The 120,199-nt window shown below is 44.2% G+C and overlaps 3 protein-coding genes and 1 non-coding gene across 18 annotated transcripts in view; 1 reads left to right on the top strand and 3 right to left on the bottom strand.

The window, feature by feature from the left end:
• Nucleotides 1–304: 304 nt before the first annotated feature.
• LOC147033554 (U2 spliceosomal RNA) lies at nucleotides 305–489 on the top strand. The gene has a single exon (XR_015055627.1). It is a non-coding gene; the product is annotated as a U2 spliceosomal RNA (small nuclear RNA).
• Nucleotides 490–21,872: 21,383 nt separating this feature from the next.
• Nucleotides 21,873–60,858, bottom strand: KLHL12 (kelch like family member 12). Of its 5 annotated transcripts, none has more exons than XM_085855158.1 (13): nucleotides 60,776–60,857; nucleotides 59,266–59,504; nucleotides 56,652–56,805; nucleotides 50,277–50,494; nucleotides 46,376–46,411; nucleotides 45,432–45,581; nucleotides 45,151–45,265; nucleotides 32,640–32,746; nucleotides 32,203–32,398; nucleotides 31,380–31,538; nucleotides 29,754–29,852; nucleotides 24,955–25,141; nucleotides 21,873–24,207 (listed from the first exon to the last, which is right to left on the bottom strand). In XM_085855158.1, the coding sequence occupies exons 1-13, from the start codon at nucleotides 60,840–60,842 to the stop codon at nucleotides 24,081–24,083; spliced, it is 1,854 nt and encodes a 617-aa protein (XP_085711284.1). In that variant the 5' UTR covers nucleotides 60,843–60,857; the 3' UTR covers nucleotides 21,873–24,080. The 5 variants fall into 5 exon arrangements, with proteins under 5 accessions (XP_085711284.1, XP_085711301.1, XP_085711309.1 ...); XM_085855175.1 differs by lacking the exon at nucleotides 60,776–60,857 and adding an exon at nucleotides 59,735–60,753; XM_085855183.1 differs by lacking the exon at nucleotides 60,776–60,857 and adding an exon at nucleotides 59,740–60,753.
• A 19,016-nt stretch (nucleotides 60,859–79,874) lies between these two features.
• PPARD (peroxisome proliferator activated receptor delta) lies at nucleotides 79,875–98,563 on the bottom strand. The gene is made up of 7 exons (XM_085855865.1): nucleotides 98,427–98,563; nucleotides 97,862–98,039; nucleotides 96,810–96,948; nucleotides 92,861–93,060; nucleotides 88,131–88,322; nucleotides 84,928–85,171; nucleotides 79,875–80,273 (listed from the first exon to the last, which is right to left on the bottom strand). The coding sequence occupies exons 2-7, from the start codon at nucleotides 98,030–98,032 to the stop codon at nucleotides 80,026–80,028; spliced, it is 1,194 nt and encodes a 397-aa protein (XP_085711991.1). The 5' UTR covers nucleotides 98,033–98,039; nucleotides 98,427–98,563; the 3' UTR covers nucleotides 79,875–80,025.
• An 18,146-nt stretch (nucleotides 98,564–116,709) lies between these two features.
• The window catches only part of LOC147033550 (synapsin-2-like), a 235,970-nt gene continuing 232,480 nt past the window's right edge, over nucleotides 116,710–120,199 (bottom strand). For 9 of the 11 annotated variants that reach the window (XM_085855416.1, XM_085855425.1, XM_085855377.1 and 6 more), the window contains one exon: nucleotides 116,710–118,860. In XM_085855416.1, coding sequence (XP_085711542.1) covers nucleotides 118,722–118,860 — 139 coding nt within the window. In that variant the 3' untranslated portion in view covers nucleotides 116,710–118,721. The remainder of the gene's footprint in view (nucleotides 118,861–120,199) is intronic. The other 2 variants (XM_085855407.1, XM_085855402.1) reach the window with 1 other exon arrangement.

The following is a 120,199-nucleotide window of genomic DNA, read 5'->3' as shown; positions in this document are numbered from 1 at the left end:
TTTCTTTTGAGTTATTGCTTCTTGGCCTTTTGGCTTTGAGTATCTAATAAAAATCTGTTCTTGTCAGTTTAGTTGTTCATTATCGTTGTGAGTAAATGGATCTTACCAAACGGTTGAGAAGTGCAAATTTCTATTTTTGGACTGGTCCCCCTTCTATTTATGGCCTCGTGACCTTTACTGGTCCTTGGGGGTTGTGTTCTTTTTATTTTGACATTCCCCAGGGGTCTCTTTCTATTCTTTTTCTGATTATAATGGTGTGGAGGAATTTTATCCTCAGTGTCTATTCCTTTTTAACTTTTTCATTTTGGTCTTTGGAAAATTTTTTAATATGTAAATCTGTTCTTGTCAGTTTAGTAGCTGATATGTCCTGTAATGCAGGACTAGTCTATTAAATGGATTTTTGGTGTTGGGAGTTGGATTAGGAGCTTGCTCCATCTGCTCCATGCATTGACCTGGTATTGCAGTGCTTCCAGGAATGGTGCACTCCTCCTTTGGGGGAATTTATCAACAAAGAAAAGATTCCCATATGAAGCTTAAAAGTTTTCATTTCACTTAATGTGTTTTTAATTACAGTTTCAATACTTTATTAAACCATATCAACAGCTTCATTGATTGAAGATGGTTCAGGATCTTCAAAGTGAAACAATCTTATTTTTATATGTCCTTCAAATGCCCCATCAGTGTTTTCAATGGTGAATTTAGTGGTCCCTTCCCTTTCTTCATTGTTCTTGTGTTTGTGTGATTGAAGGTGTCCACTATAAGTTTTTTTGTAAGAATATCAATATTACATCTATCGCAATGTTTTGTTTCTTGTTCAAATGGAGATATTTGTCTGAAAAGATTGAATGTGAATGTGAATTGTTGGTTTGAAGGTGTTTTTTTTTTATAACATTTATATTCATGATTACAAACTTCACCGTACGTTGTATTCATCAGATTTATACAGCAAAACTTTGCTTAAAGTAAAATTTTCTTGATGAAAATTCGAATTAATTTATAGGTGAATCTGTGCTTGAAAGCATTTTATCCACCAACTTTTTTTTTACTTAATAAATACAATGTATCAAGATACAAAAGACAAGTTTCAATCAAACTCTACATTTGTAAAAGATACTGAGAAATATGTCGAGGATGTAAAATTGAATAAAGATAAATATAACAACTATTGGATAAAAACAATTATGGTGAATAATGAGTTCTTCAATTTCCTTCAGTGGAAGGGCTTTCAGTACACCTGGAAGAACATCAATTAAAGTAGTTCTAACAAAAGTTTCTCCTCTCCTTCTGGCAATATATTCCAAACTAGAACAGCAATGAAACAAGAAAAAGTATCAAAACAGACAAACCTTATGGATGAAGTTTTGGAAAGAAAAGATAAGACCATCTGCAATATGCAAGGAGAAATTTGTATTTTTTTCAACAACCCTAAAGATGTAAATCTTGGGGAAACAAAGGATGTTAATATATCAGGTGAAATGACATTTTGTTCAGTCATAGTTAAGGATTGTCAGGTCATTATTGTCAGGTCAGTATTATTGTCATGTATGTGTTATGATCAGGGATGAGAGAGTAGCTGAGGAGTTTGCGAACAGGCTGAGTGGACACTTGGGGGGTCTGGGTGCTTTGGGGGGTCCTGAAGAGTTGTGGAGCACCTTCAAGACCACCATCCTTGATGTTGCCGGTGGATGCCTTGGAGTTCACCGCAGGGCAAAGAAGAATTTTGTCTCTCAAGGGACACTGGATACCATTGACCAGAGTCGCAGGGCCAGGCTGAATGGCAGAGCTGAGCTGTTCAGGGAGCTGAGGCGTAAAACTGTACGTGCACTGAGGGTGGACAAGGAGGCCTATGTGCGAGGAATCTGTGAGGGGGTAGAGCATCACCTGTGGACAGGTGATTCTCGTCCCGCTTACAGGGGAATTCGCGCATTACGTTCATCCAAGCCCATCCCTCGGAGCACTGCAGTTCGAGCAGAGAGTGGTAGGCTCTTGACAGAGGAGTCTGAAGTGAAGGCCCGCTGGGCCGGTTACTTTGAGCGGTTGTACCAGGCTGATCCCCCAGCTGTTGAGTTGGACGTCAAGGGTGTTACAATCCCTGTTGCTGACCCTCGAATCAACTGTGGTCCACCATCGCTTGTGGAAACACGGGCTGCGGTGAACCAGTTGAAACGGGGCAAAGCTCCAGGGATCTGTGGCATCCATGCTGAACTTCTCAAGGCTGGTGGAAATGCTGCACTCGCGTCGTTGCATGCAGTTTTGTGCTCTGCCTGGAACACAGGCATCATCCCAACTGACTGGAAGAGGGGCCTTGTTGTCCCTCTCTGGAAAGGGAAGGGTGATCGCCAAGACTGCAACAACTACCGAGGGGTGACGCTGCTCTCAGTGCCGGGCAAGGTCTTTGCTCGGATAATTCTTGATAGGGTTCGCCACCATCTGCTTGAGCACCAGCGTCCAGAGCAGTCAGGCTTTACACCAAAGAGGTCAACGATTGACCGTATCCTTGCTCTTCGTGTCCTCACTGAACGCAGACGAGAGTTTCGGCAGGGGCTGCTTGCAGCCTATGTTGATCTCTGTAAAGCGTTCGATTCAGTGAATCGGGATGTCCTCTGGAGGATTCTTGGTCTTCGTGGGGTGCCACCGAAACTGATCGATCTGATGTCTGAACTCTACTCTGGTACTGAGAGTGCTGTGAAGTGTGGTGGTACCGCCTCTGACTTATTTCCAGTTGTTACTGGAGTTCGTCAGGGATGTGTACTTGCCCCCACACTTTTCAGCACTTGTATGGACTGGATTTTTGGGAGGATGTCGGAGAGATCAAGTTGCGGTGCATCGTTTGGCAATGTCAAGATCTCGGACCTTGATTTTGCAGATGATGCAGTCATCTTTGCGGAGACTTTAGACATCCTCTTGGGGGCCCTCGAGGTGCTGAATGAGGAGTCGGAGCCGTTGGGATTACGGATTTCTTGGGTCAAAACAAAGATCCAGGCTTTCGGTGACATCTTGGATGCTGCTGTCCTGTCTGTGTCTGTTTGTGGTGAGGATGTTGAGGTCGTGGATAGATTCACTTACCTTGGCAGTGATATTCATGTCTCCGCAGGTTGTGAGCCGGAGGTCAATAGACGTCTGGGTCGGGCCTGGGGAGTCATGGATTCACTGGATCATGGGGTGTGGCGCTGCCGGTACCTGTGCGGGAGGACGAAAGTCCGAGTCTTCAGGTCCTTGGTACTTCCAGTCTTGCTCTATGGGTGCGAGACTTGGACTTTGACCAAGGATCTGAGACGGAGACTTAATTCCTTTGGTACCAGGTCTCTTCGGAGAATCCTTGGCTATCGCTGGTCGGATTTTGTGTCCAACGAGCGGTTGCTGAGAGAGACTCGGATGAGATTTGTTACCTGCATAGTCCGTGAGCGTCAGCTGCGGCTGTATGGACATGTGGCTCGTTTTCCTGACGCTGATCCTGCTCACCAGATTCTCTCAGCGAGGGAGTCTCATGAGTGGAGGAGGCCAGTGGGCCGACCACGTGCCTCATGGTTGCAGCAGGTTGACCATCATCTCAAGGAGATGGGGATGGGCCTGGCATCTGCCTGGGGGATGGCCAGACGGAGGCCCCTGGAGTACCGGCGGAAAGTGGACGCAGCGACGCGCTGTTCTGGCACATGCTCCCATACCTGACCTGATAGTTAAGGACCATTTCAAAATTACCTTTAATATAAAAAAATGGAGTAGTTGAATCTGTTAATGAAAAAAGTATAAAGATATACTGTAGATGGTGATGTTATTTTCTATTAATTAAATACGATTCATTATTCAACTGAAGATTTAAAAGATTATGTGAGTGATGATAGTATCTCTGTTGGAACAGAAGACAGTTATGATACTGAGAGTTTGTGTTAAAAAATTAAAATAATCGGTACATTTAAACTTCAAAACGAACTAAATGATTACAACATTGAAGATATAATACAACTATTTTGTGATACACAGAAATGTAAAAAGAAATCAAAACCGATAACTTGTATTCTTCGTGATAATACGGATGATGTTAGAGATACCTTCATGCCAAGAGGTGATACCTTCACCCCAAGATTTGGATAAATCAAAAAAGAACCTCGTTATCTTTGATGGTTGTGTTCATGAGAGAAACCAAACGGAAATGGATAGCTACTACACAAGAGGGAGACATTCTTCTTGTAATTGTATTTATTGTAGTCAATCATACTTTCAACTCCCTCGTCGCTCAATAAGAAACAATGCTAATACTTTTATTTTCTTCAAGTTAAATTCAATAGATATAAACAACTTTTGGAGAGACAATTGTTCTACATTATGTAGTAAAAAGGAATTTGGGGATTATATGAAGCAAAGAACTGAAAAATATGAACATATTGTTGTGAAACAAGATGAGATATTAAGGGATATTTTTTTTATTTTCTAAACAATTATCTATCTATAATTCCAGCAATCTCTGTGTGTCTCTCTATGTGTCTGTCTGCGACCACCGTTTCTCGACAACCACCGGTCCGATCTGATTGAAACTTGCCAGGAATAAGCATTTGATAGACAGCAAGATAATTTTTTTAAACCACTTTGAAAAACTTCCCAACAAAAAATTATAGATGCTTCCACAGATCCCAGAATATAATAAATGGTCAATAAATAAATGGCCATAACTTGGGAAGCACTTGTCCGATTAATATCAAATCTTGAAAAGGCACATCCACAGGTCCCCAGCAATATATCTGGCAAGTTTCAATTAGATTGAACCAGCGGTTGTCGAGAAACAGCGGTCACACACACACACACACACACACACACACACACACACACACACACACACACACACACACACACACACACACACACACACACACACACACACACACACACACACCTGGAATTATAGATAGATTCCCAAGGTTTGAATTTTCCCAAGGGAAACAGCTGTTTCCCAAGGGTTTGAAAGCTGTTTTTTTCCCAAGGTTTGAATTAATTGTTGTGCTTGGTAGACATTTGTGAATACATTTACAGAGAGAGGGGTGAGAGAGGAGGGAGAGAGAGGAGGGGGAGAGAGGGGGGGGGAGAAAGGGGGCGTGAGAGGGGGGAGAGAGGGGGGCAAGAGAGGGGGGAGAGAGAGAGAGGGGGGCGAGAGAGAGGGGGCGTCACAATTCTTCTTCTTCTTCGTTTGATATGACGTTACAATTGACGCTGGGGACCTGAGTATGTTTCCCAGGTGTTTCCCAAGTTATGGCCATTTATGATACGGTTGGTCCGATCCAATTGAAACAATGCCCCAATCCAGTCATCGTTTACGAGAGCGAAGGAACAAAGCTGCACATACTGGCACACACATACGGGCACGCACCTACGGGCCCGCACTAATATACATAAATGGCAACTATTATTATTAATCTTGTGGATAAATCTGCTTCTGGAAAAACTTTCATAAATCGAGGTTCTTGAAGAGTAAAAATTAAAATATTGTCAGCGTTTTAAAAAAAATACCATGTGATTCGTATTGTATCGACTACAACCAGGGCAATGTGACCAGGAGAAGTGGAAGGTGAAGATTATGACTACATTTCAGGAGAGGAACATATACGATTGTGGAACGAAAGTCAAATATTTGAGGAGGTCTCTCTTGGTACAACAAAACATTGACATTGTAAGAGTGAGTTAAATAAACTAAATTCTGGTGGTTTTGGGGTATTAGAAACGAATCAAGAATGAATGAGACAAATTATGAAGCATCTGAATGGTAATGGAGTTAAGATTTTATCATTCAGTTTTGATGTTGATGAAGAAACTCAACGCAAACGTATGAAAAGCAGAGATACAAGTATTTATGAACAAGAAATTACAACTCGTATTAATGTTAATAAAGGATTTGATGAAATATTTAAAGAAAAGGATTTATTTGAACACATCTCCTTTAATGATGAAGAAAAGGAAAATTTCCCTGTTGACCTTTACAATTCAGTAAATGATATTTTCCAATAAATAAATGGATACGAAAGAAAGAGCAAGAAGATTTAAGTAACATCAAGAGTTGGTTTCAAAAGTTGAAAAACAACAAGAAACACAGACAAAAACTAATGGGTGAAGAAGCATTTGATAGACAGCAAGATAAATTTTTTAAACCACTTTGAAAAACTTCCCAACAAAAAAATTATAGATGCTTTCACAGATCCCAGAATAGAATATACTCCTAAAAAATGTCAAATGTTAAAAGATTTCCGTCAAATGACGGAGGAAGAATTAGAGAATATAGGAGAATTAGAATATGACAAGTCTGAAGACGACGGTGGTTCATGGGTGGCATTTGACGATGTAGATTGTTTCAGAAGTCAAGGATGAGACAATGTGATAATGTTTGACCAAGCTATAAAAAATGATCAACATGATGTGGTACGAGTGACAGGTTATTAGCTGCAAAATGTTGAAAACCCGGTTTCGTTCAACAAGTTTAAAAATTTGACCTTTGCATAACCGTTAAAGGTTAAAAAACAATGTTGTGGACATTAAAATAAGGAAACAGGATATGTGCTATAGCTTATTGGAGTTAGTTCGTCGAAGAAGGTCGAAAACCCGGTTCGATTCCCACAACTTTGAAAATTTGACCTTTGTGAACTTTAAAGGTCAAAGGTCAAGGATTATGACCTTTGGTGCAAAACTTCCTCTGGAACATTCCAGGAACAATATAACGTCATATAGGCTATATGGCATTTCGCACTCCTTGGATTATCCATACTTTGATGAAATCAGCGTAAAAACAAACTTGAAGGGGGCGCCACGGGTAAGGTGTTCAAGATAGAGCAAAATGGTTTCAAGACTTTAGGTGGGGAATGACCTCAAGATTATGCATAAAAATATTGTCATCCTAACTCTCAAAGTTTGGGCGGTCGTATGATTTTTATGTCAAAGTTCGCAATTTTCCAAGTTCGTGACCTTGACCTTGAAAAATGAAAAATCGAGCTCCGTGGGGCTATGCAATTGCCATTGGGCTAACCAAATACCGAAACCCGTCAGATTCGCCAAAACCCTAGGAGAAGACGCAAATTGAAATTGGCTACCCCCAAAAACACGTTTTTTGGGCGTGGCTCTGCCCATAATGGGCGCACCATGCCCATTCGCAGGAAAACACAATGGGATCATGATATAAAACTCCCACCAAAATTTTATCAGGATCGGATCAAAACCCACGGAGCTATGCTCGGGACAGACAGACAGACAGAAGAGACAGACAGACACACAACAATAACAAATAGCGTGGTCACTTATTTTTTTCGTGAAAATATTTTTTCGTGAACCAATGATGAAGGATTATTTCAACAACTGGAAGAGATAAATCAACCCCCTGATTATATTGTGAAGGCTCTTCAAAACAATGAATATTCAGCGGATTCAAAAACCATCGCAGGTCTCATTCCAACAGAACAACCAGCAATATTCCATCTTGCTCAAGAAAAGGGATTGATATTTAATGATGAATTAAAGTTCTTGAGTTCTGTTCAACCACCTGCTAAATTAACTCTGAGATTAATGTTTCTTCTTACAAAAGATGGAAGACAAGGTTCAACTGTGAGGGGTGAATCAAAGTATTTTGACAAACCATTGGATATGAAAAATAAGGATGATAGAGTGTATATTGATTTGCTGGACTCTCTTAATTATAGGGTCAATATATCTGGTAAATGTAGGAAGAATGAGAAGGAGAAACACATTATTCAGGCTTTCAGTAGGCTTGGTTCAGGTGTTAGTTTTTTTTTCTCCAAATGACCCATTACAATTAGTTAATGGACCGTTATTGCTGTTAGGTAGGAAATAACAATTGTTTTAATGAAGCATCAGCCATTTTAGACCAGTTGATGAACATGAAAATAATTAATAAATGTCAATGCAAAGATATTTTATTCCATATTAAATAAGATGAAAAGCACAATCCTGAGTTTTAATTTCACAACAAGCGACCACACATCTTCATTTCCATACCCAACACAATTAGATGCAACAAAAGAATATGAAGCATCTTTATTGTCGATGGAAACTTATAATACCTTGTTTAATATCACAGAGAAAAACTATAAGTTTACTTATAATCCGGAAAGTGGATACAAAACGATAACAGTTTCACCCGGAGCATATGAGATTACTCAAATATCTTCTGAAATTGCTCGCCTTATGAAAGAACAGGGTGATGAACCAAAAAATATTGTTATAGATGTTCACAAACATACTTCAAAATCAATGATTAAACTTAAAAATAACTGCAAGGTTGATTTCACAATTGATAATTCATTTAGAGAGTCATTGGGTTTCTCCTCAAAAAATATTGAAAATAATGGGACATTTTACAGTGATAATGTCATTAAAATATCCGCAGGCATAAATTCGGTATTAATTCACTGCGATTTGATTGATGCTGCTTACAATGATGGAATAACAACAAATACAATATTTTCATTCAGTGCATACTCAACCCCAGTTGGTTTTAAATGCAATATGGAACCCAAAAATCTGGTTTATCTTCCTGTGTCTGGGAAAAACATATAGAGTAAATTTTATGATAACCGACCAAGATAATCACATGATTTCTTTGAATGGAGAAATTTTATCCATCAGAATTCACATACTTGAAGTTTTTCAATAAATAAATAAGATGGTTATTGTGAGGAAACATGAGTTGGGAATATATAAAATAATTACAGGGGATGGGATGTTCCTTTCCCCATACGATAAGGGCGAAGGTATGTATCTTGGTAGAGGATACTATAAACTTAAGAGACAAAATTGTGTCAGACATCAATTTAGAAAAAAAGGAGATGGGATAATTGATACTTGAATGGGTACAGGTTCAACTATTTTTAAACATAAAGACCTTCAACTGTTTCTGTTGTGGGAAATGTAGCAGGTGCTATAAAGAGTATAAAAGATGCCCAAAAGGAATCCCATAAATTGTAAACAATAAAATAAATTAAGAAAGGCAAAAGTCAGTTGTCTCCCCAAGAAAGACGGAAAATAATTCAAATACTTGGGTCAGGGTTTCAAAAGTTTTAACATCTTTTTTCCTAAATAAATACAAGTATGGAAGCAATTGATAGTATCTATGATTTGGATGATACCATTGTCATCATAAACTCTACGAAAAAAGAAGACTACTTCAAGGTAAATGCTATTACTGGAACAGACTGCAATACAAATGGAACAAAAAGTTTTGAAATAAATAATCAACAAACTTATTTGAATCTCGCCGAAAGTTTCTTGTTGTGTAAATTTACATTCACTTGGGCTGCGAATAACACAAAGGCTACACTTGTAAGCGATTTCTTCTGGAAAATTTTTGATAGTGTTCGTTTGTATATTGGAACACAAGAAGTTGAAGCGGATGATTATGTCTCTGCTACATCTGAAATGATGAAATTTAGCCTATATTCATTTAGTGATAGAATGGGGAAGGGGGCTGTCGAAGGTTTTATTCCTGATATGTCAACGGGAACAAACACAGACCCTGGATATAGTCAAAGAAAAGGAATGTATAATGATGATACAAAAGCAGGTAATAGTTTATTGTGGCAGTTCCTCTTCAAGGTATATTTGGATTTTGTGATCATGATAAAGTTCTGTATGGTCTTAAAATTAGATTTCAACTGCAAAGGAATGATAATGAAAATAGATTGCTTTTTGGTGCTGCTAATGCTCTTGGGGATCAGAATAAATTTGTTATTGATGAAATTCGTTGGTACATTAGTGAATATACTCCTAATCTTAAAACAGAAGAGATGTTGAATAGAAGATTTAAGTCAAAGAAACCACTCAATGTATTGTTGCGGGCTGGGGGTCGAGTGAGAAGACCACTAGGGGAGTGGGGGACGCTATCTCGGCTCCCACCAGACTCCCTGGAATTGTAGGCCATCACATACGGATAATTCTGTGACGCGGTGGGTCGCTTTACCGACCGTGGACGCCAATAACTCAACCACGTGACTTAGGGTCCTCCGTCTAGTGAATCCAGTTACCTAAAAATAACCACGTGATTTAATTACCAGGGAACACGCCCTCGGTACACCTTGTCCGAACTGGATCACTCTTACGGTCCGGATCACTTTACCGGATCGGATGTAGCCGAGCGACACTGACAAGGACGTACCGGCTAAAAGGAATAGGTTGTTGGGAATAAAGTCCTGGCTGAGCTCGGATTCGGGCCATGCTGGATCAATGGAGGAAAAAACAAAAAGGAGCTGGGTACATTTCCAATAATTTATGAACGATGGGGAAAGGAAAGGTATGTGGTACGATCAAGATTTATTGGGGTGCGTTGTGCAGAGATAAGGGAGAGAGATGTGGTGCAGCAATAATCAAGCAACTTATTAAAGTGGACACAGACCAGACCTAACCCGAAAATAATAACGATCTTCTGCAGGTTTACTTATATAGACAGCGCCAGGACACACACACACACACACACACACACACACACACACACACACACACACACACACACACACACACACACACACACACACACACACACACACACACACACCAAACCCGATGAAGAGGGATTGAAGCAAGACAGGAGAGGAGTTGAGGCTATGGTCTCTCGGTACCTTTGTATAACTGATACGCGGTACCTGAATGCGCCACCAATACGTTTGGGGGGAAAGCTCCGTGACGCAGTACCCCAATTGACAACTGGCATGTTGCCCCTAGCCTCGGGCAGCTCGCATCGAGACCGTGTAGGAGGGGCTTGAGTTGGGAGGGTGGAGTCAGCGTCGTGTGGGCGGAGAAGAGGAGGAGGAACCCAGCGATGACGACAGAAGGCGGAGTCGAGGTCCAGCTTGCGTGGCAGGAGAGACACAGAGAGACAGAGACACAGAGAGAGACAGAGAGACAGAGACACAGAGAGAGACAGAGAGACAGAGAGACAGAGAGACAGAGAGACAGAGAGACAGAGAGACAGAGAGACAGAGAGACAGAGAGACAGAGAGAGACAGAGAGACAGAGAGACAGAGAGACAGAGACAGAGAGAGACAGAGAGAGAGAGACAGAGAGACAGAGACAGAGACAGAGAGAGAGACAGAGAGAGAGAGACAGAGAGACAGAGAGAGAGACAGAGAGACAGGCAGAGAGAGAGAGAGAGAGAGAGAGAGAGAGAGAGAGACAGAGAGACAGACAGAGAGAGAGAGACAGACAGAGAGAGAGAGAGAGACAGAGAGAGAGAGAGAGACAGACAGAGAGAGAGAGACAGAGAGAGAGAGAGGCAGGCAGAGAGACAGAGACAGAGAGAGAGAGAGAGAGAGACAGAGAGACAGAGAGACAGAGAGACAGAGAGACAGAGAGACAGAGAGACAGAGAGACAGAGAGAGACAGAGAGAGACAGAGAGAGACAGAGAGAGACAGAGAGAGACAGAGAGAGACAGAGAGACAGAGACAGAGACAGAGACAGAGACAGAGACAGAGACAGAGACAGAGACAGAGACAGAGACAGAGACAGAGACAGAGACAGAGACAGAGACAGAGACAGAGACAGAGAGAGAGAGAGAGAGAGAGAGAGAGAGAGAGAGAGAGAGAGAGAGAGAGAGAGAGACAGAGACAGAGACAGAGACAGAGACAGAGACAGAGACAGAGACAGAGAGAGAGACAGAGACAGAGAGAGAGGAGTCCGCTCGGACCATTATAGGCCCCGTGATGCAGGGTGGGGGGGGGCACCCCGAAACTTGGTGACGTCCTCCGAATCGGGTGCTCTGATTGGCCCTGACCCCCTGCGCGGCCCGGCCACGATGGCCGGAAACCGCAACACTCCATTTCCAGCAAGATAACCCTACGCCACAAAGATGTCCCGTTCCAACTTCACGACATGATACGAATCGCCCACACAGAACTTCGTGCCATGAATCGCCTTGCAAGAACCCCCGGGCCGTGCCATGATGACCGGCTGAGGGCAGCATCGGTCTCGCATGCCCACTCGGGGTCCCGACCAGCGCTGGAAAACGCGCCCGTTCCGTGTGTGCCATGTGGCCGAGCTGTACAACATGCCTCCATCCGATCGCAGCTTCGCTGGCCGTAGAGGCAAGAAGGTAAGATGTTCTGGCGAACAGGCAGTACGATGTGTCCATTCATGCCCGGCTCACGACGATAACAAAGTGTCGTGAGCGGCGCATGGGTCTGCCTTCGAGCACATTCAGTGCGCGGGGCAAAACCCGATCGATATAATTAGTCCAGAAATGGGTTGAAAGGAACGCGTCGCTTGCGCCTTGCACACTCGCATCCCGCGCAATGTGGCATGGGGTTGCCTTTGTATTATTGGCCTCGGTATGAGTTCCGTGCTGCGTGGGCGTTATGCTGGGTGTGTTTCCTGCGTTGTGGGAAACACCATCGGGTAGAAATTACCGCTGCGAATGCGCTTGGCAGGCTGTGTTTTGTACAGAGGGTTGTGGGTGTAGTGATTGCTTGGCCTTTGCTGAGGACCCATATCACAGTGCAGGGCACACGTGGATCAGATTTACCTCAGGAATAATCAGAAAAGAAGAGTATAAATGAAATGAAGAAGAAATGATGTAAGCAAACCAAGCTATGAGACCCTCGCAACGCACACCCCTGTTGTCCCGCCGGACAAAAGGGAAGGAACTATCTACACGTATATTAATGGAAGAACTGTCTTGGGACCACTATCTGTTGGATGCATGCGGTTCTGAGAACCGCAACAGTGTCATTCCTTAAAAGAAGATCTCAACACATTAAACTGAACCAAACCACTTACACGTGGAATTTGGATGTTCTGGAAGGAAAGCCATGATACCTGTGGCTCATTAAAAAAAAAAAAACAGATGGTGATACTGCGACTGATAAGAATAATACGTTGAATGATAATGCAAAGGTGAAACAACTTCGCATTTCTCTCGATGGAACATTTTATCCATGAGATAGATTAGAAATTAATTGGGAAAAATTATTATGTTGAAGCATACAAGTCTTTCCAAAAGGTGTGTGAAAGCAATGGAAATAAAGAACCCATTTTGGATATGACAGCATTTAAAAGTCTGAAAATCAATGCGATTGACCTGAGTGCTTAAAAGGAAACTATAAAGTCTAATCGAGTGGATACTTCCCTATACATTGAAAGCGGAGAGAGTGAAGAAGTTGATACATATTGTTTGCTTTTGGAAGAAACAGAATTACAGATTAATACAGATAATGGTGTTATGATTAGTCTCACATAATTTTTTGATAAATAAATGAGCAGTAAAGTACCAACTGGGGTGTATGTTAACCAAATCAATCTTCATAAACTATCATCTTGTATTCAAAATCAAAAGCCTTACATGATTAACGTTTATACAATTCAGAGAAAAGGAGCAGCAAGAATTGATGTTTTGCTGACAAGAGAACAGGTGAAAATCTTGAATGATACTGACTCACATAAAATTAAAATGTCAAAACCAATGTTGAAGAAATATTCAATAAGAGAGACGAGTGGAGGATTTCTCCCATTTGTAATTCCTTTATTTGCTGGTTTAAGTGTGGCTGGAGCATTGACGGGTGGTATTTCAGCAGCGGTGAAAACTGCCAATGAAAGGAAACCTCAACTCCAGGCTCAAAAAGAGTTGGAAAGACATAACAAAGAGTTGGAGAAACAAATTAGTGGAAGTGGTGTCATTGTCGATTTTGCTGAAAAACTTGAAAGCCTACTTGATAAAGCGAGATTGTTCGTTGGAGATATGCTTTCTTCTATCACACAAGCAAGTGTGAAATAACTAAAAGGGGGTGATGGATTATATCTTTCTCATAAATAAATGAGCATTGATGAGTGGTTTAAAGAATTTGGAAAGAATACAACATCAAATTTAGAACTTGTCAAATATTGTAAGAAATTAAAAATTGATAATGTGGTTATATGTATGAGAGATGAGTTAACAAACTTGTCTGGAAATACAAAGAATATTATGAAGAACTTAGAAGATAATAATGGGAACGGTTCTCATTGGGTTTGTATGTTTAATCGTCAAGACAAATATTATTTTGATAGTTATGGTCTTCCACCACCTGTTGAAGTAATAAAATTCTTACAGAATGGTGTTTATCAACCATTTCAAGTCCAATAATTAAATTCCAAGTGTTGTGGTCAATTATGTATGTTTGTATTATTTCAACTCAACAAAAATGAAATTTTATATGATATTATTTTTAATCTAATATAAATGATGTTGGAAAACATGGTTCTATCTTTGGTGTATCCCAAGAACTGGATATTGATTTATCAAATTATTACACAAAGGCACAGGCTGAACGACAGAAATATTGTATCGCAAAAAATATTCATATCAAAAATGCTTATAAATTAATAAATTATCCAAGCCCGACTGATGCGAATGACGGTGAGATTAAGTGATTTATCACAATATATATATATATATATATATATATATATATATATATATATATATATATATATATATATATATATATATATATATATATATATATATATATATATATATATATATATATATATATATATATACATATATATATATATATATATATATATATATATACCCTTAAATAAAACAGCACGTTTTGTTAAGCAAGTAGAATTTACAACCACAATACCTGGTTCAACAAACCATACACTTTTTCTTATTAAATTCAATTATCTGCTTGGTAATGAATTTTATCAAAAAAAAGGAAGTATAGTTAATATGAGAATAGAGAAATGAGGGTATAATATGTGTGATTTTGGATATAATTGTTTTTTTTCATTAAACCTAGAAGACCTACACGATTTTAATCAGTCTTGTAAAGAAGAATATTACCCTCTTGGTAAGAATCAGGAGATATGTGAAAGCACAATTAGCAAACAACAAATACACGATTTTGGAAATAGGAAATTATATGATGGTGAAACAATAGTTTATATGATAAAGAAGGAAGGAAATTGGATAATTATACAAAGCCGAGGAATACAAACTGATTTAACAACAGGAAGATGGGATGGTATTATGTGTCATCATATCAATCTATCATATATTTCTGATACATAAATGACAACAAGAAGGCTTCACGAAAATTATAATTTTTGCATTCAAGGATACCCACAAGAAAAGGGTGTTAGATTTTACATTCCTTATGAATTGGAACATAGACACAGGCATTTTCAATTAAGAACTGGCCTACATTCCTTATGAATTGGAACATAGACACAGGCATTTTCAATTAAGAACTGGCCTTATACTGATCATAAAAAACCCACAAATAGAGATTTGATTAAAATATTAAATAAAAATGAACTTCTAAAGGTGATGAAAAATAAAACTCTTTTAGACATCATCAACAAAATCTTATTGGTTTCCTATTATGAGAAAAATAATTATAGATACAAGAGTATCACAGAATCCAGATGAATAATATATGTATGATATTTTATGGGGTGAAAGTGGTTCAAGGATAGTAAGGGATGAGGTAGGAGTTGAAGAAACTGAGGCAAGAGAGAAGGAAGAGAGGGAGTAAAAAAAGAGAAAGAAGAGGAGAAGAGGGAGAAGGAGGAGAGGGAGAAGAGAGAGAAGAAATAGAAAGAAGAGAGGGAGAAGAGAGAGAAGGAGGAGAGGGAGAAAAAAAAGAGAAAGAAGAGAGGGAGAAGAGAGAGGAGGAGAGGAAGGAGAGAGGAGGAGAGGGAGGAAAAAGAGAGAATGGATAAATATAAAAATATGGAAACCGGTTAGATGAAAAAAGATTGAAGGTATTACAGAAAATAAATCAATCTCAACGCACTGTATGAGGAGGAAAACAAAGAATTGAGAAGTCTATTAGAAATATATGCATCAAGAGTTTTAACATCGATTTCAGGGAGAAGATTGGAAGAGAAAGGAGGAAAAGATTATATTATTGATGATGTTGGTGCATTTGACTGATTAAAGTTTTACATTCTTTTTCTTAAATAAATGGAGGAGAGAGTGAAGACATTTCTAAGGATTATTTATGTTTTAAAAATTAAGATTCAAATGTACATGTTGGAAACTAAAACGGTTTTCGCACTCTGTCAGAATTTTTCTCATAAATAAATGAGTTATTATCTCAAATGTAAAAAGAAAACCAAGAGTAAAAATATCTCGTATGTTAAAAGTAAAATAATAGGGTAATACAAAAAGGCACATGTTCGGTGTGTGGCTCTAAGAAGGAGTAAATTCATCACCAAACACAAACGAGGGGGAGATATACAAAAGTTATCAGGAAGTAAATTTACAACAACTGGAATACCAGGGAAATTACATCTACCAGGATATTCTTTCTGTGGTCCAGGAACAAACTTGAATAAAATATTAGATGAGGCTGACAATTCCAAACCTTGGTATAAACCTAAAAATAGACTTGATGAAGTGTGTATGAGGCACAATATTGATTTTGAAAATAGCACGACATTGGAAGAAAAACACGAAGCAGATCGAGAAATGTTGTATAATTTATCTTTGATACAAATTCCAACCTTGAGAGAAAAAGTTGAGAGGTTCATCATGAAGAAGATGATCAGTGCTAAATTGAAACTTGGGCTTGGAAATTCAAAAAAAAACATAGGCCCTTATGATGTAATTAAGATTAAAGAGCAATTAGATGATGAATTACATAAACCAATAATCACAAAGCTTAATAGAAGGAAGATTAATTCCAAGGAAGTTGATTATATCTGGTCCGCTGATTTGATTGAACTCAATAATGATAAGGGTACAAGTATGCTTTAACCGTTATTGATTTGAGGAGTAGATATGCGTGGATTGTCCCTTTGAAAAACCATACAGTTAATACTCTTATGTTAGCCTTTCAACAGATATTTAATAAAAGCAAGAGAAAAACTAAAAAATTGTTGACTGATGAGGGTACAGAGTTCTTCAACAAAGCATTTATGAATTTTGTTTAAAATAACAGCATTACATTATACAGCACCTTGAATGAAGGAAAAGCGGTTGTTATTGAGCATTTCAATCGCACTTTAAAAGAGAGACTACATATAAAGTTCACTCAACTCGGTTCTCAACAATGCTTATCTTTAATTCAGGACATTGTAGATAAGTACAATGACACGATTCACACCTCAACGAAGACGAAGCCATCAGAAACATTTACAAAATTAGAATTGAAAAAGAGATTAATGTCATAAAGCCCAAGTTAAAAGTTGGTGATTTTTTTTTTTTTGAAAAAAAATTTTGAAAAAAAAAAAAAATCTCATTTTGAAAAAAGGTGAGACGAAGCGATGGACAAATGAACTTTTAAAAATCGTTGATGTCGTCGGTACAGTTCCTTGGACTTACAAATTATGTGATTTAGAAGGGGAAGAGATTTTAGGTTCATTTTATTCACAGGAATTGCAAAAAACAAAACTAAGCAGATAATACTCATAGGGACAAATAGGTTTTCACAATCCTCCACTTATACACCTCTGTGGAGTATTGTCGGGGGTATCTGCTGAGGTATGAAATTATTTTTTTTCGTTGTGTCTGTGTGTGACCCTCTCCACAGCGGGGCTTATGAAAAGCTCCGTGACGTTTGATGCGATCTTGATGAAACTTGGACACAAGCTAGATATCATGGACTAGTTGCATTTTTTTGTATGAGGGGCGTCCCCACGCCCACTTGAACTTTCTTTTTCTCTCGATTTTTTTTCTCGGAATTTCATTTCCAAGAAGCTGTGGATCATGTCCATAAGTACAAGATATAAAAAATCCGATTTGATTCATTTTGACGGAAGAGATAGGTTTTTACGGTAGGGCTTCCTCAAAAGCTTCCACTAACTCAATTATACCTATCGTGGCATTGTTCAATAATGCCCGCGAACCATTGTCACCTCCTGGCTAGTTTTTATTTTTTTGATTAAGGCTCACTTGGCTGCACCAGGATGGGTTTGAGCATGGAGGAGCAGCAGCAGAAACCCGAGTCCAACCAAGGTTCCTTCTGCTGACTTCATCTTTGCTTTTTGCTTGTTTGGGATCCTAATGATGACTCACTGCCTGGTGTTGGCTTAATGGTTAGGGTGGTGGGTTTTGGATCCCAGAATCCTGAGTTCAAATCCCCCTTGGCTGTTGAATTAATACCAGGTAGGGGTGACTCTGCCTGTCATCCTTCTGAGGTCAGCAAAATGAATATCCTGTGTCGGAGTGGTGACCCGTCCAGGATTGTGCCCAATAGTCAAGTTGACAGCTTAGGCAGCACCAACGCTCTGCACAGAGTATGGTCTCAATGGATGGATGATTACTCCAATGCAGTACCTATTTTATCTGGTTTTCCATTTGAGTTGAATTTAATTTTTTTCACTACAAATTTGCCACCAGAGGAGTTGGCTCACACCAAGTCCTTCTCAAGAATGTGTGGGGTAAGTGTTCTATGAATACCATCTCGTTACCCTGCACTGGCGAAGTGAAAATCAGGGTTCGGCCTTCAGATGCGTACGTGTGACGTACATGCATGTGTGTGTCTTCATTAAAAAAAATTCATTTTCTTGGCAACTGTTAGTCCGATTGATATGGAATTTTACCATGGCAGTGCCTCTGCCTGGAGAAATTTTTATATTCCTATTTATGACGTCAGAGGTCACATTGTGTGGACGCCATCTCGGAAAAACGTTACACCTCGATATTGTTACGAATCTCGAAACCATTCGCATTTACACAAACAGTTGACCCAAAGTTTAGTTATTTCGTTAAGTATATGTGAGTAGTTAGAATCTCTCCCCTATGTCTAATGGGAATTTCATGTGTGCGCTGCGTGTTTCTTTCCAGTTAGTTTTCTACATTAAATCCCCCTCCACTCCTTCAGAGCCGACCCCGCCCCAGCAAGATGCAATGTTCTCCTTGTCCAATCGGGGGTGAGATCACCCAGAGCCGACCCCGCCCCAGCAAGATGGAATGTTCCCCTCGTCCAATCGGGGGTGAGATCACTTCAGAGCCGACCCTGCTCCAGCCAGATGGAATGTTCGCCTCGTCCAATGAGGGGAGGACGCCGATCGCCCGACGCCCCCCAACCAATCCGGAGGCGAGTTACCTCAGAGCGGATCCCTCCACCCGCTCGGGGGGAGGGATAAGAAAGATGGCGAGCTGTCGTCTGCGGTCATCGTCAGAGTTCTTTTTCAAGGTCTTTTTCGGGATTCCTTGGTGGTCGGTGGTCGTGTTGGTGCTCGTGGTGGTGGTGGTCGTGGCGGCGGTGTTTCGTGGTACTCGTGCCGTCGATCGTCATTCTTGGCAGCCAGGATCGTGGGCTCGTTGGATTCTGGGTCGTGGGTTCGAGTCCCACCGTGGTGGGTTGTGTTGGAGCGCTCGAGCTGGGATCCCCGTTCCCGTCCACGGACAAGTGCGCTCCACAAGTGCGAATCGGTGAAACCGCACCAGGCGGCCAGACTCTGGTCCTCAGCTCGCCTTCCGTACCGAGCTGAAGGGCCGAATAAAGACCCACGAGGTCCATTTCTTTTTGGATGTGTGTGTCTGTCTGTGGCCAGTCTGATAAGGAGAAATCGTTTAAGTGATTGGATCATTGTAAATACTTCCTGCATATTCGTGATCAAGTCTGCTCTGTGTTTTCCTCCCTCTTACATTGTAAATAAATAACTGTTAAATGTTCCAGTTCATTGTCTGTGTTTTCTTTCATTGACCCAGTGTGGTTCGGGCTTGAGAATTAGGGAGGCGACTGTGCCGTAAATTGTCATTTGGGCCGGCACCGCTTTGGTAATTCCCGCTCAGTTACGCCGGGTCCGAGTCGGTCACAGCGACTCGGTTCGGACAAAGCCGGCCGAGGGTGTGGTTTCCCCAGTAGCTCGACCGCGTGGCTACTTAGGTAAATTGGAATCAGACAAAAAGACCCTAACCGCACGGTTGAAATATTGGTGTCCACGGTCCATTAAGCGACCCGTCGACTTCGGAGTTATCCAGAGTGACGACCTTCAATTCCGGTGTTCCGTGGGAGATGGCCCAACAGCTCCATCTGGCGGTTGTCCTCGCCACCGAACCCGGCACCACAACAATATCTCCCAAACTGCTGAATGGAAAAAAATTGAAACATGGTTCATTGTCAAGTACTCCCAATGGGGAATAAGATATGTAGATCATGATGTCATCGGTCACTTAATTATGACTTCATAATTCGACAAGTAAAACACTTGATTCGATTAGTATGAATTTTATTTCTCTGCAATTCTTGGTCCGATTGGCACAAACTTTTCACCATTGAGCGCCTCCTCCTGTAGAATATGATAACGTCATACGATAACATCAAAATCCACCAAATCATTCAGTTGCAGAAAACTGTAACCTCAACTCCTTCCCTGGCTGCACAAATCCTTTGCCTTTCAATTGGGTTTATTTTGTCTGAGTGTGTTGGCGCTTGTTCGTTCGATAAGCCGGTATAAGATCTTCATTGTTGCAATTGTTGCTTTTATTAATCTCGCGTCAAGTCTACACTGTGTCCGCTTTTGCAAGTTGCTTGTAAAATTGCCAAACCACACCTCTCTCATCTTTCCCCTGCATTACATATTGAATAAACCTTTTTGTTGTGCCACATGCTTTTCCCCGCTTATCGTAAATAAATAATTGTAGAAATGTTACCAGCTCACCTTTGTCTTTTCCTCCATTGGTACAGCATGGTTCGGATCTGAGCTTAGCCAGGTCTTTATTCCCGATAATCCGTTCCTTCTAGCCGGTACGTCCTTGGCAGTTCCGCTCGGCTGCATCCGATCCGGAAAGGTAGTCGGGAGAGTGATCCGGTTCAGGCAAGGCGTACCGAGGGCGTGGTTCCCCGGTAGTCGAAACCACATGGTCAATTAGGTAACTTGATTCTAGACAGGAGGATCCTACGCCACGTGGTTGAGTTATTGGCGTCCACGGTCGGTTAAGCGACCCGCCGCGTCACACACATCTGTGAGCGACGGCCTACAATTCCGGGGAGTCTGGTGGGAATCGATGTAGCTTTCCCCACCTAGTGGTCTTCTCACCCGACCCTGCAACAATATAAAGCTGTAGTTTCTCCTACTTGTGCCTCTGCAGCCAAAGGCAAAGAGACATTGTTTGGGTTGTGCGTGGGTAACAGATTTCTGTTACCGTGGAAACTTGTGAACTGCTGATGGAATTTTGATCAAACATGTACAAGGATTTATTGTGATGCAAAGATGAACTGATTATATTTGGGGTTCAAAGCGTGAAAGGTCTATGGTCATGTGATGTTCAATTGAAAATATTTGTTACCATAATAACTTGTGAACCACAGAATGGCTTTTAACCAAACTTGGCACAAGTATGTACTGTGATACAAAGATGAACCGATTAAATTTTGAGTTCATCAACTGATTAAATTAAAGGTCATGGTGCAGTTTTCAATCAAAGGTAAATTCCCAGAGAAAAATATCCTTGAAAAACAGGTATTTCCAGATGTAGCATTCAAGCAACAATACAGAAGCATAACTGGAAGGGCATTCGGTGGAGCGCATACCTCCGCCAGGCTGAACAGTTTACGTTTTGTATCCCACCGATCAGATGGATCTGGATTCGGACCTTAACTAAAATTTAATCGGCTTGTTCTCGTCACCGAACCGACTCACCCACCAAGTTTCGTCTGAATCCGTCCACGTTTTGAGATATCTTGTTCACAAACAAGCAAACAGACCTGGTGGGGTGAAAACACAACTTCCATCCACCTTCGGTGGTGGAGATTATGAAGCCAGATAACTTAATGAGAGAAACCAGATTGGAAGGCTGAATAATAACAATGGGTGTGGCCGAAATAGCCAAATCCACTAATTAGAAGGGGTGTCCGCATACTTTTGGCCATGTGGTGTATGATGAAAATTTTCAATTTTTGTCATAAATAACAAACAGGGGTGAACACACAACCTCAATCTACCTTCAGTGTCAGAAGTAATAACAACTTTAATTTATCAAAATATGCCAATGTGACAATAAAAAGATTCTTTTTAAGATGGCCAAAGACTTTTGCACAGTACTATAGTTGCATAACAATGGGAATCGATTTGTCCGTCCCGTTCGGTGTCTCTGTGTATAAACTAATGGCGGGCCTGCAAATCACGACAAGATTATCCTCGGTTGAGAACTTGTGAAAATCAAGTGTGGGAGAAGCTTGACGGTGGCCATTCATGGCAAGCTGTAGTGCTTGAGTATCAATGGGGGAAGATACACATGACAATCATTTGGACAGAAAGAGTGGACATCATGGAAAAAAAACACCAAAAACGTGATTCAGAAGGCCGATGCTGAGGTTCCAGTGCATATGGTGGGAGGTGACAGCTGTAGTGCTCGTTTCTTTGGCCATGTCAACACGGGAGATTGAAACGAGCACCGCATGTAGCTGTACCTGTGTCCATCCTCATGCAGGACGTTAAACAGGTCAATTTGACGTCCATCCGAGGGGCGGTGCGCATATTAATGGGCCTGCATACGAAACACCAGGATGACAGTTTATAACTGGGTCGGTATTCGAACCCTGGCCACACAGCTCAGAGGTGAGTATGTGTAACTCAACTTTAAAAGCATTAACCGTAAAGGAATAAAGTTAAGATTACGTACACGAGCAATTCTGATGGTTGAAGGTTAAGAAGAAGATTGGCCAAAAGGAGGATGTCGATGAAGTCGAAGTCTTACAGCAGGTCATCACATATGCAACCCACGCACAACTTTTATAAAGTGTCCTACACCCCAGCAGTGCTATACAAGTGTAATGCCATAATCATATCTATCCAGCAAGGTCTGTCTTCTTTCAAGAGCATGCGATTGTTAGGGTTGTGGGGTGGGAGGGGAGGCGGGGGGGGGGTGGAGGGTGAGGAGAAACAACCAATTCACACTGAAGACAAAAAAATAAATAACTATCATGAAGAATATCAAAATACAAATCACATTTGTACAATGCAAATAATACCTTTTAATCTTTTTTTTTTGGCAAAACTTGCAGTATACCTTTGGATGTAAATAAATAAAGCTTACAAGATACTATCCGACGGCAATAACAACCGAACGATATATTCTCAGGGGGTTATTATAATTACAAGCCAAGTTGCCTTCACGTGATGGGCACTCGGCATTTGATTTGACGATCATGACAAAAGACTGCGCTCTCCCCATGTCCCCAACAATGCAACGTTCGCCAATGCACATGCATCTCCGACGATGTGCAACAAAAGGATATCACTCGTCATCTTTTCATGTCAATGGGTAGCGTTAATGACCTGATTGCCAATCAAATTGAGTCGAGAAATCAACAAACTATTCTTCAAGCAACGTTGGATAAAGTGGTCTGGCAAATCCAAAATGGCGCATTCCCCACCATCCAGTGTACAAAAACGTGGCCTACTCACCCGGACGCTCATGCTCGGTTTGAGTGTGCACTCACAGGGTGTTCCGTGCACAGAGAGTCGGGAAAGTGCGACCTCACGAGTCGCTGGGGATGTATTCGGCGCAAGCGTCGAGTTTTTGTTGCATTATCATCGTGTCCATGTCACAGCATCCTCAAGACGTGACCGTTACTCAACTTCCGCAGAACGTCCGATTGAAAGACAACTGATATCCAGCGTAATACGCACTCCCCAATCATGTCGCAATCTTTGAGGCTGTCCGAATCACATCGCTTTATCTTTATCGAACGTTCAAGTCACATTTGCTTTAGCAACACCCCTCAATATTCCTGAGTGGACGGGACCGAAGTAGCACGATGACCAACATGCTTCCAAGACTCGGTCAAGTAGCAAAGTTGAAATGGGTATTCGTATGGCAGTGAAGTTCATCTCGTGACGATACAGCCCAAAATGGTGTCGTGCCAATCATGAGTGACTGCTAGTCGGTGCACAGTCAAATCCAGCCAACAACCTGTTGGCTCAAGTACTTCATGAGAGATCGATCGATCGGTACAATCGAACGAAAAGAGTGGGTAATACCAAAAGGACCCGCGCGGTTTTTGAAGGCATTGGTCCAAACTGCACACATTTCTCGCAGACTTGAAATTGCACTTTTGGATCACGATGGACGACTTCGGCTTGGGGAAGTCCCACCTTGCCTCATGGTTGAACAGGAAGCAAAGAGCAGGGCCGGGCAACATGGTCGAATGAGGGACTACTTTTCCCGAAGGACGCAGACGCCTGCATCACATCGCTGCATTCCCATGGACGAAGCGATATCCCAGCTGTCCATTATCGGATCATAACTTTCGATGCTGCTCAGCAAAGAGTTGCCATCGTAACTACAAGGCACAAGGACATTAAAGTATTACAGTGTTATGCAAGAAAAGGCCAGCCCCACCCCTTTCTCAAAATGCAACTCAAAGACAAGTTGCCCATCTGCAAGCTATACTGCCAGCCTTCGACTATAGCTTACCGATGACAATCATCTTTTATCACACAATATAAACGGCCTGGTGTTCGCTGAACAGCTAAGGTGGCTGGCTGAAGATCCTAGCGTCTCGAGTCGAAGTTTCTGTCAGGCCGTTGAATCAACACCAGGCAGGGTTGACTCGGCCTGTCATCCTTCCGAGGTTGGTAAAATGAGTACCACCGTGCTGGTAACAGGGCCATTGCATCAGCGGCGTTGCTGTGCCCCCAGAGGATTATGCAACCAGCAGCCACAGACTGCACACGATCACTAGCTAGCTAGTGTATTGCCAATAAATGCCCAATGAATGAGGAGGATGAAGCATAGATGTCGCCAAATGCATTGCAGGCCACAGCCCTTCACAGAGTTAAATATCACATGTCGCTGGTTCACCCAACAGTTTGAAATATGGACACGAAGGTAAGTTGCACCAATTGGTTGTTTTTGTTCAAGTTTGATTGCCTTACAGTGGATTTCCTTGTCAATATGTTGCAAACATCAAGCTATGTGCTTAAGAAAGAAAATATTTGCTTTTCAACTTGTACTCAGGAATGCGGGCAAGCTTCAAAAAGCAAGGCCACGAGAGCGAACAAAAGGGAAAAGCATAAGATCAAAATACCCAGCAATGGCGTAGAGACGTCCACGCAACACAGCAGCTCCAACATAGCACCGAGGTGTCGTCATGGAGGTAACCGTGGTCCAAGTGTCCATGCGGATGTTGTAGGCCTCAACAGATGCGAGATGGGCCGTACCATCAAAGCCTCCAACAACATATATGTGATCATTGAGCAAAGCGACACCAGCACCTGATGTGCAGTGAAAGAGACGGACTTATTGCATCTCGCAGGAGAGTCAATCACTTTTGCTCAAATTTACATGAGTTACAAAGCCCGGCTGTTATTGGCACAGCATCAGCAATCGGGATGGAAACTTAAAATAAAATTTAACAAGCAAAAATGGCATAAAATATCAGTCCCCATTGTTTTAATAATTTTACTTTGTGGAGTTTAAGGGCAAGCTATAATTTATTTGACCAATTTCCCTGAAAATATCTGCTGTTCTTCCTCCGTTCCAATCGGTTCATCTGACCCCATGCTTGTCAAAGTAGACATCTCTCTGGCTGCTATTAGAGAACCACCTCAACGACGTCGAGTCTGGTATTTCACTGAGGCCGACTGGCAGGGTCTCCAAGCTGCCATCAAACATCTGGACTGGTCTCCCATCTCTACTTTCTCCGACATCAACTTGTCCTGGGAATTCTTTCAAAGAAACTTGCTCTCTCACGCACAGGTTTATCCCATTTCATCTTCAGTTGTTCTCCCCTTCCTACCGCCAATGGTACACTGAAGTTTGTGGCGAGGCAGTTTTTTTTTTTGTATACCTTGTCGAGGCTCGTATGAGAGCTAACACACAATGCACATCAAGGGGGCATGAGACAAGAGGGGAGGGAGTGGCAAGGACAAAACAGTGGGGAACAGAGACATTTGGAGATCTGTGGAAGGGAGAGGGATAGGGCAGGGAACATGGGGAATACAAGATGGACATTACAGGGACTTTCAGGAAGGAAAGCAGGGAATTTGAAGGAGGTGGGCTTGGGTGGATTATCGGGAGTAGAAAAGATCGAGGATTTGGATGGGGGATGATAAGAGGTGGTGGTGAACAGCTGTTTTGAATTGTTTCAGTTGTCCTGAAACAACTTGCCTTTGCCTCATAGAAGGCTAATCCAACTGAAGGCAATCTCAGTTACTTACACAAAGCTCAGAACAAGTGTGTCCACCATTAGGAGAGCCAGAAAACATCTTTCGAATCTCAAGTCTGAACTCTCAAACCTCTCTCCCTCCTCCAAATGATGGTGGCACCGAATCAAGTATGTTTCTGGTGGATGATCCCCCTCCATCCCCTCTCTTACATCAAATGGCAGCACTGCTGACAGTGCATGTGAAAAGGCTAAATACCTCAACTCTGTGTTTGTTCCTAAATCTTGTGTCCCAAACCCATCGCTTTCTGTACCCACCTTAGCCAGTGGCACCCAACTGTCCCTGGCCTCTGTGTCCTTTTCTCCTGACAAGCTGGAGAGCTTGCTGTCCAACCTCGACTCAGATTCTGCAACCGGCTCAGACAGAATCAGCCCACGTGTCCGAAAAACCTGCTCTGCTGCTCTTGCTCACCCCCTCTCTCTGTTCTATTCACCCTCTCATTTGCTCAAGGTCATCTGCCATCTGCTTGGAAATCAGCAAACATTACTGCCCCGCATAAGACAGGTGCAAAAACAGATCCCCGCAACTACAGACCAATCAGCCTTCTACCAATCATCAGGAAAATTATGGAATCCATCATCGCTTCAGACATCAAATCCTTCCCCTTGTCCATTGGCTTGATTTCTGATCATCAATTTGGATTCAGACCAGGTCACTCTACACTGGATATGTTGCTTCTGCTCTTCAAACAATCCCAGACAAGAAATCAGAGCCATCTCCCGAGATATATCGCGTGCCTTCGATATGGACTGGCACCCTGCCCTGCTCACCAAATTCTCTTCCTATGGTATCCAAGGACATCTCCACTCATGGCTCGCAGACTACTCTCCTGTAGCAGCCAACGTGTGGCCCTTCATGGAGTTCTCTCATCCTCTCTTCCTGTCCAGGTTGGAGTTCCTCAAGGCAGTGTTCTGGGCCCTGTTCTTTTCTAGTTTTCATCAATGATCTCTCAGACTCTCTGGAAAATCCTCTTTATCTCTTTGCTAATAACTCCATCCTCTGCCGTACCATCTGTCATCCCTCAGATCGGCAAGCAGCAACCTCTTCACTCTCTGCAGATCTGGATAAAACCACTAGCTGGCCCAACACGTGGAATACGTCTTTCAATCCTGACAAATCTCACACTCCCACTATGCCTCTCCGAAAGGACCATCTGGAACCCCCCTCCCCCCTTTCCCCATGTACTTTCTGAACAATCCTCTAAAATAAATCCTTTCATTCAACCTTTTGGGTCTCACTATCTGCCATGACCTTTCCGGGAAAGCCACATTTCTAAGCCGGCCTCCAAAGCCAGTCGTCAACTGGGCATCCTCCATCGTGCAAAGTCCTTCTTTGGCACACCTGACCTCCTGACCACATACAAAGCTTTCATCCGCAGCCTGATGGAGTACTTCTCTCTCCTCTGGACTGGTGCTCCTGCCTCCCACCTTTCTCGGCTTCACGCTGTGGAAACGAAGGCATTTAGGATCATTGATATCTTCCACGATGAGGCTGTCTTTGGGTCTCTCACCGCAGGCAGGTCGTTGGTCTTTCTGTCTTTCTGTCTCCGGCCTCGCCACCCCTGCTCTGTCTGTGATATGTCGCCCTCACATTTCCGCAGGGTGCTCAATGTCTGCCAGCAACCCCCTTATGGTAAAACTACCAAAATGAAGAATCACTGCTCACCTTCACCCTTTTATTCCTGTCTTTGGAACAAACTCCCAACACTCTCTGCAATCCTACTCTTCTATCCAGGTTTTCAAAACAGCTGTTCTCCACCACCTCTTATCTTCCGCCATCCAAAACCACTATCTTTTCTACCCCCGTTTATCCACCCCAAACCCACCTTCTTGAAATTCCCTGCTTTCCTTCCTGAAAGTCCTTGTCGTGTAAGGACCTGAAAGTCCATGTTGTGTCCATCTTGTCTATCCTGTGTACCGCGCCTCATCCCTCTCCCATCCACAGATCTCACGTCTCTGTTTCCCACTGTTTTTTCCTTCCCTCTCCTGCCCCTCTCGTCTCCTGCTCTCTTTGTTGTGCATTCTGTGTGCGAGCTCTCATGAGCCTCGACATTGTTTTAAAAAAAAATGCAAAAAAATGCATGTGTGGAAAATGGTTGAGGACGTGTTCAACATCGGATTTTTACAACTAAACTGGCCGCCAGTGTACCAGTCGGCCATCTTTGATCAGATCTCAAAACAAGGTGAAGTACATGCATGTGCAATCATGTTCAGACACATGACAGAAGTAAATAGACACCATGGTTTTTAAAGAATTTATTTATTTAACATTTGAAGTAGATTTGACCCATTTTTTAATACATACACTAATATTTTGTCGACTTGTCATTTGCAGATTTCAATGCTTTTACTTCTTCAGGCATAGAACGAATGAGCTCCGAAATTTTCTCTTGTGGGATTTCTGCCCAGGCTTCACGCAAAAGGTTTAGCAATTCTGCCCATTGATGTTGGTTTTCTGGACTTCTTCTGCACAGCTTGATGCAAGATGGCCCAGAGGTGTTCAATTGGATTCATGTCAGGAGACTGACTTGGCCATGGAAGTCGCTTGATCCCATTTTTGTCCTGCCATTCTTTGGTCTTTTTTGCAGTGTGGGCTAGAGCTCCATCTTCCATGAACAAAGTGTTGTTTTCGACCATCTGACCGGTGGAGAAGACAGGGAGACGTCCATCCTCAAGGATAGAAATGTGTATCGTAGAGCTGATGTTACCAACACACTCCACAAGCTCTGACCGACCAGTGCTCCAGATTGCTCCGCACACAATCACTGAAAAACAACCGTGTTTGATAGTTGGCTGCAATCCGTTCAAAGAAAGCTCTTGACTGGGCAGTCTCCAGACCCATACAATTCTACCGTCAGAAAATTGAGTAAATTGGGACTCACCGGGAAAAAAATGACAGTTTGCCAAAACGCCAAGGGTTTGTTGGCCATTTCGTCTGCCCACTCTTTCTCCTTTGAATGTTGGCTGGCCTAAGAAGAGGCTGGTCTAAGAAGAGGCTGGTCTCTGAGCTGCTCTCCCATAGTAGCCCAATTGATGAAGGTACTGCATGGCGGTTCTTGAGCTAAACTGGACATTGAGCTAAAAATGGCCACCAGTTGGCGATCTCGGATCAGGTATCGAAAAAAAAAATGACGTGCAAATGTAAGCCATCATTCATTAACTGTCCACCAAGTTTGAACAACATCGGTAAATGTAACTCCCAGAAATGGTTGAGGACGTGTTCAACATCAAGTTTTTTTATCAACTAAAATGGCTGACAGTCGGCCATATTTGATCACATCGTGAAAATAAATGATGTGCTTCATGTACACCGTCATATGTTGTCTTTGGGCCAAGTATGATTAAAATTGGTCCATACATGTCCGATATATGGTTGCGGACGCACGCACAAACACGAAAATCGAGACCAGATCCATAAGCCCCCATTTCAGAGTAAGTCCAACGGCGGGGTGGGGGGGGGGCTAATAAAAAAGGATTAAAATGTTGGTGTGAGATTTCGGTGTTTACACCACACAGAATAGACTTTAAGAAACATTACTTGAATGGTAACTTATACATGGAGACTTAAACAGGGTGTACAAGTGTACACTGAGCTGTACACACTCAAGCAAATTATACCAAAGACACCTGAAAGGTGGAGGCACACGACTATGGCAAATCACCTGAACGCTTGGTGGACATAGGTGAAACGTGCGACCAGTAGCCCGTGTGTGGTTCAAAGCGTTCCACAGAGTTCAAAATGTTGATACCGTCATATCCTCCTGTAAGCACACAAACAGGCTTAACACCCACAGTAGAAATTGGCAAAGCAGTCATGTGAAACTTCAATCCAACAATCATGCTGGAGACGAAGTAATTAAGATTTCCTGTAACATCGCAGATTAGTGATGACAGGATCATTTGTACAGAACCCTGTTACCCTAAAAACCTTGTTTCTGTATTCTTCTGCAACACCTCTCCATTCAATACCTCCCCCCCCCCACTCCCACCACCTCCCTTAAACCCCCATCGTGTGCTTGCCTTTTGTACTTTCTATGTTGTTAAACTTCCTGGCCATGTGCTATGGAGTTAATAATGCCTGAAAGGACGGGACCTTTGGCACAGAACATCACCATTCCCAGTGCTCTTCGCCAAGAGACCACGTGGTAAGTGTGCAGCTAATAGAAGGGTCGCAGATATCACGACGTAACCATTGGGCGATAAAAGGGCAAAGCCCATTAAGCCAGGGAGAAAAAGCTGCAGCGTAAGTTGCAGTTGGGAGTAGCATGGAGCTGGCGTCAGTGCGAGTGAGGGGTCCAAGGCAGTTTGGGTGTAGAGTCTACGCAAGAGCTGAGTGCCAGTATAAATGAAAGCACCAAGTGGAAGTCTGCGTGCTGAACTCATCTCATCCATCTCATCTGAACTCATCTAACAGCTTGGCGTCACACTGCACAAACCCTCCTCCACGTCAGACGTGCTCACCTGACTGTCAGAATCCGTACACCTAAATAAAGGAGAACACAACCTCCTCTGTCTCCCTTCCCCTTGCCCCTTATCACATCCTGTTTTCACTGTGCGAGTCTGTGGTGTTAAGACTTAGCATCAAGATGGGCATTGATTCAGTTCTTGTCTAGGTAAGTGGCACCATCAGTTCGTTGCAGTTGGCACCCAATTCAAATTATTTACTTTATTTTCCCCATATCTTTATCATTAAGTTCATGATTTATATTTACATAACTGTTTTTTTTTTGGTCACGTTTGCCATCTCCAGCTTTAATAAAATTGTTAATTGGGAAATAAGCACAACATTTTGGCACACAAATCAAATTATTTCATTGGAAGAAAACCTCGCACCGAGACTTACCAAATGTGCACAGTAACACCTCCTTTTGGCATCCAGGGAGTTAATCGCCGGGCAGTACTTGGCATGGTCTTTTTGGGCAAGATTGGTGTTGTGACAAATTGGTGTCAGGAGGGGGATTTTCAAATGGTGGTCCTTTGGTAGCAATTTTGCACAGATGTGCCCCAATGTTCTGAACCCCACTCCTCTATCCCTCAATTCCCTCTATCATAGGTTACCACCAAAGGTAAAACTCACTTAGAGGCTGGAAAGGGGATTGGGAGGAGGGGGATGGGGGTAAATAAAACCGAAATATCGTAATAATGAAAATATCTCCAATGAAACATATCACATTGCATTCACACACATGAGCTATCACACAAATTGCACCGAAGATGGTGTTAGACCTTTTTGAGGAATTGACAATTATAATTAAAATAAATATCTCTTTGATTCACAGGAAACTCACCCATGCAGTAGGTCACTCCATTTGCAACGACCAGGCCTGCTCCTTCCCGTGCTGTGGCCATGTCTCCCACCAGGGTCCACTGATCAATGTTCGGATCATATCGCTCCATACTTGTATGCCGCCGACTGCCATCAAAGCCTCCCGCTACATAGATCATGTCTGCATGTGGCAAGCAAAACAGAATATCAGGTGGAATAGAAAGTTTACAGTGGCCTGTAAATGTTTTCACCCCCTACCAATAAGGTCAAACCAGATTAGATCTGCGACTTGCTCCAGGTACCATGTAAACCTGTACTAACCTGTTTCATGGTCGGGTTGTCGGTGACTAAACAGTCTCCCCCACAAAGTTTATTGGTGAGGAGGGTGTATGATATGGACAACCAGCAGGATTAAAAACAAAACCTGTCAAAGGGCGGCGGAGCTCCTTGTGAGACAACGGCCATCCATTTCTTGTGCCCAAATCAAGAGGGGAAGCCACATACCACTTTTAGTCTTTCATATGACTTGGCCAGGGTCTGAATTGAATCACTGACCTCTCAGACTCAGAGCGGACACTCTATCTGCAATGGCACTGAATCTGGGAGAATGCTAGTCATTCGATTTTTTCCCCCCAATCATGGCACTTTGAAACCAGTGCTTAGAGTAATAAATGTGTTGGTGCTGGTCTTGCAAAATGCCAGTCTTGTACAAGAACTAATGATGCAAATCTTTCGATGCAAAACAAAAACAGAAAAAAACCCCCCAAAAAAATATTCAAATTGGTTCAAATCTCCGATCATCAAGAATCCGCATTTAAAAGGAAATCAACAGAAGACCTTCACACCTCCAAGCGTTGTTGCGCCTGCCAAACCCCGTCTGACGTTCATGGGAGCCACAGAGTACCACACGCCATCCTCGTCAGCAGTGAAGTCGAGGCACTCCACAGAACTGAGCCGCGAGCGCCCATCGTAACCACCAATGGCATACACACGTCCATTGAGAGAAACGGTCGCCACGTAGCGACGCTTTCTGGCGATGCTCTGTACAAGGGGGTTTTAAGAGAGATGCAACCTAATTTAAAGGAAGGCTTAGAAGCTCTTAAAAATGCAGGGTGTTCAGAAAAGTGCGAGTTAAAAAAAAAAAAACAAGAAGATTTAAAAAAAACTCACCTGAGGGTAATATTGAACAGATTTGAGGTGTTTCTAGTGTGAGATTTATTTTAACCTACAACTTTTTTTTCCCCACAAACTGAAATACAAGATAAGAAGATTCACAACTCACCGGAAGCAAGCTCCACTCCTGAGTCTTTGGATCGTATTTCTCGACAACATCGATGGGAGACTGCTGACTCCCGAACCCACCTATCACCAACAGCACCTCGTTGGCTCCTATCGACAGATGTGAATGAATAATATACACTCTCGTTTAAACTGTCACGGCTCTGAAATTTGGACCAATCCAAACAAACAAACGAAATCTCATTCCAAGGCTTCAAAAACAGAGGGGACTTGCTCAAAACTTTAGTCAACAGAAGTTAGCTATTGTTAGTTTCTGTAAAGCAAGAAGAAAATCAAAATCTGAACACATGACTTTCAAAATGACATGCCAATGCCAATGAGGCCTTTTTTGCGCGTGCGCTGTGTGCGTGTTCAGTGACTCGATTCTGCTCACCGGGCACTTCTACCCTGCCGTAACCAGCACACAATCTGTAATTCAAACGGTCTTTAAAACATAGTGTTGTATTCAGGCAGTTAACACCGACCTGGATAGAAAGCCGAATGATTTGACATGGATGCGAACAACGGAGATCCTTGGAGGTTATGGCGTGCGCGGTATGGAGGACAGCGAAGGCGCGTACCAGAGGGAAGCACACAAGTTCACAACGAACAACAATCACAAGGAATTCTAACAAATAATGGTTTAATGAACATAAATCAAAGATTTATGATGAAAATAACTCAAGGGTGAAAATGAAACGTGAGGTCAAACTAAATCCTAATTTGAAATGCCTCCACTCAATCACAAAAACAGACAAGGGGAAAGATAAAATAAAAAAAATTCCTCCTTTTATGCCGGTACTCAGCTTGTGTCCAGAGATGACCCTTTAGGAGCCTCACAGTCAGAGCCCCGAAGCCACTGCGTGGGAAACGCACAGAAAAATGGCATGAAGTCGTTCCCTGCGGTCATGCATACGAGGCAATTAGAGCGGACCGTCTTCAACACCAGGAACCACAAACCGCCGTACAGTTCCTTCTCACGATCGAGATTTCCACACCGCTCCCTTTAAGTTCCAGGTCCACACACACCAAATAGCGCTGCCTTTCTCCTCGATTATACAACAAAGTGATTGCTGAGGCTCAGAGCCAAGGCCAAGAGAAGTGCCCTTCTTCTTCTCTCCTCAAAAACGTACAAACTTCATGACCCAGCTGAAGTCAATGGGGAGAGTCTTGCTCGAGCAAGCGACCAAATTCACACAACACGAACGAGAATCACGCTGCTATTTCGTCGTGCCGAGAGGGACCAGAGTCTCACGCTTTGCTTCCAACCGCCTTCTTGTCTCTCTTGCACCTTCTTGTCACTCTTGTCCTTCTTCCTCTCTAATGTCATCCCGACCAATCATCCGCCTTGGGGGTGTGGCCTGCCGGTTTCATAATCTGAGGGGCGGGACTTAGTCTGCCGGGTATGTTGTCGTTTTTACGTGGTCTTTTTATGGTCGACCTTGTAAATGTAAAAGTGTATGAAAAGGTCACAGGGGGCAATCACAATCACATACTGGGAGAATTAGCCTTAGTCCCTACCTAGAAAACACAACACCACTCCCAATGTGGTGACACATAACAACTTAAGCTCACAGTTTCCCGACTTAAATTACATTGAGATGTCTCCTACTCATCCACGGACCATGCTATACTACACAATCCTCCCTTTACTATGAAATTTCTCCATCTACCCCCACAAACATAACAATAGTCTTCAGCATTTCGATGAACGAGCGATCATTTCAAAATGGTTAACCATAATAATTCTGTTCCTGAATGCAAATCGGACTCACGGAAATATAGGAAAGACGAGGAATATCCGTGGATGAGATGAGTCGAGGTTCTATAATTGCCTGTTAGTGCAAGCCAACAGTAGCAATGGATATAACACACACACACACACACACACACACACACACACACACACACACACACACACACACACACACACACACACACACACACACACACACACACACACACACACACACACACACACACACACACACACACACACACACACACACACACACACACACACTTCTTATTTTACCAGTCGACTCGAATACAAGACCTGTCACTTCGCTGTCGGAAATACCAATCTTTGCTCTGATGACTAATCAATAAGGCAAGAAGAAAAAGGATTCTTGGAAGTGCAGGGATAACCAGCGTCACAAGTTGGCGTTTGCAGTTTCGCCACGTGTGCCCATGTACAGTGTGACCACTCCTTGGCTTTTTCACAAGATCTTGGCTATTCGTTGTTCACCTTGGCGTCTTGGTTTTCTTGGCATATAGGTTTTCTATTATCATCGCTTTTCCAAAACCTTGTGAATTCTTGGCTTTTTTCATTGGCTCACCTTGGCATTTATGAAAATGAGGAGTGCTCACACTGCCCATGTAGCCATAAAAAATTTGATTTGGATGAAACTTGGTGAACATATTGGGTATGTGACAAGGACCGATTGATTACATTTTAATAAAAATCTGGATCCGGATATGAAATTTTTAAAGTGATTCTTCACCATGGAGAGATCGGACCCAAAACGATACATATAGCATGACATCTCAAAAAGTTGTGGGTGGATTCGGATGAAACTTTGTGGACGAGTTGGGTCGGTGACAAGAACAAGCCGATTACATTTTAGTTCAGGTCCAGATGCAGATCCGGCCCATCGGTGGATACAAAACGTAAACTTTCAGCCTGGCAGAGGTATGCGCTCCACCGAGTGTCGTTTTAGTTTCTCTTGTGGTCCCGCAACCAAACCACAAAAAAATCAAATATTTATAACGGCCCTCACAGCTCATAAACCTCCCACTCCTCCTCCCAAACATGATCAATAGTAAAATTATTTAAAATTTACCCTGTGCATTGACAAGCCCTAAATAAGACCTTCCCATTGATGGTATTAAGAGGCAGCCAAACCATATACGGTGTCTCTCTCTGGGAAGTCTGCCTGAATATTGGTAATGATGGCATCGTCTTTCCAATTGCAAACATCTTACATAAATAACCAAGTCTGCCATGTTCACACAAGGTAATCCAGCAAGGTTCAAAGGCCAGTCACTGACAGGAATGATTGAGGAGGTCAGGTAGAACACGCCCATCCACAGCCTTGCGTGGGCCCACATCGTCAGGTGTTGTTGCAGCGCGGGCTGCAATCGATCAACTTTTTTGGAAAGCTGATCAGCAAGCTCTCCAAGTCTTTCGTTGTGTCGAGGTACTTTTGTCTCAGTTACTTTTCCAAGTATTTTTAGCTTCTTTTAAAAGTATTGCGAGCCATTTTAGATAATAATCCTTACCTGGCACACACGATATTTTAGAGCAAGCACCCTTTTCAGCAAACCGTTCTTACAGTTGTTGAAGCTCCCTTAGAAATCCCACCCTTATCGCTAGTCATGGAACTTTGAAAGTCCTCAATGCCAAGACCAACAAGTCAATTTCAAAAAGTTTGAATTTACTTGCTTTGAGATCTTACACAATCATCACTTTGCACGATCCATCCGCAGTTCAGCCCCGCTCAGTTGAACTAGTTAAATCGGCCAACCCACTCCTTGTTGGTCAATATGCAGAACAAATTTGACAGCTCATCTGCATTCCTTAATCACCTTCCTCTCCCCCTCTGCATCACCATCTTCAGTCGAATCTTATTTCCTGTTCAGTCAGGACAGTTGTCAGTTCATCAGCTTATGTGAAATCCTACGTTTCCTTCTCAGCTTTTCAACTCTTCATTTGTCAGTGCTTCCTCCTACGTGACCTTCTCTCCCAAATGTTAGTGCGAATGCTCTCTTGCCTGATCATTAAAAGGTCTTCAATGAGCCAAGATATCTGCCCAATTTGAAAAATAATAATAATGTTATGGCTTGGAAATTCGCAAACCACCATTCAGGTCCCGTAGGTGAGATATCTCTTAAGTACATGTGTAGTTAGCCCCAAACCCGTTGTTTAGAGGAGTTTATGTGATTCATTCGGGCTGCGACGCTTTGAGTTAGGCGTTTTTCTGTTCTATCTTTATTTTGAATCAACCGCCATAACCATCAAACCACCACCAAAAACCCTCCACCACCCTCACCTCTCTCCTTCTACGGCCATTCCCGCATCACCTGTGAACCCTGAGCGTCGGGCTGTCGGGCTCATTCAAGCGATATGCACCGAGCCGCGAGTGCAAAAAGCGGCCTTTGCGAGGGAAAATTCGGATCAAGAATGCTACACGCCCACTTCTGATCCGTCCAATCAGCAAGCGCGGAGCGGCTTGGCCCCACCTCCAGGCGCTTCCGTGTGAAATCGAAATATGCAAATTCTAGGATCAGGGGAGATTCACACCCCTTTTCTTCCATCCAATCTGCGAGCGTGGCTCCGCCCCCAAGCTCATCCTGATCCGGAAATTTGCATATGGGTTCTCCTGCCGGCCTATAAAGCGCCGAGCGCAAAGAGAATAAGAGAGAGTCAGTTTGGAAGAGCGCGGAGAGAAAGCAGAGGGTTTTGGCAGTCAAGTCGGGTTGGAGAGCGGAGTGGAGTCGGGAGGCGAAGGCGTCAAGGTGGTTTCTGCAGTCGGCTGAGGAGAATTGTGGGAGGAGGCCAAGGAGCTCGGGTCCGAGGCAGGGAAGACGGCGGTCGGCGACGAGGTCACGGTGGGATCGCTCGTCGCGGGACCCAAGCCAGCCATTCTCCTCCCCCAGGGCATCAACAATTCCCCCCTTTCCTCCGTGCTGAGATAGTGCAAAAAGGGGGCCTCGTTCCCACCCCACTCCAAGCGGTGCCAACGAAACCCGCGAAGGAGCACAAAAAGTCAGGGCACCGCCGGGCAGCCACATTTGCGGCTCGTCACGAGGACGCGGGTAGGACCCACCCGGTCTCGCGGACATGACCGCTCCTTCCGGTCCCGCGCACACATTGGCCTACGGGCCCGTCTGCCCCCTTGCCTCTGAGGGTGGCTTCTTTTCTTTGCTTTTGAGTAAATGTGTGTCGGCGCCGTCTGTGAAGTAAAACTGAAAAAGTGTTGCCGTGTGTTCGCTTATTCGGTCGTAGCTCTGCATTGTTGTTTTTCTTTTAAATTGATATATGTGCATTCTGACTGTTTGACTGTATATGTGTGCTCTTTGTGGGCTGGGTAATAAATGTGCATTATGTTGAATTGTTCCCCGTTTCGCTGCGTCCTTTCCTTCGTTTGAATCTCCATCTTGCTTCACGTAAAGGGTTCGTAGTGGGCTTAATACGCCCGATAATTAATCGGAACCGTCGAGGCCGACGATAACACCGCTCGGTTATCCCACTAGTACGGAACGGATCGCTTAAGCGGTTCGTGTCCGGAGTCGACCTGCGGCGAGGTACGATCGCCCGGTTTACCATCTGCGTGGGTACTTAGGTAGGTCGAGTTTGGCGAACAACCCTATCCTACGCGGGTAGCCGATTGGCACGATCGTGGTGAGGTCGAAAGGCCCACCCGTGACTGGCTCCGGGCGATAGTTCCCAGAGGGTCATGACAGAATTGTCCGTTCCGGTGGGGGAGGCAGCCGCCATTCGAGTCACACGGCCAAGAAGTCGCAACACTGGTGTCCAGGAGTGGGATTCGAATCCCTCCCGCCTCCAAGCTAAATTCACGGGGAATCGGTCCGGGGGTGAGAGGAGCGACCCCCGATTCCCTCCAAATTACGAGCGATTTAAATTAACCCCTTACGAGAAATAAGATGGAGTCTCAAGGCGAGCGGGTGCCGGGGGTAGAAATGAATATGTGTTATAATGTAGAATCCATGGCCCGGGATGGTACTGCTTGTAATTTTAAATCATGAGGGAGCTCACCCTCATACTCTGAGCACGGACTTTGCCGGCAAACTGGGTCACATAATGGCGGCGCGATCACACCTCAGCGCAGCACGGAGCGAGCGGCTATTTATGGCGCTGCGAATGGCGCGACACGAGGCGAGCGCTCCCAACAATCGTTTCAAACCACGTGGGCATGGCAGGCGAGGTCAAGCGCGCCTACACCGGACATTGGCGGGCTTCGGAAACAATTGGAAGAAGAATGGAGGACCGAGCTCGAAAAAGGAAAACAGAAACACGAGCTGGAAGTAAAACAATTAAAGGAAGAATTAAAGGGAAAAAAATAGGGAAAATAGAGTTGAGTATCCATAAGTGGGAACAAGTGGAGAGCGAGCTGAAGAAAAAGTTAGAAGAGCAAAAACGGAAACACAATTTGGGGGTAAAGCAACTGAAGGAAACCACGAGATTGCAGAATGAGGAACAAGGAAGACAGTGGAATAGGAAATACAAAGAACAAGGATTGAGACAGGAGAAAGAAATCCGTCAATTAAAGGAAATAATGAGATTGCAGAACGAGGAACAAGAGACAGTGGAATAAAAAACTGAAAGAGTATGAATTTGAAACTGAATGACAAAACGAAAAAAATAGGTTGGAATACGAGGAGAAGTTGAAGGGGCAAGGAATGAAGCAGGAAGGAGAAATCAGGAGATTGAAGGACACAACGAGATTGGAGAGGGAAGAACGAGAGGAACAATGGGATAGAAAACAAAAGGAACATGAAGCCGAGGTTGACCAATTGGAAGAAAAGGCAAGGCTGGAGTGCGAAGAGATAGACAAAGAACAGCGAATGAAACACAAAAGGGAAATTAACCAAATGAAGAAAACCACGAAACTGGAGAAGGAAGGGCAGGAGAAGAAACAAGGAGGAGTAATGAGACAGCAGCAAATGAAACACAAGAAGGAGATTAACCAAATGAAGCAAACCATGAAACTGGAGAAGGAAGGACAGGAGAGGAAACAAGGAAGGGTAGTGAGAGAACAGCAAATGAAACACAGGAAGGAAATGAGCGAATTGAAAGAAACGATGAGATTGGAAAATGAAGAGCAGGAGAAACTGTGGGGCAGAAAACAAGAACAATGTGAGTTGGAAATTGAACAACTAAAACGGGGAGCGAGATTGGCGTCCACGGGGATTGAAAAACTCCGGAGGGAGAATGAAGAACTCAGAAAGTTCCGAGAGGAGGAACGGCTCAAAAGGAGCCAAGAAATGGAACAGCACAATGAGGTGGGATGTGTGACAGCACCACGGGGAATAATGTTCGTAGTGCGGGACTTGATTGACATCACTCGTCAGATGAAACAACAATTAGGGCAAACCCTGAAAATGGAGACAGTGGAAATAATAACGGGAGCCCGGGTGACTGAAACGTGTAAGACGAGACACGAGGTGACGACGTCCGAAAAAGCAAAAGAGACAAAGATCCAGGAAGAAACTAATAGACACGAAGAGACAATAGAAATAAAATGTATAGAGACTCGGGAGATAGAAAAAATAGAGGAGAGACTGCATGATAAAGACGGGGTTAAAGGAACAGAACACACACACGGAGTTAGTGGAGGACGATGAGGGGAGCTCGGGAATGTGTCGTGACCCGGTGCGAGCAGCTGGATGGCCTCCTCCAGGAACGAGGGGAGGGAGTTTGCCCCCTCGAAGCTGATCACGACCAGGTGGGTTCGGTTGTGCCAAGCGGAGTTGAGGAGAGGAGTGCTGCGAACGGGTGCACGCCGAGCTTGGGGGGGGGGGGTATAGAGGCCCCGGAAACCCTTGGGGTGGCACAAATCCCCAGTGTGGTTGTCCCTGTGTGTGTGGTGAAAGGTGTGAGTGCGCCCCCGTGTGTGGAAGCGACTCCGTGTGTGAGTGGTGTGGCGGCGAGTGTGCCAGGATGCGTGCTTCCCAGCACGCCGTGTGTGTGTCACCGCGTGTGCGAGTGAACGGCCGAGTGTAATGGTGAGGTGTGTGAGGTCGCTGTGTGCAAGGGAGATGACGGTCGGCATGCGTGAGCATGCAGCCGCGTCTCCCGGTGTGAATGTAAGTTTAATGGAGTGGAGTCTGTGCGTCGTAACACGCAGGTGTGCGTGGAGTGAATGACGACGGCGACAGAGGAACGAGGGCCGAATAGCGGCCGTAGCTATTTTGGGGATCGCGCCGGGTTCACCCAGCAGCGAGCGCGAGGTCCGTGCTGTGCAACGCACGAGGCTGCCACGTGCTCGCTTGCGGGAGTGAAGCCCGGTCCGGAAACGCCAGCGGTGGATGTTGCCGATCCCGCGGACGGACAAAGTTTAGGCAGGATTACGGATTTGGACTGGACGGGTTCTCCACGCGGGCGTGTGTGTTAAGCTCCAATGGGCAGAGCACATGTGTTCGCGTGGGGAACCCCGAGACGTGAGGCTTGTGTTTTTTTGTTTTTTATGCGCCGGGTGACGTCATGGCTGCGTGTATGGTTGGAATCCGGCAGGAGGGTGAATCCCTGCCGGATGGTACCGTCCAAGAAGGACGAGGGATGCGAGCAGCTGCCATGACATCACGCCAAAGGTGCGCGGCTGTGAATTGCCGCGGGTGTGCGCAGGTTGCGAGTTGCCGCGCTGGTGCTACGCGATGAAAAAAAACAAAAAACAGCAAGCCTCGCTTTCGGGTGAACAGGATTCCTGGGCAAGGGGTGGATGATCCCCCCTGCAGGGCACAGGATGGACACTAGTTAGGGGGAAGGGTTAGTGTTAGTTAGACCGGCTCCATGGGGCAGGGGTAAGTCCTCATGGGGCCCGTTGAATGGATTAGTTAGAGGGATTGTAGTTGAGATTTAGGTTGGAAAAATGGGACATTTTGAGGACAGAGACAGACTTTGGATGTGTAGCGGGGACGTAGCTGAGCTACGTCGTGTTAAAAGGAACGTGCTATAGTGTGAGGGATGACGTGGGAGCATGAATTAGTTAGGGGAGGTAGTTAGAAGGATGGCAGAATTCAGCGGTGTGTGTGTTGAAGAGTTGTGAGGTGAGTACATGTGCTTGGTGGGTGAGTGAGGCCAGTGGGTCTGTGTGAATGGAGCGAATGTGGAATGCATGGTGCGATAAGTGATTGGGGGGAGGAGTGACTTCCGCCCAAGGGACCCGGGGTCAGTGTCGACTGAGTTAGTGGATTAGTCAAATTAACAAAAATGGAAGTCGTTTTGTTGTTGGTGGGAAAGTAGGATCGAAACCCATTTGGAGGGGTGCAGGAGCCCTGTTGACGGGCTGGGAGCGTTGCTGCGAAAGGTGAGTATCGCTGAGTGGGTACCCCGGGCACCGGGCTAGTCGGCCGTGGTAGGCCAAGGGCCCATGGGGGGTCGGGATAGCGTAGTGGGCACGGGTGCGCCCGCATGATGCGGGGGCCCGGGGGGGCGTTAGCCGCGTGGGCAGTGTTGTGGGCACGGGTGACCCTCAGAAAGGGGCCCAGGAAGCCAGCCTGCCACGTGAGCGTTTCACGGGAGTCGCCATGGAGGGCACTCCCCGGTGTTTAGGGAGCTGGTAGGCTCGGAGGCAGTGTAGTGCCCGGGGGTGCCATAGCTGGAGAATCGGCAGAGGGTAGTGCCTGCCAAGTGGAGCCACGTGTCCCAGTCATGAAACCGTGTGAGGGCACGGAAAGAAAATTTGGGGGGGGGGGCGAGGCCCGAAATTGTAAGGACACCAACACAGGCGACGGGAATCTGGGTTTTTAGAACCAATAGCTTAAGCGAGAGGCGCTTGTTGAAAGCCCTGGGGTAGTTTAAGAGATAATGGTTTGGGTAGATTAGGAAGTGTACCCCTCCACACCATCTATCCCTTCGCTCTCGTTGTGGGCCGCTGGACGCACTTTGGGTTAGATCACTGAAGTCTGGGGAGGCCATCCTGAGGCTTCGTTGGGCCTCGACACAGGACGCTAGCTCTCCCTCATTCCCCTCCGGGAAGGGAATGTAGGGGTTGGGAGTCGGCTAGGTGACGAGATAGGTTAGCCGAACAAGGACGATAAAAGGGGGTTAGGGGACGAATTATAGTGGGAGGTATAGGAATAAAAAGAAAATAAAAACTACAAAAAAATAAGCTGGGGCTAAATTGGGTTTTACAAATGAAGGGGGTGGGTATAGACAGTGACAGGCAAAGGTGATAGGTTGGGAGGGAGACCGTTGGGTAGGTCTGAGCCCACCTTCCGAGTGACCGGCACCACCGCACTCCCTCCACCAACCTCCACTGCAAGGCAAAGGCCGGCCCACTTCATCGGCAGCTGTTGTTTTGCTGCATGGCCTGTGGCGGCCAGTTCGTCTGCCAGCTGTGTTTGCCTGCAACGGCCTTGTTCTGCAGGCTGTGGTTGCCTGCTCACCAATGCCATGCCATGCCCACTGCCCATGTTCACCAGCCCCGTTCAATTTTGCTTTTCCCCGCCCCTTGTTCATTGCCATGTGCGCCAGGATCAAGGCAACAGTTTGCAAGCTGCAAGAACTGTCCTGTTGGCAGCTACAACACGGGCCTGCAGTGGCGGCCCGTGTACCGGTTTTCTTTTGATGTTTGTTTTGCTCCCTGCAGAGTCCATTGATCCTGGGCCATGGTTTAGTGTAAAATTTGTAAGTTAAGATGTACTGTACATATGAGTGCGCCCCCGGCATGTTTGCCTTGCGCCGGCAATTTTATTCAAGTTGTCTGAGTGAGTGGGTTTGTGTAGTTAGTTACTCAGCCCTCAAGTTATTTATTTTGGGGACACGAATACCATGAATGTCGCACTCAGGGATCCGAAGGTAAAACGTACTAGGGGAGAACTACACATGATAGCACAGGAGAATTTGACGACTCGAGCCGAGTCTGTAAAAAGGGGAGGGGGTAGTGTTACGGCTGTGGAAATTCGCAAACCACCATTCAGGTCCCATAGGTGAGATATCTCTTAAGTACATGTGTAGTTAGCCCCAAACCCGTTGTTTAGAGGGAATGTATGTGATTCATTCGGGCTGCGATGCTTTGAGTTTTTCTGTTCTCTCTTTATTTTGAATCAACCGCCATAACCATCAAACCACCACCAAAAACCCTCCACCACCCTCACCTCTCTCCTTCTATGGCCATTCCCGCATTACCTGTGAACCCTGAGCGTCGCGCTGTCATGGGCTCGTTCAAGCGATATGCACCGAGCCGCGAGTGCAAAAAGCTGCCTTTCCGAGGGAAAATTCGGATCAAGAATGCTACACGCCCACTTCTGATCCGTCCAATCAGCAAGCGCGGAGCGGTTTGGCCCCGCCTCCAGGCGCTCCCGTGTGAAATAGAAATATGCAAATTCTAGGATCAGGGGAGATTCACGCTCCTTTTCCTCCGTCCAATCTACGAGCGTGGCTCCGCCCCCGAGCTCATCCTGATCCGGAAATTTGTATATGGGTTCTCCTGCCGGCCTATAAAGCGCCGAGCGCAAAGAGAAGAAGAGAGAGTCAGTTTGGAAGAGCGGCGGAGAGAAAGCAGAGAGTTTTGGCAGTCAAGTCGGGTTGGAGAGCGGAGTGGAGTCGGGAGGCGAAGGCGTCAAGGTGGTTTCTGCAGTCGGCTGAGTAGAATTGTGGGAGGAAGCCAAGGAGCTCGGGTCCGAGGCAGGGAAGACGGCGGTCGGCGACGAGGTCGCAGTGGGATCGCTCGTCGTGGGACCCAAGCCAGCCAGCCATTCTCCTCCCCCAGGACATCAACAATTCCCCCCTTTCCCCCGCGCTGAGATAGTGCAAAAAGGGGGCCCCGTTCCCACCCCACTCCAAGCGGTGCCAACAAAACCCGCGAAGGAACACGAAGTCGGGGCACCGCCGGGCAGCCACATTTGCGGCTTGTCACGAGGACGCGGGTAGGACCCACCCGGTCTCGCGGACCTGACCGCTCCTTCAGGTCCCGCGCACACAAATTGGCCTATGGGCCCGTCTGCCCCCTTGCCTATGAGGGTGGCTCATTTCCTTTGCTTTTGAGTAAATGTGTGTCGGCGCCGTCTGTGAAGTAAAACTGAAAAAGTGTTGCCGTGTGTTCGCGTATTCGGTCGTAGCTCTGCATTGTTGTTTTTGTTTTAAATTGATATATGTGCATTCTGACTGTTTGACTGTATATGTGTGCTCTTCGTGGGCTGGGTAATAAATGTGCATTATGTTGAATTGTTCCCAGTTTTGCTGCGTCCTTTCCTTCATTTGAATCTCCATCTTGCTTCACGTAAAGGGTTCGTAGTGGGCTTAATACGCCCGATGATTAATCGGAACCGTCGAGGCTGACGATAACACCGCTCGGTTATCCTGATAGCACGGAACGGATCGCTTAAGCGGTTCGTGTCCAGAGTCGACCTGCGGCGAGGTACAATCGCCCGGTTTACCATCCGCGTGGGTACTTAGGTAGGTCGAGTTTGGCGAACAACCCTATCCTACGCGGGTGGCCGATTGGCACGATCGTGGTGAGGTCGAAAGGCCCACCCGTGACTGGCTCCGGCGATAGTTCCCAGAGGGTCACGACAGAATTGTCCGTTCCGGTGGGCGAGGCGGCCGCCATTCGAGTCGAGCGGCCGATCGCACGCCAGCGGCCGTGAATTCGCAACAATAATAATAATTCCGACAGGACAGGAAAAGGAGAAATGAGGCCATCAACAGAGACAAAGCATTATACAATCAACACACAAACAACAAAGCAATATCACTTGCAGTGAGGTTGCTTATTATAAAGAGACAAAACGTCATTGTTGTTTCCACATTTTGCTAAGGCAGAACTTACCCAAGCGAGGCTTCGTTCGAGCGCTTTGCATCTGGGCTCGGATCTCTGGGCGGAGGTGAAACTTCTTGGCTTCGTCCACAAGGTCACGGCATTCCAAGCTGCGCCGAATCAATGGCTGCGAGCAAAAACACGTACACAACATCCACATCGCCCCCTTTTGAGGCATTCGGACTACAGATAAATAAATAAATAATTACAACAAGAATCATACGCGGATGGTTGTGGCGGAATCAATTTTGACCAAGAATGACGATGAAACGAGCCCCATTTCCATGACGCACCTCGGTATCAATGACATCGGTGATGTAGCGTGGGGTGAGCAGCGGCATTCGAACGTACTGTAGGAGGTCGGGCAGGAAGGAGCTACGCTCTTTTTCTGCATGTTTCACCCAATTTACCACGGCTTCAAACACGGGCTCTTCAGAGTCCACCTGGGGTCACCACAGAGGTGCATCATCTTCGTAACGCAATCGCAAATTCTTCAGTCCTGATTCTTCTTTAACACTATATATGCCACATGACTCCAATCAATTCCCTTGCTTTGGAAGACTTGCACATTTGCAAAGAGCACACATTTCACCCAAAACCTGGTTGAGGTCAAGGGTGAAGGCAATTCAATTTTCCTTAACCAAATGTTGAGGCATAACATCCATAGGAAAGTGAATCAATATTTAGAGTGTGAGCCCTTCTTCGAAACCAGAAGGTCCTCATCATTTGATCAAGGGGTCACGGCAGAAACGTTGCTTCGTCTTCTTTCCCAGGGTGTCGAGCATACCTCTGTCAACATTTGGTTGAGAAAATTAATTGGCCCCATAATTCTGCTGATGCAAACCAGCTCCAATATATCTGTATAAACCAAAGCATGTTTTTGTCTGTCCCCCTTCATAAGGACGATTTAAGAAGGGTTTTAAAGGCCAATCTTTTTACCACGACTGTGTGTTCACGACGGTCTATTTTTCAGGATTAAAAAAAAAAACACAAACAAACAAAAAAAAAACCTTGAAAAACATTTTTCATAAAAGAGTAATTACGTTTCTTCTATTGGAAATGCAGACGGTGGACTTGCAACTGGGTCTCAAAGGTGGTGCACAGAGCGTTTTAACAATAAATACAAGGCGGAGGGAGGTGAAATTTGCTGCACATGATGTGAAACACACGCAGTGTAAAAAGAGTGTTCATTTACGTCCATAGAATGTCAAATAAAGAAGATATAAGCACACCTTACACTAGGCCGAGGCTTCAGACTTTGGCATGCTCGAGGCTGCACCGTCGAAACGAAACGTCCCAAAGATAAAGAAAATAGGGTCACATTTGTATATGTAATGATTTAAAATAATGCTTCTTGCTACAAAATATCACATCTTCCAGTCTCATTGAATATCTTGAATAAAATAACTCCAATCCGTCATCCTTTGACGGGCTTTTATACGAGTCTATATATGATGGAGCAAGTGTATCGATGTCCAGCCACTAATGGCACCTTTGTCAAAGACAAAAAATAAAAAAAGGTGCATCGATGTCAAAAAATTCTCACGTCTGGATTTTCACCAAAATGTTATCAATCCATCCTTGTCACACACACACAAACTGTCCACCAGGTTTCATCTGAATCCGTCCATAACTTTTTGAGATATTGTGCTACATATTGTTGGCGCTTTCTCTCAATGATGAAGAATCATTGATAAAATTCTTGTATTCAGATCTTCACCAAATTCAAATCAATTTGTCCTTGTCATGCACTAAACCTGTCCACCAAATTTTGTCTGAATCTATCCATAACATTTTGAGGTATCCTATTCACAGACAGACGGGATAGAGATTGGGGTGGAAACATGACCTCCATTAAAAAAAAAACCCAGAAGGATACTCTGCGATGTCATGAAGTCACCAGATATGCCTCTGCTCACATTATTACATCACTTGCAAATACCGCCCGTCGCTTCGCTGACGGGAATACTAAAAGGTGGAGGGGAGAGAAAAAGAGGGGGGAAGAGAGGTGGGGGGAGGAGAGAGGTGGGGGGAGGAGAGAAGTGGGGGAGGGAGGAGAGAGGTGGGGGAGGAGAGAGAGGTGGGGGAGGAGAGAGGTGGGGGAGGAGAGAGGTGGGGGAGAGAGGAGAGTGCAGATGTGGAGGGAAAGGAGAGAGGAGGGAGGGGGAGCGAGGGGGAAGGGAAGACTGTGTAAGGTGAGAGGTGGGGTCGGCAGACGTGCTGTGGAGTGTTATTTACGATTCATCGTATCGTGTCTCATCAAAATGATTCTGCATAGAATAACAGTGAAGATGGAAACAAAATAATGTCTGAAATCCATTTTCTACTGGTCATACTATAAACCCTGCCAAGAGACAAACACCGCACGGACGCATCTGGAGACAAACTCACATCCGGCCACGTCCGTAGACAAGCTCCTGTCTGGTCATACATACCACCCGGATGGATCCGGAGCCAAAGTGTCCAGAGACAAACATTGCCCAAACATAACCACCATCTGGATATGTCCAGAAACACGGAGCGAAAGTGAGAGAGACAGAGACAGAGAGAGGTGTGGGAGGAGAGTGCTGCACTGTATTGAGCCGCTCACTCAAGGACGCCAGAGGCGCAAGCCGCTCGCTCGAGGACGCCAGGCCGCAAAGATAAGATAGTAAGCTGAGGATGTGCCTGATAAAGTATATAATTAAATAAAGCTGTTAATTATCATCAAAAGAGGCGTTTTAATTAATCCAAACACCCAATCTTCACTCATGCTCTTCCTTGGCATTGTCTTGGTAAACATGAAAAGTTCCAGCCTGCTAGGCTTCATTATTTTGGAGTTAAGGACAAGGACACACACACACACACACACACACACACACACACACACACACACACACACACACACACACACACACACACACACACACACAATTTTATTTGCAGTTATAACCTTAACTAAATCAGCAATTGACTGATTTCCCAAATGCCCGGACACCGTTTTTCATCGGGGTTTCGATCCTTTCAGCCCAGAACATCTCCAAACAGCGGATCCACAACCCTGGTCGCAGGTCCACATCAATAGATTACTCAACATCAAATAACCTACAACCTCAAAGTTGTGTCCAGACAGTCAGTCAACACAGCATTGCACTATCCTTATTCAAACTTATTTAATTATTTCCTATATTTTAACAACATTAATCACACACAACTTCCTTGCAGACATGTCCATCATACAGCACCTCCATCGACTCAAAAACATTCAAACTTGTCATTAACAATCGATTTTAACATGCTGCACCGCATATCCCAGCAACCACCAATAAATTATTTTAATGCTTATTTAAATGTATTTTTTAAAATAAATATATATATATATATATATATATATATGTATATATATATATATATATATATATATATGTATATATACATTTAATCAAAATACATCGATAAATATTGTTGTATCCAGAGGGTTTTGCTCCTACCTGGACGGATAGCCAAACAGTTCTCGCTTGGAGATTATCGCATGCGCAGGAAGGAAGCCGGCAAAGGCACATAACAGACGGAAGCACAGCTCAAGGGGTTTATCTCAAACCCACGAAAAATAGACAACACAAGCAACTTAAATAATTACGGGGGTTTAATGAAAATAAATCAAATATTTACAACGGTGATAATTCAAAGTGTAATAATAAAAACAGAATGTGAGGCTATACTGAATTCCTATTTGAGGAGCCTCCACACAGACTTTAATACAGACAAAGGGACAGAATAAATTAAAGAAAAATCCTCCCTTTCTCCCGGCACTTAAGCTGTGTGCCCAGAGATGAGTTTCTGGAGCTTGTGGTTCGCCAAACCGTGTCATCACTGCGCGGAAAAATGCGCCCAAAAATGGCGCCAAGCTGCTCTTTGGGCAGGAAGCGTACCGGAGGTAGTTCGGGTGGTGATATTGAACACCAGGGCTCAGAAACCGCAGTACAGCTTCTTTTCACGATCGCACCTGCCAACGCCACTCCACTGCAAAATGGCGCTGTCTTCTTCCCTGATGGCACAACACGAGGCTTCGAGGTGCGTTCTCATACGACCCAGCCTAACAGTCAATGGCTAGCATCTTGCTCCATCACGTGGGCAAATCCGCCTCAGCACGAACATGAGAATCGTGCAGCCTTCTTCACCATGTCGAGGGGAAGCCAGCAACACGAGACCTCCATCTCCAAGCACGTACCTCACAGGACCTCTCTCCCCGCTCCCGCTCATGTCCCTACTCCGATCCTAACTCTCTCCTCCTCTGTGAGGTCATGCCCATTAATCATCCGCTTCAGGGGCATGGTTTGCTCGTTGTCATTCCTGGAGGCGGGGTTTTCGCCTGCTTGCTGTTGTTTTAAGGACTCGATTCCTTTTTAATCGCCCGTCTTGAAATGCAAAAACATAGGAAAAGGTCACAGGGAGCAATCACATACTGGAAGAAATTAGCATTAGACCCCACCTAATTTAATACAGCACCACCCCCACGCCCAAAGCCAAATATCCTCTGTTTCACATGATGGGGAAAAAAACCTTCTCAGCACGTTCCACAAAATCATCCTTCACTGAACAAATTCTTGCAAATCTAAGTACCCGAGATGAAACGGCATTGTAACACATTTTAATTGGTACAATGCTACCAAGAAAGGTGTACAAGACTACAGGGAAACTGAAATCAACAACTTTATGACATACACTTGTACGAAAGCCGTTCTGTCCAGCTCTAACCAACATATCCAGACATGCAGCAACAACTCCCTCACTCAGACTAAATCCAAATTTGTACATAAAGTTGGAAAATCAAAAACTTCAATTGACTTGATATTGAGGTATCTAATCATATCCAAGAACTCTAAAGAAGAATTAACAAAGCAATCCCAATTGCACCTTCTAACATTTTTTTTTCCTATCGATTCAAAATGGGTTTGCTCAAGATGTTCAATGAGACAGAACTTCCTTTTAATAAGATCCAACAGCTTCAACATCGCTTCCACCTGGACAATCCAATTGTCTGAACACTGGTTCCACATGCAGTAGTTAATTTGGATTCCTATTTCCTACTACCTTTAACCTACATGTGTGCACACATTTTCATGATTTGTTTGGGTGGGGTAAGTTTGACCACTGACCTGAATTTCATCACAGCATATCAGCTTTTCCACCTCGTTATTCCCCAGCAAACGAAACTCCTCGTTTTGAACCACTTCAGGAAAAAATTTAAGGCTGAAAAGCTCAGCTCCCTGCTGCAGATCGAGGCAATTGTGGGCTTCAGCGAACTCACGGATGCCCAGGCAGTTGGAGGGATCAAGCTGGCTCTCCAGGAACTCGCAGCAAGCCTGCTTCACTCCTGTCCATCGAGGTAAGAAGCCAGAAGAGAATAGAGGGCAACAAGAACATGGTGAATGTCCGGAAGGAATAATGTTTTGGTGCAAGCAATATAGCTTCACAATTACAATGAAAAAGGATGTTCACAAAGAAGGCAAAAATAGACAGAGGCCCAAATAAAAGTTGGAAAGTATCACTCCATGCATTTCTTAGCAGCCATCCATCAAATTGCATTTGGCGTATCAAAACTTACACAAGATGAAAACAAAAGGAGAAAGAAACGGCAATAATACAAAAACCTGTATTAAAACACGATAATATAAAAACACCCCGCTACCTCTCTCCTCCCCTCCATCCCGCTCGAGAAAGAGAGAAAGAGAGAAATCTTGAAATCAAATTTTACATTACATGGAATGATGTGACAAACTATTTAACATGTGCATATATTCACATACCGTATGATGTGAAGGATATAAATTGTGTCGATTATATAATTTCTGGATCTGACGAATTGCCAGTACCAGTTTTGTAAAACTCTACGTGCAGCATCTAACTGAAGATGTCCAAACGTCGCACAGTCGTGGCCAAAAATATTGGCACCCTTGCACTTTTTTCAAATAACTCACAATTTTCTCTAAAAACTAAGTTGAAATTGACAAAAGTATTTTGTCTCCACAATTCTTTATTTCCCTGTTAATATTACAGAACCTTTGTTTTTGATTCAGAACTTTAAAGAAAATTTTTAATTTTTTTTTTTTTGTTCGAGCGAAAGATTCATTGAAGATGAACAGTTTCAATTATCTTGCAAACTTACGATTTCCCAAGAAGCATGAACGATTTTAAATTCATTAATAACTTCGAAAAATAAATAAAAATAAAACTCCAACCAAGTAAATGGAAGTATTTATAAAGATAAAAAAACAAAACAAAATAAATGAGTAAAACCCCCACACCCAAAACCCCTAAAAAAACAGACTAAAGAATGGTGTAAATGTGGGATTTTGTTCTTCCTGCACCGAAGCAAGAATGCCAATGTGCGTTTCCCCGCTGGACGGCCAAGCTCAAATCGCCTTATAATCGCCAGTGGATGCAACGAGCTTTCGACTGAAATCACGAATAATGTTGGACGCAGATCAGCCGTACACTCCGGTTGTTTTGGTGGCGATTAGTTTTAATCAATAAGTTTGGCTGAGGCCGGCGTATTTATTGCGTTTCAGAACTTCCGCATCGGTGGCCACTGCTCTAGCTATTGAGGTTAAATTGAAAACGTGTGATTTGGCGAAAGTCACTGGCGTAGTAGGGGGGGTTGGGAGGGGCAAAAGGGGCGGTCGCTCCGAGCGGTGCTTTTGGGTGGGCGGCAAATTTGTTATTTTGCATCTCTCATTTTACAAAGGGAGAAGTTGAACTGTTCAAATGGCCACGCCTTCCGTTTGCTGACCAATGGTTGCGGCCAACTATATCCCGGAGAGAGGGAGCGGGCAAAAAGGAGCGCGTGGTATGCCTTGCTCATTATAATTCGCCATTCATGCCTCATTACTGTTCACGGCTCATTTGTACAAATGGGAAAAGGATACGAACAAAAAAAACAGCAGAATTTATTCGCACGATTTTTTAAAGGTTGAAAAATAATTTTCTTTATCTTCTTTGAAATTCTGGAGGACGTGAAACCATGGAGGACGACAGCTGAGGGAAGTCGTGGAGGACGACAGCTGAGGGAAGTCGTGGAGGACGACAGCTGAGGGAAGTCGTGGAGGACGACAGCTGAGGGAAGTCGTGGAGGACGACAGCTGAGGGAAGTCGTGGAGGACGACAGCTGAGGGAAGTCGTGGAGGACGACAGCTGAGGGAAGTCGTGGAGGACGACAGCTGAGGGAAGTCGTGGAGGACGACAGCTGAGGGAAGTCGTGGAGGACGACAGCTGAGGGAAGTCGTGGAGGACGACAGCTGAGGGAAGTCGTGGAGGACGACAGCTGAGGGAAGTCGTGGAGGACGACAGCTGAGGGAAGTCGTGGAGGACGACAGCTGAGGGAAGTCGTGGAGGACGACAGCTGAGGGAAGTCGTGGAGGACGACAGCTGAGGGAAGTCGTGGAGGACGACAGCTGAGGGAAGTCGTGGAGGACGACAGCTGAGGGAAGTCGTGGAGGACGACAGCTGAGGGAAGTCGTGGAGGACGACAGCTGAGGGAAGTCGTGGAGGACGACAGCTGAGGGAAGTCGTGGAGGACGACAGCTGAGGGAAGTCGTGGAGGACGACAGCTGAGGGAAGTCGTGGAGGACGACAGCTGAGGGAAGTCGTGGAGGACGACAGCTGAGGGAAATCGTGGAGGACGACAGCTGAGGGAAATCGTGGAGGACGACAGCTGAGAGAAATCGTGGAGGACGACAGCTGAGGGAAATCGTGGAGGACGACAGCTGAGGGAAATCGTGGAGGACGACAGCTGAGGGAAATCGTGGAGGACGACAGCTGAGGGAAATCGTGGAGGACGACAGCTGAGGGAAATCGTGGAGGACGACAGCTGAGGGAAATCGTGGAGGACGACAGCTGAGGGAAATCGTGGAGGACGACAGCTGAGGGAAATCGTGGAGGACGACAGCTGAGGGAAATCGTGGAGGACGACAGCTGAGGGAAATCGTGGAGGACGACAGCTGAGGGAAATCGTGGAGGACGACAGCTGAGGGAAATCGTGGAGGACGACAGCTGAGGGAAATCGTGGAGGACGACAGCTGAGGGAAATCGTGGAGGACGACAGCTGAGGGAAATCGTGGAGGACGACAGCTGAGGGAAATCGTGGAGGACGACAGCTGAGGGAAATCGTGGAGGACGACAGCTGAGGGAAATCGTGGAGGACGACAGCTGAGGGAAATCGTGGAGGACGACAGCTGAGGGAAATCGTGGAGGACGACAGCTGAGGGAAATCGTGGAGGACGACAGCTGAGGGAAATCGTGGAGGACGACAGCTGAGGGAAATCGTGGAGGACGACAGCTGAGGGAAATCGTGGAGGACGACAGCTGAGGGAAATCGTGGAGGACGACAGCTGAGGGAAATCGTGGAGGACGACAGCTGAGGGAAATCGTGGAGGACGACAGCTGAGGGAAATCGTGGAGGACGACAGCTGAGGGAAATCGTGGAGGACGACAGCTGAGGGAAATCGTGGAGGACGACAGCTGAGGGAAATCGTGGAGGACGACAGCTGAGGGAAATCGTGGAGGACGACAGCTGAGGGAAATCGTGGAGGACGACAGCTGAGGGAAATCGTGGAGGACGACAGCTGAGGGAAATCGTGGAGGACGACAGCTGAGGGAAGTCGTGGAGGACGACAGCTGAGGGAAGTCGTGGAGGACGACAGCTGAGGGAAGTCGTGGAGGACGACAGCTGAGGGAAGTCGTGGAGGACGACAGCTGAGGGAAGTCGTGGAGGACGACAGCTGAGGGAAGTCGTGGAGGACGACAGCTGAGGGAAGTCGTGGAGGACGACAGCTGAGGGAAGTCGTGGAGGACGACAGCTGAGGGAAGTCGTGGAGGACGACAGCTGAGGGAAATCGTGGAGGACGACAGCTGAGGGAAATCGTGGAGGACGACAGCTGAGGGAAATCGTGGAGGACGACAGCTGAGGGAAGTCGTGGAGGACGACAGCTGAGGGAAGTCGTGGAGGACGACAGCTGAGGGAAGTCGTGGAGGACGACAGCTGAGGGAAATCGTGGAGGACGACAGCTGAGGGAAATCGTGGAGGACGACAGCTGAGGGAAATCGTGGAGGACGACAGCTGAGGGAAATCGTGGAGGACGACAGCTGAGGGAAGTCGTGGAGGACGACAGCTGAGGGAAATCGTGGAGGACGACAGCTGAGGGAAGTCGTGGAGGACGACAGCTGAGGGAAATCGTGGAGGACGACAGCTGAGGGAAGTCGTGGAGGACGACAGCTGAGGGAAATCGTGGAGGACGACAGCTGAGGGAAATCGTGGAGGACGACAGCTGAGGGAAATCGTGGAGGACGACAGCTGAGGGAAATCGTGGAGGACGACAGCTGAGGGAAATCGTGGAGGACGACAGCTGAGGGAAATCGTGGAGGACGACAGCTGAGGGAAATCGTGGAGGACGACAGCTGAGGGAAATCGTGGAGGACGACAGCTGAGGGAAATCGTGGAGGACGACAGCTGAGGGAAATCGTGGAGGACGACAGCTGAGGGAAATCGTGGAGGACGACAGCTGAGGGAAATCGTGGAGGACGACAGCTGAGGGAAATCGTGGAGGACGACAGCTGAGGGAAATCGTGGAGGACGACAGCTGAGGGAAATCGTGGAGGACGACAGCTGAGGGAAATCGTGGAGGACGACAGCTGAGGGAAATCGTGGAGGACGACAGCTGAGGGAAATCGTGGAGGATGACAGCTGAGGGAAATCGTGGAGGACGACAGCTGAGGGAAGTCGTGGAGGACGACAGCTGAGGGAAGTCGTGGAGGACGACAGCTGAGGGAAGTCGTGGAGGACGACAGCTGAGGGAAGTCGTGGAGGACGACAGCTGAGGGAAGTCGTGGAGGACGACAGCTGAGGGAAGTCGTGGAGGACGACAATTGAGGGAAGTCGTGGAGGACGACAATTGAGGGAAGTCGTGGAGGACGACAATTGAGGGAAGTCGTGGAGGACGACAATTGAGGGAAGTCGTGGAGGACGACATATGTATTTCTTCCAATGCAAGTACTGTCCACAAATAAACGAATGCTTCTTTTTCCATTGATGATCTGAAACGAAATTAATTTTTTGAAATGTAATTTCGGTTTGTTTTTTTTTGAAATGGAAAATCATTGGCTTCACTGATTTTGGACAATCATTGGATGACCATGCATGAAATTGCAGAATAAATGAATGCCAGTCTAGAAAGTGTGGAAACGATCATTCGTTCTCAATCGAAATTCAAAAGGTCAATGAAAAGTGGCTTCCAAAGGACCTCATGCTTGATTCAAAAGGAAACTCATGTGGCCATTTTAAGGAGTTTACTGGACACAATTTGAGGTTCAGCAATATGTTGGAAAACTTTTTAAAATTACGTTTTGGATCTTAAAGGTTTAATCGAAGCAGAATCGATTGATTGTTGGACGAAAACCATCAATGCAGTACGACTATGATGGCAGCCGGGTTTGCCGATTCTGGAAATGGCTCTGAAAACCTGACAATGCCCACCCTCACATGGCAAATACGCCCATTAATACTCTCGTGAAGACGAGTTGGGAAATTGCATCCCTCATAGTCCAAACGTATCACATTGCGTGTTTCGTCAAGTTGCCCAACAATGTCGACATCAAAGCACGTGCACTGAAATGGCTGTGTACACATCCCAAAGTTATGCACACAGAGGGAAGCTATGTGCAACCACATCGATACGACAGGGATGTACAGTAATACCCTGATTTACGTATCCCACCTTTTACGTCGTTTCACAAATACATCGTTACTTCATTAATACCACTACCCAATTTGCGTGTCCTCAGTCCACACTTGCAGCATCTGTCCTTTGTTGTATCCATCGCCTAAGCCTTCGCCTCCACCTACCCTGTACACAAACTACTTTGCATCGCACATAAAGAAATGCACTATTGTGGGGTGGCTATGAGGCAGTGTAAAGGTGTGACCTTCGAAGTGACATCACATGTTATTCGTCGAATGGACTCCGGGGAATGTGCCATTTATGTTGCCGGGTTACTAAGTTTGCCTCCAACTCCGGTGCTTACCATCTATAAAAAAATACCGATGTTCATCGCAAGTAGTGGCTGGTTCAACAGCTTCCGGAAGGTTAAAAAGAAAAAGAACGTCAAAACTCTAAAATATGTTCCTTTTTAAATTTATTTAAATATACATATATATGGTAATTGTTTTATTTATTTATTTATGTGTATTTGAATACGACCGTCACGAACCAAAATAAAAAGGTAATATCCAAGGTAAAAAGCGAAATATAATGGGTGAACTGGCGACGTGAGGAACGCATCCTCGGATTCTTCCATTAATTCTTATGAGAAAAATTGCTTCGATTTGCATTGTATCTTTCAGGAATGCATCCCCCAACATAAACCGGGGTCTAACAGTACATGAAGCAAATAATAAGGGAATAGCTTGCCCTTAGAAAGCATGCAATTTTGGCATGAGGGTTTGTTTAAATAGGAGAAAAAAAAAAAAAAAGAGAGACCTTTAAGCTGGAGCAGGCAGGCGGCTGGAAGGAGCTCCTGTACGTTCTCCACTGTGACGTGAACCGTTTCGGTGTACACAAAATCCAGCAAGATCTCCATGGTCGAAGCCGTGAGACCCTGAAGGTCAACGCGCGGCTTGTCTTTCTCTTTCAACTGTTGTAACAAGGCCAGCAATTAAAGAACAGATCAAACAAGCCAGCAATTAAAGAACAGGGGGGGGGAGGGGGCAGTATTAAATGAGCACAGAGAGGGCAGAGTTCAAGACCAGGAAGGAGGTGGTAGAAGAGAGGCCACAGACATGTCTGTAATGGAGGAGTAACAGGCCCAGAGACTCGGCTTCATAGCAGGAGATTCCAATGATTTGTGGGCCTTGATCTCCTTGACATAATGATGTGAAAGGTATCGGGTAAGGGGGGCAGCCCAAAGGGGAAAGCAGTATTCCACTGAGCTGCAGATGAAGACTTTATACGTTGCTTGAAGTTCCGATTTGCAAAAGGGAAGACTTCACTCGACGGAGGATGCCCAGTTGGTGCTGGATTTGGAGACAGAATCTGATAAGTGGTTCTTGGATAAACATTTTGGCTGATGGCGAGGCCCCAAAAAAAGGTTTGAGGGCTTGAACTTATTCGAGAGTTTTGCATAGTTTGATCTCAACTTGCACATTAAAAACATAAATACATGAATAAACATGCTCTGAGATATTAACATTTGGGTGGATTTAAAGTTGGTCGACCAAGGTTAACTGGCTCCAAGCCACAAATAGCAAATTACAATGTCACAAGACAATTATTTCTTCAGTTCGTATTCAGCATGTTACTGCAGGTTAGGAACACTTCGTTCAGGTGTGCGGTGACGCCACTAATGCAGGATCACCTGGAGGTTGGAGCTGGAATTTGTCATTTGTTCAGGGCGCCGGCAATAGCTCGCCTACTCTGCGTGAAGGACACCGTGGGATCTTTAAGATCCACCAACTGATGCCGGGAGACGGGATGCCCAGTTTAATATCCATCCGAGGGATGTTTCACCTTGCGTGCAAAATATGAGGACAAATTATAGCTGGGTCGAGATTTGAACCTTAGCGAGAACACTCACAGCTGATTTTGCAAACCTGCATCTTACAAACCCAACACGGCAAAGGAACAGTCTCAAAATAAATTCCTTATTCAACTCCTTTCCAAAATTAGAAGCCCACTCGGTAGAGCACGTACAGTTGCCAGGCTGAACAGTTTACGTTTTATATCCACCGATAGGCCGGATCTGGATTCAGACCTCAACCAAACATCTAATTGGCTTGTTCTTGTTGCCAAACAAACTCCTCCACCAAGTGCACGTCATCATCAGTCCCTCAGTCCCAACTCCTCCACCAAGAATCTGTCCATAACCTTTTCAGATATTGAGCTTTATGTCGTTTCTTGGCCCAATCACTCAATGGTGAAGAATGACTTCAAAAATTCTCGGATCCGGATCTGAATTCGGATCTTGACCCGATCTCTCAATGGTGAAGAATCACTTTAAAAATTAAATAATTCTCGTATCCCGATTCAGATTCGGATCTTCACCAAAAATCGAATCAATTCGTCCTCGCCGCACACCCAATATGCCCGCCAAGTTTCGTCCGAATCCGCCGACAACTTTTTGAGATATCTTGCTATGTATCGTTTTAGCCCGATCTCTCAATGATGAAGAATCACTTAAATAATTCCGGTAGTCGGATCTGGATCCAGATGTTCACCAAGATCTAATGAGTTCGTCCTCGTCACACGACGAATCTGTCCACAACTTTTTGAGATATCCTGTACACGGACAGCCAGAAATGGGGTGAAAACACAACCTCCTTCCACCTTCAGTGTCGGAGGTAAAAAAAAAAAAAAAAAAAAAAAATCAAGCAAAGCAGGTGGAACAATAGAGGGGCAGTGGGCAGACCAACAACCAGATGGAAACAAAACAGCGGCGATGGATCGAAAGGATGCTGGAATGACCAAGGAAGAAACATCATGTTTGGCAAACAATATGAAAGGGTTAAAAGTTGAGTGTCACACCTTGTGTTGCCTCGGAGCAGAAACAAAGATTGGAAAGATTTTTTGAAAAAAAGTTTTGAAAAAACAAACAAACACCTGGTCAAAGTCGGAAAAATGGAGGAACCACAAACTTGTCTCACTGCAGAACAGGCAAAGCTTAAGTCTGACATTTCGACGACAGAGTAGTCCGTCATACCGCTTCCTTAATCATTCGTGGTATCTCCATTTTTTGGTGGTAAATATGAGATCAAACCGGGACTCCACAGTCATCGTGACGCCAAGTGCTCCGTATCTTCCCTCCCAGGACAAGGAGGGTTGCCGGGAGAGCATCACGTGATGGCAAGGTACAAACGGTAACCGCGTCCGCATGACGTCCTTGGTCTCACGATCACAGTCCTCGACCGAGACCACTTGGCAGTGAAAATGTCAGACCGAAGCCTTGCCCGTTGCGCAGCTGCATTAGGTGGTGGTCCTTTTAGATTTTCTTTTTTTCCCCCCCCATCACAGGATGTTTCCCTGCAACGAAAACACTAACCCTTCTTGAAATTGTCATCATCAGTCCCGACGACCAATTCAAACTCATGGAACTACCGACCTCGTTTGTGAACATGGCACAGAAGTAGTCACTGCAAGCGGCCAACACGATGCGGTGGGCAGGGAAGTCCTCGTCGTCGACCCGCAGGGTCACGTCGCACAGCGTGTTGCTTTTCCGGAGGGAGTTCATGGCATTCAGGATGGACTTGGCGTGGGAGTTTGTCATGATGTCTTTTGGAGCCATTTCAACCGAGACCACGCCCAGCCCAAGCCACGCCCAGGCTAAGCCACGCCCCCAACCTGCGGCAACAGAACATACACCGCTCAAATCTTTACGCAACATCCTGCACTACGTATCGACCCAACATTATTATTATTATTATTATCATTTAAAATTCTAATAAATAAATTTTTGAACACCCGAAAAAAAAAATCATGCACAATGTCGCTCTTTTAAATAAATATCATCCAATTCGTTAAAAAAAAATACGGAGAATCCGTAAACGTGGTTTAAATAATTAATAAAATACAAAACGTTTCGGTTGCAGCAACGTTGAGCGATCATCGAGGCCGGGATGTGAGGGAGGCTGCGCGGCCTGTGCTGCCCCGTCCGTGCAGTCAGGAGGGCCCACACTTTATTCCTCAACCACCACAGCGCGCAGCTTGAGAGGAAGAAGAAGAGGAAGAGGAGGAAGAAGAGGAAGAAGAGGAAGAAGAGGGAGAAGAGGAAGAAGAGGAAGAAGAAGAGGAGAGGAAGAAGCCCGAGGGTGGAGGCTGCGCGGCCTGTCCCGTCCAGTCCGTGCAGTCAGGAGGGCCCACACTTTATTCCTCAGCCACCACAGCGCGCATCTTGAGAGGAAGAAGAAGAGGAAGAAGAAGAAGAGGAAGAAGAAGCGGAGAAACAAGCGCGAGGGTGGAGGCTGCGCGGCCTGTCCCGTCCAGTCCGTGCAGTCAGGAGGACCCACACTTTATTCCTCAGCCACCACAGCGCGCATCTTGAGAGGAAGAAGAAGAAGAGGAAGAAGAAGAAGAAGAAGAAGAAGAAGAAGAAGAGGAAGAAGAAGCGGAGAAACAAGCGCGAGGGGGGAGGCTGCGCGGCCTGTCCCGTCCGTGCAGTCAGGAGGGCCCACACTTTATTCCTCAGCCACCACAGCGCGCAGCTTGAGAAGAAGAAGAGGAGAAGAAGAGGAAGAAGAGGAAGAAGAAGAAGAAGAAGAAGCGGAGAAACAAGCGCGAGGGTGGAGGCTGCGCGGCCTGTCCCGGCCAGTCCGTGCAGTCAGGAGGGCCCACACTTTATTCCTCAGCCACCACAGCGCGCATCTTGAGAGGAAGAAGAAGAGGAAGAAGAAGAGGAAGCGGAGAAACAAGCGCGAGGGGGGAGGCTGCGCGGCCTGTCCCGTCCGTGCAGTCAGGAGGGCCCACACTTTATTCCTCAGCCACCACAGCGCGCATCTTGAGAGGAAGAAGAAGAAACAAGCGCGAGCTGGAAAAGCTTTCCCGCTCGATGAAACGGCCAAGAGATTCCGAGCTGTGAGAAAGATCGTCCCGAAAGACCCGACGAACGGACTCACAGAACGGAGCGCCGCAGCCGGGCGAACGACACGTGCACCACACACCGCCCAACTCCTCCCGGGCCATGCGTTGACAATTCCGGAACGTTGGGAGGATTCTAAACTTTAAAAAAAAAAAATCTTCCGTGGCACTTTAAATTTGTCTCGCTTACAGAATTATATTCAGCGATAATTCTTGGGCGGTGTATGTTCGAGATCCACTAAAAGACAAATGCCGAGGCGTTTATCGGCGGATTATTTAATATTAGATATACCGATGAACGATCTCAGAAACTGTCGAATGATATTCGATGATTTTTGCCTGCGTCCACAATGATACTTCAAATAAACCTTAAAAAAAAACGCCAGGAAGACACCGCGCTTTACCAATACACTGCCCGAAAAAGTTTGCACTTGCTGATGACGCTCCGATCGTAAAATGGAGCATTTGATGAGAATTCCATCCGGGTAAATCGCAATGCACAGTAAAGGGCAGCGCCCTCTCCTGGTATTCACCAGAACGGCAGTTTCACTCTGGCAAATCCGATCGAGTCTGGGGGAGCGAGGCCAGTGAGGCAAGTCAGTGTCAAGCGAGCAGCTGACTGAGCTATCTGTGACGTCATCATTCACACAGGCTCAAAAAAAAATACCCTGGATACTTTGAGATCACATGGAAGTGCACGCGACAGGACAGCCGGCTCAAACGCGCTTCCGACGCTTGGCGTGCTCTATGATGCAGCACCCCTTGCTGACTCACCAGTCAGCAGCTCCACACGTGCTCTGTGACCTGAGCATCCGAACTCTACCCAGAATACTCAGCAGCACACACAGCACACACAACACACAACACACACACACACACACACACACACACACACACACACACACACACACACACACACACACACACACACACACACACACACACACACACACGGTTCACTGACCAATGAACCTTGGATGACCCCACGCTGATCCCAATACCGAGCTGCAATATCAAAATGATTTCAAACGGTCGTTTCACAAACCTTCGCTGTGACGTCATCGGTGCCACTCCACGTCATTCAATGCCCTTTTTTTTTTTTAAACGTATTTCAACAATTTTTCAATTGATTCTTTTGGTTTTTCCCAACTCTATCACTGAACGTGCGATGAGCCCGACAGGCCGATGTGTGCACAATAAGGCGGTTCGTTTGCCAAGTCCCCCCAAAGTTCACCATTGTGTTTAACATCAGCAACGGGGAGTTTACACGACAAGGAGATTACAGGGTTAGGGCCAAGAGGATCTCGAGGAGGGGGGAAAAAAAAAATCAAAACGAAGCCAAAAACATTCCATCAACTCGAACCCTTCTTTGGAACAAAGCGTCCATTCTGGCCATGGGGTGGCAGCGAGATCAAACCACACTTCAAACAAGAAAAAGAGCACTCAGATTTTGTGTGGTGTTTGTGTGCTGGTGTGTTTCGTCATTAACAAGAGACATAACTAGAACTGCTACTATATAACTGCTGGTAGTGATGACCGGGTCCCAAGACACGTCCCGCTTTGATGGGACACCTGACCCTGACCCATGACATTTATTATTATTATTATTATTATTATTATTATTATTATTATTATTATTATTATTCAATCGAGTTCAGAATTGGATTAAAATCAATTCAATTTAGATCAAATGGAAGACCAAATTAGGTCCAGTCTGCATTGGAGCCATCAGAAGGAACCCGAATAAGCAAAAAGCAAAGACGAAGTCATCAAGAGGAACATGGATGGGATTCAAATTTCAACTGCGACTCCTCTACCCTCTCAAACCCATCCAGGCACAGCCAAGTGAGCCTTATTAAAAAAAAAGTAAATAAATAAATAAAAAAACCACATAAAAATAAATAAATAATTCTGGCTGCCAGACATGCTGTCCGACCAGGTTGACATATCAAACATATTGTTCTCCATCACTGGTGGATCATAATTGTGAAGTTTCACGTCGATTAATTTAGACATTCAAGAGAAAATATTTTTCAAGATTTTCGCTCAATCCAATATGGCTGCCAGACCACGTGATTGATCAATTATTTGTGAATACCCCGGTATCCCCAAGTCTTGGGGAACATTTGTGTGAAGTTTCTCCTCGATCTGTTCAGCAGTTCTAGAAAAGATCATTATTTTTTTTTAATAGTTTATAGGGTAAATCCAATCTGACTGCAAAACCATGTGACTGATGATGTCATCAATTTTTTTCTTCTTCTGCGGACCATTTTATCCCGAGATGACCCTCAAACATTTTCATACTGATCAGATGTAACATTCTGCATATGCAATTATGATGTCATAACAAAAGCACCGATGACGTCATAAAAATCACACTTATTCCCCCCATGGGGAGTACTTGCTACGTGGCAAGTTTCAATTTGTTCCTTGGTGCGGTTTCAGAGATACAGAGCTCCAAAGTTTTTCCGTCACTTGATGTTAAGCATTGAAAATGATAAGAGCAAGGACAGTGTGTGTAGGTTGGTATCCACAGGGAAAGGAAATGCCCCACTGAGTGCGGTGAGAAAGGTGGCACCATTGTTGTGTTGTTGCTGGTACGCACAGTGTCCCAGGAAGTGACGCCACTTCCCTAAAGCTCAGTGGCTGTGTTTGTCTCATCTCACAGTCTTGTGTTGTGTCTCGTGTATTCGTCTGCATGTCCATGTTTGTGAGATGTCTGTGTGTGGCAGCTACCCTACCAGCCTTCGATTCTGTATTAACAAAAAGCAACCTAACTTTTTGACCCCTGAGCACCTTGGACTTTTAGCTCTCCCACTCTGGGCTGGCTCCCTGGGGAAAAATCTGGCTGCTTGGGTATATGGAGGTTTGAATAGCGGCTGTTAAACCGGCCGCGAGGGTATATGGAGGTTTGAATAGCAGCGGGTAAACTGGCCACAAGAGTATATGGAGGTTTGAATAGCAGCGGGTAAACTGGCCACTAGGGTATATGGAGGTTTGAATAGCAGCGGGTAAACTGGCCACTAGGGTATATGGAGGTTTGAATAGCAGCGGGTAAACTGGCCACTAGGGTATATGGAGGTTTGAATAGCAGCGGGTAAACTGGCCACTAGGGTATATGGAGGTTTGAATAGCAGCGGGTAAACTGGCCACTAGGGTATATGGAGGTTTGAATAGCAGCGGGTAAACTGGCCACTCGGGTATATGGAGGTTTGAATAGCAGCGAGTAAACTGGCCACTTGGGTGTATGGAGGTTTGAATAGCAGCGGGTAAACTGGCCACTTGGGTATATGGAGGTTTGAATAGCAGCGGGTAAACTGGCCACTTGGGTGTATGGAGGTTTGAATAGCAGCGGGTAAACTGGCCACTAGGGTGTATGGAGGTTTGAATAGCAGTGGGTAAACTGGCCACTAGGGTATATGGAGGTTTGAATAGCAGCGGGTAAACTGGCCACTAGGGTGTATGGAGGTTTGAATAGCAGCAGGTAAACTGGCCGCTCGGGTATATGGAGGTTTGAATAGCAGCGGGTAAACTGGCCACAAGAGTATATGGAGGTTTGAATAGCAGCGGGTAAACTGGCCACTAGGGTATATGGAGGTTTGAATAGCAGTGGGTAAACTGGCCACTAGGGTATATGGAGGTTTGAATAGCAGCGGGTAAACTGGCCACTCGGGTATATGGAGGTTTGAATAGCAGCGAGTAAACTGGCCACTAGGGTATATGGAGGTTTGAATAGCAGCGGGTAAACTGGCCACTTGGGTGTATGGAGGTTTGAATAGCAGCGGGTAAACTGGCCACTAGGGTATATGGAGGTTTGAATAGCAGCGGGTAAACTGGCCACTAGGGTGTATGGAGGTTTGAATAGCAGCGGGTAAACTGGCCGCTCGGGTATATGGAGGTTTGAATAGCAGCGGGTAAACTGGCCACAAGGGTATATGGAGGTTTGAATAGCAGCAGGTAAACTGGCCACTAGGGTATATGGAGGTTTGAATAGCAGCGGGTAAACTGGCCACTAGGGTGTATGGAGGTTTGAATAGCAGCGGGTAAACTGGCCACTAGGGTGTATGGAGGTTTGAATAGCAGCGGGTAAACTGGCCACTAGGGTATATGGAGGTTTGAATAGCAGCGGGTAAACTGGCCACTAGGGTGTATGGAGGTTTGAATAGCAGCGGGTAAACTGGCTACTAGGGTGTATGGAGGTTTGAATAGCAGCGGGTAAACTGGCCACTAGGGTATATGGAGGTTTGAATAGCAGCGGGTAAACTGGCCACTAGGGTGTATGGAGGTTTGAATAGCAGCGGGTAAACTGGCCACTAGGGTATATGGAGGTTTGAATAGCAGCGGGTAAACTGGCCACTAGGGTGTATGGAGGTTTGAATAGCAGTGGGTAAACTGGCCACTAGGGTATATGGAGGTTTGAATAGCAGTGGGTAAACTGGCCACTAGGGTATATGGAGGTTTGAATAGCAGCGGGTAAACTGGCCACTAGGGTGTATGGAGGTTTGAATAGCAGCGGGTAAACTGGCCACTCGGGTGTATGGAGGTTTGAATAGCAGCGGGTAAACTGGCCACTAGGGTGTATGGAGGTTTGAATAGCAGCGGGTAAACTGGCCACTAGGGTATATGGAGGTTTGAATAGCAGCGGGTAAACTGGCCACTAGGGTATATGGAGGTTTGAATAGCAGCGGGTAAACTGGCCACTCGGGTGTATGGAGGTTTGAATAGCAGCGGGTAAACTGGCCACTAGGGTGTATGGAGGTTTGAATAGCAGCGGGTAAACTGGCCACTAGGGTATATGGAGGTTTGAATAGCAGCGGGTAAACTGGCCACTAGGATATATGGAGGTTTGAATAGCAGCGGGTAAACTGGCCACTAGGGTGTATGGAGGTTTGAATAGCAGCGGGTAAACTGGCCACTAGGGTGTATGGAGGTTTGAATAGCAGCGGGTAAACTGGCCACTCGGGTGTATGGAGGTTTGAATAACGGCTGGTAAACCTGCCGCTTGGGTTCAGCAGAAATTCATCGATACAGGAAATTCTTTTCTGGAGAAGTTTTCCTTTACTCTTTTACTATATATTATCAAAAACTGCTTCCATACACCAATAAGAAGTTGACAGTTGTACTTATATTTTTCAAATAACATTTGGCATACGATACATCCATAACTTTGTAGACTTCACAAATAATTTTTTTTTTTAAATGAGGATAACTGTTCAGTTTAAAAAGTGGAATTGTAAATGGGGCACATAGAAAAATTCCGTGACAACCACCGGGGAAAGACCAGGCCGAAAAGAACGGTCTAATCCATGTCGGTCACGAACTATGAGTATTCCTTCGAATGCATCATGTGACTGTGGGTTTGCATCATCACCTGGAGGACGGCTGTACCGCGAGTTCAGTGCCCCTTGTAAGTTAGAGTCGGAGTTTGGAATTTGGGGCAGAGTGTCACAATAGCTCGCTTTCTCTTGTCGAAAGACATTTAACGTCCACCAATTAATGCTGGCAGACTGGACACCTTGCTTAATGTCCTTCCGAGGGAGGGCACGCACATTGATGAATCGCCCTGCCAATGAAACATCAGGATGACACCTTGTAACTGGGTCGGGATTGGGACGCAGGATAGCCAGCTCAGAGGCGAGTGTGCATACCTCTCGGCCATCCTGCCAAGCATCCACACATAAAATGTCAACCTGATTGTCCGGGTCCATCATCCACCCCCAAGGCAGGTCCTCCTGTACATGATGTGTCAGTGACCTCACAATGCAGGGAATGGAACAATCAAAATCATTCACAGCATGTAATTCATGGAAGGGAAAGATAGACTTTCCACCCTTGTGTACTAAGTTTGAAAAGTTAAAAATAATAATTACAGAAGGGAAAGAAAAACAAAAATCCGACATCTCGACGCCTCTATTAAAGCAGGATAATGATTACATTATCCAAGGACAAAAACAAGAAAATATTTTCACTTTCTCCTAATCAGGTTTATCATTGTTATATTAAATGTAACGTCCTGGTTTTAAAATATAACCGAAAGTGGGGTTGGGGGAGCTTAAACGAACATCTGTTGGTGGAAATTTTTCAAATTCTCAAAACTTTAGCAATTTTTTGTTTGATCTCGCCTCTTTGTTAAGATTTAGACAAACAAATATCTACTACAGTCGCAACTTTACAAGAAGAGCAACATCATCAGTGCAAAGTATAAATGTATGTTCATATTTTATGCATAATGTATCCAGAGGGGCTGGAAAGATAGCGGTCCATCCTAGGTTCGAATCCTGACGCAGATATAAACTCCCGTCCTGGTGTTCACAACAAGCTCAAATGAGCTAAGATCCTCGTCCTCTTAATGATGACGTCATAAAAACGAATATGACGTCATTGTGATGTATCAGGTTTGTGATAAATTATCTGTGCTAATACCCGGCTTGATTCGCGCAAACAAAATTCAAACAGCTTGCCCAGTTTCAGAGATAATGGCATGGGTGATTCCCATTAGCGGCGATATTATGACGTCAACTTTTTTTTCCTCGGAAGAATTTCCAAAATCGTAGATGGTTACTGCCTGCACGTGGGATTTCTGAATATACATGGCAAGTTTCACGAAGATCCGATGAAAACTCTGGGTTGTGAAACAAAAAATGTCAACAAATAGGAATGACGTCATAAAAATTGATATGACGTCATAGTGATGCATCATATGTGTGGTAATTAATCTCTGCTAATGCCCTGTTCGATTTCCACAAACAGAATTCAAAAGCTTACTTAGTTTTGGAGATAATTTTTTAGGCGATTTCCATTAGCGGAGATATTTTGACATCATAACTTTTTTTATAGGAGGAATTTTCAAAATCGGAGATGGTTACTGTCTGCGCAGGGTATTTTTACATATATATATATATATATATATATATATATATATATATATATATATATATATATATATATATATATATATATGCCAAGTTTCAGGAAGTTTCGATGAAAACTGTAGGCTGTGAAACAAAAAAGTCCACAAGAAGTAGATGAAGAACAACAACGTGAGTAAGACTTGGAGATCCTCCACGAGGATCTAAAAACCTGCCTCCTTCAATTGAACGTAAGGCATGGCCAGCCGGTTCGTGAAAGATTTGTGCCAAAACGGTAGAAATAATTGTGATAGTTGTTGAAGGAGTAGTTGTGCTTTTGTTGGAAAGGCTTTCGACTTTGGAGGCTTGCGCTCAGGGTGCAGGCAAACTCAGGCAGCCACAAGTTTCCTGTTTCATTGAATTTTCTTTCCTCCCATAACCCAAAGGGGGCACTGCATCAGTGGTGAATCACTGGCACAGCTGTGCCCTCAGCCAACGATACCACTTGCAGCCTTGTGCTACATACAAGATAAGAAGAAGGAGAGGAAGAAGAGTATAATTGTTTTCTTTTTCATCGACAGTCACAAAATGAAAGGTTTGTCGAATGAAGATAACTTTGATGATTATCTTTTCAGTAATCGCAGACTGGGCATCCTTCAACATTAAAAAAAAAAAAAAATAAAAAAAAATATATATATATATATATATATATATATATATATATATATATATATATATATATAAATATACAGTACGCAGTACCAGTCAAAAGTTTGGACACACCGACTCATTCAAGGGTTTTTCTTTGTTTTTACTATTTTCTACATTGTGGAATAATAGTGAAGACATCAAAACTATGAAATAACACATGGAATTATGTAGTAACCAAAAAAGTGTTCAACAAATCCAAGTGTATTTTATGTTTTAGATTCTTCAAAGTAGCCACCCTTTGCCTTGATGACAGCTTTGCACACTCTTGGCATTCTGTCAACCAGCTTCATGATGTAGTCACTTGGAATGCTTTCCCAACAGTCTTGAAGGAGTTCCCACATATGCTGAGCACTTGTTGGCTGCCTTTCCTTCACTCTGCGGTCCAACTCATCCCAAACTATCTCAATTGGGCTCGCCCGGGAACGAGACTCCGGATACAGCGGATCCTTCACGGCGGTGTGGCAGTTTGCCCACCTTACTGCGAAAGCGCATGTGACTGATTTATCCCAGGAAAGAAAAGAAGACGAGTGGGGATGAAAAGAAAATGATTGAGCAACCCTAACTATTAGATCATCGCAACACACTCCCTTGTTGTCCCGCTAATCAAAAGGAAAGGGACTATCTACACGTATAATAATGGAATAACTGTCTTGGGACACCTATCTGTTGTATTCATGCAGTTCAGAGAACTGCAACAATATATATATATATATATATATATATATATATATATATATATATATATATATATATATATATATATATATATATATATATATATATATATATACATATACATATATTAGAGTGGTACAAATATGAGCACTATGGTCTTAAACTTGTCCAAATAAAAACAACTCCTTGTTGAAATTGACAAAAACTGCAGAAATGCCAGCCATCTTGGAGGGAAAGGGAGTGGACATAGTATATCTACACTTTAAGAAGGCATTTGATAAGGTACCAGATTGGAGGTTGTCAGCCAAAGTGAGGGCTTGTGGAGTGGCTGGTCAGGTAGCTAATTGGATTGCAAACTGGCTTCGTGGTCGGAAGTAAAGAGTGGCTGTGAGTGGGAGGATGTCTTGCTGGGAGGATGTAAGTCGTGGGATACCTCAGGGATCAGTACTCGGACCATTGCTATTCATTATTTACATCAATGATTTTGATAGTGGGGTGAAGAGTAAACTTTCCAAATTTGCAGATGACACCAAGCTTGGAGGTAAGGTTGATAGCAGAGGAGGTAGTGATCAGATTCAGGAAAGTATTGATACTTGTATGGATTGGGCAAAAGATTGGCAGATAGAATTTAACCTGAGCAAGTGCAAGGTGTTGGGGATGGGAAAGAACAATGAAAATAGAGATTACAGGATGTAAGGGGTAATTTTGGAGCGTGTCACACAGGAGAAGGATCTGGGGGTGGGAATAGATATAGGAGGTAAGCAGGCAGCACAATGCCAAGCAGCTATAGGTAAAGCAAACATGGTTTCCGGCTGTATTCGGAGGGGGATCAGTTATAAATCAAAAGAGGTGGTATTAAAATTGTACAGGAATTTGGTGAGGGCCACATCTAGAATATTGTGTGCAGTTTTGGTCACCACAATACAGGAAGGACATAGATGCCAGAGAGAAGGTTCAGCGCAGGGCTACTAGATTGACTCAGCTATGAGGAGCAGCTGAAGGACACAGGGCTTTATTCACTAGAAAGGAGGAGGTTACGAGGAGATATGATGGAGATGTTTAAGATAATGAAAGGTATCGATAAAATAAGTGCGGATGAATTATTCAAAAGAGTAGACAGTGACAGGACCATGGAGCAAACCCTGAGAGTAAATAAGAGGAGAGTGAAGATGGTGGTAAGGTAGGGGACTTTCACTCAGAGAGTAGTTAATTCCTGGAATATTCCAAAATTCCAAAAAAAAAAAAAAATCCAAAAACTTAAAGAAATAGATACAAATAACAATAATTTTTTTTGCATTTTCTTCTTTGGATCTTGTGTTGATAAATTAGTGCGGTGTTCGTGCAGGCATGAAGGGCTGAATGGCCTCCACCTGTGTCTGCTTTCCTTGTATCCCAAAAAATGGCCGCCATCTTGGATTTTTGGGTGGCTAAAGGTTTAAATTGGAAGAGTAACCCATTATGAATAACAATGCAAAGTTTCATGCTTGTATCACTATTTGAACGATTTCTGATAAATACGTCACATCTCTGCTTGAGTACCCATGATGTCGGCCAACTATTTTCAGTGTTTCCTGCATTCCTTTTGTATTGCTACCTGTCCAGGTTGTTGGGTCATGACCCTGGTGTTTGGTAGTGCACTAATATTGAGTTTTTTTTTCTATTCCCTAAGGTTTGTTGCTGCATAGTCAAATTTGCCTTGGAGGGTGAAGCATCTTCAACCTTGAGCATTCACAGGTTGGAATAGGTCTTGTCCGAGAGTAAATCCGTTGATTTGGACAAACGCCTGTCTCGAGACAGACGTTCGTGTTTGAAGCAATGGGTTTTCTACTCACCTGTCGACCTCCTTCAATTCACAGGTATGGTCAGTATTTAATGGTTATGTTTTCCCATTTGGACCTTTTGATGGGGCTGGGTTTGCCTCTTCACAGGCTGCTCAGAGCTGCAGTTTGTGTCAGAGCCTGCAGATGGTGTCAGAGCTGCAGATGATGGCTAAGATGGTCTGACAAAGTTGGCCGACTCATTCAGCAGCAAATTTATCCTTGCCTCTCCATTGTCTTCTTTACCTGGTTCCAGAATGGAGGAGGGCTATACCTCAGTCTTTCCTTATTGAGGTTGCTTTCTGCAACCAAAAGGAGTCTGGACAATGTGCAATGTCTGCTTCCCATTGCCTGCTGCCAAGGTCGAATAATACGAGTTCCCTTACAGAGAACTTTTCTGCAGGGGGAGGCCGGTGAACACCACACCAGTATCCACGTCGATGTCGAGAGTTGGAGGTTTTCTCAGAGCCAATTATTTGTAAAGTTTGTATTTAAACTGCAAACAGGAATTTGTGCATTTGGGAACGATTAATAGACTCTTTAAGGATTGGCTTTCTATTTGTAAAGGATTGAGGCTTGAGGAGTTATTTGGGCTAGCTTGCGCTGTATTTTCTTGTTGGGAGGGGGGGAGGGCTGGGTGAGGGGTTAAGAGGTCAAAACAATAATTTTTAGGTCAAAAGGTCAAAGGTCAACTCAAGGTCAAACTTCTAAAATCATCAATTTCAATCTGAAAAATAATCAATTTTCATTCGATTGACCTGAGCTTTGTTTAATATTGTCAAATTTAATCTTCCTGAAATGGATGATTTGATGTATCCATGGTAACCTTTGGAGGGGGGGATTTACGAAGCTTCACCACATGGTAGAGTTTGTCATAAGCAATAAGCCTATTGTTTTTGAGGTCAAAAGGTCAACATAGGCCAAAGGTCAACAAATTTGTCAAATTTCTGACATCCTCAATTTTCAACCCATTGACTTAAAATTTGAAGAGGATTTTCATATCGGGTTACTAAATTCAACCACCAATTATTTTGAGGTCAACATAGACCAAAAGGTCAACATCGGCCAAATTTCTAAAATTGTCAATTTTCTTCCATTCGTCAACATCGAAATTTGAAGAGGTATTTGTGTTTTTTTTATTGAATTCAACCATCAATCATTTTTTCAGGTCAAATTTGTTTTATGGATTTCACAAGTATCATGCTTTGCATAATATGATTCTTGTTGTATTTGGCTGTTTGTTTGTTTTTTTGTGTGCAGGTTATCCAAAAAAGTTGTTGACAGATGTAGATGAAATTTGGTGAGCAGGTTGGGTATGTGACAAGGACGAACAAATTAGATTTTGGTGAAGATCCAGATCTGGATACTGGAATTTTAAGTCATTCTTCACTATTGAGAGATATGGCCAAAAACGATATATAGTACGATATTTCAAAAAGTTGTGGATGGATTCAGCCGAAACTTTGTGGACAGGTTTAGTTTGTGACAAGGATGAATCGAATCGATGTTGATGAAGTTCTGAATCCAGATCCGGATACGAGAATTATTTAACTTTTAAAGTGATTCTTCAACTTTGAGAGATGGGGCCAAAAACGACATATAGCACGATATCTCAAAATGTATTGGACCTGATATGTTCGACTGGATCAGACATTGCGTGGCGAAGGTATGCACTCTACCAGGTGCCTTTCTAGTTTAAGATGTATTTCTCGTTGTTTTATGCATTAGCATGATCTATGTCATGCTTATATTTGAATGTATATAAACATGAGTGATTTTATGAGTATTTTACCACATATTGAGTAATTACACCTTGTCATTGCCAAAGTTTTAACAGCACCACTCCTACTCTTCACAAAGTCTGAGTCAGAGCCACACCTGTAAAAAAAGTTTTCACCTGTCTTTTGGAATTATGAAGAAATCGTTATCATAGACTACTGGCTTCAGGAATTATACTAACTGCGACACATTATTCTTCAACGATCAGGAATGCCACAGGAGAATAGAGGAAGAGGCATTGAATGCTCAGTTGAATATTTTAGATTTTTTCGATTCCCAAAGATGTCATCTCGGCCTCACCATCAGCTTACATTCCAACTGCAAAAACAGCAGAAATGAGATTCAAATTCCTCTTTAAATTCTTCCTAGTTACAAGGTCGTTTCCCCGCAAACTATTTCCTGTTTCCAGTCCAGAAACAAGATATCCGTGGATGTGCGTTTGAGGTTTATGAAGATGTCAAAAATACTTTGCGAGAATATTTTGAGAAACTAAGAAAAGCCCTTATAATCCATGGGACTTGCTTGAGAAATATTGGAAGACGTGTAAGACCTTAAATGGCAATAAATAAGCCTTAAGGGAGATTATACTTAAATACAGAATTCCAACTATTACACAATATGAATACATTACAAACAATCCCATTTTAACCCCAAATAAATTTTGAAGCTCTGAGATCAAATCATATTTATCTTCATGTTTGAAAAGATAGGATACAGGTTGCTGTTTTGTCAACTCGATGGAACATCTTTTACTGTGCTCGCTCCCCTAAAATATCATATTCAAAAGTAATTTTTAAAAGCTGTTATCAAAGGAATTTTGACACAGGAGGCCATTTGACCATCATGATTGCGTCATATTAACATCACACCAATACGGGACTTTTGAAAGGACTTAATATGCACCAGAATGCTCGGCACACACGTGCAGAAGCTCCTAGCCTTGAGGTTAATTGGGGCATCCCTAACGTATGTCGTGTGTGGGAGATAAGGATTGTTACCGAAAATGACTCAAAAAGCTTCCAAAACAAGCCGAAAACACTTTGAAACGTACCTGGAAGAAAGGGGTATGCCTCTGCACAATGAAAGAGTTGGGGGGAACTTATGAACACTCATCGAAAAAGCTGAGAGCTTGCAGCTCCCAATCCTGCAAACTCCTGAGGACATGGACCGGTGCAAGGCCCGAAGGTTCGTATACGAGCACGTTCTACCCAAACCTTCGACGATACCTTGCAGTGAGTGGACTTTGAACCTTGCATGAACACAATGCGTGTTTATATCCACTGCCGCTGCTCGCTAATTGTATTAACAGGAAAAGGTGGGAACTCGACACCTCTCATCTACAGATATTTCTCGTATTTTCATATATTTCCATGAGTCCGATTTTCATTTATGAACAGAATCATTATGATTAACCATATTGGAATTCCCACTCTTTTGTGTAAATGCTGAAAATCATGTTAAAAAGATGATTTGAATTACACATTTTGTCCAAGCATCACCAGGTTAGAAGTGCCTGTCGAGCATAACCGAGTCACTAAAAACACACACTAACAAATCATTTCAAAAGTGACGTATTGCTTGGTTATCTCGTTCACCTGAAATTATCCTTCGTTCATCTAAATGCTGAAGACTATTGTTATGTTTGTGGGGGTAGATGGAGGAATTTCATAGTAAAGGTGGGATTGTGTCGTATAGCATGGTCCGTGGATGAGTAGGAGACATCTCAATGTAATTAAGTAGGAAACTGTTAGCATAAGTGTTACCACACGGGATGGGGGTGGGGGGGTGGTGGTGATGGTGCGGTGTTAATTTGATTGGGATTAAGGCCAAGTTCCCCAGTATGTTATTCCCCTTCTGTGACTTTTCCCGAAGTTTTTTGTATTACAAATCAGCAATGGACCATTACAACCAAGCTGCATGACGAAGTAGGAAGAAGCCCCGCCTCCAAGGGTGGTGGTGGGTGAAGTCACGCCCCTGAGGCTGATGATTGATGGGCATGACGTGAGTGGCAGAAAGAAGAGGAGGGTGTAGGAGGCAGGCGATCAGAGAGGACGGGAAAGCAGCTCATAGTGAGGAGGAACGCTTGAGTGCGGAGTGAGGGACGCAAGTGTTCGAGAGAGAACAGAGCAAGGAGATGGTCTGTAAGAACAGGGCTTTATGGCTGGCTTTCCTTTGATGCATGAAGAAGACAGCACGATTCTCGTATTCATGCTGAGGAGATTTGTCTCGCATGGTGAAGCAAGACGCTGGCCATCGACTCTTGGCTGGTCATCTGAGAGACGGGCCTCGAAGCCTCGTTTATGTCACTGAAGGGGATGGCGCCATTCGAAGCTGCATTGGGTCTCTGAGCCTTGGTGTTGAATACCGTTCTCGAATTGCCTGATGTACCTTTAAACCCGCTGCGAGAGAGTGACCTGGCGATATTTTACACACGTCTATACGTGTAGGACGAAACGCCTCAATTCCAAGTTCCATAAAGACCATCTCTGGACCAAGCTAAGTGCCAAAATAAAGGAAGGATTTGCTTTGATTTTGTTTTCCCTTGTCTGGGTTCAAGTCTGTGTGGAGGAGCCTCGATTTAGACTTTAGGATTAATTTATCTCACGTGTTATTATATTCTGATTATTGTTCCTTGTAAATATTTCTATTGTCACTAAATTCACGTGTTTATTTCAAGTTGTTCTGTCCGTTTATTTGTCGCGAGGTTTAAGTATAAATCCCCTTTGTGCTGTGCATCAATCCATCCATGCCTCCGCCATTGCGCCCTGCCCCTCCCGCACGCATTATAATCTCCGAGATCAACGTGGCCACCTCCGAATAAGGAAGACCACTCGGCTATCCGGGCTGGCGGTGTTAACCACCCGTCCAAAACAAATTGGATCATGGGGATTAACCTGGACCGCCAGCACCACAACAAAAATATATGTGTATATATATATATATATATATATATATATATATATATATATATATATATATATATATATATATATATATATATATATAAATAAAAAGCTGGTAGGCGGCGATAGGTCGCCGAGCATGGAAACTATAACATATAGAGCAAAATGGATGTCATATAGTGGATAGGGAATCACCTTAAGATTATGCATATCAAATCTCATCCAGTTCCAACAACTGATAACTACCCGGTATCCATTTGAATGAAAAGTACTGAAAATGCGGTTTGAAATAGGAAATCCCCAAAGTTCGAGGGGGTGCTGTGGGTGAACAAAGATCTAAATCGAAAATCCAGCTCGATCATTTGTGCACAATGTATTCCAGATAATTAGTGTGAATTTTCATGACCATCTGACCATAACCCGAGGAGGAATAGCATTTGGCACGAAGGCACCTCCAGCTCTCGCATATTATCGATTTTTGCACTAATTTACCTTTGACCCCTGACCAAAGCAAAATCGGTCAATATGTCCCGAGGCAAAGTTGTAGTACTCATTGAGTACCATGAACCTGCAAAGTTTCATTCGTATTGATGCACTCACCTGGTCGCTAGGGGGCCTTCAATTTTCGCGCATACCCTAATTGTAGGGGGCGCTGCGGGTAAAGTGATCCATATATCACAAAAACCGGAATATATGTGATAGAGCATCACCTGTAGATCATTCGTGCTAAATTTCATAACCTGACGTGGGATAATGGCTTTCGGAATTGATTTCGCGTGAACGGTACCGATTTTGAAGGTTTTTCGGCTGTTGCTAGGGAACCAAAGCGTCCCTAGCAACCATCACAATTTCCAAAGCACGAGGTCATCAGATGTACCTTCCACCCGAGTTTGGTCAAAATCAGCCCACGTTTACTACCAATTATGCTGATGACAAACGAACAAACATCCAAACAAACAAACAGACCGAATTACTGACAATAAGGGTCGCCTATTTTGGTGACCCAATATATATATATATATATATATATATATATATATATATATATATATATATATATATATATATATATATATATATATATATATATATATATATATATATATACATCAACACATGTGGAGTGTGACAAGCACTCTGCCAATCCCCATTGAACACAGTCCACACCAAAGCGTTGTCTCCAACACAGAGGCGTCAGCCTGGTGACTCTGTCAAACAGACAAAGATGATATGGTCATCATCAGCTAATCATAAAACGGAACCACCGCTCAGGATTTTGGGCTCATTTGCCCTCATCAGGATGGCATACCGATAAATATCTGAGATATTAATCTGAAATATCTGAGAGAGAGCTGATTGGCTATTCCCTCCATTCACAGGTGAGAGATGTGGTTGTGTCTTTCTTTATTTAATTATATATCTATATATCTTTAAATAATATACATATACACACACATACTTAATATATAAAACTATTTCTAACCACTGACTGATATTAAAGATCGGTACCTTCCAGGTGAGATAGAAAGCTGAAATTTTGCATGCCGGTGGACATCAAAGCCAATAGACCGGGGAGGGGGGACAATCACAGAACAGTCAGCAAACATCCGTAAAGGACATATAAAGATTTGAAAATAAAAAAATAAATAAACAAAGAAAAATCACAGAACCGTTGGAAAGCATCCATAAATGAAGATGTATATATACATATATATGGAAAATAAAATGCAGGTGAGCGATCCGAGAGAATGTGTAAGCATACCTTGCTAGTATATATATATATATATATATATATATATATATATATATATATATATATATATATATATATATATATATATATATATATGTAATTCCTTTCACTTTTTTGTGCACAAAGTCAAGGCTCATGGAAGAACTAGAACACAGCAAAAGAAGAATACCATCATAGAAAGGAGGAAACGGCAAGATAGCGGGACATGTGCGAGAGGACATTTGGAGGAAGAATGGGCATGGGGAAGAATGAGATCAAGCAGAGGGAGAGGAGGACACAGGGGGTGAAGAGTTGGATGATAGCTCAAACACAGCAAGAAGAGGAAGGGGTAACCATGGATGAAACTCAAATGGGACAAAAAACAAAAAGGAGGATGAGGAAGAGGGGGGGCACAATAACCTGGAAACTAAGGGGGTCGGTTCATGAGGTCGTTCAAAAAAAAAGAAAAAAATCTTGTAAAAAATCGCGAGTATGGATCGGGGATCACCCGAGGGACAAACACCGACACATTTTTGCAGATGGGGTGGGGGCCAACATGGTTGTGGGTAAAGAATGAACAAACACAACCAACACATTCACTTTTTGATGAGACCCTCTTGCAGACATCACAACCATGACACATGTATATCTAATCACCCCTCCATAATCAAAGTTACCTACCAGTCCTACTCAATACTAATGCAACTACATACTATTATGCTGAATAAAATTTTATCTAGAAATGTCAGAAACCTGAAAAAAAAAATACATCATTTGTGCCATAATTGCATGAAAAATGGCAAAACCAAAGAGAAAAAAAAAAACCCAAAAAAAAACCAAAAGGGGAGGCCACCAAAGGAGGCTTTTTATTAATGTCCTCGAGACACTTCCAATGACATCTAGACAGTGCATTTTAAAGGTAAATGGAACACAAAGACTTCCCTTTAAAGTCTACCTGCTTTAAAAACAAAACCTACCGATTTCTATCGTCCACCACTTAACCAAACCCTCATATTCACAGACGAGCCGTCAAGCGCCTTCACGGCATTGCGAGCAAGCGGAGCTGCAACTATTATGCGGATCAACTCCACAACCTTGAAATGAACCAATATCTCGAGTTCTAACTTCTTCTACACCTGGGGCACGTTTGCCGGTGGAGACGCACGAAAGTGATCGCACAAAGTAGAAAAAAGTTTAGCAATCCTATATTCAAGTAAGGCATAGGCTCATGTTTGTAAACACCCTGCACATTGGTTGATCCATCATCCGGACTATCAAGTCAATTAGGAACAAAAAACAAAAAAAAAACAAGATGCAATGGATGATACGGCATTAATCGATGAACGTCTTTGCTTTTTGCTCATCGTTCATATGCAAAATGAATTCACTCAGGAGTTTTACTTCCTGCGGTAATTTCTACAGCATATAGTTTATAGAAGGAAACCATTTGTTCCACATGCTTGCCATACTTGCACAAACAAATAAGGGCAGGCCGATTTAATTGGGAATGACAAACAATGGATCGCAGAACAGTTGCTGGACTACCAGTTTGTGGCCTATTCTTCAGATCACAGCATTTTGGGATTTCATTCGATTTACCAGCGGTTCCGAACTATTGCTGTTATTCCCCACCGCTCGAACCACCGAGTGATATTAAATGATGATCAACTCATCGAGTGTTGCGAAGAGCTTGATCACTGAAATTTGCTTCAAACTCGCTGTCCGCCATCTTGAATAGCCACTGTAGTTTGGAATTATGCTAAAACAATGGAAATGTGCAAGGAAGTCCAACTATAACGTTTCGTGTCTGCAGTACACATTATCTACAAAAGGTGAGGAGGCTTTACTGTGACGGAAACACTCACGGATAATCTTGGTCTTCTTTGATATGCAGCGCAACGCTGCAGCCTGGTGGTGGCTTAACAGTGTAGGCGACTGGCTAAAGATATCAGGGTCTCGAGTTGAAGTCCTTGCCGTGGCACTGAATTAACACCAGGTGGGTTGACTCAGCCTGCCACCCTTCTGAGGTCGGCAAAATGAGTACCAGCTTACTGATAGGGGCACTTCCAAATATTATGCAACCACCAGCCGCAGGCTGCATACGAAGCAACAACAAAGCACAAGACCATGGGGGTAGCATCATTGGCTGAGGGTGTGGCTGTGCTGCTGATGCAATACCTCCTATGGCCGGAATTTGGAATTTGTTCAGGGTGCTGGTGATACCTTGCCTACTGTTCCCAAAGGACATCGAGGGTTCTCACGACCACCAACTAATGCCGACAGATGGGAGGCTCAGTTTAACATCGTCCAAGGGACGGCACACTGATGAATCGCATTGCCTCTGAAACACCGGGATGGCAGGAGCTGGGTCAGGATTCAAACCCAGGCTTGACAACTTAGAGACGAGTGTACGTAACTCAAGGCCATCCTGCCAGCCTCTCACAAACAATGTATGGAATCAACAGAACGTTGAGTGAGGTTATGCTAACCACCGTGGGGAGCAAGTAAAAGCTGACATTTTGGGCGTTAACCCTTTGTTGAACCGTTTTTCACTCCGATGAAGGGCTCACGCCCAAAATATCAACTTCTCTTTGCTTCCCCACAATGGTTAACATACCTCACTCAATGTTCTGTTGATGTCATCCATTGTTCTACCTGTCCGTTGACGCAGACCCGGATTTAATCCGGATAATACTCGAGGAGATTAAGAATTCCAGATAGTCAAGGAAAATACTTTAAAATACTGACGGTGGAAAAAGAGAATTTTGTGAATTAATTACGAAGAGCATTTATTAATGCTTTTTTTTTTTCTTTTCTTCTTTTTCAGTACATGTCCTCATAAATCTCCTGTAACAGTGGATGAAGAGCAAAAGCAGCGTCCGACTGTTTGATGGCCACCACTACATCGGCATGCTCCGTGACGAGTTGTCGCAGATCAGCCATTTTCTGCAGGGCATGTGCGAGCAGACGTGGAGCATCAGGGTGGTTATTACGTAGGTGGAGGTGAAAGGCCTGCAGGATTGAATCTTGGAGTTCTTCAATCTGGTGAGCATCCAGTAGCCCAGGCCGATCTGATTTCAGGGAAAGTGGCGTGGGGGTGAGTAGAGGGAGGGATTCGGAGTTAACGACACACTTGTATCGATTTCAGGCATCAGGAGGTATTTTTTTTTCATACAAAAATCGAAACTCAAGGAAAAGAGAGCAAAAGATAGCTCAACAGAAGGCAAAAATGATTGAAAAAAAAAAATCACCCAAAATTAACTTCATTTTCATTGCACAACAAGCGGAAGAGAATTTGCGTCGCCACCACCTTCCGAACCCTTGAGGGTGTGGTGGCAAACAAATTAGCTACAACCTTTATATTATGACGCAATTAGTCCCCCTGGCAAGTTTGGTTGAGATTGGATGATTAACTACCGAATGCATTAGCCACAGACTTGCAGAGACAGACATATTGGACGCGAAATTGCGTATTTTAGTGCGAGGACAGGGACCCCGACTGGGCCACTGTGTTTTGCATGGGGCCTCCAAATGACCACTACGAGTTAGGATACCCAGTCCGCTAAGGAGAGGTCATGGCTGACAGTAAGGTTAAGATGTTTGAAGACATGAACCTTTCCCCACTAGCTGATGAAACACTGGAGAGACAAGGTAAGAATGTGAGATGTGCCTCAATTGAAGAGGATGTTCCCCATGTCAGGTGAGCATCTGATGCTTTACAAGTTTGCTGACCGTCATGCAACTGCTGCTGAAGGCAGAAAGCTTGGTGAGCAGAGCAGGATGCCAGACAGTGTCGGAGGCCTGTGATATGTCCAGAGACACAGCCTCGACCTATTGATTAAGGTCCATGGCCCCAATCACAGCGTCATATCCAAAGGTCGGTGACTGCGCCAAAATCTGAACATACAGTATATGAGATCAGGACTTTTAAAAAGAAGAAAGAGGTGATATTGGTTGGCCAGATGGATTCCATTTTGATTTTTTCATACATCGTCGAGGCTCGTATGAGAGCTAACACACAACGTGCAAAAGGGTGGCATGAGACAAGAGGGGTGGGAGAAGGAAAGACAAAACACTGGGGGAACAGAGACATTGGGAGATCTGTGGAAGAGAGCAGGGATGGGGCGGGGAACACGAGGTATACAAGATGGACACTACACGGACTTTCAGGACCTTTCATAACAGGGAACTTTCAGGAAGGAAAGCAGGGAATTTGAAGGAGGTGGGTTTGGGGTGGATTAGCGGGGGTAGTAAAGATTGTGGTTTTTGGATGGGGAAAGATGAGAGGTGGTGGTGAACAGCTGTTTTGAAAACCTGGATGAAGGAGTAGGATTGAAGAGAATGTGGGAGTTTGTTCTAGAGGTGGGAAAGAAGATGAATGAAGGGGGGGGGGGTGGCGGGAGGACAATCAGAAACACAGCAGGGGTGGGGGCGAGACCGGAGAGGAGACGGCAGAGCACAGAAAGACCACTGAAGAGACTCAAAGATTCAGCCTCACCGCGGTAAATACCAATGATCCTAAATGCCTTGGTTTCCACAGCGTGAAGTTGAAAAAGGTGAGAGGCAGGAGCACCAGCCCAGAGGGGAGAGCAGTACTCCATCAAGCTGTGCAGGAAAGCTTTGTATGTTGTCATGAGCTCAGGTGGGCCGAGGAAGGACGTTGCATAACTGAGGATTCCCAGTCGGCGAATGGCTTTCGAAGCCAGCTTGGAAATGTGGCTTTCCCAGGAAGGATTATGACAGATAGTGAGACCCAGAAGCTTGAATGAAAGGACTTCAAGAGGATTGTTGAGAAAGTAGATGGGGGTCGAGGGGGGGGGAGGGGGATTCCAGATGGTCCTTTTGGAGAGACATAATGAGAGTGTGAGATTTGTCAGGATTGAAAGACATGTTCCACGTGTTGGACCACCTTGTGATTTCCGTTACACTTGGGATGAGAAGTGATCATAAGCTAATGGGCCAGGAGGTGATTGGATCTGCTATTTTACCCTTTAGGTGTATGGAAGTGATATTGGCTGTTTTTTTTTTTAAAGAACACTCGGCATGCCTCCCGTCACTTTGCTGACAGGTTTAATCAAAAGACAGCATGTTGTGCTTCACAAACATATTGCAGGTCTTTCTGTGAGTCTCAAGGAGGATGTAAAATGAAGTGAAACGCTCAAAAAAGGATCTTCAATAACATGTGATTGTTGTCATTAATATGATGATGATGATGATTATTATTATTATTATGTGCTCATTCTGTGTACTTTTATGTATTATTCTTTTGCTTCAAGAAGTCTTACTATATTTTATTTTGTGTGCTCCTCCCGTGTCCTTGTAAAGAGCTCCTGTTGTGGTGGAATACGTTGCCGTTGGAACCACTAAATTAAAGCTCAAAGTCTCCTTCTTCTCCCTCAATCATGGAAACACGGGCTTTGAAAACAGGTCAGTTTGTGATGAAGCAAACTAAGAATTTTTGTTCCAAGTAAATCTGTATTATAAATGGAGCTGTGTGTCTGTTTGTCATGCTACAACTTGAGAACGGATCAGCAGATTGCAATGAAACCAATGATGGTAGATTCAGGGAACTTCAGGGAATGATGGTAGATTTGGGAAGCAAAAAATATATAATAAAATAAATTAATAAAAGGAAGGAAGGTTTGTGTTATGGCCACATGTGGTGATACTGCAAACGCCAACCTCCAACCTCTATCTTTGTCTGTCTCTCATAACCCTCTTTCTCTCTCTCCAACATCTTTGTCTCCCACAACCCACCTTTTCCCTCGCCCCCCCTTTCTCTCCAACATCTTTGTCTCCCACAACCCTCTTCCTCCCTCCTCCCCTCTTTCTCTCTCCCCCCTTCTCTTAATATTCCTGTCAGTGAAGCGAGTGTATAGCTAGGCCGGTATCTATACACTGTCTTGTATTTTTACCATTAACAACAACATTTTTTTTGTAGCAATTATGAAATGATTGGTATTCCCATCAACAAAGCCATGGATATTAGAGGCTAATCGATTATTACTTTTCAAACGGTACCATTTGTATTATTGTAGGACAGCAGAAACTGTTTAGGATAGTGTTACAGATGGGGAAACTCTTGGCTCCTTTATATATCAAGAGAGAGAGAGAGAGAGAGAGAGAGAGAGAGAGAGAGAGAGAGAGAGAGAGAGAGAGAGAGAGAGAGAGAGAGAGAGAGAGAGAGAAAAGAAGAAGAAGAAGAAGAAGAAGAAGAAGAAGAAGAAGAAGAAGAAGAAGAAGAAGAAGAAGAAGACAGAGGAGAAACAAGAGCTTTGGTGGTGGACCTGAGAACATGGGCAATGATGCCATCTGAGTCCGTCGCAGAAAACAGAATTTCTCCTCTGTCCTGAATGAAAACTCAGTATCCAGAAGGAGGCTTGTCTTTAAGATCATTGGAATCTCCCATGATGAAGCTGAGTCCATGGGCCTATCACTTCACCATCGCAGACAGGTTGGTGGTCTTTCTGTTTACTACGGCCTCCTTTATTGTCTTGCACCCTCTACTCTTTCCATGCTTTTTCCTTCCACCCCCCTTGCCCCCAGGTTTATGGAGGGCATACACAGTCCACAATTCCCCCCTTCGAGTGAAACTGCTTAAATCCAGGATCACTGCTCACCTCCACTCATTCGTTTCACTTTTTTCCCCACCTGTGAACCAAGTTTGACATTCTCTTCAATCTCATTCTCACCCCCAGGTCTTCAACACAGCTGTTCAACACCATCTCAGATCATCCCCAATCCAAAACCATGATCCTTTCTACCCTCGTCAACCCCACAACCCCACCCACCGCAATCCCTCATCATTCCAAATTTCGAGTTTTCCCTCCTGTATCCATCTTGTCCACCCCATGCATCCTCTCCTGCCCCCCTCCCCCCAATGTTTGTCCAAGTCACCATCTGTCTTGCCCTTCAACTCTGGTGTTGGTGCCCCCCCTCCTCCTCCTCTCTGTTGTTCCTTTTGTTCTGATCCATTCAGTTTACAAAACTAGCTCTTCCATGAGCCAAGACTATGTATACAAAAAAGTGGGAAAATTGTGGTTGGATGTGAGGTGGGAAGAGAGGGATTTGTTAGGTACATGAGCTTTGTTGGTGAAAACAGAAGAGTAAAAGACTAGTTTTGGTATGTGTCATTGGCAGACAATTTCAATCCACTGAAAGCTTATTATATACAAAGCTATGCTAACCACCCTGGGAAGCAAAATGAGGCTGCCATTTGAGATGTTGTCTGATGAAGGGCTAATACTCAAAACGTCAGGAGTTTTGCTTCCCATGGCAATTTCCACTTGATAAAACCGATCTCTCGAGGTGAACACTGACTTCTGACATGCTGCTTTTTCACGAGCAGAGTCTACATTAAATTAATAAAGGAGGAACTTCGATGCAGGAGGAGGTGGTTTGGCCGATCAAAGTCTGCACTACGATTGCCAACCGATGGTTGTTTGTCCGTACTTTATCCCTTTCAAATGCTGAGCATCAGGAAAGGAAGCAGTACGACTTAAAGTGTTTGGTCCGACTCGGCTGGGGTCAGATTCGAAGCAGGACCTTGCAGACGCTCAAACCATTACGCGACCGAGTCTTGGACTCTCGGTGTGATATTTTCGTGTGAATGCCAAATTTTAATACGGATCAAAATTCTTGAGAATGAATCTGGATGAGCCAATTAAGGATCATCAATGTGAGCACAGCTTTTGACACTGTAATAGAAAATACGACTCGGCAAACCTCCACAGAGGATGATTGCAGCAACGAAGAGGGCGAGATCACTGTCATCCAGTTCCAGGGTATTGAAGCGGGCTGCAAACTCGAACTTCGGTTCAATGACGCTGCTGTAGGGCTTGCGCAAGGTTTTCAGGAATTCTCGGGTCACGAAGCTGTTGTTCGTCGCGACTAAGATTCCGTCTTTGTTCATGTACGCCGACCACAGCGTGAACATCGCTTCATGCACCCCGTACTTCAGCAGTGTTACCTTGCAAAAAAAAAAGATCAGACATGCTGTTGCTACGTGTCTATTTATATAAAAAAAAATTAACTTGACCATTGTAGCCCAAGCTGAAGGGAATTACGGTCATCATACATTAGGTAAGCAAAGTTGTGACAAAATATACTTGCCTTCACTTCTGGCACCACAAAATCACAACAGTGCAAACAAGAACTAGAAACAGCAATCAGAGATTGCAGACCCTCGCCAGGACTTTTTTTGAGTGGTGTATTTTATAGGTTTGAGGGTAAATCCAATATGGCCTCCTACCATGTGACCTATGATATTGTTACGGCTGTGGAAATTTGCATTACACCATAAAGGGTCCTCAGGTGAGATATATCGGTAAGTCCATGTGTAGTTAGCCCAAACCCGTTGTTTAGAGGGAATATATGTGATCCATTCGGGCTGCGATTCTTCAGTTAGCCGTTTTTCTTTTGCTGTCGTTATTTTGGTGCAAGAACAACAACGAACATCGCCACAACCAACATCTCAACGATCACGCCATTCACTACGCGACGCCAACAATCACGCCATTCACACCACGACGCCACCTTCCACAACTACACTACCACTATCTTCGCCACTCGTCATTCAACAAGCACCGTGCGGTCACGATCTCCGCGGGACAGAAGAAAAGATCAGAGTGGCAGCAGCAACAAGGGTGCGAAGGGGCATCTCCCGCCTAAAACTCCCGCTTTAATATCTCCCACCAAGATTTCCCGCCCAAAACGCCCGCGCAAATATCTCCCACCCGAATCTTCCTTCCCTCGTCGTCCTAAGTGAGAAAGGGAGAGGGGGTGGCGCGTCCTCTCCCGATTGGCGGATGCGCGGTGTGACGCGGCCGGGGGAGGGGAACGCCCCTCTTCGAGGAATTTCTGGAAGCGTCTCAAAGGAATGAGGAGCCAAGAACGGGGCGGGGCATGGGGTGGAGCGAAGGGCGGAGCCCGACCCTACAAAAGGCGTGGGCGTGGAGAGTCCCTGGTCGTCGGTTCAGTTGTCCCTGAATGAGAATTGTCGAGAGCTGTTGGAGAGTCCCTGGTCGTCAGGTCGGTTGTCCCTGAATGAGAATTGTCGAGAGTTGTTGGAGAGTCCCTGCTTATGGTTCGTTCGTTCGGAGGAAGAGGTTGAGGTTCTGTTCGTTCGTTCGGGTCTGGTCGCGGTCGGGTGAAGGTCGGCGAATTGGCGCAGGTTGTCGAATTGCCACAGGTTGTCGAATTGCCACGGGTTGTCGAACCTGGTCCCTGGTGATTGTTCCTGGTCGGAGGGTCGTTCGGAGTCGGCGCAGTCCCGAGACCCCGCTAGTGGGACGGAGCGCCTGCCATCCCCCCCCGCCCCCCGTCCGCACTGAGATAGTGGCGAAAACCCAGCCCATTCCCCCCAAAACCCCGTCCGAGCTGTCGGGCGGACGACACGTGCAGGCGCGTGGCACGAGCCCAGTGTACCACGACGGAGGGACTCGGAGTTGCGGTCGCCAAGGGCTGGATGACGCGCTCAGGGAAGTCGCGACTTCCTTTTATTTTGGGGTTTTGTGTAAATGTCTGTGGGTGGCGCCAGTCTTGAGAAGTAGAACTGTTTTAAGTGTTGCCCTGTGAATTGCCTTATTCGGTTGTAGATCTGCGTTGGTTCTTTGCTTGTGTTTTTCTTTGCATAAACGTATACGTGTATTGCTTTTGTTCCTCTGTTTTACTGTAATATACGTGCCTTCCGTGCTTCCGTGAATAAATGTGCTTGTCCGATTGCTCCCCGTTTTGCTTCGTCTTTTCCTTTTATTGAATCTCCATCTTGCATCACGTAAGGGATTGGTAGTGGGTTTAAAACGCCCGGTAAATAATCTGAACCGTCAAGGTCAACGATAACTCCGCTCGGTTATACCTGTAGCACGGAACTAGCCGCTTAAGCGGTTCGTGACCGGAGTCGACCTGCGGCGTGGTACAACTCCTCGGTACGCTATCCGCGTGGGTACTTAGGTAAATCGACCATTCGGTGATCGGACCCTATTTTGCGCGGGTAGAATGCGGACTGAGTTGTGGTGAGGTTAAACCCCCACCCGTGACTAGCTCCCAGCGTTGTTCCGAGAGGGTCACGACTGAATTGCACGTTCGGTGGGCGAAGCGGCCGCTATTGGTTAAAAGCGGTCGTTCGCACGCCGGCGGGGCGCGAATTCACAACAATAACATACGTGTGAATGTTTTGTTCCTCGTGGACAGGCAGTCATACGTGTAAAGTTTCGCCTCGATTTGTTCAACCACTTCATAGAAGAAGATTTTTGAAGGTTTTATTAAAACAATATGGCCGCCGAATCACATGACCGATGATGTAATCATTTTTTCCCCCTGTGGACCATTTTATCCCAAGATGACCCTCAAAAATGTTTATACTGATCAGATGTGGCGTTCTACATATGTAATTATGATGTTATCACAAGGGCACCTATGTCATCATAAAAAAAAACAAAAAAACAAATCGCACTCATTCCCCATGAGGAGTACTTGCCGTGTGCCAAGTTTCAATTTTTTCCTTGGTACGGTTTCAGAGATACAGAGGTCCAAAGTTTTTCCGTTTATCCAATATGGCTGCCACACCACGTGACCCATGATGTCATTATAACCCTGAAAACATTCTACATGAGTAGTCGCATCAATGGTGAAAATTTCGTCCCAATCCAACAAGCGGTTGCGGAGAAAAATACGAAACTTTTGTGTGGACAAACAGACAAACAGACAAACAGACAAACGGACCCAAATGCAATCCCCTCTCCTTTGGCGAGGGTAATGAGAGCAACAATCACAGAGCGAGTAAAACATTTCAAACCCAGGTGAGGCAGATCAAAGGTGATTGCCCAAACCTGAAAGCTATCCTGCCAGCCCTCATCACAGTTCTAACATTACAAACTGACAAGTGTTATGGATAATGGGTGATGATGTATGATGAGTGTTGCTCTTACTTGGTCATTGAGGTCCAGACTTCCAAAACCCGGAATGCTCTTGGCAAACTCGGTGACTTCACAGATAGCTTCGACAGAGCGGTGCTGGTAGCGGTTAAACATCACCAGCTCGGCCTCTCGCTCAATGTTCCACTTTCCCAAGAAAAGCGACTCGGCGTTTTTGAGCGACTCCATATCGTGGATGACCACAGGCTGCAATGGGAGATGGGAGATGGGAGAGGGGTGGTGGAGGAAGGGTAACTTCAACAACCAGGGCAATAGAATTAACGATCTACACCACATAAACACAAAATGTGCGTAAAACAAAACACTGCGGTTAGAAAACACAAACAGTTGGTTGTGATGCAAAACATTTTGAAAGGGTGAGGGTGGAAGATGATCCAATTGTTTACGCATCGAAATTCAACTTCATGGTCATGTGTTCATTTTCAATGCAAGTTTGAATTTTCCTTTTCAAAGATCATTCTTCCTGTTCATGAGTAATATGTTTCATGACATGCTGAAGCTTCTCAAATAAATAAATAAATAAATAAATAAATAAATAAATAGAGAGCAAGTTCTGGATAATTAAAGAAAAAAAAAAAAAAACTTTGCAAGATGGGTCAAATGAATGTCAGAAACACAAATTTCCGCTTGTGGCCTGCGGCAAGAGGAACTGCCAGCAACTGTGACAGTGTCAGGGAGGGCGGCCAATACCTCACGAGAACATGACATCTACCACGTCTGGCTTTCTGCAATCCCTCGTGCCAATGCCCCATCTTATAGGTCATAGTGGTCAAATGAACACTCATCGTATGAGCAGTCATATCAGCCGAGTACTTCTCAAAAAGATGACCGAGAAATGAGAAATTTCTCAATGACCTTCTTTAGTTGCTTCCTTCTTGCTTACGTATTGCCATACACGTCACGTACATACATGTCCAAATTCATGTTCACTCGATTTGAGCTGGGTTTACCTGTTAGTTGGTAATTCCGAACCAGGACACAGTGGAAATTTATTACTTGGTGGCAGAACCAGCACACGGTGGCAAATTAGAACTTTTTGGTCAAGGAACCAGCACATGGTGGCAATTTGGAATTTGGTCATGGAACCAGCACATGGTGGCAATTTGGAATTTGGTCATGGAACCAGCACATGGTGGCCATTTAGAATTTGGTCACGGAACCAGCACATGGTGGCCATTTAGAATTTGGTCATGGAACCCACACATTGTGGCCATTTATAATTTGGTCACGGAACCAGCACATCGTGGCCATTTAGAATTTGGTCACGGAACCAGTACATGGTGGCCATTTGGAATTTGGTCACGGAACCAGTACATGGTGGCCATTTAGAATTTGGTTGCGGAACCAGCACATTGTGGCCATTTAGAATTTGGTCATGGAACCCACACATTGTGGCCATTTAGAATTTGGTCACGGAACCAGCACATTGTGGCCATTTAGAATTTGGCCACAGAACCAGCACATTGTGGTCATTTAGAATGTGGCCATGGAACCAGCACATTGTGGCCATTTAGAATGTGGTCATGGAACCAGCACAAGATGGAAATTTATAATTTGGTCACAGAACCAGCACATTGTGGTAATTTAATATTGTTCAAGGAACTGGCATGTGGTGGCAATTTATAATTTGATCACAGAGCCACCACGCGGTGGCCATTTACAATTTGGTTGTGAAACCGGCACAAGGTAGCAATTTGGTCGAGGAATTGGTAAATTTTGTCGTATTTTATTTTGGAATTGGTAAATTTTGCCGGCACACAATGGTATTTTAAAGTTTGGTCGCGGAATCAGCACATGGTGGTAAGTTGAAATTTGGTTGCGGAATCAGCACAAGGTAGCAATTTGGTTGAGGAATTGGTAAATTTTGTCAATTTCAAATTTGGTTGTGGAATCAGCACATGGTGGGATTTTATAAATTGGCCACAAAACCGGCACATATTGCCAATTTAACATTTGGTGTCGGGGAAACGGCAAATGGTGGCAATTTGGAATTTGGTTGCGGAAACAGCATATCGTGCCCATTTGGAATTTGGTAGCGGAAATGGCAAGCGGTGGCAATTTGGAACTTGGTAGAGGGATCGGTAAACGTAAATTTATAATTTGGCTGAGGAACGGGCACACGGTGGCAATTTAGAATTTGTTTCAGGAACTGGTAAAGAGTGGCAATTTCGAACCTCTGATCAGTCACTTCAAGGCAGCTGTTCACCACTACCTCAGGTCACATCCCCTAACCATACTCCTGTTACTTTCCACCCCAAATGACCCCATTACCAAGCACTCCCTTTTTACAGGTTATTGTGATTTTTTTCCCCCTCAACCTCACCTCTTTTTGCTTGCTCGTTCCTTTACTGTTTCATCCCCACTTTCCCCTTCCTCTTCTTGCTGTGCTTCATTCACCCCCCACGTATCTTTCTCTCCTTCCACTTGATCTCACTCTCATTTCTACTCTGCTGTTGGTGTTTCCCCCTTTCCATTTTGTACCCTTCCATTCAGCTCTCGCTCTTCCCCAAACCTTAATCATTTATATGGAAACCAAAACAAAAAAAAAACTACAGCGAAGTTGGTGTGCCATCGCAAATCCCCACACTTACCATCTCAAACAAAGTTGAAAGATGGCAGGAAATTCCAAGAGAAGTGATGCAATATCAAATTTTGAATTAAAAAAAAAAAATCAAAAAAAAATCTTCTGTTTTGACCCCTGTGACCTTAAGTCCCCACTCCATGGGGAATGAACCGGGGGTCAATTCTCAAAAATGGTTACATATTTCATGGGGTCCTCAATGCTGATTGCATACACAAAATTTCATTGAAAAACAATGCTCAAAAATGTGCTCATAATTGCATTTTTTTTTTGTTTTATGACCTTTTGACCCCACCCCAGGATCCCAGGGGGCGTGGCCAGAAATTACACTGCTCTCGCACCTTCTTGCCATGTGTTGATCATAATTACCAAGTTTGGTGAATTTCTGCACAACCAGTTCGGAGATATCCATGATGGACAGAGTCGGCTAGACAAACAGACAGACAGACAGACAGACAGACAGACAAACAGACAGGCAGACCCAAATACAATACCCCCCCTCCTTTACCGTTATTATTTTTAATTTTTTTTTAAATTTCAAAGCGGGATTAAAAAAAAACACAAAAAAACCCCAGAACATGGTTGTCTAACGCCTGATGTTGGTTTAATGGCTAGAGTCATGGGCTTGGGATCTGAGGGTCCTGAGTTCAAATTCCGCTTGGCTGTTGAATTAATACCAAGTGCGGTTGACTCGGCCTGTCATCCTTCCGAGGTCGGCAAAATGAGTACCAGCATGCTGGAATACCGTGTCGGAGTGGCGACCCGTCCAGGATTGTGCCCAATAACCAAGGAGACTGCTTAAGCAGCACCAACGCTCTGCACAGAGTATGGTCCCAATGGATGGATGGTTGTCTGCTCATTTAGTTGTAACAACGTAATACCAACCTCTGAAAATAGCATTTATTTTGACATCGTCATGTTTTGACGCTTGCGGCGTGTTATGATAGCAAGTGGCTTGCTTGCTTCAAAACATTCAAGCCAGCACTTAAACGGAACAGAGTGTTGAAGACCGCTTAACGCGGTGGCCTCCAATCGTGGCGCTCAAACAAATGCTGCCCGCACCGTCATTTTCAAATTTACTCGCTACTCTTGTGCCAACTTCCCCAAACTAATCGATTGTGTCGGCAGAAGCTATAGAGGGTACAAGGAAGAGGAAAGTAGAGAAATAAATGGGGAGCCCACCCTGCCAAGCTTATCTATGGATCTTCCACTGTGCATGTTTGGGAGAGTGGTTGGAGGGCTTTTGCATGTTTGTAGATTTTCAAGAATTCGGATGAAAGGTGGAAGTACCAATAAAAGTATGACCTGCACATTTAAATATCGGCCTCTCTGACAGCAAAAGTGAAGATGTAGCCACCAAAACAATCATTTAGTGAGCAGATCATGGCTGCAAGTTGCATCCTTTAGTGTGTTGCTCGTGACTGCTGGTGAATTCCCTATTTCTTTAACTAGGCCTTACCAAGGACAACAACACTGGAGCAGACACAGCAAGGCCTACATAAAAAAAAAATATCGAGAAAGAGAAACAAATGTGAGAATGACATGGAGAGATGTAGATTGCGATGGATAAAAATGAGAACATCGACAAATTCGCACCAGATATGGATATGTGGGAGAGAATTTACGGATCAGAGGAGGAAACGAATGGATACGAGGCGAGACAGATAGACAAAATAAAAGATGGCACGTAGAGAACCCGTGTACACGTCACTAGCAAGAGCAGAGTTTGGTGGGGGTAAGTTTGAGCTCGTTGCTCCTTCTCCCCTCACTCCCACCTACCCTCACCTTGTACTCCCTCCTCGATTCTCTTGTTCACTGAACTCTTTTCCTTTTAAATTGCTCGCTACAGCATGAGCATCACAGTCAGAGCCCTCGAGTGCAGATGCTCAGGCTCAGATGATGACCCAATAACCATTGCACATTGAAGGACGGCGAGCTATGGTCCTAAAAGCCATCTTGATGATCATCGAGTTTCAATACCTACGAAACAATATGTTGGAGCTTAACTCATCGGGTAGCTGGGTTAGTTAAACAACCGGTTTTAGGAATCCTCAATGATCCTTACAATGATGACCCGGAGGGTTGAAATTAATCCATTAGTAGTTTCATGAAAGAGCCGAATGAAGAGTTGGTCACAGCTCACCGATTGGCCCGCCCGGCCGGTTAAGATCGCTCGGGCCTTCTCTTTTGTCAGGGTGAAGTTGTTCAGGTATGCGGAGTACACGAGTCTTGACAGGGATGCCAGGTTGGCCTCATGCGGCGACTGCTCAGTCTGCTTGCCCGTTGCGAGCTCTGCGATCAAGCGCTCCTTTTCAGCCTGCGGCATCCGTCCGAACCTGATGGCTGCAAGTGGTAGAGTTCAATTTTAAAAACCAACTTCAATCTTCCTTTCATTTTGGGGCCATCTACACATTACATTGGGGAACGTGGGAGGAAACCAAGGAATTCTTAACCAGGTCGATGCCTGGTGGGACATTTCGTCTGTCATTTGCCATTAAAAGAGGAGTGAACCTCAGGGTCAAGATAGACTGGATCTTTAGGGGATACAAATAAAGTCTGATTGTAATTTGGAGGTGTCGTTTCACATTTCATCATTGGAATCAGCACTTCCTGAACTCAGGCCGAGCACTTATAATCACAGTAATAATAACTGACATCCGAGCAGCATCAACTTGACTGTCGATTGCTGAACCCAAAAATGTCCTATAAAATCCCAAATAAATCCTCTCAAAAGAAGGATTAGTATTACCAAAAGTAAACACGACAACAATTCAAAGATGAGAAAACGTTTCCATTTCTTGTGAATGACATCATGAGAAAATTTGACTCATAGTAATGAGAAGTGCTTCTCAAAATGAGGGTTTAATGGTTATGACGTCATTAGTGGCTTAAAAAAAAATAGTGCTATTCGGTGCCGAGGAAAACGACTGAGATGAAATCAATTTTGTTCGATTTTTGAAATATCAATATCAATTTATTCAGAGTCTTTATCTTCTGTTAACTACCACAATTATTCCCACGTTATAGACCTCGTGACATGGACTTAGAATCAAACTTTTCCCTCTCCAACTCCGTAACTCCGACCGGGTTTGCTAGGACTCCACGTCCCCCCATCCATCACAACTCCAGATCTGCACAAACTCAAAACAAATAATACACAGAATTCTCATAGTAGCCCAAACCTAAGAAAGCACAAATGGAAGTGGTCCAGTCTTTCAAACTGAACTACTGGGCCTCACCACCGGTGATGACCTCTCCTGGAGAGACCATGTATCAAAGCTCCTCCACTTGTTGCCTTCAAGTGTAATGAAATTAAAATTCTACAAAGTTCTGCTTCCCACTTCATGATCTAGTTGCTGAAGTTTGTTTTTTCGAAGTCTAAACGAGTAATAAATTTTAAAAAAAAGCACAGGTATGAGTATGACATACCAGCAGATATCCACCTGAAGAAGGCGCAACACCAGGTGGATATCGTGCTCGTCGAAGCTACATCAGGGATGATTGGACTTGAGGACTTCATCGATCAAATAAGTCGGTGATACAAAAGCCACAACAGATTTAACAGATGAGGAATGCAAAAGCGACATGAAACTTGTGGACAAAGAGAAAGAAAGATGAAAAGGTAAATAAAGGGCAAGAACGAGATGAAGTGCAAGGAAAAGGAAGAAATAGATTTGTACCCAAGTCACGAGCATTGGAATGATCATGAAAAAGATGAAGATGTGTGATTGAGGGAGATAATCCTGGAACTCAAAAGATGGTCAGAGATGAAGGGGCCACCAACTGGTGTTGCTGACTCGCAGTGGTCTTCATCCATCTGGGACTGGATGAAGATCGTAACACTCCTGGATAGAGACCACTCGGCGGTTGAAACGTCAGACCTGAACCTTGCCTGCTGAGACACTACGCCAGCTGGTGGTACAAGGTACGGTCGGTGGCTACACTAGTTAGTGGTACAAGTTGCAGTAGTTTGGTAAACTAGTTAGTATAATGAGCTACAGTAGTTCGGTAAACTAGTTAGTATAATGAGTTACAGTAGTTGGCTGTACAGGTTGGTAGTGTAAGTTACAGTAGTTATCCTATTTTATAGTACAAGTTATGGTAGTTAGTTTCACTAGTTGGTAGTACCAATTACAGTACTTGGTTACATTAGTTGGTAGTACAAGTTACAGTAGTTGGTTACACTGGTTGATAGTATGAGTTACAGTAGTTGGCTACACTAGTTAGTATAACGAGTTACAGTAGTTGGCCACACTAGTTAGTATAACGGGTTTCAGTAGTTGGCTGCACAGGTTGGTAGTATAAGTTACAGTAGTTATCCTATTTTATAGTACAAGTTACGGTCGTTAGTTTCACGAGTTGGTAGTACGAATTACAGTAATTGGTTACATTAGTTGGTAGTACAAGTTACAGTAGTTGGTTACACTGGTTGATAGTACGAGTTACAGTAGTTGGCTACACTAGTTAGTATGACGAGTTACAGTAGTTGGCTGCACAGGTTGGTAGTATAAGTTACAATAGTTATCCTATTTTATAGTACAAGTTACGGTAGTTAGTTTCACTAGTTGGTAGTATGAGTTACAGTACTTGGTTACCTTAGTTGGTAGTACAAGTTACAGTTGTTGGTTCCACTGGTTGATAGTATGAGTTACAGTAGTTGGTTACACTAGTTAGTATAACGAGTTACAGTAGTTGGCTGCACAAGTTGGTAGTATAAGTTACAGTAGTTATTCTATTTTATAGTACAAGTTACGGCAGTTAGTTTCACTAGTTGGTATTACGAATTACAGTACTTGGTGACCTTAGTTGGTCGTACAAGTTACAGTAGTTGGCTACACTGGTTGATAGTATGAGTTACAGTAGTTGGCTACACGAGGTAGTATAACAAGTTGCAATAGTTGGCTACACTAGTTAGTATAACAAGTTACAGTAGTTGGCTGCACAGGTTGGTAGTATAAGTTACAGTCGTTAAGCTATTTTATAGTACAAGTTACGGTAGTTAGTTTCACTAGTTACAGTACTTGGTTACATTAGTTGGTCATACAAGTTACAGTAGTTGGTTACACTGGTTGATAGTCATACGAGTTACAATACTAGTTACAGTAGTTGGCTACACTAGTTAGTAGTATGAGTTACAGTAGTTGGCTGCACTAGTTGGTAGTGTAAGTTACAGTAGCTGGCTACACAAGTTGGTAGTATGAGTTGCAGTAGCTGGCTACACTAGTTGGTAGTATGAGTTACAGCAGCTGGCTACACTAGTTGGTAGTATGAGTTGCAGTAATTACACTATTTTATAGAATGAGTTACAGTCCAAGTTACAGTACTTGGTTACGCCAATTGGTAGTACAAGTTACAGTAGTTGGTTCCACTGGTTGATAGTACGAGTTATAGTAGTTGGCTGCACTAGTTAATATAATGAGTTACAGTACTTGGCTACACAGGTTGGTAGTATAAGTTACAGTAGTTACCCTATTTTATAGTACAAGTTACGGTAGTTAGTTTCACTAGTTGGTAGTACAAGTTACAGTAGTTGGTTACACTGGGTGATAGTACTAATTACAATATGAGTTACAGTAGTTGGTTACAGTAGGTAGTTTGTAGTGTAAGTTACAGTACTTGTCTGCGCTAGTTGGTAGTATGAGTTACAGTAGTTGCCGACACTAGTTGGTAATTATAAGTTACAGTAGTTGGCTTCACAAGTTGGTAGCACGAGTTACAGTAGTTAGTTACATTAGTTGGTTACACTAGATGTCAGTACGAGTTACAGTACTTGGCTACACTAGATGGTAGTATGAGTAACAGTAGTTAATTACACTAGTTGGTGGTACAAGTTACAGTAGTTGGCCACACTAGTTGGTGCCCATACCTTCAGTTTTGAATATGGATCTTCCCAACTGCAAACCGTATTGTGTAATCTGTGAGAAATGGTTGTGTACGATAAGAGCACTTCCTCACTTTGTAGTGTTTGTGAAGTTTGCACACCTGGCTATACACACAACGATCCTCCCGAAGACAACAATCCCCAAGAGGAGTACTGTGCAAGGCCAACATTTTAGGGAATGGTCTGACCGAAACTGGAAGGGAACGCTCACCGCTGTGGGACATTCCCACTCGGATGCACTTCTGGAAGCGACAGAACTGGCACTTGTTTCGGTTCTTCTTTTGGATTTTACAGCTGAGGTTGCATTTCTCGTACTGTAGTTTCATGCGGACGGTGCGCCGGAAGAATCCCTGCAGAGAAGAGCCGAGGAGCAAGTGGTTAGTGGGACAACATACAGGCAAGGGGTCTTGCGCAGCACCATCGTTGTCATCATACTATTGTCTCAAGAACAGTCTTACGAAGTCAAGGATTTTACTAATCGGTGATGCAACTCATTTACAGATCTAAGAATCAGTGGCGGACATTCGATGAGGGCCACAATCCTGGACGTTCCATCTCCAATTTGGATCGCGCAGATATGCTCACACGTGATGTTTACGAGGAACTTTGGCCAAATCAGTTCCAGATGAACATGTCGGATGATGTAGCAAGAAAGTTGGATAAAGGAAAGGGGGGGGGAGTGTGGGAACAAATGGAGGTCGTACAAGAAAGAAAAAAAAAGATTCTGGTTTTGAACGAGGTATTCTAAACAATAGTAGAACATCGGAATGAACCGTGAAACCTGAAACAAACGGGTAAAACAACGTTTAAAATTAAAAATAAATAAATAAATAAATCCAGAAACTGCAGAAACACTGAAGTTACTCGATAATGTCCACAAAATCTATGAACTCCAGGATCGCTTAAAAACAAATAAATAAATAAATTTCCCCAAAAATGTTGATTATATTTGTGCAACAGTAGATCGGTATCCTCTCCATAGACTAGTAGGATGGCTTTAGAGGTACGCACACTCGCCTAGGTTCGAATCCTGACTCAGCTATAAACTGTGACCCCAGTGTACATCCCTCGGACGGAGGTTAAACTGGAGTCGAAGATTGTTCATCGTCGACCATGGTCTGTCAAGTAGGTGGTGGTGAAGGAACATTTGGGGTGACCCTTGCACTGAGGTCATGCCACGTTCAACCGCAGACCTTGATACGGTAAACACTACAGGTAGTGTCGTCGCTCGAGGCGGAACACCTGTGTCACCGTCGTGCGTACCTTACACCCCTCGCATGCGTGGACCCCATAGTGGAAACCCGACGCGCGGTCTCCGCACACCCGGCACTCCACGGCCAGAGAGGCGGGCCGAGACCCGGTCGGCGACCCGGGATCGGGCCCCCCCTGGCTCTGTGATGAGGGACACCAGGCCGACGGCAGGCGATCTTGCATGGCGAGCCTGCGGGGGAAGAACAAGACCGTCGGTGAATGTGACGTCACAATCCGAGAAAAACAAATGAAACTTTATTATTTATTTATTCAAAATGAACAAAGCGCTCTCTCGGTTTTGCAGCATTTGCGTAAAAGCGAGCGATGGTGATTCGATCCGGCTGTAGGATCAACGGGTCGTCACAATGACTATCTATCTCTTTCATCAAACTTTAAACCAATACACCTGGAAACAGGTAACTTGCAGTTAATGTTCCCCAGACTAACTAACCAAAGACCGTTTTACTCTCACGAGAGATCTCGTTAACTGTAGTCGTGAAAACCTCTTTATCCATCAACAAATGGAGGGGAAAAGTGGGAATTGTGGGAATTGTGGGGAGACGCGCGTGATCGGTACCTTGGGTTGACGGGTCGTGTGCAGTCCGGCAGTCCGTGAAGACAGGTGGTGTTCTGAACTCCCAGGTTCGCCGAGAGAAGGGCGAACACCCCCGGTTTAATGCTCCAGGCGAGGCGATAACCTTATGACGTCACGGCAGCACAGGGACCGCGGAGAAGCTCTCAAGCCACGCCCACTTTATACGCCCCGCCCTCGCACTTACCAGGCACCGCCTGTTTTCGTGCTGGTCACTAACCGATCTGGTTTAGTTCCCGACCCTTGGGGTAAATCCTGGGTGAAGGACAAGATGATGTATTCGACATCCTGGGAGGGGGGTTTTTTGTTCCATGAAACGCACGTTTCCTGGTGCAGGGACAATGTGGGATAATATCCCTGGGCTTTCCCACGGTGGATAATCGCAAAGGTGACTCGGTGGGTCACCTGTCCACGTTGGGCTGGGTTCACTTGTTCGTAAAGAAGAACATTATTTTAGATATAGTAATCTTAAGTCATTTAATACAGGATATGCGTTCCTGTGCTCGAGTTGATGTCCAAGTAGGCGTTTTATAGGTGAACAGGTCGACTAGAGTCTCCTGAGATGTCCTCTATGACCAGGTTGAGGGGGTTCGCGATGGGGGTTCATCAAGCTCTCATGTGAGATTAAAAAATAATACAAGAACAAAAGTCATGGAAGAGCATGGGAGCCTCCATTCGAAAATAATTAATAATGGCTCTTTCTGCTTTTGTCTTTTGTCCGTTGAACGACGTCACAATGGAATCGTGCTATTTTTTTTTACGTACGTAATATGTTAACGAAATACGAAACTGAACATTTATTTGTTAAATCCAGATTCCTTGCCAACTCACAGAAGTGGGGGACATCAGAAGACAACAGATCCTCCGTAGGTCGAGAGCACTTGCAGGATGGCATCGAGGTGGAACGCACACTCTCTAACCGAGGTTCGATTCCCAAGCTGGGATCACCCCATGTTTTTCGAGGCCTCCGTCTTAAAAAAGGACAAAGGCGACCATGTGGCCTGGTTGAAGGCCTACTCATCGCTGGCCCTGCTCGTTGCCGTTTCACCTCATCTGGGCACCATGGCGACTGGCTCTCATCGTGCACCTGGTCTCTAAAACAGGCTGTGTCGTGTTGAACCACGTCTACACTGCGCATCAGAGAAAATGGTTGTATTGTTGTCTTGTTGTAAAAAGTGTGATCTGTGGTGCCGAATGATTTAGGATTTGAGCTTTCATTTCTCATCCCTTTTACATCAGTCTGAATATTCCCATTCTCCTTTATTTGTCTTTTGACTCGCTTGGTTTGATCCGGTTATTATAGCGTCTTGTCGACGCTCTTCCCCATACGTTACAATGTAGAAATAAATCATTTAAAGGTTAAAAGAGGGTGTTTCAGCCATTTGTTTTCCCTGTAAGTTTGTCGTCGTTTCAGCTCATTTCAGGGTGACCGTGCGGATTGTAAAGTAAAGTAATATTGAACGCAGTGGCTTTAAAACCAGTTTCGGTCCATCCGTACAGCGCCGATGTTAATCGGTGTGGACACGCCAATATTTATAACAGCCTTCCCTGGTCCCGCAGCTCTCACCTCCCTTCCCCTTCACAACATGATTACTGGTAAATATCAAAATTTTTAACTTACCCTGTACATTCACAATCCTCAGCGATATCCTTCCCATCGGTGTTCAGAAACACCGAATCCAGACACACAGTCCATTTACTGGTAGTGGTTCGTCGGGGGATTTGTGTTGCACATGCCTGTCCACTTGGGCCTTGCACTGATCCACATGGTCAGGCGTTTGCAGCACGAGCCGCTTCCCGTTCGTTCCAAATTCCAAATTTTTACTCCCCCACCAAAGACTGCTGGGAAGGTGATGGTAAACCACATAGTGTATTCCCTCGTCCAGGAAGCTGGTTTGGCAGTCCCAGAAACCTCAGAAAGAGCTTTATCTGGTTAATCCAATCCAATCTGATGTTCTCCATGGAAAGGTAGATCACCCATATTGGAAGAACCTATAGTCAAGGACACAGTTGCATGAAAAGGGGAGTTTTTAGCTGACCATGTCCATGCAATATACAATGTGTTTCAAAAAGATTGATACAACTTTGACTTCCTGCCATTTCTTTGTTTTTTGACCTATTCCATTTTCCTTTTCAGGGTTTGGTGGGGTTATGGTGGTATTTGTTTCCGGGGATTTCTTGCACCGTAGCTCAAATATGCCATTGACAGTGAAGCAGAAGACTAAATGAAATGTAGACACCCGCCGGAGGTTTTGTCGGGAATACGACCTCAGAACACGTGATGGACCCAAAAATGGTACCATTCAAAGTATTGTGAAACATTTTGAGCACAAGGGTACAGTGCACAGCCAGAGCAAGGGCAACAGTGGCAGGCCAGCATCAGTAACCAAGAGCTAAGTTAACATCGACACCGCACGGGAATCTGCAGTGGACAGTCCCAAGAAGTCCCACTGCCGGTGCTCCCCGGAGCTAGGAATCAAACCAACATCAGTCTGGCATATCCTCACGAAGGAACTGAAGCTTTTCCCACGCATCATCTCTATTAGGCATAAACTGAGTCAAGATGATGTGAGAAGGAGACTTAATATGGGCAATTGGCTCAGTGACAGGATAGAGTGGTACCCACACTGGATTAACCTGATCTGGTTCAGTGATGAAGCCCATTTCCACTTGAATAGTGCCATCAACAACCGCAACAACATTTTCTGGGGGGCATAACCACCTGAGGAGATCACTGATAGGTACCTGAAAGGGCCTCAGGTCACATGCTTCTGCACCCTCAATGCCAGATGGGGAATGCTAGGGCCTTACTGGTTTGAGAATGACAAGAGCAGGATGGTGACGATCGATGGTGAGCGCTACCGGGCCGTGCTCCAAAAGTTCCATCATGATCTAGCCCAAAAGGTCACCTCAAACCAGCTTAGCATGACCTGGTTTATGCAGGATGATGCACCCCCACACACAACTGGTGATACCATCACTTTTCTGTGGCAGCTCTTTAGAAACCTGACTTTCTGTTGCCCTGGGTACCACTCATGACTAGGCACCCCATAGCCCAGACTTGAAACCTCTGGACTACTGGTTCTGGAGGGTTGCCAAGAGCTCTGTCTATGCGAACCACCCTGCCACACTCGATGATCTGAAGCAGGAGGTATCAGACTACCTCCACGCAGTGCCACATGAGACCGACAGGAAAGATGGAGAGAACTTTGGAGTCAGGATCAATGCCTGTCTGAACCGCGGAGGGGCACACATCAAGAACGTCAATAACAAGGATTTTGCGTAAATGCCAATTTCACACCTTGGGCTCTCACTAACTCCAGCAGTGACTTCCTGCAATAGCAATCAGTGATAGAAAAAACTATGCCATAAGCTTTCAAGAAATGCTTGGTTCACGTTGCTGAGGTTTCTGTTTCTTTGTAAATAAACATTTAAAGTTGCACCACTCTTTTTGAAACACCCTGGTGGTACCTTAATGTATTCCACAATATTTCAACCGACTTATTTTTCATAATTATTTAATTTATTTATATTTATAGTGATTTTTTTAAAAATAATAATAGCTTTTCAAAATTACACTTCGAGTCAAGCTCAACCTTATCCTCCACCTCTTCTGATTGGTTAGCAACAAATGAAGATGCAATGATGGAGTTCTCTCGATTGTTGCATCACAGTTTGATACACAGAAGTTCACATGTGGCATATTTTCAAATAGTAAAAATCGGTGCTGCCTAGTCAACCAGTCTAGCGAACAGTATCTGCAAACTAAGATGGTGAATCCAGAAATCCTTGCGGTAATCATCTCTTGACGTCAATAAGGAATAGTTCCATTGTTTGCATTTGAGACAAGCTTGAAGTTGTACATGATTCTGTTGGGTTCTCTCTCTTTTTTTCCACATTATCTCACTATGTACCTCTGAAAACAGAAGTTAAGTTTCCACAAACATATGAACAAAATAATGTTAAAGTTTTTTTTAACCTCAATTAACCTTAAAAGGAAGGAGCAGACATAAATATATATATATATATATATATATATATATATATATATATATATATATATATATACATATATATATATATATACACATATATATGGAAAGATATAGATGGAGCTTGGTGAGGGTTTATTCTGGGCGTGGTCAAAGTTTATTTGAGGCTTGGCAAAAGTCTACGTGGAGCGATATTCTTCCTGAGATCTTATATGTGCCATCACAAATATTAGCTAAAAAGCATCTGAAAATATAAAGCTCGTCCGCACCTGCTTTGTACGCGAAATAAACTTGACTAAAACGACCGTTAAAAAAAAAAAAAAAAAAAAAAAAATATATATATATATATATATATGTATTTTATTCATATGTGTTCTCCACAATTTTATAATTAAGGTTTGTTGAAGATTTGATGACAAAAGTTCAATTGGTAGAAATGTTACGGCCTGGACATAACGCGCTGAATCTCAATGGTAAATAAGGATTTCAATTCAAACATTTGTGGCTGGTCTACCAATTTACTGATGACGTCATCCTTGCAATCCTTCATTCCCAATTGGGAGTAGAATGAGATGTGCCATGTTTCAAATTTTTCTGATTAGCGGTTTCAGAGATATGTTTTAATTTTTTGTGTTTAATCCAAAATGGCTGCCATACCACATGACCGTTACAATTATCATAAAAATATTGTCCATGGGGGTGGAAGGGGGGGGGGTGTCAGGCTTACCCTGAAAATTTTGTGTTACTCAGACAAGTGGTTGCTGAGAAAAAAATGTTAAAAAAATGAGAGCAAAATGGTCAAAAAATGGGTTGAATAATAATAATAATTACAACAATAATACTAATACTAATACATACGAACAAAAGGGTGTGTGTGTGTGTGTGTGTGTGTGTGTGTGGGTGTGTGTGTGTGGGGGTGTGGGTATGTGTGTGTGTGTGTGTGTGTGTGTGTGTGTGTGTGTGTGTGTGTGTGTGTGTGTGTGTGTGTGTGTGTGTCGTTGATTGGTATCCACATATGGGGTTTCAGAACATCGAATGGAGTCCTCCCAGGGTGCGCTCAAAGTATCCACCTTCATTTCGTTAAGGGGTCGCGATTCATGGACCAATCTGTGAAGTTTTCTGTTTTCAAAGTTTTGTGCCAAGGGCTCTCTTCAGGATTGTTACTGAGCCTCAGGCAGCTTTCAACTGTAATTCGTTTGTCGTAATATTCCCAGGGATGGTTTTTAATATCTCTGTGAGGTTCTTCTTCATCATTCCCATAAGGTTTTTCATCATCACTGGTACAACTTTGGCATTCCTAAGCTTCCAGAATGTTTTCACTTCATTCCTGAGGTCTTGGTGTTTGGTCATTTTCTTGATTTCTGCATCGTTTAGTCCAAAATCACTGGTATTAACACCTTAATTAGAAATGCCTTCTTCTCTTTTTTGTACCTAAGTATGATATCTAGCCATAACGCTTTGTTTTCGATGTTCATGGTAGATGGGATCATAAGGTTGTATGTGAGCGGAACTTCAATATTTTCAGTGATTGCTTTTGGTTCATTTTCCCACAAATTTTCTAGAACTGGAATATCAAAGTTTTTGCAGATGTGCCAGCAGATTATTTTACAAACTCTGTTGTGTTGTTGTGTGCACAGCTGTTCTGAGATGTTTTTTTTTCATGTTTGGTCATTAAGCATCACATATCATTCTCTTTGTTAACCCCACCTCCACCCCTCATCTGCCTTTTTTTTCTCCTCCTCTCCCCCACCCTTCTCTCTCACTCTGTCCCCTCCTCGCCCCCCTCCAAATAAAATGCAGCACTCTTCCCACACCTCTGTCTCTCGCTGTGTGTCTGTATGTCTGTCTCTCTCTCTCTTTCTCTTTCTCTTTCTCATGCACCCCTCTCTACCACAGTGAATAGCAACATTGGGCGAGGTGTTGCTCTCCCCACCTCCCTCCTCGCTCCCCCTTATTCATCCTCTCTGCCTCCCCTCCTCTCTTGCCCCCCCCCCATTTATTGTCCCCATCAGCGAAGTGCTGGGTTGTATTCGCTAGTAATAATAACAATAATCTGTATTATAAAAGGAGCCGGGTCTGTCTGTCTGTCGTGTTATAACTTGAGAATGGATTAACGGATTTCAATAAACCAAACTATGGATTCAGCGAACTCCTGGGAAGATTTGTGATGCAAAAAGACTTTTAAATTCTTTTTTTTAAGTGGGTACTTTGGCACATGTTGAAACTGAAAACTCCAACTTGAGATGTTGGTTATCCCCTTACTCGCAGGATTATTTTTTTTCTTGCCCTATTAATTAGCCATCACAGCAAAGATTTGTATTTCCATCAGTGAAGCAATGGGTCATATATTCTCGAAATAATAATAATAATAATGATCATAAAAACTATTATAACAAAATTATTTATTTGTCTTCTCCATATTCACATCATAAAGCTTTGTTGAAAATTTGATGACAAAAGCTCAAATGGTAAAAAAGTTGCATCCTGGACACACACACACACACACACACACACACACACACACACACACACACACCCCCATCTTCCGCTGTACATGGGACGGCTAACGAGAGGGCTGTGATTGGAGATCACTGATGGGTCCCGGTATCGTTTGATCACAATATTAGTCAATTGATAGCACCTTAAATTGTCTAAAAATGAAAGCAATAAAAAAATTAACATTAATTTTTCCAAAAAGGGGGACACAAAGAACACCACAAATAAAAATTTAAGGCCTCCCTCCCGGAAGCATAACCGTAATAATAAAAAAATAAAAAAATGGAAAAATCAAATAATTCAAAATTGAAAAATATTTTAATAATTGTAAATTGAAAAAAATAATTGAAAATATATCGAAAAAGCAAACAATTAAATAATTGAAAATGAAAAACTAAATAATTATTTTAAAATTGGGAGAAATTAAATCCTGTATTTAATAAATCAAAAAAGCAAACAATTACATAATTAAAAGAAAGAAATAATTGAAAATGAAAAATAAATAAATCATTGAAAATTGGGGGGAAAAAAAATTAAATGCTTTATTTAATAATTGTAAAATTAAATGATCATAAAAATTTAAATAATGGTAAAATTATTCTTCAAAAAGTGGGACTCCATGGACATCAAGACGAAACACTTAAAGCCTTCCTCTGGGAAGCCTCCATGACTGGAGGACTTCAAGATATACAAACGTAATTTCATAGTTTTCTTCATTAAACAACATCAGGTGACTTGTATGCAAATTTTAAAGAATAGGCAAGACAATGCATGTTTTTCTAGTTATAAATTTGAACAGCATATACATATAGTTATCCAGCACGTGAGAAGCGAAAAGCGGGGTCATGTAACTGGTTCATTCTCTGTCTGTCTGTCTGTCTGTCTCTGTCTGTCTGTACAACAGATGTCAGTCTATGATCGTGGAACAACTTGATTTCAATTGAATTTTATATTTTGAATGCGAATTGGAACACAAACCTGCAAATTAGCAATACTTTGGCTCGGGATTTGGCAAATACAGGACTTTCAAAATGACTTATGAATGCTAATGAGGCCTTTTGCGCATGCGCTGTGTGTGCGTTTTCAATGACTCGGTTGTGTTCGCCGGGCATTTTTAACGTGCCGGCGCTGAAAGCAAAATCTGTAATTAAAAGTCTTTTCAACATAATTTTCAGCATTTGAAAGGAGGAGCAATTTCAAAATGGTTAACCATAATTTTTCTGATCCTGAATGCAAATCAAACTCATGGAAATATCAGGAATACGACAAATATCTGTGGATGAAAGGTGTTGAGTTCGTACCATTTCCTGTTTAGTGGGGGGGGGGGAGGGGCAAGTGGTCCTAGACAATGGGCCCGTAGGACTTTCATGATGAGAAGTTGCCACCAATTTAGATATGTTGTTCATATGTCTAGGAACAGGACAATTGATGTTGCCAATTTTGGAGCTGTGTCAAATGGCGGCCATTTTGAATTCCAAAATAGCTGCAATGATCATGCTTTTTTCTTCAATGAATACAATTATTGCACATATTTTAAAAAATAATAAAGAGACATTATGATTTATTGTATGCATATTTAAAATAATTATAAGGTCATTTTGCATTTCAAAATGGCCACCATTTGAAATGAGCTGTTTATTTATTTAAATATTCTTCTAAATCCATTGAAATAGAGTACTTTTTTTCTTATTTATAAGAAACTTTGGGATGCTACTTCTAACAGACAATAATATATTAAATAAATTGGCCCTTTTGAGTATCCGTAACAAATAATTAGCTGTAGAGGGCAGCATCTGGGTTACCTGCTGCCTCTACGACATCCATAAGCACATGGCATTGGACAGAAGTTTCTGCTGTATTGTCATGCAAAGTGATCAAAGCATATATTGTTACGAAGGTAAGTTTAAGTTACAGTACTTGTTTTTAATTGTGCTTACATGTCCAGAAAGCTTTGAAAATATATCAGCAAAAAGTTTAAAGAAAGGCTTTTATAAGAAGCTAATGAATTAATGTGGAAAGCTTATCACCCATAGGCTGATATCATCCATTATAACCATTGGCAAAGTTGTAACAATAGACTGAAATATATAAACATAAAATGTCTGTACATATCTTCCCTCAATAGTATTCTAAACAAATTGTATTTTTATAAAACACGGCAACAACGCCAACAAGTTGTCAACAATGCTAACGAATTGGTAATTACGGAAAGCCGTATGGGATACTCTGGATAACTTTAAAATTAAAATATATCTCTATTAAAACACAGTATGCTAACATGTAGAAATACTTCCAATCTCTGACCCACATAACCACACATGGACACATAAACACTACCCCAGTACACATATTCTGGATTTATGTTTTGTTTTCTAGTGAAGTGACCCACCTTGGAGCAAACCTTTAGATTACTGTGTGGATGCTTTGAACCACCCGGTGCGAAGTGGAAGAACTATGCGACAATGCTCCTTCTAACCCCAAAGTTGACTCTGACAATGAAGAGAACAGTGATTATGATGATGATGTTTAATACGGCTATGAAAGTAGCAAACTTGCAACAAGTTCATGGAGTTCCATTCTGCATGGTTCAGACTGCATTTGTTGGACATGCAGTTGCAAGGTGTGTGTAGTAGATGTGGGTGTGGCTATTGTGTCTGGGGTATGTGGGGTGTGTGCTGGTACTGCGAGCGCATGATACTGCACCTAATAAATTTGCTATCCTTTGAAATGGATATTTAAATATTGTAGCTTGTCGAGTTAAAGTCTACAAATTAAGTCCACGGAAGTGATTGTGTTTATCGTTTCATATACGAGCTAAGGTGTGTATCTGAGTAGTACCAGTTGCTTAGGTGAGTGTCGAAGTGTGCAAAAAAAGTTTGAGAAAAATACCGTTAGGTATCGTTTTTAGATAACACTTGTTACTACAATATTTAAAGGGGGATGGTCCGATTTCATCACATGCAGTTTTCACATTGATTGAATGGCTTTGACCCTCTACCCCACCTGTGAAGTTTCATGCTGGTATTTCAATCGTTTTTACAAGAAAGCTAAAAATGTGCATTTGCAAGCCCCATAGAATACTGTGGTTCAACGAATTGGTTGACTAATAGTAAGCAAGTTTTGGCGTACAAAATCCAAACTAAACATCTTGTTGCCCGACAATTTCACAGGGTCAATGAGAAGAATATCAGCTTTCTTCTCATATTAAAATTTATACCAGGTCCGGTTAAATATGGGGGTCAATGTTAGGATGAAGCTGTTGATCGGACCATGGCCCTGAGATTTCAATACAATTTGTAACTTTTTGGCGGCCATTTTGAATTTCAAAATGGGTGATATTGGATGTAATTTGAACAAAATATTACTTACATTGATTTTGAAATGTTAGCAACAATGAAAACCTCTCATTTTGCTTTCAAAATTGAGGCAAAATACTTTCATTGAAACTAACCAAGCGAAAAACAGTGGCAAAACATCAGCCATTTTGAAATCCAAGATGTCAGCCATTTTGAAATCCAACACTTCCAAAAATGGCTACATGCATTTTCATGTACTTTGGTACCTCGATAATGAATTAAAATAGGTGGCACCTTCTCATCAGGAAAATCCTACAGGTGTCCACTTGTCCCCCCACTAGTTTGTCCAAGTGAGTGGCAGCACTGGGTATAGTGTGCACGTACACACACACACACACACACACACACACACACACACACACACACACACACACACACACACACACACACACACACACACACACACACACACACACACACACACACACACACACACACTCTTCTCTTTTTACCAATAGATGCAAAAATCACTATGACTTAAAATGTAATGAAGCTGTCTGCGTGTCTGCATGCATCTGAAGCCTTCCATTCAAAACCCATTGGCCGGACAGCTGGCATCCATCCATTGGGACCATACTGTATGCAGAGCGTTGGTGCAGCCTAAGCAGTCTCTCTGGCTATTGGGCACAATCCTGGATGGGTCGCTATTCCAACACAGGATACCAGCAAGCTGGCACTCATTTTGCCAACCTCAGAAGGATGACAGGCAGAGTCAACCACACCTGGTATTAATTCAACGGCTGAGCAGGATTTGAATTCAGGATCATTGGATCCCAAGCCCACCACCCTAACCATTAATTGAACTCCAGGCATACAGCTGGCTTGACTTACAGTATATACTTTTCAAACCCACAATTGTAAGCTGGAAAATCATACATCGTCATTTTCCTGCTACGGTAAGCCTAAAGGCGTCTTCGGAAGTCTCATATTCACTGCAATTGCCATGTTTTACAAAGTTTCCATTCAGTTTAAAAAAAACATCAAAACGACTGTTGAAAGGATCATCAAATGTCTGAAGATTGGAGCAAATAAGCGTCACGGCCCTTGTCAAGGAGATCGGATTCAGGTTTCAGGCATATAAGCCGCAAGCCTCAGGTGTCAGCCGATGGGCCATTGCAATTGCAATACATCTGAGCTATCTAACCACAATGCATTACATAATACTAAAGAGTGCCTGGCCAACGGGCGATCTTGTTCAATCATGCAACATGTTCTTCTTATGCATACCTATATTTGGGTGGTGTATAGGTAACTGACAGCTCTGTATAGGCAAAAACCCCCCCAAAAAACCTGGGTTCCATGCATGAGGCAAAAACATACCGACTGCTTATAATCCAAAACATCTCACAGCACTGGAAAACGTGGGGACAGGAATGCTGCACTGACTTGTCAAACTTAAAATGGAGGTGGCACTACATGATACACATTTAGTTAGACACACTCTCTCCCAAGACCACCAGCAAAGATAAAAACTCTCCTGTCCACTCTCACTATGTCTCTCTGAAAGGACTGTTTCGTCCCTCCCCTCCCCCCATCTACTTTCTTAACAATCCTCTGGAAGAAGTCCTTTCATTAAAACTTCTGGGTTTCACTATCTGCCACGATATCTCCTGGGAAAGCAACATTTCCAAACTGGCCTCCAAAGCCAGTTGTCGACTGGGAATCCTTCATCATGCAAAGTCCTTCCTTGGCTGACTTGAGCTCCTGACCACATACAAAGCTTTCGGCCACAGCCTGATGGAGTACTGCTCTCCCCTCTGGGTTGGTGCTCCTGCCTCTCACCTTTCTCAGCTTCACACTGTGGAAACCAAGGCATTTCGGATCATGGGTATCTCTGCAGTGAGGCTGAGTCTTTGCAAACCCACCTCCTTCAAATTCTATGCCTTCCTTCCTGAAAGTTCCCTGTCGTGTAAGGTCCTGAAAGTCCTTGTAATGTCCATCTTGTACACCCCATGTTCCCCGCCCCATCCCTCTCCCTTCCACAGATCTCCTTATGTCTCTGTTCCCCACTGTCTTGCCCTTCCCTCTCCAACCCCTCTTGTCTTCTGCCCCCCCCTCCTTGTTGTGATTTGTTTGTTCGCTCTCATACGAGCCTCAACATTGTACACAAAAAATAATAATAATTGGGGTTATGCAGATCCTATGTCGAAACTCTGGATGTAATCAGCCCAGAACTGTAGGAAGGGTCATGTGACAAAAAAACAAACACACAAACACCAGTCCGTCAATCATAGAAAGGATGCACATCAGCAGTGGCCATGTTTTTGCTTCATGTACGTATCCTGGGTTACTTCATGTTTTCAGGAGCGATCAAAGCAGTGTTCTGTTGCGAATACACTGCCAAAATAAAGGGATGAGCAATTTGGATAATGAAGTAAGGATTTAGCCCGACTGCCACACAGATCCTTCCAAAATAGTCTTCACTTGGGGTCTCACTCTTCTCTTCCTCTTGTGTTCCCCTATAGACCACCCAGATCACACGGATGCTTCCAAAATCATCTTCACTTGGGGTCTCGCTCTTCCTCTACTCTTGTCTCCTCTTGTGTTCCCCTAAAGACCACCCAGATTACACGGATCCTTCCAAAATCTTCTTCACTTGGGGTCTCACTCTTCCCCTCCTCTTGTCTCCTGATGTAGTGTTACGGTACCGGCGCGTTGGCCCTGAGCGCGACCTCTAGACGGAGCTGCAAGTCGACTCGACCGATCGCCCGGAATTCAGATCGTACTTCTCTGGAAAAGTCCGGAGAAGACGGGTCCCTTTTAGACCGAAATCCGCCAATGGGTAGACCACGTGGGGTAGGGTCGATTGCCAACTTCAATTTACCTAAGTACCCACGTGGTCCAACTACGGGGAACTTCACCCTCGACGGAACTCGTACGAAACCGAGCCGCTCGGCGAGCTCGTTCCATGTACGATCACGAGCGGTTTTAATCGCTGAGAACCGTCGGACAGAATTATCCTGCAACCACGGCAATGGCCAACTAATCCCTCACATACGACATGCTCAGTCAATGAAAGAAGGAACGCGGACGAGCTGAAAACATTTAACAATTGGGGTTTATTTATACTGCAATGGGGAAATGAGGGAAGCACATAAAGCAGAGCTATACCGAATATAAGAAATGCAATGCAATTATATACAGCACACAAAGCACTTCACAGTTTTCTATTTGGTAGACAGGCCCACGGACACACATACCCAAGAAATGGTGGCTGATGCCTTTAACACGGACTTCAGCTCGGAGGGGCAGATGAGCGGAAGCCCGGGACCTATCTGGGACCTTTCCACCTCGTGTGGTCTTCCAGCTGTTCGGACCGGGCACCAGTGAGGGCGAGCTGGTTCCAACCACCGCGAGCCGCGATCCTTTCCGAGCTCCGGCAGATCCCCTCGTGCTCCGGAACACGTGCTGGTTAGACGAGGCGCCGATCCTTCCTGAAGATGCGTCGCTTCCCCAAAGAACCACCAACCAAGATGAGGCCAAGGAGTCGCACCAAGCCAGGAACCAAGCAGAGACCACGAAGAGCTCCACAAACCAAGAAGAGCCAGCCGAGCTAGACCACGAAGCAAAGCAAAAACCAAAACAGCACCAGAACAACCCCCGCCAATCACTCGAGCCAAGCAGAGGGTCCCCTTCTTTTCCCTCTCAGCCCCGCCTCGCTTCCGGCGTGACTCATTCGCCCTCGTGCACCGCCCCCCCCCCCCCGCAACCGTGGGTGGGGACTGTTTACCTTGCTGAATCTCGGGACGGGAGGGTTCTTCTTCTTTGCAGAGGTGGGGGTCGTTCTCCTTTGTTGTTGTTCTGATTGAACCCTAACTATTAAAATAAATCACAGCGCATTTACATAGATTTACCCATTAAACAATGGAAGGCGAGCTATCCATAGAACACATACTTACTGAGATAACTGAGCTAAAGGACCTGAATGTTGAGTGTGATCGATTTCCAAATTCGTAACAGTATTTCCTTATAGACCACCTAGGTCACATGGATCCTTCCAAAATCCCACACCTGGTTGCCCTTCCCAATAATGAATACTTACCTCTATTTATTAATTCTATCCTCAATTCTGCCACCTGTAGAACCAACTCCCTGTGTTTGTTGTCTCATGCCACTCCCCCCAGTCTTTACCAGGTGCTGCCCATCTGTGTCCTTACTTCCATACCCACCTATGTGCTCTTTCTTCCCCTCTCGCTGACCCCCACGTCCCTCCCCATTTCCTTTTGTCCCTTTTCCATTTCAGTATGATGTCTTTGTCTCCTTGATCCCCTTTCACCCTCTGTCAATCTGTGAATCCCCACTGTCCTGTCATTTAGCTCTCCGTCAAGCTAGATCTTTGTGCATAAGAAGGTCACGTTGCATGTCCCGTGGCATTAACAAGAGTCTCAATCCGAATAATGTATGAAAAAAGTAAAAGGGTCTCCGATACCCACAAGCACCTCACACGTCCAGTACTAACCGGTCAAATCACCATAAGCAGCAATCCAACACAAATTCGGAAGGAGTTGATGGGAGTTTCCTTTCAATGGAGAGCAGCCTGTAGTCGTCTTCATCTTCTTTATGCAGTGCAAGGCTGCAAGGCAGCATCATTGGCTGAGGACACAGCTGTGCCACTGATGTAGTGCCCCCCATAAGCTAAGTCAGGAATTTGGAATTTTGGCATGGTGCCTTGCAATAGCTTGCCTTCTCTTCACGAAGGACATCATGGGATCTGTAGCGTCCACCAACTAATGCCGGCAGATGGGACACCGACTGAACGTCCATCAGAGGGACAGCACACACATTGATGAATCACCCTGCCTGTGAAACACTGGGATGACAGTTTATAGCTGGGTCGGGATTCGAACCCAAGCTCGACAGCTTCGAGGCAACTGATGAGTGTGCATACCTCTTGGCTATCCTGCCAGCCCTAATCTACAGTGTACCTGGCCTTCCTACCTGCTCGATGCTTCTTATGGACGTTCAGGATCTGCTAATCCCTCCTTCAATTTTATGCCGACTGATGTGTTGCTACCTTTCCACACACCTTGGATTCACACTCACCTGTAATATTCCATCTCAAGGTTCAGGTTACTGTGTTTTGTGATGCCCACCATCGTACCTGACAGCATACCCATATACAAAGGTGTTAAAACTCAGTCAGCATCCGAATCGACGTCCTGCTCTTTCAGCACTCTCTCTGTCTCTCGTGACGTCACAATGGGTGAGATTAAATTCCACTTGTTGCACCGAGCCAGGAATATTTTTCACGTTTTCCAAGATGCATTTTTTTGCAGCCTGATTGTTACTTCGAGCAATAATCTTGGAAAGCCAAGGTCATTGAACCAGTTCTCGATTTCCTGAAATGACCTCCGTACAAGGTTTATTTTTCACTTGTTCGCTTGAAAATCTCGGAGACCTCTGCGTTGAAATCTTCTTTATTTACACTTGGCTCAATCCTTCTTCGCGATTACTGTGAACTTCCCATTTGAATACGAAATATGTAAATCGTCCTGGGCAACACCAGTAGACATCAATGCACTTTCACATTGATCACGAGGACGAAGGGATATTCTACCTGGGATTCTGGCGTCACGAGATGGGGATTCAGGTGGGAACACTATCAAGGTCAAGAGAATTCATGTTTAAAGCTGCAGCCAAAGAAATTATCAATCCGAGAGTGCAACACGGCAATGTTGGGCCAAATGGTGTCATTGAAAGTTTATTTTATTTTATTTTCCGGGACATTGGCCTGGAAGGGGGTATGGATGGAATCGATAGGACAAAGAGAGCCTTTTGTCTGTGTGTCGCCATTTTTTTAAAATCAGAGATGGCTGAACGGATGTTCGTCAAACTTTCAGAGGTTCATGATTGAGCCCTGAGGAGTGTTTTGGGCAAAATAAAAAAAAATTAAAAAATTGAAAATTTTGAAAAAAAATAAAAAAAAGAAGTTGGCTTTTTAAATATTTTTAAAATAAACCTTTGTTGTGCCGAAACCTTTGTTGCGACGTGGAAGGTAATATTAAATGATCCCCGACCACGTTCCTTTGTGGGTGGAGGGAAGTATTTTAGGCCCCCACAAAAAATATACTGGGGGACACCGAGCACTCCGGCTCGTAATATAGAAATCAAAGCAAAGGTTTCGCACACGCACACACACACACACACACACACACACACCACACACACACACACACACACACACACACACACACACACACACACACACACACACACACACACACACACACACACACACACACACACACACACGTTCTGGCTCAGACGCCATCCTTGAAGGTAATTTCTATCCAGTATAATATGTTTACATTCTCATCCCACGTCGTCCTAGTAATAGTTGCTTGTTTTACATAAGTGGTGTGTGAGCAGCCAAGAGGAGTCATGGTGTGGGAATGTAAATATCATACACCAGATTAATCATCCCCATCACGCCTGGTGTTGGCTTCGTGGTTTGGTTAGGGTGGCGGCTTGGGATCCTCCGGTCCTGAGTTCAAACCCCGTTGGTCGCTGAATTAAAATACACCAGGAGGTTGACTCAGCCTGTCATCCTTCTGAGGTCGGCAAAATGAGTACCGGTATACTGGTAAGGGGGACACTGCATCAACGGCACAGCCGCGTAACAACCAATGATGCAACCAGCAGCCATAGGCTGCACTCGATAGAGAGAGTTGCTGAACTTTCAAAGACCCCAAAGAGTGGGTGAGTTATTGCCGGCATCCTGAACAAATTACAGATTCCTCTCCGTAATCACCGTCGGTCGAACAACAGTCCTGGTCAGCCGGTTCGTGAAATACCTGTGCTAAAAATCAGTCGTTACCCCAGCTCAACCCATGGTAAGGAAGAAGAAGAAGAAGATTTTTAATACGATGACTCACAGTGGTCATTGTCGAACGGTAAGGAAGAAGAAGAAGATTTTTCATACGATGACTCACAGTGGTCATTGAAGAAGAAGAGTTGTATTACAGCGCAGTTCGGTACAGCAGGGTGTTCAGCACCGATTGGACGTTGTTTATTAAGTACGTACACACCCCGTGAGGAAAGCCCGGGTTAATAGACGATGAAGTGTAATTATTATTTGTTTATTAATTCATTTATCAGTCTGAGATCCAGAAGGCCCACGTGACGTGGTGAGAGCGCAGTGTGTGAGCGGTCGCGCTGACGAGCCGCCGTCATGGCGCCATATATCACCCAGGGCGATACGAGGCAGCTTTGTGTTCCCGGGGTAATCGCCAAGAGGCCGGATTTCGTACTTCGCAAGGGTTTGTTTGCGGGACACCCTGACCTGCTGTGGCAAATTCCAGGAGCACAAAATATACTCTCATGCTTTGAATGTGCGGTTCCTTTATCAGCTCTCGGAGCGATGTTTGAGCCAGAGGTTTACATCAAGCCCCTTGGGGAGGTGAATACTGTGATCCACCCTCTCCCTCTCCCTCCTCTCCCCTCCTCCACCTCCCTACCCCTCCCCACACATCCCTTTCCTTAGCACGAAGTGAATAAATTCCATCCGACTTGATGAAACGGAAGCTCTGTTACACACACACACACACACACACACACACACACACACACACACACACACACACACACACACACACACACACACACACACACACACACACACACACACACACACACACACACACACACACTCTTTGGGGAAATTCCCACGGTGTGGAACGAAGTGTGGGGGAGAGGGTGGCATCGCCTATCAGTGGGGAAGTCCTTTTGAAGGTAAAGACACTGAAATTGAAGCCATTCACATGCATCTTCTTTTTATTTTGCTCTGCAAAATCGAGGCTCATGGAAGAGTGACGTGACATGGGATATGAACTGACAGTGGGGCAACAGGGCAACCCCCGAACGTCGAGAGGACGAGGATGAGGAGGAAGGAGAAGAAAAAAGAAAAATGAGAAAAATGAGAAAAAGTGATGAAATGCGCAAACACACTCACTCACTTTGGGTTATGAAAACACCCTAATGTGACGTCATAAAGAGACGTCATAAAGGAGGAGAGAGAGAGAGAGAGAGAGAGAGAGAGAGAGAGAGAGAGAGAAAGAGAGAGAGAGAGAGACAGAGAGAGAGAGAGAGAGAGAGAGAGAGAGAGAGAGAGAGAGAGAGAGAGAGAGAGAGAGAGAGAGAGAGAGAGAGAGACACACAGACACAGAGACACAGAGACACAGAGACACAGAGAGAGAGAGAGAGAGAGAGAGAGAGAGAGAGAGAGAGAGAGAGAGAGAGAGAGAGAGAGAGAGAGAGAGAGAGAGAGAGAGAGAGAGAGAGAGAGAGAGAGAGAGAGAGAGAGAGAGAGAGAGAGAGAGAGAGAGAGAGAGAGAGAGAGAGAGAGAGAGAGCAATATCAAGGTGTTGTCCTCTGACATGAGCATGATGGATCAAGAAAAACCACTGTTCAAGGGCAGACGAAGTAGCACGTGCACAACTATCAAATTTATTTTCCAGTGGAGCAAACAAATGATGACAGTCAAACGCCGAGACGTACGGACGGGCTCAGGCAGATCGGTGAACGCACGTGGCCGACGGAGGCTGCGCTGGTGCTGACGCGGTGACGTCACACGAGGCCCCCTAGCTGCGGCCGGGGGGGGGGAATGGGGGTCGGGTAGCTCTGAACATGCAGAGACACACATCGTCTTTCTCTACAAACCTGGCATGCAGAAATTTGGACAAAATTGCTTTGGAGGAATCGAACGAGCATGTTCGAGGAGCGTTCGAATGAAAACACCTGAAACCGAGCAGACATTGATGAGAAAAGCGAAAATATACACAACATGCGCCACTTTGGGTTAACCCCTCAATCAGTGTGATAAGAAAGTCTCCGACTTCAAGATTAGAACATCCACAGAACATGCACATGGGTTCGAAGGGCTCCTCATACGGGGACGCTCTTCAAATACAGGACGTGACGCAACCCACACTGCTGACTTGACTTGGACCCTAAACCAGGAAAAGGTTCGCTACGTTCGGCTCTTTTGGCCGATTTGAACCTTCTGTTAGGCTGGTACGATTATGCGCAAGGATTTGGTCCGGAGAACACAGAAACAAACGTAATGACCCGAAGCGACCGCGTCCGTAACGACAGCTTCTAGAACAACATGGCGTCGATGACATCACAGACGATGCTTTGTTTTACAGGCAATAACCATGCTGTAGTTGCAGGATGTTTGGGCATTCGTTCCTTGTATGTCTTGAGAGGTGTATTGCAATGTGAAAAAACTCCATCTCATTCAGAAAGCTCTTCCTTGAGAGTTGTGATTATCACGTTACGGCCATTTTGTTTTTGCGGCCATTTTTTTCCCCATGACATCCCTCCATATGGCGTACTACCGTACTCCATAATATAGGGGCACAAAACTTCGCCAGCAGGTTCAGGTGATGATGTAACTCCACCTTTTGATGGACCTTACAATCCATGAAGGCTGCAGGCTTTGTTGAGGATGTGTCATGTGGTGGTTCCACATGGATCTCTATCGTCACATACTGTTTGAAAATCTTACGTTCGTGGGCGAATAAAATCAACAGTTCAACTAATTATTAAGTAAGCATTAGTGGAATCTCACTCTCTCATCACTTCATTGTGTAAGCATCAGGACAACCCAATGCACATGATGGCCTCGCATCCTTTTTCTATTACTGTTATGGGGACACTGGGGTGCATTTGGACACGGGGGGGGGGGGGGCGGGGGTCATTTTTGGGACATCGCCTCGAGCGGCTCTTCTTGGCCAATGGTAAAAAGTTCCAATATGTAGTTATCCGTGCCAACACATTGGAACTTACAACTTTACGACATTGCACTGACATTTTACAATGTTTTCGCACTTCGTTATCACTGGTCAAGAATAGCCAGGGGATGGAGACCGGGAGCGTATGTTCCAATGCACCCAACCGTTGTCCTGTCGGCTTTGAGACGACAATTCGACTCGAGTAATCCATATACAATCTCAACATGAGCCGACCGTCTTGCTAACAGGCGTGCAAATGTACCCGCAGTGCTGAAGCACCGGAATGTAAACGAGTTTATACGATCTGCTCACATCCTTCACGAAACAGGGTCAAAAAGGTAAAAATAAGCACAATGACCAATAAATAAAAATTGACGGATCTAAAAATCATGATTTATACACTCTTATGCCCCACCCACCTCTCCTCCGCATTATTATCCTCCATAAAAGAAAAGAACAGTTCGAACATCCCGCACCTTCTCCCTTGTGTTGTGTGAGGCTGTGTGCAGTGTTTGAGTGAAAACATTTAAGGTACTTGGCAAGTGCATATCCTAAACATTCCAAAATTGCCAATTCATTAACTCAAAAAAAAAACTTTAAAAAAAAACTGGGTGGATCATGAACTATGGTTTAAAACTAGAATAAGAGCTTGACCGGTGCAGCTGGACCACATGGTGGAGAAGAAAGAAAAGCTGAATGTTCTCAGTCAGAGAAGAGGCTGGCGAAAGACATCCGTAGACTGCGAATCGACTCTGCTTTGGTCTCCTCCGGTGTGCTCGCTTGACCGATACCGGCTCCGCTCTCCCGGGTGCTCAAGGTTGAGGTCAACGACTGGGATTTGCTGAAATTGGATAAGAAAGTATAAGATTGGGGAGGTGGTGAGAGGGTGGTGGAATGAGGGGTGTGAGGAGGTGTTGCTGTTTATAAAGTGTCCTGTCTTCTGTTAGATATAACTTTACAAACTGGATGAGAAATGCTAAACTTTTTAAAACTCAAATGTGAAAGCTAAATGTTTTTTTAAAGACCATGTTAATGCTAAAACTTTTGAAACTCCATGCTTAAACTTTGAAAAGTCATGTGAGCACTTTACTTTCAATTACAATACTGCACTTTTAAAACAGGAAGTGAATCATCATCATACTATATAATTCGAGAAGTGTTTGTGGGTTTGTGTGTTTGCTTGCGTGTGGGTTTGTTTGGCTTCAATGCACTCCGAACCGCTGTATGGAATAAGGGAAAACTGGTAGTTGTACTCGGGGTGCTTCGGGTAGTGTTTTATCGGGTTAAAAAAATAAGGGAAAATTTATCGTCATGGGGTTCAGTGTAGAGGGAGCACTCCATTTCTCTCTGCATAATTGTGTATGGAATCGTGCCGCTTCCTGTGGGAGTGGTATTACAAGTCACTAAAATACACCAATTGTGGGGGAATTTTCCCATCCATAATTCTGGGGGAATTTTCCCGTTCGTAATTGTGGGGGAATTTTTCCGTCCGTAATTGTGGGGGAATTTTTCCGTCTGTAATTCTGGAAGAATTTTCCCGTCCGTAATTCTGGGGGAAGTTTCCCGTCCGTAATTCTGGGGGAAGTTTCCCGTCCGTAATTCTGGGGGAAGTTTCCTGTCTGTAATTCTGGGGGAAGTTTCCCGTCCGTAATTGTGGGGGAAGTTTTCCGTCCGTAATTGTGGAAGAAGTTTCTTGTCCATAATTGTGGGGGAAGTTTTCTCTCCGTAATTGTGAGGGAAGTTTCCCATCCATAATTCTGAGGGAATTTTCCCATCTGTAATTGTGGGGGAATTTTCCCGTCCGTAATTCTGGGGGAAGTTTCCTGTCCGTAATTCTGGGGTAAGTTTCCCGTCCGTAATTGTGGGGGAAGTTTCCCGTCTGTAATTCTGGGGGAAGTTTCCTGTCCGTAATTGTGGGGAAAGTTTCCCGTCCGTAATTGTGGGGGAATTTTCCCGTCTGTAATTGTGGGGGAATTTTCCCGTCAGTAATTGTGGGGGAATTTTCCCGTCCGTAATTGTGGGGGAATTTTCCCGTCCGTAATTATGGGGGAATTTTCCTGTCCGCAATTCTGGGGGAATTAGGCCATCCATAACGACAGGTTCGTCAGTTGTGTTTTAAACCGAGTGAACTTTTTAAAGTGCACGCGAATGCTGAACTTGCTGGATTTTAAAAACTCCTT

This window comes from Eptatretus burgeri, chromosome 2 (genome assembly GCF_056783735.1).
Source record: "Eptatretus burgeri isolate ZD-2024b chromosome 2, Ebu_testis_v1, whole genome shotgun sequence".
Lineage (NCBI taxonomy): Eukaryota > Metazoa > Chordata > Myxini > Myxiniformes > Myxinidae > Eptatretus > Eptatretus burgeri.
The sequence above is the reverse complement of the archived record's forward strand: the minus strand, read 5'-3'. Positions and strand labels throughout refer to the sequence as shown.

What these genes read in the sequence shown, in the direction of transcription:
- KLHL12 (XM_085855158.1), bottom strand. Translation starts at nt 60,842, where the DNA reads ATGGCCCGGGAGGAGTTGGGCGGTGTGTGGTGCACGTGTCGTTCGCCC. An exon ending in AGGAGTGGAGCTTGCTTCCG is followed by an intron (nt 32,399 to 32,639) that starts GTGAGTTGTGAA and finishes CCCCTTGTACAG; the next exon opens with AGCATCGCCAGAAAGCGTCG. An exon ending in TATGTCCACCAAGCGTTCAG is followed by an intron (nt 25,142 to 29,753) that starts GTGATTTGCCAT and finishes ACTGCACATCAG; the next exon opens with GTGCTGGTGTCGCTTTGCTC.
- PPARD (XM_085855865.1), bottom strand. Translation starts at nt 98,032, where the DNA reads ATGCAAGATCGCCTGCCGTCGGCCTGGTGTCCCTCATCACAGAGCCAG. An exon ending in GTCTGGACCTCAATGACCAA is followed by an intron (nt 85,172 to 88,130) that starts GTAAGAGCAACA and finishes TTTTTTTGCAAG; the next exon opens with GTAACACTGCTGAAGTACGG. An exon ending in TGCAATCATCCTCTGTGGAG is followed by an intron (nt 80,274 to 84,927) that starts GTTTGCCGAGTC and finishes CCCTGAAATCAG; the next exon opens with ATCGGCCTGGGCTACTGGAT.